Source organism: Chrysemys picta, chromosome 13, assembly GCF_011386835.1.
Source record: "Chrysemys picta bellii isolate R12L10 chromosome 13, ASM1138683v2, whole genome shotgun sequence".
NCBI lineage: Eukaryota > Metazoa > Chordata > Testudines > Emydidae > Chrysemys > Chrysemys picta.
Window position 1 is genome coordinate 43,702,775 of NC_088803.1, and position 144,179 is coordinate 43,846,953.

At 43.3% G+C, this 144,179-nt stretch overlaps 2 protein-coding genes across 12 annotated transcripts in view; both read right to left on the reverse strand.

Moving 5' to 3' along the window:
* ZBP1 (Z-DNA binding protein 1) overlaps positions 1–6,787 on the reverse strand; it is a 17,971-nt gene extending 11,184 nt beyond the window's left edge. For 2 of the 5 annotated variants that reach the window (XR_508469.4, XM_005305832.5), the window contains exons 1-2: positions 5,884–6,787; positions 5,431–5,566 (exon numbers count right to left, since the gene is read on the reverse strand). Coding sequence is in view for 3 of the 5 variants with exons in the window: in XM_005305832.5 (XP_005305889.2) it covers positions 5,431–5,455 (25 nt within the window). In the remaining 2 variants the exon portion in view is untranslated. Of the gene's footprint in view, positions 1–5,430; positions 5,597–5,883 lie in introns of those variants that run through there. The other 3 variants (XR_010592304.1, XM_065566039.1, XM_065566040.1) reach the window with 3 other exon arrangements.
* An 18,120-nt stretch (positions 6,788–24,907) lies between these two features.
* Positions 24,908–95,112, reverse strand: PMEPA1 (prostate transmembrane protein, androgen induced 1). 7 transcript variants are annotated; one of them, XM_065566057.1, is made up of 5 exons: positions 94,694–95,079; positions 88,109–88,221; positions 37,104–37,258; positions 30,566–30,619; positions 24,908–30,459 (listed from the first exon to the last, which is right to left on the reverse strand). In XM_065566057.1, the coding sequence occupies exons 3-5, from the start codon at positions 37,215–37,217 to the stop codon at positions 29,914–29,916; spliced, it is 714 nt and encodes a 237-aa protein (XP_065422129.1). In that variant the 5' UTR covers positions 37,218–37,258; positions 88,109–88,221; positions 94,694–95,079; the 3' UTR covers positions 24,908–29,913. The 7 variants fall into 7 exon arrangements, with proteins under 7 accessions (XP_065422129.1, XP_005305888.2, XP_023959075.2 ...); XM_005305831.4 differs by having other exon boundaries at positions 24,908–30,462; positions 94,694–95,077; XM_024103307.3 differs by lacking the exon at positions 88,109–88,221 and having other exon boundaries at positions 94,694–95,112.
* Between the last annotated feature and the right edge of the window lie 49,067 nt (positions 95,113–144,179).

A 144,179-nucleotide genomic window follows, 5' to 3' on the forward strand; every position in this document is an offset into this window, starting at 1 on the left:
GAGACTGATCTTGCACCACTGAAGTGAGGGGCGTTTTGTCACGGCTTTCAATGGCCTTTGGATCAGGGCCTCTCCTGGGTGCAGTGTGAGGTCCACTATAAGGATCTCAGTCCCAAGGATCCTGGTTGCACCCAAATGCTGCATGTTTTACTCATGGCCTTCTATCTCCACCTGTGCCTGTCATGAGAGATTTTTTATTTCTTTTCATGAAGACGAGGAAAGAAGGGGTGTAGAGCGGAGCACAAACCGACAAAGAGCAGAAGAAGCATCTCTGACTGGAAATACATTGGCACATCTAACTAAAAACCACTTTTATTTTCCTCAAAATGCTACAGCTGTGAAACATGGTTTACCCTTGCATACAAACTAATTTAATCAGGAAATAGGAAATCCGAGGCAAGAGGGCTTAGCTGTCATTTTACAAAAACAATTAAATGCATGAAATGTATCCTAATGATATTATTAAAGAGAAATTCCAATCATCCATTAGCAGCGGCTTTAATTATTGCAAGAACATTACAGTCAATATCATTAAAATGAGGAAATCATTTGCTATGCAGACTTTAAAAAAATAAAATAAACACAGATTATTTGCTCCTCCAGAGAAACTCCAAGAAGCTACTTTTGAATGCAACTTTGATTACATTTGTTTATTGAAGCTGATAGTAAGAGAGACTGCAGACACTGCTCAAAAGTGACAGCATCATTGTAAAAAAGTCAGAGGCTGAGTGAAGCAGTCCTGTGCCATTGTTATATATTCATGAATGTGTTTAGGAAGCTGCAGATAGTCAGCTCTGACTAATACTTTAACACTAACCTGACAATGGGCTGTTGACATTCATATATGACAGCAGAGTTCCAGCACTGAAATTAAATAGTCATGAATGAAAAAACCTGAGCTGGGTATAGTATCGATGGGCTAGCAAATGAGTAAAGGCCTTTCTGACTCTTGCTCTTTGAGGATCTGATCCAACTCCCATCAAAGTCTATGGAAGTACTTGTATGGACTTCAGTAGAGGACAATTCAAGACCTGAAGTTATGGCCTGGAAAGGCCCTCATCTCCCATTGATTTCAGCACCACTCAACTGGACCCTAGAGAATGGGCTTTCAACCACAGAGAAACTATCCCAAACAAATTGTCCCAAACTGTCTTCCTAATGCAGGCCAAATCCTATGCTCTAATATTCATGCATGAAACTCACATGGATATCTGAAGAGAAAATTTGACCCTCTAGTGAAGGATGTGACACAGCAAAATGTCTAAAGTGAGGAATTATACCCTTTCCACTGGATTTCACATCTCCAGCTGCTTTTATTTTTTGAATTTCAGTGCCATTCACAGCACATTTTTTACTTTTCCCAGCCATAGTGTAAAGTTTTCACTGTATGTATAGTTAAATTCAGCTAACGTTGGTGAGAGTTGCCTCCTTAGATATGAGACGCACTGCTTCCTAAGTTGCATTGCCAAGTGCCATTTGGTTTGGACTTCTCCCAAATCCTTTGAAGAGCCAGACCTTTCAGGAAAGATGTTCTGTACCTGGGCCTGATCTGAAACCCATTGAAATCAATAGATGTCAGCCCTGTATGAGCCAGTGCTGTATGCATGTTTAGGCACATTTATGCATTTATTGTATAATGCAAAATTTGTACTAATAAAGATGAAGAATAGATAACAGTGACTACAGCCAGGAGATATGCCCCACACAGTCCTGCCCATGTATGTTGAGTGTGAGTTTCAGCAGCACTGCTGTTCCAGTCCTGGCTTCTGTTACCCAAGGTGGACCAGTTGTAGGGTTGGGTTTTTTTTGGTCAATAAACCACAATTAGGTATGTTGAACTCCTGGGCTTTTGCACACCTCAACAACTAAGGTAATTTACCTTCAGACATCTGAAAAAATGCACCAGTGGCCCAAGACTACTTTGTACTTGCAATAAATAAAACCACATAAATGTGCTTAAAAATGACAAAAGATGGTTAGGAAAGTTTACAATAGGCATTGAAATCTGAATAATCGAGACTTAAGGTACTTACAGGGCTTTCTTTTACCCTATCAAGGCAATTGAGATCAGCTGAACATCCTGAGATCTGCTCTGAATCAGGGCAAGGCCTCATTTGTAGAGCACCCTTCACGAGTGGGTAACCAGTTTATGTTTTTCAAATTCTGACTCTTATTTTTATGTGCTGCCACCTCTCAGATTGCTTTGCAGTGATGGCGCTTTATGAATTAAATAACTCAAAAAAGCTCCAGAAAAAATAGTTCAGAAAGAAAGAGCAAGAACTTTGTTGGAGTTTTTTTTTCAAGTTGTGTTTTGTTTAGCTTTTGCAGAAGGAAGAACCATCAATGAGCTGTTAAAAGGGTCCTTGGATGTTGCTCAAAACATCTTTACAAATTGGGATTGTCACTGGAATTACTGACTGATCTCAAGGATCTGAGGACATCATAAATACCTACTCTGTGAGAAAGTCATCAATAAAGATCTCAGTCAGGGGACATCTATTCAGAGCCCTGAGCAAACTGTTATTATACACCATAGGCTGCTTGTAGTGGCGTTTTAAATCCAAATTCAGCTCCACAGCACATTTAAAAAATACATCCCAGCTAAAAATTTAGCTCCTGCAAATGCCCATGCAGCTACTCAATGACAACTGTGTGAGAACAAGCAAATGCATCGGTTGAGTGATTGGGTGGATACCTGCTGAAAGAAGGGGATTTGCAATTATCCATGGGTGATTTTCTACATGTACATGTCCCTTTATATCATAAAATCAATTAGAGACAGTCATTTGTTTCTGAACACACTGGTTGGAGAGAACTATTAGTTCAGAGACATTAATTTCTGGACAAATGTTTACAATTAAAATGTAATTTTGATTCCATTCAGTTCCTGTATCACCACATTGTATCTCAGCCAATTCTGGAGAATAAATGAACGACTTTAGAAGATACAGTTCAGGCTGAAGCATGATGGGAAAGGACTCCCAGATGGTTTGCTTTTATGAGGTTTCGCCATGACCAATAGGGACGACTTGGGGACATGGATCAGATTAGTCCTGCCAACCCGAACCTTTGTTCCTCTTGAGAGCCAAGCTCTAATAGAATCTTTTCCAGAGATTCAGAAACGTTTGGACTTGGGAAAAGGACCAGGGAAAACGTCACAGGGAAGGTATTTCTCAGGTCATTCCCAACTCTGCAAGCAATAAAGGTTCAGAGAACTCAAATAAACTTTTCAGGATGTGAACTACTGGGAGCTTATACAGATGGCAGGCAAATGCTAACCCTTCTCCACTCCAAGGTTTTAGACGAAAAGTGAAAATGAAAGCATGTACATTTCCTCTTTTATCTCCCCACCTCATGGCCACTTTCTCCAAAAAACTATACAAAGTCAAAGAAGTTTCTCAGTTTACGCTGTAACCAAGATCAGAACGTGATCCAGTCACTGGCTTGTTTGATAAGCATTACCATGGGAAATTCTAGTCTAATGGACCAGGGCTGGCTCCAGGCACCAGCGTAGCAAGCAGGTGCCTGGGGCGGCCAATGAAGAGGGGGGCGGCACGTCCGGCCGTTCGGTGGCAATTCGGCGGTGAGGCTGTCTCGGAGGGAAGGACCTGCCGCCAAATTGCCACCGTAGAATGAAGCGGCGGTAGAGCTGCCACCGATCACGGCTTTTTTTTTTTTTGGTGCTTGGGGCGGCAAAAATGCTAGCCCTGTAATGGACAATCCAAAGGGGGGTGAGGAAAGCCACAAAAAGGTTTTGCCGCAAACAGGAGGCTGTAATAAAGGGGCCAATCCTGCAAAGGCTCATATGGTGAGCAGTCCTTGGGAAGTCAATGGGGTTTCCCACACAAGCAAAGGGTTTTACAGGATTCAGCCTGAATCTAGAGAGAAGAGAAGAGGGTAAACACACATTCTGTGCTTGGAAAGATGGTCAACCTTTCCAGCCAAGATGAAAAGAAAGGGGAAAAGAGGACTGAATTTCCTTACCTCGCTGCAAATAAGACCCCATCTACATTGGTCTTATAACCACGTAATGTGGTTCAAGTCCAGTTTGGAAGTGGACAAAGCTGGCGTCCAATCCTGAAAGGTGCTGAGCCCTAGAGAGCACCTCTACTCCCATTCTGCTAAGTGGGAGCTCAGTGTACCCAGGATTGGGCCCCAGAGTGGAACAGTGCCGCATGTTTAGAAGGTTCACTATTGCTATGTTGACAAAGCATTAATAATTAGAGGCAAGCTCCCTCTCTCACCTCGTATCTAGTCAGGACAAGTCCAGCCTGGCACTACAAGTTGATCTCTTCCATATATGAATGCAGAGCCGTGAAACAGCCTGGGAAAGCTGGTGCTCTCGCTGTTGCCAGGTGCCAGCTGTGGGGGCTCTCATCCAACCAATTCTTTTTTGTGGCCATTTAATTGTTTTCTTTAATTATTATTTTGTCCATAAAGATTTAGTAGCTCAGCCACCAAAGCTAGGTGTAAACTTGTTCACCGAGCTAATTAGAACCTAACAGCACAGCCACCCAAAGCCTCAGGCAGTGCACAGCTGGTGGCTCTTGGACCGGGAGATCTTCTGGCTAAGGCTATGCTGCAGTTCCATGGGCCACAGGCGTGGATTACACACAACTAACCGTGTGGGAGTGATTCTCATGGGCACACCGTCTTCCAGCTTGGGGGGGCTGAACCTGAAAACAGCTAATGGACCCAGATGAAGGAATTGTCAAATCTGACTCCCTTTTTTAATCCTTCAGTCCCTTCCGGTCAGATGTCTTCATGATAACTGCTTGATAGCTTGCTCCTCCCACCTGCCAGCTTTGGGGTGGTGGGGGGGTCAGTAGGGAAACCCATTTCTCCCCAAATTCTCATGGCTAGGGTAGTCAAAAATGTCCCATCAAAGCTTGTTTTCCTATGGAAAACTGGGGGTTTGGCTGAAAGTCTCTGCTATCATTAGTAATATTAATTTTTCCAAAAACTTTAGCCCGTAAAACAGGAAATTTTCTGCTTTCATTTTTTGGGGGGGGGGGGATTGGACAGTTTGGGGCTGAAAATATACGGTTTTTAGTTACTGAAAACCAAAAAGGTTTTGGCTTTCAAAATCTTCTGCTGAAAATCTTGTTTTTGTTGAAAATTTTCCACAGAAAGACATTCCATTTTCTGGCCAGCTCTATTCATGGCATTTGCAAGTAAACGGTGATGTTTCCCATCACTCTTCCAAGGCATATGAATGATGGCAAAGACACAACCCATAATTTAGATTTTGAAGCACCCTTCCACTACCTTCCTGTTGCTGGGACACATAATGCCACTCGTATCACGCCGGTCACACCTATGTACTAAACATCAGCAGTAATAGAAAAAGCAAGAAGTATAAATGGGCAGCTAGAAAAGTCAGGCAATTGTTCACTAAAAACTCAGAATGTCTTTAAAAGCAAATCTTACCTGCACTAGACGGTGCTTTTGCCATTTATCCGAGTCCCAAAGCAGATTGAGAGTCAATTACAGAACTTGCCGGAAAACGACTGACTCCAATGTATGAGCATGTATCAATCAGCAAGCACCAAATATCCAGTCAGAACTAAAAGAAAAGAGTAACTTGGGGTTGGGTTTCTGACAAAGGACACATAACTACGTGGTGAAGCTGGAAGTGGAAAGTGAAACTTACATATCTCATAAACTGAAACCGAGCAGGCTGACAAGACAAAGTCCACTGTACAAATGTTTGTTTGGGGAATAAAGCGTTACACATGACTCAGACAGTTCTTGGCAATTTTAGTTTGCAGCAGATTTAATATACATCAGTAAGCAAGAGTAGGGAACTTCCTGATAGAAGCAGTGAGGATATTAATAGAAAAACAGGAGGGATGAATAGGCATTCCACTCCCCACAGCTTACCTTTATATGTTCCCTTCTCTTACATAAGTGTCCTTTGCTCAGTGTCATCCATTTAGGCACATCTCAGACTTGCTGGTCTGGAAGATCCTTCTTTGAAATCTCTCTGAGCTTCCGGGAGCAGAGTCACATGGATCTACATCCTCAGACTTTCATAAAGGACAACATGCTGTGTACTCTGTTGCATTAGGAGCCATTGTGTATGGACCATTCTTTGTGTTTCTTTTTGCAGAGATCGTTCTTTTTTAAATAAAAGTTTCTCCTCCACTTCCAAAGTTCTTGGTCATGTCAAAATTCTGAACAACAAGGCCCAGCTATTTATACAGTGTATGCATGCCATTGTGTGCATTCAGGAACAACAATTGTGTGCACAGTTTCACTAGTTATTTATGCAAATAGTTGATACAGGGTTTTCGCATGCACAGTTACTGCAGCTGTGGTAACTACAATTGCAAATAATGCATGCAAAACTCTGGGCCTGGGAGAGTTACAAATAAGGAATAAGCTCTGCCAAACCCAGTGTTACCAACTTTCAATTTGCAATGGGAAATCTTGCAATATTTAATATTTCGTGTTTTTTTCTTAAAGTGCCAGATTACAAAGTCAAGTGATTACAGGGGGGGAAAAAATAAGATGCAAGTTTCTAACTCTCATGGTTACAGAAGAAAAACTTGAAAAGGCTCTAAGACAGGAAGGCAAATAAAAATAATTCCACATTTAGTATTTTTAAAGAGTCCAGATATTTTTTAAGCTAATCTCATGATTTTGAGGGGCCTGACTCGTTTTGAACGTTTGGGTTTGGTTATGCTGTGAATCCTACAGCTACGTCCTCCTGTCACACACTGCAAGATGATCAGTTGTGGGTGGAGCAAAGAGTGAGTAACACAGTTCAAACCATGTTGCAAATCTGTAAATGGAAAACGAAACTTACATTTTTCTCTGAAAACAAAACCAATGAAAATCACCAGCTGCCATGGAGACGGCAGCTCTCAAATAAGAAAAATCAGACAAGGGAAACAAGGAGCTGCATGTCCTTATTATTAAATATTTTTGTGTATTTAAACATTTTCTTTGCTCCATGTTTATCATGGCTTCATGTTAACATGTAATCTTTGGGTGGGCTAGTGTTTACTTCATTGCCTTTCTCCAGTGCCTAAAAAAATCCCATAGAAAAGCACCTGGAGACCCAGAGTTAGATCACAGGATTTTCAGCAAGAATTACAGAGTCAACCTGCCCATAATCAAGATCAAAAGAATAAAAGGAATGAACTTAATTCTTAAATGCCAACTTGATAAAATCTTATGATAAAAGAAATGAAATAATAACTTAATTTTTATAACATAACAGGACTATTGTTATGCCACATACACGATCTTTACAGGAACATAAATAAACAAACAAATTGAATCTAAACAGGTCAGTCCCCACAGAAACACAGTGAGAAGAAAATCCCAAAACGTTAGGCTGAATTCACCTGAGTCTCAGAGTCTTTGGTCACTAAATCTATACAGTCTGCTGCGTCAAAAGCAACATCTTCCCTCTATTTGCAGGTAGAAATTTTCAGTTGGATTCCATGCCAACTCTTCCTCCTCCTCTGCTAAAACTAATCAGCTAAACAATTAACCAACCACTTCGTTAAGCATATAGATTTTTTTAAAAGCCCTGTTACAAGACAAATACAAAACTGAGAATAGCAGAATAAATGACTTTTTCCCCACCACACATTTAAATAAGAGAAAAGTTGGTGACTCATACTAGCTGAGACAATTTAACTAAAACAAACAACATTCAAAGTATACAATTAAAATAAAATATTTTCCCCTCCCAATTTCCCCTTTCTATAATTAATATTGCCAGAGCTTCCCAGTTGGAGGGTTAACAATATCAGGAACCTGCTACAAAATATTTCAGAGTTAGGGACCGCAGTCTGCTTCGTGCTCCTGCTTCTCCCAACCCACACAGGGCACATGGTCTTTTGTAAAGCAGCTGCCCTGACTACTTGCCCTCATGGAGTCTGAGTCCAGCAACAGGGAGCCTACTGAGCATGCCCCAAACTACCACACCCAATTCCAGAAACTTCTGTATGTGGCAAGGTAATTGTGCATCTACTTAGCAACAATGACCCAGACATAATTCATTCCTACCCACCCACCCCCATTACATTTCTTAAAGAGATATCTCCCTATTAGGCACCTGGGTTACAAACGCACCCCGTGAAAATCTGTCTACGGTGATTGTAAGTGAGGAGGACTGATGGTGATTCACTGTTGCATCCATTGCTTAAATGCCATCACTTTGAAATATTACAATGGGCTTCCCAATGAAACACGACTCTGGGCCGCCTCCCACAGAGTGTAACACACAAGTGGATACAACTAAGGACACATTGGCATTGTTCTCAGTTGTCCCTCATTAGAGGGGACAAGCCCGTTTAGTGCCCAATTTACCTTTCCCCTTCTCCCCTATGCAGCTTTGAAGTTCTAGCTTTTATCATTGTAGACCATCTGCAGAGGAGATGTTGGATCGTGAAGCAGACTCTAGCTATTAGATGAGATTTTCCAAGCTGCCAGAGAGAGTTGGATGCCTAATTCCTATTTGTTTTAATGGGAAATGAGCATCAAAACCCCTTAGGTAGCTTTGAAAAATCCCACTCACTGCGCTTGATGTTAAAATAATTAGCACCATTTTCTAGATAGGTCCTTATAACGTGCTCATTGCTGAAGTATTTGATCACCTTCTGGTAGCGCAGAAGCATTGTGACGAACATCTCTCACATGTTGCGTTCTCCCATCTTCCCCCCAGGAGTGTGCAGTGAAATGTTTTGTTTTGGTAGGGTTTTGTTTATGTTACACACACAAACACACACACACACACACTTATGATACAGAAGGCCAGGTCCAAGAAATGCACCATGCACTTGACCTGGAAGTTTAGGGTTAATTCATATAATTTTAAGTGTCCTGCACCCTTTTTCCCTTGTGGCCCTAATCTGGAGCCATTGTCTCCCGGATTCTTCCCATATTTGGGCCTCAGGAATGCTAGCTGCCTGCACCACAGCTGTGGTTTCAATGGAGTTATAAGATCCCGCCTTTTCCTCTTCAAACCTCTCTTTATAGCCTTCCGACATTGACAGGTCTGTACTAGCAACGGCGTGGCAGGGGATGCTGTGGCTGAACTGACCGGCAGCAGGCGAGGTGCCAAGGAATCCAGACCAAAAAGAGAGAGAGAGAGACGCTGGGGAAAGGAGAGATGGAGAGAGAGAGAGAAGTGAACTCTTCTGAGCCACGCTTTGGTACCTCAGTTTCAGAGTAAACTAGTGAGAGGTGTTAGCTGATCAGTGGCATCAGCTCTCACGCTTTGCTTGCCATTCTCATGATATTTGGTGTTTTTCTTTGGTGACTCAGCTGCTGAAGTCAAGAGGATCCCAGCTTTCATTTAAAAAAGACAGGACATTTCCAGCCCTCGTGGTTGCAGAGAAAAGCTCGGGAACATGAAGCAGGTGCACTGTAAAGGTTCAGAAACCAAAAAGCAAATAAAAAGCAGCCCCAAATGATTAATATAAATAAAAATCATTATTTTTCTGTCAATCTCATGATTTTTGTGGGGCTTAACTCATGGTGTTTGACCTCTTGGGACTGGAAATACTGGTCAGCTGACGCGTTTCTTTACTCCGGCCACCATGTAAAGCAGGAAGGGACTCCTCAGTCAGTCAGTCTTTCCTGCCGAACTCCCGGCTGACCTCGCTTTCCCTTCACCAGAGAGGTCTGATACTCTTGGTTACATAGAACCCAAACCAGCACCTGGCCAGGAGCTCTGGACCATATCGCACCCTCCACCCAGAGGACAGGAAACGTGGAATGGGAAACTATGTCAGAATCCTTCCACGGAGACTCATTTTGCCACATCCCTCAGATTAAGTGGCAGGGCTCAGCCTCAGACATTACAAATACCATCATGGAGGGGGAAGCACAGCTCCAGGTAGGAGGGACTTAAGGGAGAGTAGCGCAAAAGATGATTTACGTTTGCCATCGATACCCTAACCCTGGTGAGCCTGCACTGGTAAAAAGGAAGAGGGATAAGAGCGGTGCAAAGCCAGTTCTACCTGCACATTTGATTTCTTTGGAGCGGTTTGTTTTGGTACCTTGAGGTAGTTCTCCTCCTGCTTATTAGCAATTCACACCGCCACTAACGCTGCCCACCCCTGCCCTTCAGCACTACACTCTTAATCAAATCCCATTCAATAGAGCCAAGCTGATCTAATTGTTCAACATCCAAGTTCTCTGTATTTGCAAGGGACAAATACTCCAAGGAGGCACTTTTTGACTGGCCTCCACAATCTACCGTTAGATGCTGCGATTGTGATTTATGGCTTCTGCTAGCAATCAATCTCAAGCCAACGTGTGTATTCGAATGAGGAGTTTGAACTACAGAGGAAAAAAAAATATGAATAGCCATGAGAGCTGACAAATAATTAATCCTGACTGATAGTCAACAATCTCCCAAATTTCTGCTTTTCAGAATCCACTCTGACCACTGCAGGTTGAATGTTTAAAGCTACTTCGCCTTCCCACAGTCTGGTGCCATTGGTTTATTTAATTAGGGCTGTAAATTTCATTAGTGTCTTTTAATCTTCTCTTACAATATACCTTCAACAGGCTGAGATGTGGAAAAACCCAAACAACTTGTGAGTCCATTTTCCCTGTTGTTCATCGTGACTGGGCCAGATGAAGCCCTGAGGCAGGCACTGTGCGGTCTCTTCCTGCAGTGATCCGAGCCCGTGCAGTGACCCAAACAGGTCTCACCCCTAATTAGGATGGGAGAGAGCATCTCACTGCCAGGACGTGGTGCTGGTTATTCAGTGGGGTGCACCCTTCTTTCTGAGCCAATTCTGAACTACAGCATCAGCTTGATGCTACAGGGCACTGACTGAGTTCGACCATGTGGGGTCATTAAAGAGCTTGAAGCACGTTATGGGGCTTTGTTCTTGTGCACCCTATAAGAACACTCAGACTGACCCTGACAAACCCCTCAAATAAGACAGGGATAGCAGGCTGCCATTCCACAACTTCTACCTTGTTCTTCCAGAGCCCACAGCATCCCCGGATAAGCGAGAGGCACATTTGGTCTGTTCTTGAGACATTGGCGGATCAGCTGAAATAAAAGTTACTACGTATCTGTGAAACTTCCTGGAGCCCCAGGACTATGAGGCACCTCACTACCACCTGCCCTTAGCATCAGGAAGCCTTGGCTGTGCCTGCCAAGGGTCAAATCCCCACCTCCACCTGCCATGGGCATCACAAGTGCACGTTATCTAGGCCTTGCAGGCCCCACAGTCATTCTGTAGGCTAGCAATCAGCACACTCCAACCTTCAAGCCCTCAAACCCATTGTAAGTTTATTGAACAAAGAACAGAGATTCAAGTAGTAGAAGTAGTAGTACTGGAAATAAATGGTTACCTATAAAATACTATCATAACACACATTGTAGAGCCGAGACTTAATTAACAAGAGACTCATGTCTGGTAGAATATTGCTCACCCAAAACCCTTACAGCCAGGCTGGCCATGACCCTCCTGTCATGAGACAAGCACATTGTCAGTTTGCTTCCTAGGTGAAGGATTCAGTGTGTTGCTTTGCACTGTAAGACCTACCTGAACAATTCTTTGTCTTTATTCATAAATGGGACACACACACACCCCACTGCATTTCTTCCTGTAGATTTACTCTTGTAGATTTTGCAATCTCTATGTCCACACCTGGCTCAGTATGCAAACAAGCACACATTGTGAGGCATATAATACACAGATGGCAGGACAGAGAGATTGATGTCTATCTGCTGCCTGAAAGGAAGATTTACGAGGTACCTTACCTCCTGGTGACCTGCCTTACCTCCAAGATCTTAAGAATATAATTTTCACTGTAGATACATAGCTCTTTAAATAGCATCCACACATACTGTTCGCAATGATTATGACCACCAGTGGGCAACTGGCTCTTGGTAGAGACCTCACATGCCACCCTTCAGTGAACTATTACACAGATATCCAACCCAAGGGATCCCTATAAAACCCCATACAACTCTTGTATCTTCTGCCAGTGGCATCAAGAAGTCCATGGATCACAACATCTCATTCAACTTCAGGGGCACCAGGAGGGAAAGGGGCGGCACTGCATTTGTCCTGCTTCTGTGTTACTATTTTTTGCCTACAGGGCTATGCACTTGGACCTCACATTGCTTGGTTTGTATGGGTTGGGTGGCACAGAAGAAATGGAAATGAAAGGGAATTCTTTGGTAAATTGTTACCTATTCACTTTCAAAAGAATCACATCAATGTTTTTTCCATCTCTATAAAAACAATCCCAGCATTTCACTGGGACCAAGCTCAAGGGGAAGCCACCAAAGGCATCGTGACCCTCTAAGAATTTTTGCCAGTTTTTTCCCCACCCCTAACCATGGGGACACAATGCAATGCACAATGGCAGTGCTCCCTGAAACCTACACAAAGCATTTCCTTCATAAGGCACCGAACCTCCCAGTTCTTAAAAAGAAATGACTGATGTCATAGTTTAGGGCAACTGCACCTGTATTCACACTTGGTGGTCCAGCAAGGGTGCCCACTCTAGGATCCAGGCTCTGCAGCTATCACCACTCTTGGGAAGAGACCAGCGTGTCTCTCCTCCTGACTGGGGTATTTCCAGGCTACATAGTTTCCAGACTATACTGTGAAATCCCCAGCAAAAAACAGTCTGCCTAAGGAGGCCTGCTTTGCTTCTTTCCTCAGAGACGGTATACAGTGTAATTGCCACAGTTAGGTTTCCACACAGTTTTGTCTCAGCAAGAAAGGTAAAAGCATTACAGAGAAAACATAGTAGCAACAATAAAAGAACCTACATGCGTGCTAATAAGCTTACCAGAGATCACCCCTCACTCTACAAGGGCTCTGGCTGTTGAACAGTACTTCAAACCCCAAGCATGGGTTTTCTGTGGCTACCTGTCGATCATCTTTTTGCTGAGAGCAAGAGCACACTTTGAGTGGTTATGTTTCTAGTGGGGGTCTTGCAGGGATCGGTTCTTTGCCCTACGCTATTGAACATTTTTATCAATGACCTGGAAGAAACCATAAAATCATCAATGATAAAGTTTGCAGGTGATACAAAAATTGGGGAAGAGGACAAGTCACGGATGGAGAGTGATCTGGATCACTTGGTAAACTGTGCGCAAGCATACAATATGCATGTAAATGTACACATCTAAGAACAAAGGATGTAGGCCATACTTACAGGATGTGGGACGCTAGCCTGAGAAGTGGTGAGTCTGAAAGAGATTTGGGGGTTGTGATAGATAATTAGCTGAACATCAGCTCCCAGTGTGACACTGTGGCCAAAAGAACTAAGGCAATGCTTGGATGCATAAACAGGAATCTCGAGTCGGAGCAGAAAGGGTATTTTACCCCCGGATTTGGCACTGGTGCAACAGCTGCTGGACTACTGAGTCCAGTTCTGGTGCTCACAATACAAGAAGGATATTGTTACATTGGAGAGGGTTCCGGAAAGAGCCACAAGAATGATTAAAGGATTAGAAAACATGCCTTATAGTGATAAACTCAAATAGCTCTATCTGTTTAGCTTAACAAAGAGAAGGTTAAGGGGTGACTTGATTACAGTCTATAAGTATCTACATAGTGAACAAATATTTACTAACGGGCTTTTCAGTCTAGCAGACAAAGGTATAACATGATCCAATGGCTGGAAGTTGAAGCTAGGCAAATTTCAGACTGGAAATAAGGCTTAAAATTTTGACAACAAGGGTAATTAACTATTGGAACAATTGGATTCTCCATCTCTGACCACTTTTAAATCAAGGGATGTTTTTCTAAAAGATCTTCTCTAGGAATAATTTTGGGGAAGTTCTATGGCCTGTGTTTTACGGAGGTCAGATTAGATCACCATGTTCCCTTCTGGCTTTAGAATCTATGAATCTTATAAGGCCTCTGTGGGTCAAAGTCCTGCCAACCCTTTCCGACTTATTGGGGCCCCTCTTGAACCAGAGGCCCTATCCATTTGATGGATCCAAGAGAAAGCCCTGAGTCAGTTTTGACTCAGGCTGTTTATCCAAAAGTCCTTTCTGCATCTGCTGGTCCCTGGCAAATCCATTTTGAACCAGTAGATGTGGTGGTAGCTCTCTGGAGATGGTACAACCTGAGTCAATTTGTCTAACTATCCCCCTAATGTTCTAGTTCCTGGGGGTCTGTGGCCCCACTCCCCCATGGAAATATATATAATCCCTCAAAAGTTCCTAAACATTTTCATTTTTAATACAATGGCCTCCTAAAATACTTAAACTCAATCCAATAAAGTTTGCCCAGGATATGGTCATATCGGTCACAGCTGAATTCTAGGCCATCAGGCTGGAAAAAAGAAAGCTTCAAAAGCCGGGCCAACTCTGCCTGGAACAAGGTTCTCTCCTCCCCTCCCAGTTTGGTTTTCATCCATCTATTCATTTTGTCATATCCCTAGACTATCAGATCTCTGGACAGGGCCAGTTTTGAATCTCAACTAGCTTGGGGGAGCTCTGCTTCTTGATTGGAGCCTGTACGCATCACTGTGATGCAAATAATAATGACCTTCGCTTAGGCTTGATGGCAGTCACTGTGCTGCAGCACATAGCCAGTCAGACCTTCACAGTGATGTTTGAAATGGGGCCCATCCACTGCCAAAGCACAGGCTGTGGTGCGTGGGATGAAGATGGATCTCCATACCCATGGAGAAGTAGAATTTAGCATTAGGGATGGTTGATATTTTTCAGTTGAAAACATTTTTTCTGGATGGAAAATGCCCCACCCCCCACCCCCAGTCTCTGCCTAAGATCACTATTTTTCAGTGAAAAATGAGAATTTTTTTCCAGTGGTTTTCAGTTTATGAAAATGAAATATTTTTTACTTTTTATTATTAAAAAAAGCTTTCTGAGGAAAAACCTGAAAATATGCCCCAATCCTTTTTTAATTTATTTTCCATAAAAAGTTTTGGGGGAAAATACATTTTTTTAGAAATGTTGAAAATACCATTTTTCAGCCAGCTCTAGTAGATACATCTGAGTATTTCCAATTCTATCCAGTAGAGGGCAGATGAGCCAGTGTGTGACATACCCTTATCCACAGCCCACCACAGTAACTCTGTGACCTTCACAGTTGCACTATTCTATTGCCTAATTACTGAGCTGCTTAGGAAACATTTCCTATCTAACCTGCAGCTTTTTCTTTTCTGAGTTCGAACCCTTTGTTGCTCTCCAAACACTCCTCCAGGTAGCCAGCCCTGGAAGCAGACATTATTGTAAGCATACATTTGCCAGCCATCTTGCGCTAAGAGTCTCCAAGAGACCACTAGTATCCCATATAGGAGGAAAAAATTAGTGGCAAGTGTATTAATTGAATCCCTATCACATTCGCCAGAAAGGGTGTCTACCTGAGAGTATGTTATTCATAGAACCATAGGATCATCAAGTCTAACTCCCTGCCAAGATGCAGGATTTGTTGTGTCTAAACCAGTGGTTCCCAAACTTGTTCTGCTGCTTGTGCAAGGAAAGCCCCTGGCGGGCTGGGCCGGTTTGTTTACCTGCTGCGTCCGCAGGTTCGGCCAATCATGGCTCCCACTGGCTGCGGTTCTCTGCTCTGGGAGCTGCTGGAAGCGGTGTGGGCCAAGGGACGTACTAGCTGCCACTTCCAGCAGCAAACCGCAGCCACTGGGAGCTGCGACTGGCTGAACCTGCAGACACGGCAGGTAAAGAAACTGGCCTGGCCCGCCAGGGGCTTTCCCTGAACAAGCTGCGGAACAAGTTTGGGAACCACTCGTCTAAACCATCTACCCAGCCTCTTTTTGAAACCTTCAGTGAAGGAGCTTCCACAACTTCCCTAGGCAGTCTGTTCCATTGTCCTACTTGTCTTACGGTTAGGAAGCTTTTCCTGAGATTTAAACTAAATCTACTTTGCTATAGTTTGAACCCATTGCCTCTTGTCCTGCCCTCTGTGGCAACGGAGAACATTTTTTCTTCCTCTTTTTTTATGGCAGCCTTTCAAGTTTTTACAGAGCATTATAATGCCCTCCCCCCTTAATCTGCTCTTTTCCAAATTAAACGTACCCAGTTCCTTCAGCCTTTGTTCGTATGGCTTGCATTCCATCCCTTTGATCATCTTTGTTGCTCGCCTCTGGAGCCTTTCCAGTTTCTCTACATCCTTTCTATACTGCGGTGACCAAAACTGGACACAGTACTTCAGCTGAGGCCTAACCAGTGCCAAGTAGAGAGGTACTATCACCTCACGTGACTTACATGCTCTACTTCTGTTAATTCAAGCCAAAATTGCGTTAGCTTTTTTTGCAACAGCATCGCATTGTTGACTCATGTTGATGTTGGGATCCACCACAGTTCCTAGATCCTTCTCAGCAGGGCTGCTGCCAAGCCAGTTATCCCCCACTCTGTATTTGTGCATTTGGTTTTTCTTCCCTAAGTATAGCACCTTACATTTGTATTTGTTGAATTTAATTTTGTTGTTTATAGCTGAGTTCTCCAGTTTATCAAGATCCCTTTGAATGTTAGTTCTATCTTCCAAAGTGTTTGCAACCCCTCCTAACTTTGTGTCATTTGCAAATTTGATCAGTATACTCTATTCCAACATCCAGGTCATTAACAAAGATGTTAAATAACACCTGACCCAGAACAGATTCCTGTGGAATTCCACTTGAGACCTCTGAAAACTATTGCATCTATCCACCAAAACTAGACAGGAAATCATATGCTATGCATTTTCACATCCTAAATAGAACAGATATTCTACTTCCTAATAGGAAGAGGCACTGCATGGAACCAACAGCTACCATTTATTCTAAACTGCTCTACAGTAATCAATTTGATTGGAGTCAGTTTTTGTTTAGGATTAGACGGAGTAATTTCTTAGGGGATGACAAATTGGGTGATCTGGCCCAACCAAAAGTACACTAAAGAGCTGCAAGTCTGGGATTACTTTTTTGTCCTGTACTCCAAAATCTCGCTACCATATGGCTTCTGAATCTAAGCACAGAAACTACAGACCTGTATCTGTGCTAAATTGGCAAACAAAAATAAAAACATACCTTTTTTCAATCAATACTTATCGCTTGCAATGTGCTCTTCAGCTGCAAGGCAATTTTAGATGAACTAGATTAACAAGATAGGACATCCATGGGAGACAAGAACAAACAGGATTATTTCAATTTTACAGATGGGAAAACTGAGGCAGAGAGGTGAAATGGCTCACTCAAAGGGAGAGAAGTTAAGGGCTGAGAGTAGAATTCAGTCAAGCGATCTAAATGGGGAAATGAGAGCCAGAAACTCGTAAGAGCCAGATCCTCAACTGGAATAAATGGGAACAGCTCCACTGATTTCAATCAGAGCTGCAGTCAGCCGGGGAATCTGGTTGGGTGTCGTTTTTTCCAGTTAAACACCATTGCTTTAAGAAAAGTTCGTTTCCGAGTATAAATTTGCATGTCACATGCAATTACGCCCCCTCCCTTCCCCAGGACTGTATCATCCTTTCACTTGCAAATCAGGAGCGACTGCACTGCAATCCATGTAGTTGCACTGGTGTAAGCAAGAGGAGAATCAGGCCCTCTTTCATGATGGTTTTACTGCTCTTGGGCAGTGTACACGTACCCATTTCAAAAACAGACTTATATTATTGGCCCAGGCTGGGTTTTCAAAAGCAGCTCAAGCTCCCACTGAATTTGGGCACCTAACTCCCTTAGTTTCCTTTGGAAAAATCTCAGCCGAAGGCCTCTGGGTGATAATTCCAGGTGGCACTCGTGTTTTGGGTTTCTGGCCCAGCCCCCATATCAAATGTCCTAGCTACTGTTCATGGCATCTGAGAATATAACAAACAGCAGATAAAATCAAGGCCAAGCGAATGCTATCATCCAAGTGTCTAGGAGTCTTATCTTTGGACCTTTTCATCCCCTGCCAGGGTTTTGTTAGTTTGGCCATGATTAAAAAGAACTTTCCTTTGGATCCAAAACACTCCCCCGACTCTCTGTGCCACACACACTGAGAAAAAGAAAAGTAAAGAAACTTTGGATAAAACGGGCACTCTTTCCCACTGCTCTCAGCAAAGAGTCCCTATGGATTCTCTTCAAAGAAACAATCCTCTAATGCATGTTATGTTGTTAGCTGAGATCCCATTTCAGGAGAACCCTGCAGGTGACAAAACACATTTATACTATTGGAAGAAGGATGATGCTCAGTGTTTTGAGTGACGACCCTGATCTGTATCTGCAGCAGCCGGCAGGCAGTGTAAATTCTCAGTCAGATACAGGGAGAGGAAGGCAACTGCGACAGTCTGCAGAATGCCAGACAAGCAAGCAGCACAGCTGCCGTGATTTTAAAAAAGCAAAACCAAAACAAAACCAAAAAAACCCACACACAATTGAGAGCTGTGGCCAGATATGCTGACTGAAATCCAGGGAGGGATCAACTCTAGGTTTCTCCCCTTCTTTCCCTTCTAGTCTTAAGGCTCTATTATCCTATCCCCAGGCTCTTTTGCTCAGAGGAATGTATAATAACTTCCATCAATGATCATCAATATGGACAGAACCCATGATCTTCCACACACACAAAGTCATCTGGGCTGCACAAATACCTCTAATTAGCTGGTAGCAACAGTAGGCTATTATCCTCTGTAGACCAGCTGCTGGGGGGTGACATTTAATCTACAGGTTATACAGGCATGTGAAGTGTGTGGGTACATGGGACACCTAAGCAATGTCAATCTGACTTTTCTCCAGATCTATAGAAGCCCCCACCCTTTAACTGCATGGTGTTGAGCGATGGAGGGTGAAGCAGGGCTGTGGGCGTGTGAGGAGAGCAGAGTTGCTCTAACTCTCTGACTTTGCAGAAGTTAAGCCTTAGTGTGTATGAGACCTCTTCAAACATACATCAGGTGTTCTCCCCTCCCCCCCAAAAATAATAATAAAAACCACAACCTCTTTTCATGTTGGTAGCCATGAACCTATAACATAGGCTATACTACTAAAGGACTCAGAATAGCTCCTAAAGCTAGGTATGAAAACTTCCTCTTTGCATGAAATTGAGCTGCCTCCAGGAACACCAAATTATTAAATGCAGCAACATGGCTAGAACTGCCGACGCTATGTGAGAAGTGAATCATCTGTCAAGCAGCAATGGGAACAAGGATTAACTCAATGCCTGAGGAAGAAGATCTCAGCTTGGAAGCTCTAACAAACAACAGTGGAGAAAAGTCTAGGTTATGATGGAAAAGATAAAATGTTGAGGATAAAAAAAGAAATTAAAAGAGAGAGAGAGAGAGAGATGCTGTGAAGTTTTGATGCTTTCAAGTTGGTACAGACACCTTCCAACAAGCAAAGCCGGGGGAGACACAGAAATTTAACAAAAATAGCCTCAGTGTTGGAAGTGCTGGGCAAGGCTGAATCGGGTTTTTTTTAAAAGTCTTTTTAAGTTTAAAACCAAGGTCCTTGCCACTTGTGGTTTCTAAGAGTCACAATTAAAAATTGTTTCTGCCACTGAGAAAACAAGTTAAAAATAATCTCTCCCCCCTCAAATATGCTGTAGCCTCCCTTGTTGTTTGAGAAGAGAAGTAGTTTAGTTACAATAATTCTCTCCCCCACACACTAGGGTTGCTAATTTTGGTGGACATATTCCTGGAGGTTTCATTACATGCCGTAATCTTTAATTAAAGATTAATCTTTAATTCCTGGAGGTTCCAGGACAATCCTGGAGGACTGGCAACCTTTCCCCACCCCCAGTAGAACAGCTGGTTGGATTTTTATTTTGTATTTTGCTGGAAATTTTCAATCTTTGCCTGGAAGAACTGAAATGAAAAAGGTCATTGGGAGATGTTGATTCAAAACAAAACAAAACAAAAACAATGTTATTTAGTTTCCATTGAAAATGTAGACTTTTCTCATTTTGCCATTTCTGATTTGAAACGTTTCAGAATATTCAATTTTGCACAAATTTGTTATTCTAATTTTTCATTCTCATTGGGAACGGAAAGCAATTTTGAAATGTCAGTTTCCCACATATGGAAAATTCCTCTCTCAAACAGCTCTACCCAGTAGCTGTATCAGCCTTGTTCCTGGACCATTTTGTATATTAAAAAATTACATATAGCCTCACGTCAAGGGGTGAGTGAGTAACAAACTTTGATACTGTGGTGAATAGAGCATTACAAATGCATCAGACAAAGATGTACCAGATCTGCACTATCTACTCAAGAAACCATCTCCATGCACCATCATTAATAAGCAGCTGGTTGCTCCTCTTTACATGCTAAGATTTGGACCTTTAAATACTTTAGGACAATGACTTGAGCTGCAGCACTTGCTTCCCTCTGTTAAAATATCAGTTTGCTCCCATACTCCAGTGTATTTTAATGCCCTTTTACATTAAAGGAGGAGGAGTACGTAGCGGATAGGAATTGGGCAATATCCTGAAAATACATCTCAGTACAGCACAAAGACCCTAAAACAAACAAGCCATTCCATTACAAAACTGCATATAAAACATGCCATAAATCAGCCATTCAAAATAAAATGCAGGTAACAGTATAGGAAAGCTAGGCACCGCACTGGAGAAATGCATATGAAATTAGAACCTGGGAAACCATAAAAGGTTCAGGCAAACATCCAGAGTTTTAAATGCTGATTCCATCCTAAAGAAGTCCCCGTAAGGCCCACAGTCCTCCATTCCTTATAACCCCCTTCATCCTCTTCCCAACAGACCTCTCCTCCAACAAAATGAACCAAGAGTAAACTGATGATGAGATGTCTACTTTAGTTTGAAGCCAAACCAAATATCCCCCAACACATAGCTACTTGGTGGTTCATTCTTGGTTAAGGAAGATCGATCTCCTGTAAGCCCTGTCCAGTTTCTTTTGTGGGGGCAGGTCCACTCTTCTCTGGCAAAATTAAGTGGCCAATCCCTTCCCACACAGATCTAAAAACACAAGTCAAATTAGCATCAGCTGACCCCCTTGAGCATGTTAATTATGCTCAGCCAATCAAAATAAATAAATATATATATATATATATATATGTAGATATACCTATCTCATAGAACTGGAAGGGACCCTGAAAGGTCATCAAGTCCAGCCCCCTGCCTTCACTAGCAGGACCAAGTACTGATTTTGCCCTAGATCCTTAAGTGGCCCCCTCAAGGATTGAACTCACAAGTCTGGGTTTAGCAGGCCAATGCTCAAACCACTGAGCTATTCCTCCAGGAAATAACATGGGGCTTCAGCCATCTGACTAAACCCAAGCAACCAACTTAACACTCAAAAAGGCAACCCCAGAAAAGCTGCTCTGAGATCTTTTTGGTGGTGGTGGGATAGCAGAGAAAAATGTGACCCAACTTGGTGGGGGTGAGGGGTAGGGGAAGCTCTCAGGATGAACATATCTCCCCCACCCTTTGTTTTCATTGTAGTGCTAGTGATTTGAAAAGGGCTACATTTCAGGTGTTTTCACATTTCGCTACAGCTATTTTGCATAGACTGATTGGCAGTGCTGGGTGGGTTTAGACTCTTTGAAGGGTATCGCAGTCCGACAGAGTTCTCAGACGTAACTGGGCAGGTTAATTGTTTGTAGGAGCCGAGAGGTTCGTCATTTCTCTGACAGGGGTGTGTGTTTTTTTTAACTTGCAAGTTAGGTGGCTCTTCTAAAAGGAGGTCAATATCTGAGGAGCAGGAATCCATGGTCTTGAAGTAACACACCAAAGGGAAATAAAGCACTGCAGTCATGTAAACGTGGGAGGGGGAGATGCTGCCTGGCAATGGAGCACATGTCAGAGTAAGGAAGCAGATAATAGCACCAACTCCTAGCACATGTTCTACCCTGTCATGCCCAATGGGCATTTTGTTGGGAGAGAACTCTTGTTATCCTTGCTTGGGCCCCATAACACTGGGGCTTTGGAGCTGGTCTTACATCCCACCTCATTTCGGATGCCCAGGCATCAGGCAATTGCATTTTAGTTGTGGAGCTCATTCACTCCTGAAACCTCTATTTTATTCCCTCACCCTTTTAAAATAATATTTATGTTAAAGGTGATCCTAGATGCTAAATTAAACCTCCTCCTCAAAGGTGCCTAGTACCTGACTATTACCAGGTTGCTAACACTTTCCTTTCCAGTCGCTTATATTAAAATTGTCCTCGCCCATTTCTTATCTGCCTGTACTCTAGGCAGGCAGTACTTTACCATGTCGCTCCAGACTCCATTTTTTTTACCTGGACTCCTTGGCACTGGATGCTGTATAAATAAATTACTGCTTTTGATCTGAGAAATAATTTGTAAACAATTCTTGGACAAGCATACGCAACGCCACAGTTGTGACTAAGAAGAAACATTGCAAAGGGGATGTGCAGCATGAGACATACGCCGCAGTAAGTGCACAGTTGATATCCGTATATTTCTATTATCGTAGGGCGTGGACCAGGACCCCATTATGCTAGGTACTGTACGAACACACAAACAAGAAATTCCTCTGCACAACACTGTAAACATTAACAGAGTTCAGGAATAGTGACCCCCATTTGTAGCCCTGGTTAGGTATGTTATTGGATTCTGGCTTTTGCTGAAGCTTCTGATAGCCTTATTTCAGCACTGCCTAGTACCTGAGTGAATGGTTAGTACTTGGGCGTTGTGTGAAAGCTGCCATATTCCATTATTGCACCATTAGAGTTGAGCACCTAATTCATTCAGTGCTTTTTCAGCCTTGTTGGTTTTTTTTTTTTTTTTAAACTAGGGCCCTGATCCCGCAGAGACTTACTCACAGGCTTAACTTTACACACTGTGTTTAATCCATCTGACATTAACTGTCTGGGAGTGCACAATAGTGAGCTATGAAACGGGGTTGGTGAATTTTCATTCAGAAGGTGATGTTTTCATTTCCTGTTTGCAGATGTGTAACTCTCAGACTCACTTTTCTGCTGCACATACTCGCACTGGAGTTTTAGTTTTGCTTCCTAAGATTATCCCCTAATATACACTTAAAATTTCTTGTTTCATCAATTTGCCTGCTAGTAAAATGTGTTAGCCAGACTACTTGGCATAAGCAAAGAGGGGAAAAAACCCAAGACCGCCCAGTTTCTGAAGGTAATTACTTTGTTCCAGTAACAAGCCACCAATCTGATTTCAAAAAAAGTGTTAGATTGTGCTAAATCAAGTTCTGCAAGGAGTGCCTGACCAACAGATGCTCTAAATATGGGATAGACACGAAAGACTTTGTGCCTGTTTGATGTTTGAGTAAGATATTGGGCACATTGGTGTATCAATGTTCCATGATCCTCAGGAGGTTAGTATTGTTTGAATAAAGAAAGGATTTCACATTCTTGAGGACTACGCTTTCACAACTGGGCCATTTGCACATACACACCCAGCTCTGAGCTCACACTCCCCAGGGTAGTGTTTTGTACATCCAAAAACTGAAAGGACAATTTAATACAGAGACAGTACTTACAAGTGCTGCCTACGCAACAGCTCTGCCTCTCACAGGTATTTAACTCTTCTAAAGCATCAATCCTTTACCTGATCTGTCTTTGATAACTTAATAAGAATGCATCAGGTGGAAATGACTAGTCAGGTCTCAACTTTCAAACACACATTTTCAGACACTTTGAGATGAGGTGGATGCACTTTCTGAAATATAGTTTTATTCTAGAATTAGGCCAATTTATGGCATCTGGAATTCGGGTATTTTGAGTGGAGGTCTATATGAGATTCAAATAGCTCAGAAGGATAGCAGTGTAACACCTCAATCCATCAGACCCTACTATTAGATACTTGGGAGGGGTGGAGTGGTAGGAGGTTTACTAGCATAATAGCTTCCCTCCATGTTTGTATTCCCCGGCAGGAAAGACTACTGAACGCTAAAAACACTTTAAGCAGATGATAAACAATGTAGTCTAGGGGGTTGGACTTGGGAATCTTGGATTCTCTTCCCAGTCCTGCCATTACTCTGTTTCAAGCCATCCAGGCTGATGTCTTCAAAAGCAGTCAGTGATTTTGCGTGCCCACCTTCGACAGTTTGATCTGAAGTGTGGAACAACCAGAACTCCAGTTGAAGTCAATGGGAGCTGTAGGTTCTCAGCACCTCCGAAGAGTAGAGTCATGTTGTCCCAAGTTGGGCACCCAAAAACCTGAGGTGCCTGTGACCAGTGGCCACTTTTGAAATGCTGCGCTTACCTTCTGTGGTGCAGCGTAGCCATCTAGAACATGTTGATACCACCACCAACAGAGCAGGGCTGGTGGGAGGGTTAATTAATATTTGTAAAGTACTTGAGGCACTCAGATGAGTGGTGCTAGAGGCTTCACGCTTTTAAGAGGAAAAATAGATTCTATGGCACATCCTGCAAAGCTGAACCCAGCTATTAGAACACCCTTAAGAAAGTGAAAGAGAAAACCCTGCAAACTGTTAGGTTTTTAATCTGTGATCTCTGAAGATGATCACAGCCTCCAAGGAAATGAGTCACGCCAGTTATCTGTGCTTAAGACTTAAGTCAACCTAGACAGTTCCTCCCTTGATTGATGGTTACTCAAGTTAAGAACTTCTCACCATCAACCATACTCTTGTTGCAAAGGCAGGATCACAAGGGTGGTATATATTGGTGTCATGATGCAAAACTGGAATGCTTCTTCTGCAATTAAAGCTGCACATTCCAAAGAGAACAGTACCTAGCTGTGCACACAGACACACACATGCACACACAAACACACAAAACAAAAACATTTAGCATGCAAATACACCAAGAGCAGTCTACAGCTTCATTTGAAAACCACAGTGTCTACACATATACTGGCTTGGCACTTTAGCCAGTTAAGAATGTTCATTAGTGATTAACTCCCCTACACACAAACACAGAGCTGAGGATATATTTTTTCCAATGTTTTCAAAAATTGGGAAAGTGCATTTAAAAATATATTGTGTTGACAAACTCTGAATTTGGCTAAGAAAGCAAAAGGAGAAAACAAACATTCCAAAGTATTGTAAAATTTATTGTATAAGTATTGCAGCTTTTAGAATGACATATAATTGCCACTATTGGTTACTGTTACACAATAAGCGTTTACAACAGATTCTTGTAAATTGGCATCAGAGTACATATTCATACTAAAACAGCAAAATATAGATAAGTACTGCATTGCATGTGCTGTCAATAGTTTACATAAGTTTAAACTTGAACAGAATTCAGGATACAGGACTGCCTATAACAAACTTCAAAGCCAAAGCAATGCAACTGGAAGTTTAAGAAAATATCAATACAATGAAATGTGACTATAAGGCAGGCAAATTAGGACTTTAATGTCGTCCTTCATGAGCTTCTATAGTACAGCAAAAATTTGAAGCACAGTTTCTGGAAAACTTTTTTTTTTTTGTAGCTTTGTGTTGTACATAGAAAATCTGAGCTGACAGAAGAGAATAAAAATTCATTCTGTTCTTGACTAACATTGTTTATGCCACACATCTGGATTCAGTCATTTTTCAACCCTTAATAAAAACGTTGGGCTTTTATTTTTTTCAGTATAGCAGTTAGTGCAATTTCATAGATTCATATGCATACAAAAGGGGTCATTTCCCAAGAAAGCAATCAGTTCTCCTTACTCCCCCACTTAAGATAGAATGAATTTTAAAATACTTAAGGAAACAATGCACTAGATCAGTAAAGCTGATATTCCAACTGTTGAAATCAAGGGTTGTGAAGGGAACTTGGTTTTACCAGTGTTAGAACCAAATAAAACCCATTCTTCTTTGCCATCCGTATTTAAAAATCCTTGTTCACATTGCAGTTCACTAAGTTTTCGTGGCACTTTATTGAAGAATGTTGTTTGCCCTACTAGAAGATACAAATTAAAAAAGGTAACATGACTTTAAAGCTAACGTGTCAAACTTCTAGCAAACAGGCAGATTGGGACAAGAGGTTGCTAAGCATAAGCAATGTCTTGTTTCTTCTGCTTTTGTTAAATTAAAAAACAATGGAAAGGGTGCTCCTTCTTAAAGGGCTTCAAACTCTTCTCCTCCCACCCCCAGTAACATCAACAGCAAATTTCCCATTATGGTCCTACACTACAGAAGTCAATCAAGTTCAAGTACAATCCTCTCATCTGCAGAAAGGCAGGGAGAAACCAAGGGCAAAGATACATCAGCTGTTGTGCGGCACAGCTGTTTTTCAGTAACTTGGTGGTAATATGGGATATCAGTATTCAGTAGAAATGGACCCTGAGCCAAAAAAAAAATTAGACCATGATTCCTAAAACCCTGTTAGGATCTTGGGGTTGGTTTGGGCCCCATCTTGAGTATTTGGGTAACAAATACATAGATTACGCAAAGCAGAAAGAGGACTTGGGGGGGGGGGAAGGGAGGAAATGAGCGGGGATAAATCCTGGCTCCAGTGAAGTCAACCGAAGTTTTGTCATTGACTTCAGAAGAGCTCAGATTTCACCTCAAAGGGTTAAGTGCTGTTGGAAATCTAGATTGGTTGGGATCTATGGTTTCCCTTTCCATATATGCCCATATCTAAATCCCTGTTACTGGACGTTAAAGACACCTTGTTGGAAGAAAAGATAGATCCTTTTTGTCTTTGTGCAATAGATGGGTTGAAAGAGGAATTCCTTTTCAATGAAAAGTCCATGTTTTGAGCCTTCCTGCTTATACAGACATATCTTCTGCATACAAGAAAAACAAATGAAAATACTCTTCCTGGGAACTGGTTGGGGAGGGAAAGGTGTCCCAAAAAAAAAAAAAAAGTGAAAATTAGACTCTGTATGTTGACAAGCTCTATTTTCACGATTCTTTTTAGAATCCTCTCCTGCCAACCCCCATTAGACAGTGCCGTCAGGAGAGCCAGATATCTTTCTGATTGATTTTACAGGTTTTTTGGGCATGTTAATCCCCCCTTTCCCCTCCCCCCCAATGACAAGACAGTTCAGTTACTTAACAACCTCCAGTCCAGATAACGCTTCCATATTTACTATACAGTTTTAGATGTGATGCACACTCCACCCAAAACCTGCTGAGGTAACCATTTTTGTAGCAAACAAACTAGTTAGACTACGGAACAAACAAACAAACAAACAAACAAAAAAGAAAACCCAACAATACTATTCACGCATTTTGGCTCAAGAGGGCAGTAGATATTATATTTCAGTTTGTCTTTTGGTTGGTATCTCATTTACAATATCCACCACAGTTTCCTACCCACTGAGTAGGATATGTGCATAAATGTATTCAAGTTACCTTACAAACAGTCCATGAAAACAAATGGCAGAAAGGGAGCACCTTACATGGCTAGACGCATCAAACTGGGTCTAGTGGGTGAAAGGGAACATTTAAAGAAGCAGTACCCCTTTTAAATACATATTGGGAAAATTTAATGCAAGGATCTAAAGGTCAGGAGACCAGACCCTGATAACTCACAACACTAGCAAAGATTTGTTTCTCCCTCTTTAAGGGGAGGGTTACTGTTTCTTTAATAAGGCACTAAATAGACATGTTACATAAAGGAAAGATAAATTTTAAAAACTTGTATAAATTCATCAGTTTTGTACCTTTCGTGACAAACTAGATTTATTCCTTTGCATGACTTTTTTTTTTGTTTTGTTTTTTGTTTTCTTGTTTTGAAAGTCAACAGAATTTAGGTGACATGACTTGTAAAGTTATGAAGATTTCAAGAAGCTGTGGAAAAGCAGGCAGTGATACTGCGAAGGTACAGGACAACTACCGGCAAAAACAAACAAAAAACAAACAAACAAAAAAAACCCCAAACAAAACAAAACAAAAAACCTACAAGCAAAAACAAAGTAATGATCAAACTTCAAGTTCATCTATTCATTATCTCCTTTAAAATATATATAAATATTGTTCAAATGGTCAAAACTTCAAAACTGTTCTCATGGTTTGTTTGTTTTCAAGTAATAGGAAAAGTTGCTTAACAACAATAGTTTATAGTTATTGCCTTTATATCTTTCATTTATGTTACTCTACTAGTTAGCATCTTGCAGAAAAAGAAGTTACACCTCCTTGTAAAATCTTCACTCTTTGTGGTTCCCCCTTCTGACCCTTCCTCACATTTGTAGATATCCTCTCCCAGCAAATGGGGAGGTGTAGCTCTGCTAATAATATCTGCACACAAGGTAGCAAGAACAATTATTCCCTTATGTGTTTGTCTCTCTCTCTCTCTCTCTCTCTCTCTCTCTCTCTAATATTTCACTCTGTCACATACAAATTCACCACAAGGGTAAAACGTCTATCAGATATCCACACAATAGAAAAAATGTAAACAATAGCATAGTAAGACAAAATGCTTATGAAACAAAGATAAATTAAAAACACATCCAATGATTTTGATGAGGTGCTTGGATGGGGGAGGAGGTGGAACCTTGACATTGGGGGACAAGGGATGGTGATTGTTTTGAATGAAGAAATATTCAGAAGAGGTAAAGGGTTTTGCTTCTAAAGCATTAAGCATGGTTTCGTTAGCCTTTATTTAATACATCACAGGAGCAGATTCATTTTCATCTATTGTTTCTTATGCCTCTTTCTCTAGAGTAATAAAAGAAAAACAATTAACAACCAGAGGCAGTGTACAAGGATTGCAGATATTTATGCAAGACAACTGCACTCTGTTTATTCCAAATAAAAGTTTTGCAGTTGAACATCTATGAAAATGACGTGAACAAACTACAGACTGTAAAGCCTGTTTCAGTGTCCCGTTTAAAAACCTATCCAAAAAGCCAGACTTCAGTTATGTTACCGTTTACTCACATTAACCTCAATAACCACCGCTTTCTCTCAAAACAGGGCCCTTCAGTTTAATATTTAAAGAAAATCAAAACAAAAAACAAAACAAAAAACCCATTGTTTTCCTTCAGACTGAAGCTTATCCCCCACCCCTGCCCCACCCCTCAAAAAAACTAGAGGTTGTGTCCCTCCCCCCCCCCCCCCCCCCAATGGTAATTTTTGTTTGCTTCTGTTGTTTTTAATTCACAGAAGTGTTGAGAGCTTTTTTCATTTAACTCCAAAAATCCTAACTGGCAACATACATGCAAACACACAAACTCCTCTTGTTCTATAGGGAATGTATAAAGCAGTGACTATCATTAAACTACCCAGTAGCAGAGCGTATTGTATGGGTAACACTCAGGTGACCATGGAAATTAAAGATTTGCATAAGATGCAGTCTCTCTTGCAATGTTCCTTCCAGGGCTGTCACTTTAACTTTAGGATTTTTCCACCCCCTTCCAGCTAGTTTGTTCTTCACTTTGAAATGTATCCCTTAACAGTTTTGTGGTAGACATGATAGAGGCTTTGACCAACACAAGCACTGACATATTTATATTAAAAAATAGTGCAAAATTTCAACATTTATATAAATAACTCTAAACCCCTGCTTTTGATTTTTTCTGTTTTTTTTCTGTTTTGTTTTTTTGTTTTTTTTTTTACAATGTAATACATACTTTTTGAGTTGGCACTCAAAAAATTGCCATTTTTTTCTCCTAGTTCAGAAAACAACAAAACCTTTTTTTTTTTAACTAGGCCTCTTCTAATACAAAAATACTCCTGCTCCTCACACATACAGTTTCTCTTATTTTTAATATATATTTATATATATATTGCAGATCTTTAAACAAAACGTTTTTGTGCAAATATTTTTTTTAAAGTTAAGTGAAATAAAAAAAAAGCATCCACACACACAGCTCAACTAGAAACAACGACGACAACAACAACAAAAAATGAAGGACTACGGTTGATTCTTTTTTTTTTTTTCCTTTTTAAACTTCTAATGCAGCTCAATAAAGAAATGTTTTTGCAAGCTTTCTTGGCTTGTGCATTCAGACCAGACATAACAAGTAAATATTATACACAGAGTGGTGGGAAAGGGCTTCTTATTTTTTGCTCGTCTTCCCCAACTCTTTCTTTTTTTTCTTTTAATGAGAAGTGCAGAGTGTTCTTACTTTCGTGTTTGATTTTTTTTGTTTTTTTTTTAAAAGGGGTGCCCTTTTTGTTTCTCTTTATCTTTGTTCCATGCGGTTGTGCTCTCAAGGCCATTGATTTGCGAATGGTGGAGTCTACTGCCCTCCAGTATCGAGGGCATGCCATTGTTGTTCTGCTGGTGCTGGAAAAACGTAGATCCTGGATAGTGACCTATCACCTCACTGTAGGTCGGCGGCGGTCCTTCCATTCTACCATTGCTTCCATAGCAGGTCGCGCTGATGCCAGAGTTACTGCTGGGGGGGCAAGGCCCTCCGAATACTGAGTTATCTATCAAGTCACTATCGAAGATGGTTCTATTGGGAGGGGCCCGGACCGATTCTCTGTTTAGTTCCATTTGCTGCTCTGGATCTCGGAGTTGTAGTGTGCAGGGTCCCTGATAAGGGGGTGGCTCCTCTCCATCTGATAGGGAGATTGTGGGTGGGAGGTCAATCTCGTGTTGCATGTAGGGGTATGTTGGCTGGAATCTATTAAAACGGTCCCTCTGCAAAAAGGATGGAACTGATAGTCTGTCTGTGGGTCTTGGAGTGTAGATTTGCTGCTGAAGATAAGGGAGAGAGAGTGAGTTTTGGAACATTTCAGCCTGTATCATAGTCCGCATGTAAACAGATGAGGTTATTATGCAATACCAGCCTTGTCCTCACCTCTGTTACTCCATTTCCTGACACTGTGCTTTCTGAAGGCCACAGACTTCCTTCCTACATTGGAAAGAATAAGAGGAGAATTGAGAATCATTCCTGTCCAGCCAGAGTCCAAACTGCCAAATATTTTCAAAGGAATTCTATCAAGTTACATTCTGGGCCAGAACATCAGCTGGAGTAAATCGATGTAGCTCCAGTCAGTGGAGCCACATAATTTACAAGAGCGAAGTATATAGTCATAGGTCTTAAAACAGTCAATATTCTTACCTGCATTATTAAGAGCATTAGATTATTAACACTGAAAGAATTCTCAGAATCTAATTTTCATCATTTATGCTGTCTATTTTTTTTCCCATCTCACTTAGAGCTTGAATTGGACGGTGAAAACAACACCAGTATTACTCTCGCTTTCGTTTGAGTTGTTTTTTAATTTTGCTTTTTTGGTCAGTTTCACTTTTTGGTGCTCAGGCATGAGTAGCCTTATCTGTGATCAAGCATTGGCCCCAGTCCTGCAATTAGATCCCAGTGTCACCAACCTCAGGCATTCAAAAATCAGGAGCCAAGCCCCAAAAACACCGAGATTCACTTAAAATTATTTTTTTTTTAAAGTTTCCTTATTTGCTTCTGCAATTAGAGCCTTTATCGTTCGCATTTTCAAACTTTTCTCTGAAACTATAAGGGCTAGAAATGTACCTTTTATTTTAATAGGAGATGTGTCTATAGTAACAACTATACTCCAGCGTCTAGGGGCTTAAGAAAAAAAACACCAAATATAGTAAGACTCATGATAAAATGGCAGTAGTGGCAACACTGAGATCCACGTGGGTGAACTCTCGTGCCAAAGTGGCTCTAATTTTGTGGGTTTTTAAATAATGAAAACATCTCTGTTAATATTAGGTAGGAGGAAAATTAACTTATCCAACAGGGCATTCTGAATTACAGGACTCCCATCCACTTGCACAACCTTTGTCTCTCTCTCTCTCTCTCTATTTCCCCCAATTTTAGAAAAATATATTTTGTGGCATTGCATGTGATGCCGGATACTTCGAGAATCCAATCAAGTACTTGCTTTTGAAGCTCAAATTCTGCACACAAACCTCAAGGCAGTTCTGTTATCAGTGGAAGAAAAACAGGGATTTATATTCTTTTCACTTCTCTGTGGTTTTTAGGGAGTCTCTCCTTGAAATGCAAGAGGTTAAGTATTATGACAACCACATACTTTGGAGTTAAAGATAATGGATCTATACTTTTAGTTTCATACCACATATCTATGCAGCTGAAATGTCTGATAGTTGTGAACAATGCAATATTTTATAGGGAGTTTTGAGACTTTAATATGTAACTGTCTACACAGGCACTGACTGTTTAGTCTATTTAATTGCATATGGCTTCCTTTGCCTACATGAAGTGATGTTCTGTAAGGATATTCTATGGTAAAATTCCCTCAATATCCAAAGCCACAAAGAGCACTTGCACCCATCACAGACCGAAATCCTGTCTGGAAACAAAACAAAAACACAAACCCCCTATACCTCCGCAAAAGGGACTCAAAATAATTAATACCAAAGAACTTTTGAATCACTGGAAACATCTAGCGTTAATCAATGGAACCACTGAAATCGAGGGAGCTATGCCAATCTACATCAGGTAAGTATCTGGCTCTTTGTACCAAATGCATACCTCTCTAAAGGAGGCATGGGATTATGTTGTATGGCTAGGCAAAGAATGCAACAGAAGAGAAACTAGGATATGAGGATACTACTCAGAAGTGAATACAGAGCCAACATATGGCTTTGAGACATTCACTGTGGCAGTACGCACGGATTAAAACTTTGCTGGCTTGGAGGTATGTTTGATGACTGTTTGTTACCTCGATTAAAAGGAATCGGAACCAAAGGGCAGCAGAGGGAATCACTTTGAAACATTTAAGTGTTTACTTTGCAATGTCCTCACGGCAAACTTCCTGAGCAGCTAGTGCCTCACTGCCTTCTGCTCGATGTTTTATATTTAACTTAGCAGTGGGCAGTGCCATTGCAATATCCCATCTGCTTTTCCATTTCCCCTGCAGTGATGTCAACCTGTTTCCACACGGGCCGCTGCTCTGCAGCAGGAAGGATAGTGCTTTCCCCAAGGCAGAGGGAAGAACGCCATGCCACTAGATAGGATTCTGGGTTTTGCACTGTATCAGGCAGCTCTCAAAAGGGGAGGTGAAATATTGTTAAGTGAATTAAGTTACTTTCAAAGCTTCCCTCCCCGTGGAATCCTCACCTCCCAACCCCCCTGCCGTATCCAGGCATTAAGCTCTTTGTAGTAGTCACTGTACAATGGGGGTCCACGACCAGGGCTCCCAGGTGCTACCAAGATACAAAAAATAATAATCACAAGCGGATGGTGCCCAAGAGGAACTAGAACAGCATTAAAATGGAACGACCAGAAATCTAAGCAGTGAAGGAGCGGGAGGCTGCGAAGTTCAGATCTAGATCCAAAGTCTGAAGTGGTTTGATTTGGGATTTTGGTTCTAATTCATTCTATTTAAGCTTTTTTAGGGCCTGATCCTGCAAACAACTGACTTACCCCAATGAAATTAAGGATGTGCTAAAATGTCGCAGGACTGGGGCCTTGTACAGTACCCGTCATTATGGTGCCGGAGCAGCAGCTTACGTTTCATCTCTAAATATAGAGAGGAAGATAAAAAGCAGCCCAGGAAAGCAGCAACCAGAGGTGTGCAAAGTTTGTAGGCTGAAAGATTAATCATGATTTTATTTTCTTTTTTTTTTTTAAAGACATCAGTCTCCTGGCCATGGGAGAGTTAGAATGCCAATCTTAAGCATTCCAAAATCACGAGGAAGGCCACCCCTCCACCCTCCCACCAAAATCAAAACCAAAACCACACCAACCAGGAGATTGGCTTAAGATTTTCAAAATATTACATTGGGAGTTGTTATTATTTGGCTTTCTAACTTTTGAGCACTTAGGGATCATGGTTTCAAGCTTCCCTCTGCATGCATGATGGCTAGAAACCTAGTTTTTATTTCTTAAAAAGCTGCAATTGTGGTGTTTATACATGACTCCACGATCTAGGGCTTAAAGAAAAAAGCTGCAAGACTCTCCATACAATTGTGTGAGACTATAACAATCTGAAAGTTATTTATTTAAGAATTCTATCCACCTGTTTACATGGTAGTATATGAGTACCTTCCATGTAAAATCAAATGGTAATAGCAATAGTGACGCATTTTGGGAGCTAACACTATGCTTGGAGAAGGGTTTCTGATTTTGATTTCCTTTTCCGGAGAGTCAGAAGTGCTTTAGTAGTAGAAGAGCGTGTCAGTATTTTGAGTATCATTCTTATGGTGGAAAAGGCTGTTTCGAAAGGAAGGTTTTGCAGTGTTTCCTAGAGACAGTCAGACTCTGGAGAAATGAAGGTATCTGTGACAGGCAGAGAAGGCAACAGAGAAATATGGTGCCAGCAGTAGTCATATTAAAAACATTTGGGGGGCAATTGCAAGGCTTTCTTCTTTTAATTGCAAATGTTAAGAAGCAAAACAGTGTGGGCTCTAATGCAGATCTTAAATAAAAGAAAAAATGTAACCCAAGCAATAGGCCACTTGAGTACTTCAGTAGATGGAAAGTGCATGTCTCCAGTGGGCTTCTCTGGGCATGAAAAAGTTTGCCTTTAAAAAAAGAACTCAGTGTGCTCTGTGGATTGGCAAACCCACTATCTAGTTCAATACAGTGAATGTGCAGGGATGACAGGCAGCAACTGATGTTGGAACATTGTTTTCTGCAGGAAAAAAAAATCATACTGTGCTGAATCTTAAATAGGCCACTTTTAAAATCTTTATTATGATTGATCCTTGTGTAATGAGCTTCCTGTTTAGCACACTAGGGGGCTTTTCTGTCCTTACAGGAGTGCTCACAGCATGCCAGTAACTAAAGTAGTGTGTGGCTGTGAGTTAATTACACTGTATGGGGTGGGGGTGAAGCTTTCCTCTGGGGGGATGGGGAGGAAGGAAACCAAGACATGATTCATAATTAAAAATAAAAGATAATGTAGCTTTTGATCTATGGAGCTAATTTGTGTTACAAAGTACAAAAGTATTCCTTCAGTGCTAAATTCAAACAGGCTCTGAAAGTATTGTACACAATGCAAGCAGCATTGAACTGGCATAGTGTAGACCTGCCAGGAGATTACCTTGGTTTTGCACTGCTTCCCTCCTTCCCCAAGCCCATGAGGTTCCACTTCCAAAGAGCCCTCAAAGACCATAGAGAACCTTGCACACCTCGGCACGTAAGCCCCTAAATGCAGGCTGGTTCATCAACAGCCGGTGCCTTAGATCAGAGACAGAATCTGAGGGCTCACCACACCTCACTCCAGTTCACTTCTCTTGCCTGGTTTAAATAACTTGTTCATTCCCTCACTCCTTGGAGACACATTCCATCCACATCAGACTAAATGAAGGGTCCTTTAACTGAACTGCATGATTTCACAGTTGAGGGTGTCTCTCACTTTGGCAAGAAGCCCTTGTCAAGGGGCCTTAACTATCTCTGAGTATTTCATGCGAAAGTGAGAGGGCATCTGTGGGATGAGGATGGTTTGCGAACTTCAGGACATTAAACGAATACTGGACAGTGTCGCCAGATGCCATGTTACTACATGCTTTGGGTACTTCAATAGGTGCCATAGGGAGGACTTACTAGAACTCACTCTTTTGAATGTCAAGTTTCCTGTTTTCAAAGGGATAGCTCTATTTGATTCTATATTGTAGGAAACACTGGATACATGGGAATGGTGCATCATACATGACAAACTAAACACCTGTCGGTGCTTTTGATTTATAGTGGAAACCTGTGAATTGGGAAAAAGTGACTTGTATTTTGGGACATTCATTTTTATTTTCTGCCTATGGAAACTCCTGAACAGTTTCAAATGGCTGAAGTATTCTTCCTTACTTCCTGTCCCAAACCGTTGAGCAGGGCTGTTACGTACTGACTTCTACACCAGAGGTAGTTTGAAAGGTTCTTCTTATTAAAGAGCTTTGGGATCCTTCAGGATACAATGAAATATATGAATGCAAGTTATTGCTGCACTAAATGGTACACCTCTACCCTGATATAACGTGGTCCTCGGGAGCCAAAAATCCCTACCACGTTATAGGTGAAACCCCGTTATATCGGGGTAGTGGCGGCAGGGCTCCAGCAGTGATTTAAAGAGCCTGGGGCTCTGGCCGCAGGGAACCCCGGACCCTTTAAATCGCCACCTGAGCCCCGCTGCCGGAGCCCCGGGTAGTGGCGGCAGGGCTCCGACGGTGATTTAAAGGGCCTGGGGCTCCCCACACCAGCCAGAGCTCCGAGCCCTTTAAATTGCCAGCCGAGCCCCACTGCCGCTGCTCCGGGGTAACGGTGGCAGGGCTCCAGTGGTGATTTAAAGGGCCTGGGGCTCCCCGCAGCAGCCGGAGCCCCGGGCCCTTTAAAGCACTGCCCGAGCCCCGGGGTTACCGCGCTATATGCGAACCCGTGTTATATCGGGTCACGTTATATCGGGATAGAGGTGTAGATCAAACAAAGTAGTGGAAAATCACACGCTCAGCCGCCAAGAAAAATAAAGATTCTATTTCTTTTCTATGTAGGTTTTTATAATGTGCTCATCACCATAGTGTTTGAACATCTTCCAGTTGTGCATTAAGCAACGTGACTAATATCTGTCATGATATTGGAATGGATTTTGATTGAATTCGTGTCAACACTACAATTAAAAGAATTTTATTTCCTCTTCGTTTGAAAGAAGCAGGAAGCTTAAATTGCACCATGAACTTTTCAGGCATTATTTCAGAGAGAATTCACTTTGTTAGACTGTTTTCTACACTACAATAATGGGACAACAAAAACCCAACAACATTGCACTTCTTGTGGTAATAATGCAGCTTTTGGACCACTACTACAGAACACCCTAGTAAATTCTGTATGATATATGCACCCTCATCTCTAAACAGTGGGTTTAGGACTCTATAGTCCTAGTATAGTTTAGGACTCTCTGGCCAATGCAACACCCAAAGGACTGCTGTATTTTGGGGTTATGAGAGTTAATAACTGTGAATCCCAACCAGGTGTTTATAACTGGTGTTTTCAGATTCAGGGGGATACAAGAATACCCCCCTCATGCCATGCTGTGGTTCCCCCTTTGAATAACATCAGGCCAGTTAGTTGGCATTGGCATACATATTAACAGCTGCATGTCTGGAGGTAACAGAGCATAAAAAGGCTGCTGTGTTTGCTCTCATGAAAGTGCCCAACTTCCGACATGTTGTGGTTTTGTTCTCAAGACACAGGATGCTAACCTGAAGTTTCTACACAAAATCCTGCAAGACCACCTGAAAGATTCAGCTGTTTGGAAGGTGCCTGTTTGTAGGGTTCTAAATGGCACATGCACTTTACTAAATGGGCAAATGCAATCAAACTGGACTCCTTCTACCTTTAACATTTCACAAGCTTCTGACCATCTGGCCAGCAATGCGCACACAGAGATGGTGGAATTACTTACTGAAGATAGATTCTCATCTCTCCTTCTCCCTTGACTGTGCCGGTTGATGAAGGATCGTGCAGAGAGTTTGTAGTGGTTCAGCAGACATGTGATAACGACCACCATCACCATCATCACCACCACGATTATGATTATCTGTACAAACTCCAACTCCGCTGCAAGAGACACAGACATGCATTTTGAGCCACCTTAGAAAGCAGCATGAAATACAGCACAAGAAATCCTAGGCTGAGTTCAGCCATACGGCTAGTGGAGTTTCACAGCTGAATTGTTTCCATGGATGTTTCAAGCTCTCAGACACAAAAGTTCTCTGCAAGTTTCCAGTCAAGCAACATAGAAAAGGGAAATGACCGGCACCAAGGAATAACAGCCCTCATCCATAACAGACAAGGGACTGTCTTTAAACATGATCTGCAAAGAGAAAATTATTCTAAATCATACCTAGATGTTGGCTTTATCGGCTTGAGTTGTGAGGCTAGAGTCCAGAGACCAAGTTTCTCAAAATCTCCCAGGGAGCTGGGTTCAGGCCTATCTCTACCAGAAACATTTGCTAGATGCCTCCACTAATCAGGCTGTCAATGTTTTATTTTTGTGCTGAATGCCCCGTCACCCCATTTAATGAAAGGACGCCTCAAATACTTCTGGTCTTAATTAAACAATTTTAAAAACTGAGTTCAGTTTTGCAGTACACTTAACATTTACATAGCCTTATTCAGCTGAGGATCTTGTATTAAATTAGGCCTTAACTGCCTTGTGAGCTGGGTGAGTATTATCCCCAGTTTGTAAATGGAGACCTGCTCAAGGGGTCACAGCAAGCCTGCAACACTTAGGAATTGATTCCCACTCCCAGCCACACTACAAGTCTCCCCCTCTAGGTCCAGTTAGTCTGCCAAAAACAACACAGAATGGATCAGAATTTGTGCTTTTCATGAGACGACAAACATTGAATCTACACTGACTGCACCCCTCCCCACTACATCTATATACCAGATCTCCAGATATCATTCAGTTCTGTGCCCAGCACAGCCAGCTGACAGTGGGGGGCTTGAATGGTGTGAACTGGCATCAAGACCCTCAATGGGTTACCAGTTAACTTCAGTGTGTCTCCAAGAGACACTAGACAGCAACTGGTGTGGAATGGCTCCTAAAGTCAAAGGAAATCGTTTGGACTTGGACTGTAGCATGCATTGGCTGGAACTAGATATCGGAACTATCTGTCAGACTGTTCTGTGCTATTTCCATGCAATCCTAGTTCTGAGAAGATGTATTCAGCATCCAGGGAGAGCCTGGAAGCCACCCTGAGCAATTCAGCTCCCTGACAGCTGGCCAAGAAGTTACTTTAACCGTCTGCCGAACACAGATGCTCACCTGTTCTCTGGCCTGAAGCGAGGGCACGGTGCTTTTCTATCTGTGCTATCCTGGCAGAGGGAATCTCAGGAAAGTTCCCCCCCTCTCCTCCCAGCGATATTTGTAAAGACTGGGGCCATTTCAAGGGAAAGAAGGGAGGAAAAGCAAAGCCAACAGTGCTGACGACTTAGATATAACCTGTTCCTCCACGAGAAAAGCCATAGAAACCACTTTTTCAAAAGCGGTGCCCTCCACTATCACAGATACTGTAATTTGCATTAAAATGTAAGAGCGCCTAAACAGGACAGCATCACAGTAACATCTGTATCTGATGGGATGGGTTCTGCTGACTCAGGCAGATATTTTTTAATGGAGCATTTTCCTTCTGGCAGCAGTGAAGTAAAAGCAAATAAAATGTCAAGCAAAACAGTCCAGGTGCCAATTCTGGCCAGTTACCTTGGAATTAACTTTGCTCAGCAGCAGCGACCGTATCTGCCACCAGACCAGTCTTCATATTACATTTCCCATAGCATCTTTCATCCCAAAGGACCCCAAAACACTACTGACTGTGCCCACAACCTTCAAAGACTTGGGCATGTCTTCAAGTCAGTGGAAATACTTGGGTGCTTAAAATTAAGCCTGAGAGCATGACTTTTCAGGATTGGAGCCCACCTATCTACAGCACCACTGAAAGTGCAGCTACCTCTGGGGTGAAAGGAAGCAACTGAGTGGAACAATCAGTCCACAGTACCCTGCACAAACAGTGATGGAAGGGAATTTTAGCTAAGGTCCCAGGGACAAACCCTACTCTCTTAAAAGGGAGCTATGGGATCTTCACCAGTAAAGCAGACCAGGTGCCCATATGTCATGGTGATGGGTGCAGCATGCATAGAACCTCTCTCTTTTAAGGTTTAATCTGACACCCCCATAGGCAGCATGCTTTGTGGGAGAATGAAGGGCTGTTTGACCCTGCTAGGATTGAGATGTGTGATTCTAGAGAGAGAAGGATGCTTAAAGCGAGTTAATCATAGGGTGACCAGATAACAAGTGTGAAAAATCAGGACGGGGATGAGGAGTAATAGGAGCCCATATTAAAAGAAAGCCCCAAATGTCAGGACTGTCCCTATAAAATCAGGACATCTGGTCATCCTAGTTAATCATCTCTTCCAGACACAACCCCATGATTAATCCCAATAGTTTTGGGGGGAGGGAGGGAATCTATTAAGAACTCTTATAAATTTCCTTACTTTTTGTAATGCAACTGCATAGGGAAAACTTCAGGTAAGGCTTCCCTGGAGAAAAATGTGTGTATTATATTGGCAGATTCCCCCCACCCCCAACACTTCCTTCTCAAACTTTTACAAAGCTACAACTTCCAAGCATGAGCCTCTTGGATACCATTTTTTAATGGGAGGAAAAGGGCTGGAAAGGAGATGGGGAGAGAAATTTACCCAGTGACAGCAAAGAGTTCCCTCTCCCCTCCAGAGCCTTTCAAAGTCTCAAGAATCTACATGTAATGCTCTCCACCAAATGGGTAACATACAGTACGCATATTGTCCCCCGACACCCACATTCACAGCTGCAGCCTGTCGCTGGGGCTTGTTTTGGGGCCCATAATAAACAGAGGTCTTTAAATCCACTCCAGAGAAAAGGCAGCTCTGCACTTTCTACCTCAATGAGATACATGTCAAAAAGCCACACAATGCCATGAAGGGAAACAGTCACACAGGCCCTCCGCCTCATTTAAATATCTGCCATTAAAATTCAAGGGCCCTTTGTAGAAAGTCTCCCTGCATGACCAAAAGGATGAGAGGCTTTAAACCATTACCCGGAGCCCCTTTGTTTCCTTCCAACCATGAGAGGTTAAAGGTAACAGGAACCCTGACAGGGAGACAATCCCCTTGTCCTTGTGTTAACTGCTATCGCCCTGGGCATGCTTGGTTGCTTCCTAGACAGCTCTAAGCGCTTGGCAGACAGGCAGGCTGCCTTGAGGGTGGAGTTAGGGCAGACTGCATTTGGCAGTCCTATCACGCACTGCACAGGCCTCAGCCTCGCCTGACAAGGAGGAGGTTCAAATAGGAGCAAGGGATTTTTTTGTTTTGTTTTACTAACCAGATTTATGGCTGCCTGTCTGCAGGATGGAAGGGGTTCCCATAGCTGCCATCTACGTCTTCCAGGCAGCAGGAGACCTGCATTTTCGGGCTAGTCTGCGTTTCTTTAGAGAGACGAGAGTACCAGAATTGCAGAACGCCAGACTTAACTGGGAGGAGCGATTCTGTTTCCTACTGGGGTTATTGTGGTCCTCTGCCCACTGGGAAACACCAAACCCCCTTTAAAAAAAGAAGGTTCCCTTGAGATGTTTATTCAGACCCAAAGGCCTGTTGTAAATGGCTGCTGTTCTTTGGGGGTGGCGGGGTGGGGGCGCGGAGTGTCGTCCCAGTTCACTTTCCTTTGGGTGGCCAGACTACAAGAGTTGGCAGCATATTGCAACAACCCCTTTCAAACTCAGGTGACTTTCTAAACTCCCATATTCCATCAGTTCTAATTAGAAACTCTCCACATCCAGCTACTGTACAATATACTTTCCAGCAAATATCCTCATCACTCCCCACTACTTTTCCTATAAGGTGACCCCAATCATGTGAAATCTGGAGAGGAACCCCTATTAATTATTCAGGAAGAAAAATGGAAGTCACATAAGATGACTGGGTACTGTAGTGATATGGTATTCAGAATGCAGCTGTACAATGTTAGGGATTATACATGCACTTGGATTCACAAGAGGTTGCCAGACACTCATTTCAAAGTACAGATAGCCACTAAAACTGCAGCAAATACAAAGGCTGCCTGCTACTCAGGCTGCAGTTCTGGTCTGCCACTCCGATCTGACCTCTTTACGCTCTCGCTCAGCTGTCCCAGTAAAGGGCCTGTGCGTTTTCTGGCACAAAGTCTAGACAGTGCGCTGCTGAAGAACATTCCACTTCTAATGACCCTGCCCTTGTCAAAATGCCCAAGTTACTCAGTGACTCCATTTCAGCAGATGTACGACCGCTCTTTAAAACAGAAGGGCACAGACAACGTCACACCTTTATAACGATGAGCCCTCTTTTCTCTCCTACATATTTGTGACAGAGATCATCAGCTGGATAAACAACCATCCCACATTATGCGATGTGTTGCTTACTGCATTATTTACACAAAGCTGGATTTTAAGGCGCCAAGTCAACTTTGCCGGTGATAAAGTGTGACACCTGTTTTGGTCACTTTAAATAAATAAATACATAAATAAATAAATAAAGAGTGATATTGGTGACCAAATGGCTCATAAAACCTAAAAAAGGGACATGGTTCTATTCCAAAAGATTCTGGAGACTTTCTTTAAAAAAAAAACAAGACTAGCTGGTTCTAAAGAAAAAGTTCTCACATGATGGGTGTGAGACACATCAATTAGCCAAGTCATGCTAAACTGCTTAAGGAATTTTGTTGGTATAAGTAAAGCTAAAGCCATCTGGGAGTGTTTTTCATATCCCTCCCACCTGCAAAACCCTTAGTTACCATGAGTCCAACCTCAAATTTTATGGTCCTCTAAAAGTCACATAAAATAGCTTTTCCATACACAAAAGTATCATGACTGGAGAGTCTGCAATTGAACAAAGGATGTTTTCCCCATGGGGAAGGTAGGGGATGGTGTAAAGGTCAGGGACACAGGTTAAATTCTGATACTCTATCCCTGGTCCAGTACCAAACATTGCCTAGTTTGCCACTAATTTAATTGGCTGATTACAACATAGGTGCCAAAAGCTATTATTTTAACATGATATGATTATTAGAGAAGAGGAAATATTTCTTTCTGGCAAGGTTTTTTCCTTTTCTTTTAAAGGCAGCTGTTTGGAATATTAGAAGTGAACACTCAGATGAGGTAGATTAGTGGGCAGAGTGCAGGTGAGATGATGAAATTTATGGTCCTGCAATGTATCGCATAGCACTCACTACTTTTGATGATGAGTTAGACTGTTTAAATTTATACTTTAGTTTAGCAATATGTGCTGTGTGGGAAAATTAACTATTATAAACTGAATCAGAACTTTACATTTCTTAACTGGAGGGGAAATTACTTTTGTAATCTCAACATCCTACACACAGATTTTTTGTAATATCATAGGCCCATGCCTTTCATTTCAGCTATTCTTTCTTCATAGGTCCCGACTCCGTGATTGCCCCGGGGGCTGGAGCACCCACGGGGAAAAACAAACAAACAAACAGTGCATGCTCAGCCTCCCCCTCCTCCCAAGCACCTCCCGCCTGGTGTGGATCAGCTGTTCTGAAGCATGCAGGAGGCACTGGGGGGGGGGGGGGGAGGAGGAGGAGCGGGGGGAAGGAAGAGGTGGGAGGAGGAAGCGAGGTGAGGGTGGGAAGAAGCAGGGTGGGGGCTTGGAGGAAGGGGTGAGTGGGGGCAGGGTCTGGGGTGAAGCGGGAGGTCGAGCACCCCCTAGCAACTCGGTAAGTCAGCGCCTATGTCGATGCCCATGTCCTCGATCATTTATCTTCGTCTGCATGGGGAAGCAAATGACTCCGAAGCACCTAACGAACACTAACAGAGTGACTCTAGATTTTTACTGGACTAGAGATCAGGATCTGAACTTAGCACCTGGCTGAGATGCACAAAGGGATGAGGGATACGCTAGATGCGGGATACGCTAAGTTTTATGAATAAAGATTTTTCACCATTGTATTGCCATCAATGTGCCTCTCGTGCGGACAATGCATCAGCACCTTCCAGAGCAGGTCTAGATGACAGGGTGATAGAGACAGCAGCAGCCCCAAGTATCTGGACATTATTGCTCCCACCACAGCTGCTACCTATTGGGATTGCATCAGTGAGATGCCTGTATGTCTCATTCGGCCCCCAAACTCTAGCCTGCAGTGAGCAGCACAGCGTGTGAGCCCGTGGCTAAGTCAGATATTTTGAGATGTGCTGTATCACTATAGGAAGAACATTCATGCCCCCCAATCTGGCCTTTTGAAAAAGAAATACAAAAAATATATAGATATATATCCCCCACAATTTGCTCATTTCAAGCTTCAAAAGGGCCAGATCTACTTGAAGCATCAAAGTTTATGCCAACTCCTCCTTCTGTTTTAACTTGTATTGATGTGCTTCATTTTCAAAACCAGTGTAAACTCCCTGGAAAGCTGGATCTACATAGTAAAATTTCATCCAAATGGCTAGAGTCAAACTAATGAATAAACCCTAAAGTATATTATAACCATGCAGTTCAGCCACTGTGCAAATAAAAAGGTGTGTGGGGGGGGAGAGAGAGGTGACTGCAAAGAATATAATTTATAATTCTGCTGGTGTCTTAAAAAGAAAAAGAAAAAAAAAACCCCACTCCTTTTGTATTTGGCTTCCTAATCATTGTCATTTTTCAATTAGAAGAGACCTCATTCCATTTCTGTCTGTAATTTTCCCCCAGGGAAGTGTTATGAATGCACCAGGCTTTATGAGATGGACAAATTTGGCTTCCAAATACAAAGTCAGGTCACTCTAATTTAATTTAGCATAATTTTCACTCCTGAATAAATTTCAAACTAACAGGTTCAGACACCACATTTAAGTGACAACCTGCTTCTCTATATTTTCTGTCTAGACAGACATTGCCGGTTTTGAGATCAGTGCGTGATCACTCTGCAACTATATATATCAGGGGTCGGCAATGTTCGGCACGTGGCTCGCCAGGGTAAGCACCCTGGCGGGCCGGGCCAGTTTTATTTACCTGCTGACACGGCAGGTTCGGCCGATCGCGGCCCCCACTGGCCGCGGTTCGCCGTCCCGGGCCAATGGGGGTGGTGGGAAGCCGCGGCCAGCACATCGCTCGCCCGCGCTGCTTCTCGCCGCCCCCATTGGCCCAGGACGGCTAACCGCGGCGGCCAGTGGGGGCCGCGATCGGCCGAACCTGCCGTGTCAGCAGGTAAATAAAACTGGCCCAGCCCGCCAGGGTGCTTACCCTGGCGAGCCGCGTGCCGAATGTTGCCAACCCCTGATATATATATATTTTTAGAGATTAGCAAATTTCTGGAAATTGATATTTAGGGTCAAGTGAAATCACTTATCAAGTGCTGCATTCAAGTTTCTATCACTAGTCTGTCCTTGAATAACAGTTTCATAATGGAGTATAGTGTTACATTAAATCAAACATAGAAGCCCAATGTGCTTCCCAAAGCTTGTGGACTACAAAAAACACAGCCTATACAGTTTCTTCACACACAGCTATTTTGACTTTTTGTCTAAATTTGTGAACAAATTCGGTGTAATACCTTGACAGTGTGCCAAGAGCAAATGGCACCCTTAGCCTTGCCAAGTATGGGTGCCACTGTTGTAAAAAAATTGCCTACAAGCTAAGAGGAACAACTACTCCTTTACTGGTTAAAAACAACCATGTGCAAATTTGGTCATGTCTGCAATTCTGTCTGCCCACGAAGGTATTAGGAACTGAAAATGTCTGAAAATCTAATCTGGTTAGTAACTGTTGCGTATGTGACAAGGCAGAGGACAACTCATTGTCATTCTCACCAGCCCCATGTGAGTGACTTTCAACTGGCAAACCGTTTCATTTATCTAGGCTCCAGGAACACCAGAGCCAAGATTTCCTCCTCATTTGAATGAGGACCTGGTTCTTTAGAATTTAAAATCAAATTGAACCAGACATTGAAAGGAATAAACTTTCTGATAGCTACTAGGAGCATTTCAAATACTATGTCCATTGAGCATTTCATCCACAAAAGGTTTACATTTTGTTTAAAAAGAAGACCGTGATTTGGGTTAATATTCATACTGTTACCAATGATCATTACTCTTTCCAAATATATCAGGTGGTGCAAGTATTCAGCTTTTAAGCAGAACCAGCTTTGCCACATGATATTTGTGATGCATTTGAAATGTGACGATTTAAAATGCATTTCCTTATTTTACAATTATTGTTCCCATATACAGAATACATAACAATAACTGTTCTTTTCTGCTATACCATTTATTTATGAACGCCAATACTCCACCGCTGTAGGGGAACCAGGTATGTATGGAAAATATTTTGCTGAACTAATTTAAAAAAAAACAAACCCCTAAATCTGTAAGGTACAAAGGTACAGGATGGTTTTCAGAAGAGTATTTTCCAGTAAGACCTTTGCTTTCAGTTGGATACAATCTGCAAGTCAGAACAGTTCTATTACTATCCGTAGGCTTCAGTCATTACGTGTATTACATACCAGGCAAGAGAAGGGGTGGGGGTGGGAAAGGCCAAATTATTTTGAAGATGGTAATGCAACTACATTTTCTTGTTTTATCAATTCGTAAAGAATACACAGATCATACATGCTATGGTAAACTGGGCTGAAACTAAAGAACATTTTTAGCGAGACTTAAAGTTAAGCATATTAATTCAGAGTCAAAGAAAGTCTTGGTGAAATGGATTCCTCTAATGCTTTGTTTCTTTTACTTTGGACCACCATTTCATCCAAATTTTCTTGATACTGTAATTTGAATTCCTTGTTTAAATCAGTTTCTGGGGCAGTTCAGATAATACAAAGAACTGATCTAGACCACAATCTAGATCAGGGGTCGGCAACGTTTGGCACGCGGCTCGCCAGGGTAAGCACCCTGGTGGGCCAGGCCAGTTTATTTACCTGCTGACGCGGCAGGTTCGGCTGATCGCGGCCCCAACTCGCTGCGGTTCGCTGTCCCGGGCCAATGGGGGCGGCGAGAAGCGGCGCGGGCGAGGGATGTGCTGGCCGCGGCTTCCCGCCACCCCCATTGGCCCGGGACGGTGAACCGCGGCTACTGGGGGCCGAACCTGCCACGTCAGCAGGTAAATAAACTGGCCCGGCCCGCCAGGGTAAGCCGCATGCCAAACGTTGCTGACCCCTGATCTAGATCCTGAACCACATCCCAAATGTGTCTTCTTGCTGAGTTTTGTAAACTTTTCTTCATAAATTTCATGCACTCTTAGGTATTTGCCAGGATTGGAGGTGGCTCAATCACAGTATCAGAAGAAAGGCGGTCTACACACCACATCCAGTCCAGAAATTGTAAGAAAACCTCACTTTTTAAAGGTTCACAGCTCACTTTCCAACCCAGAAGGTTTGGGATGTGCACCTGAACTTTTGGATGCTACCTACCTAGACTGGCATCAAAACCAGTGGCAGATCACTCATCACCACTGGTTTTAATGAAGCACGCTTTGAAGAGACCATCTGAAACTATATTTTATGATTGCTCCAGGAGCAGTGAGGTAACGAGGCAGCCGGCATCAGAGGCAGGCAAGCCCTTATGAGCATGGTACATTGTCTTAGGACCAAGTTTTCAACCAGGCTCAGGTCAGCCTCCAGTTTTGCAAGACCACTTTTATGTAAACAACTATGGGTGTCATTTTGTACATACAAAAAGCTCACATGTGCAAAAGCTCTTGGTGAAATCCTGACCTCACTGAAGTCAATGAGAGTTTTGCTATTGACTTAAATAAGGCAATACTTTCACCCTCATAAACATTTAAAATAGCTCCTTCCAAGGACAGCAGAGAGCTTTAAAACTTTAATACATAGGCCTGATTTTCCTTCTGAGGCAGATTAGTATTATTTATCCCCATTTTACAGACAGGGAAAGCGGAGGTGCAGAGAGGTTCAAGGGCTTGGGCAAGACCATGCAGTGAGTCAGAACAAAGATTCTTCTGTCCGTTGCTCTGACTTATCACTGTCATTTTCAAGACAAACTTTACACATTGGAGCAGCAGTAAAGATTATATACAGATGTTACTCTTTTGAGAAGTTAATTCATTGTGTTAACAAATTCTATTTTCCCCAGGTAAGGTCTGTCAGGCTAGGATAGTATGAATCCCTCCCCACATTCTCCACAGGCTCTCCACTCCTTACTTTCCTCTAGCATAGAACTCAGGAAAGGGAAGAGCACTGCTGACTCCATGGGAGGGGGCAGGGGACAGCCCTAGAGGCAACTGAGCTCCTTGTCCAGGTGGAAATGGGGTGATCCACATACAGTGAGTCCCTCTAGGCACAGAGAGAGGGGGCATAACCTGGACCAGTAAAAAGTCTTGATTGTTTCTATACAAAATCAATTCTTTTCAACGCCTTTCTTCCACTGCACCCTCAGCCAAGTTCCTGCCCCTCTCTGACCCCCAGACAGTTCCAGGGGACCAACATAAAAAGTGGCTGTTGAGTAATATGCAAAGGGGGTCGAAAGTCCTGGACGAGGAGGCGAATACAGGAATAAAGTATAACAAGAAAAGCCCTGTCTATACCAGGGAAAGTTCTGAAAATTCCCCAGTGTTATTAACACCAGGTTATAGAGAGGGGGCCAAAAATGGGTTTATAATGGAAACTCAGTTGCAGCTTTCATTCAGTAGCATCTACTGCTAATCTATATATCAAGGCAAATTAAATTAGTAGAAAAAAAAGAAACAGGAAGTGAGTAAGAATTCCTGAGACTGTAAAGAAGAAAACAGACTGAAAGGAACACATATTTTATTATATTACAAGTTTTAGAGTCCAGTGGAAACACTGTTTCTCTCTGAATCACATCCACCCTCTTGCACTGCCAATGTCATTATCAGCACTGCTCACGAGAAGTATTGAGTGGGTTTTCTTTCACCTAGCCTGGTTCTGCTTAAGGGGGAATTTGGTTTTATCTTGACTTTGGTCATGTTCTGCATAAGTGATAAGGGACTGTCCTGTTGAGTACCAAGAGGAAAGAAAGAGAGTACAGAGATGGAACTTGACTCAGAGTTACAGGAGGGATAAATTGGTAGGTGTTCCTGGACCTGGGCTGTTTGCAAATCAACACATGAAAGCCTCTCAAACAGGCCAGTTTCCTCTCTAAATAGGGTATCATTTTTTAATTAAGAAGCTCAAGAAACGTGACAAAATGTTCAAAGAAATGGGCCCCAAGAAGTTAACAAAGAACTATTTCCGGCACTGTACATTTATTTGCCTTTGATTCTGAATTTGTCTAAGATATTTCAAATAATTTGTGTAGCTAGCTACACCGGGATATTTAACATGATATCTTTTGTGCAAAAAGATTCCTGTTGCCTGACTACCAGTGCTCAGTAAATGCTATAGGAAGATTAACAGATTTAAAATTTGCCTCTTGAAAATGAACTCAGGTGCAACTTGAATAATATCCTCCTGAGTATCAGAATAGTTTTCAGAAGACAGGGGACTGAGGACTTCTTTTAACAGTGGGTAGTTGGAGGATGTTCATCTTTAAAGGTGTTGATCGAATTTAATTCTAGTCAGTTTCAACATCCTTTTCCCTTAGCCACAGCACTGCTGGAGATAATGCAGGCAGGCGGCCGTGCCTGTGGACGGTCAATGTAAACAAACTGTCTCGTGGCCCGGCCCGCCAGCGGATTACCCTGATGGGCCTCGTACGGTCCGCAGGTTGCCCACCACTGGTCTAAGAGGTATAAAGAGGGTTATGTAAATTCATGGTTGATAGTGGTAGGGGAGAGAGGAGTTAACAATCTTTTAGGGACTTAACTGACTCTAAGCTAGGTTAGCAGCTAGCGTGTAACCTGTCATGGGAGACACCGCTGTCAGCCACACTGGGATAACTCCCTGTGACTGAGGTGAGCAGCCTTTGGAGCCCTCTTAAAAGCTCACCCCGTGGCTCAAGAAAATGGAATCCTACTCAAAGATGCAAGCATAACGCAGAAATGCTGAATGGAGAAGTCTTAATTCTGTGCACTGAATGTTTTGCCCTTGCATAGTGCATTGCATATGAGGGTCTTGTTACACTTTAAACACCGATCCAACTTTGTAGACCTTTTTTTGCAGAACTGGGAAAATGAGGCACAGAGAGGTTAAGGGACTTGCCCAAGGCCACATAAGGAGACAGTAGCAGAGTTGGGAACAGACTCTAGGTGTCCTTTGTTACTCCTCCATAAAGCATTTGCAGCTATTTGTGAAGTCTAACTTTATGAATGTGACTCAGCCCAGTGAAGTAACAGGATAGGGAAGGACTTCTAGCAGAGTTTAGGCAAGTTGGTGTGAAATGCCATCTCACATCAGGAGGAGAATTCACTTAAAACAATAACATTCTGATTGGGTAATATCTTTTCAATTCAACCAAAATACACTGTCCTCTCCTACAGTTAAAATAGCTTTGAGTGAAACACAATGAGTTTGAGGAGTGTGTTCTGAAGCTTATACAATCTGAAGTGAATTGCTGACTACAATAAAGCTGCAGTCTACCATTATTTTCTAAAAACGGCGGCATTGTGATACATTTGGCCACTTCAACTTCACTTCAACTTCCTCTACAATCTCTGGCAACTAAACATCAACTTATATAGGTTTAAAGGTCCCATTCTCCCAAATGGTCTTTTAAAAATATTCTCTTGGTCTTGGAGCAGGGGGCACACACACACACACACACACACACACACACACACACACACACACACACTTTCCAAGCAAGACAGAAGTATCTGGAGGAATTAATAAAAAGAGGTTCAGAAATCCATGATGAGTACTTTTGATCATGTGCTGTTTTCTGATTTTCCATTAACACCTCCAACAGTCAAACGGCTGCCCTAACAATGTGACTCACAAAGCAAAATGTAACGGTTATGTGCACAACCCTAATTTCTATTTTCATCCTGATTTTCTAACCCTTTCATGCTTCCCCCCCCACCCTGGGCATCTTTTGCTTGAACAGATTCCTTGTAGTCCCTAATGGCAGGGCCAGTTGGTAGAACCAGCTGTAATGGAAATACAGAGACAGTGCAAGATTTTGACTTTAAGACAGGTTCAGGTGTTAACCATATAAGACACGTAGCGGGAAGGAGCGAGAGAAGATGCCTAAATCAGATGGTGTTCACTATAGTGTTCTGCAACCCCATTTGGGATTTTGGGCCAATAGGTCTCCAGGCACCCCTCCCCCATTTCTAGCTTCCATAATTCTGTACCTGATAGGCTTGATGGGGGAAGGGAGGGAGACACAGTAGGATGCTGGCCATACAGAACACTGGGCTGCCATCAATAACAGGAGAGTCAACTCAACCCTATGTGGTGACTTGCAGGACTTTAGAACAAGATGCCCCACAGGAGAAAATGAAAAGCAGCTCTTGGAAAAGAGGGAAGAGCAGGAGCCCTGTGTATCCCAGTGTCGGTAGGAAATTCTTTTCACTATTCAAGACTTTGGATTGCTAATATTGTAACTTTCTGTAATGCAGCCTCCCTTTGGGCCAGCTGCCCGGAGGACCCCACCCATCGCCTGCACTTGAAGGGAGACACTGCTGCGTGTGCCGCGTCCCAAAGAACAAGCCAATTAAGGTTCAGCATTGCAGCCTCAGGCCCCCAATCTATCGCTGCCAGGCAGGCAGAGATGCTGCCTTTCACCAGACCTTCTGGACCAGATCTTCAGCAGGGCTCAGCACCTAAACCTCCAGTGGGAGTCAGCAGGAGACATGGGTGCTCAGAAGCCATGAAAATCAAGTGCCGGTTCTTGAAAAGGAGAATGGGAGGGGGAGAAGAAGATAGACAGACATGACGGGGTGTCAGCTGTTGACAGGCATGGCCAGATACAGTCAGACAACTTCCTTCCTCCATCATTAAGTTCCAAAGCATGCCTATTATTTGTACTGCAGTAATGCCCAGAGGCCCCGGTCTGGACCAGAGCCCTGTTTTGCTAGGCGTTGTACAAAGATCAACAGTTCTTGCCATGAAGAGCTTACAGCCTCCCAGTACTTGGCATGCCCCGAAAATCAGGATCTACCCAAATAGAGACTTAATCACTTCAGTAAAAAACAAAGCGTTCCCTCCCTGTACCTCATGCTCTAAAGCCAGACACACGCTGTGAGTGAACAGTAAGGTCTACATTGGCCAAAGCCTTGTTGGTAATATTAGACAATGCCCTATTGGCGTTTGAGGCAGCCGTGCCTAAATCATGGAAAGGCTCCTGGGAGATTTCGGAACAAGCAGCACCTCTTTGAAGGCAAGATTCAAACAGGCAATCTGCTTGAGTGAGAAGAGCGGAGACAAGCTGCAGGCTCACAGATACATGAGTATCTGGTGTAATGTTGTAGTGTTACATGGGTCAAGCAACGTGGCCAGACCTTGGACCCTAGTTTTTCCAGACAGAGCAGAGAGTTTGAATACGCCTCCCTAGGAGTTTTGTTGGTGATTTAAAAAAAGATTTACAAAAGTCTAATACACCTCTACCCCAATATAACGCGACCCGATATAACACGAATTCGGATATAACGCGGTAAAGCAGTGCTCCGGAGGGGCGGGGGGGGGGGGAGCAGGGCTGCGCACTCCGGCGGATCAAAGCAAGTTCGATATAACGCGGTTTCACCTATAACGCAGTAGGATTTTTTGGCTCCCGAGGACAGCGTTATATCAGGGTAGAGGTGTATTAATAGTTAGGAATACAGCTTTTAACTGGTGTGTAACAACTGCCTTTTGGGCTACCTGCGATGCCTTGATTATCCAAAGGAGAACGTAGGGGCCAATTCCCACTCCTCCACCCACATAGGACACAAGGAGAGGGGAGAATTCCCCTGGCAGAGGGGCAGCATCGGGCTGACATGAACAGCCCTGCGCTCTCCCCAGTGTAAGAGACCTGCTGTCCTTGGAGCTGCTCTAACTTCTGCTGGGAGCTGTTTCAGCCCTTACAAGAGCCAGAACTCTGCGGCTGCCCAAAGGTGGCACAGCACAGAATTCAGCTCCTGGTTTAGAGCTACTGACCCCACCAGATCCCAAATAACACATATTAGGGAGACTGTAATGTTCTTGCCACCAAAGCTGGAGAAGATGGGAGGAAAGGGCAAACACTAAGAGGGTAGATTTCTCTAGTTTATCACTTGCACATCAGGAGGATGGTCATTGTGAGAAAATATGGACCGTCAAACATGGCATCTGGTTGTTACTGCACATATTTGTCTGTTTACTTTCCAAATAACATCAGCTCAGTTTAAACCAGAAATGAAAAGACCCATCAGATCAACAAGTACATCTGTCAACAATGCATGATAGAAAATACTGAAGAAAAAGAATATAGGACCCCATCCTGATCTCACATACATTGCAGGAGTTACTATCTCAAAGTCAATGGAGTTATACTGGCAAAAAATATGGACATAAATGAGCCTGAAATCAGGCCCATAATAGCCAGCACTTTAGAACTAGGTACATAACTATGGAAGAGTGAGCTTGATTCAGTTCTGCTTCATGCATCCTCAGCACATTTAGTAGCTAAATTATATTTCCTGAGTCAACATGGTCAACTGTGTTGCACAAAACAGAAATAACGCCGCACGACATACTGATCCCAGCTTGAGAACTGTAGCACTGGGGGTAAGGAGTAACAAATCACACCGTGACTCAGAAAGGGAGCTAGCTTGCAACAGAAATTGGTGCTCGAGAAAGATGAAACACCAAGATGTCACACTCCATGTCAATTCTCAGACCATAACTGCACTTTAATACAGCTCAGTTTTTCATTCATCAGACTGGATAAGCAAGTGTCATTGGTTATCTGAGTCACAGACAAACTATGGCCGTGAGTTCTTAGGACCTAGCCTTTTTGGACAAAATCACGCTCATTTCATGAGTGACCGTGACAGCAACAGTGGCAACATCAGCATAGATGGGGCTTGGACATTTTTGCCACAGCATCATCTAGACCTGTTCTGACGATTGCCCTAAAACACAACTGTGTCGCACTTCCGCTAGTTATAGTGCTAGGATGGGAGTTTACCCAAGCTAGCACAGACACAGCCTTAAGGAATAAGAGTCCGTCAAGTTCAAAGCCAAAGCTCCCAGGAACGGAGGAGAAGGATCTATCTGACCATCCTTAGCACTTACTTGAAGCTTTACAATCATTAATGTTAAAAATCAGCAAATTTTTCAGTTGGGTCACCTTTTTGTTTTAAAGTAATTGTAAAAAAGAACTGAAAGTTGGCAATAAGTGAGTCCAGCACCGTGTTGGAAGAGGTTCATTACATTTGGGGGTGGGGGGAAGGAATGGGGGACAGGGAAGGGACTAACCAGTGTTATAGGAGTTGTGGAGAGAGTTTATGAACTAAATGGTGATCCCTTAGGACAGTGAGACACTTTTAAAGATTAACTCCCTTTTTTGCCTAGTTTCTTCCACAAAGTCTTTTGAACCAACATATGTTATGCATAGAGAGACTGCTCCAAAGCCCATTGGAGTTTATGGAAGGTCCACAGTTTGTGTACCACACTTTGGAAACTATTTCCAAGAGCAGGGATGGTCATTTTACTTTTTAAATTCAGAATCTGATTTTATACTTACAGACCGACTACACTTTATAAAAACTTTCAACCCCCTCCTCTAGCCATCGCCGACCAAAGAGTAAGCAAAACCAGCTACTTCACCATCCCTTGTCAACTCTACAAAGCTACCACAGCTAGATGGCTGCTCAAGTATCAGAAACAAAGCCCCCCGAGTCACTCTCTGAATTCCCCTTTCATTCTCCTTAGCAACAGCAATAATTAACAGCTGAAACTTTATAGCATGATCTCTCAGCACCCACCCACTTCTCCTGCCCAAAGAGAGAAAAGTCAGACCCCATCTCCACCCTTGACCAAAACACAACAATAACCCCCAGGCTTCCAGTTTTGCATGAGGCCTTGTACAGAGGGTCAAGAAAGTAAGAGAGACTGTGGACCTCAATTTCCAATCACACCGGCATCAATCAGGAGCAACTCCACAGAAATCAATGGCTTTACAGTGGTGTAAATATCAGAATCAAGCCCTGTATATATACTCTGAAAAACAAAAGATGCTTTGGTTAGCCAGGAGTGCTTTAAACGTCTATTAAAACAAGACCGAACAGCCCCATGTACACTGGAAACACTCTAGATCAATATGTGGTTTGCTGCTGGATAGGTTTTTTCCCCCAGCCATCAGAAACTCATGACAAAAGAGCACGTCTCATTTACGAACTTAGCTATAAATACTTTTGCTAACTGCCATTTAGGAATTTCATTTCCTGCTTGAGCAAGTCCTGTTGAAAGAGGCAATTACCAAATTTGTTTCTAGTTATAGAAATAGATGTTTGTTGCTGCCCACATCTGTTTCACCAAATTGTCAGCTCGGGACTCTCTAAGGAGAGTGAACCTCTTCCAGGGACAGCTTTGCCACCTCCCCAGAAAACTAACAGCAATTAGATGGAGTGGGTTGCCACGCCCATCGTCTTTTAAGCTCTGTCTGTCACGGTATTGGAGAGCTGGCTGGTGTTCGGAGGACTTTTCGCATGCAGCTCCACACTTAGTTGTGAAAGTCTAGATCCCCTCTGGTAGAGGCACAATAGATTGTTTTCTGTCGGATAGTAACTGGCTCGGCTTCCTGCTGCTATTGAAAAGCTACTGCAGAATATACATTTGAGCCATTGTCAGAAATATCACACCAAAGCAGGTTAAGTTATGTAAATTCTGCAGTTTTGAATCTGGAGAAGGAATAATGAAACAAAGGGAAAATTACATGTGTGTTCTATATACCTACATACACCCCCACCCCCAAGGAATGAATGTTTTGTGGGTCAGGCTGTGGCCTGGGCATCCGAAGGACTGGGTTCAGTTCCTGGCATCCTGTGTGACCTCTGACAAATCAATTAATCTCGTTTTGCCTCAGCTTCTCCATAATATTGCCTCTTTCCCCCTCCCCCTAGCCAGCCCTTTGTTTGACTTGTCTACTTAGGATTCGTGGACTATTCAGGACCTTACCTGCACTAGTCAGTAGTTACTGTACATGGGGCACCAGTGAGACTACGTGTGTGAGTAACTTCACCAATATGCATAGGAAAATTACAACCTGTCTAAGGCCTTGTCTACACTACATAATTTTGTCGACAAAAGTCAGCTTTTGTCAACAAAACAGTGGAGGTGTATACACTGAAATGCTCCTTCACCAATGTAACTCCCCTGCTATGCCAACATAATAAAGCCACCTCAACGAGAGGCGTAGGGCTTATGTCAGTGCAGTTAGGGCAAGGCAGTGTCTGCGTAGACATTGCATTCCTTACATCAATTGTTGGCTGTCATTCTTGTCAATTTCACAGCTTGGCTGGAGCCGTGAAATTGACAAGAAAGCCGGCTCCCGAGCCAGGCAATGCTGCCCGTTCTGCTCCAAGCCGGGCTGCAACCCAGGCTCCCAGCTTGGGCTCCCGGCTCCCTGCTTCCCGCTGGGAGCCCGGCTGCCCCCCGGGGACGCCACTGGGAGCATGGCAGCCAACCACACTCTGGATGCGGCTCTCCCCATTGGAGGCGAGAAGCCCTGGGCGACTGCCCCCTGCTCCCAGCTGAGTGCAGCTGTGAGCCCTGGCTCTTAGTCCCCCGCACTGCCCCTCCTCAGTCAGTGGAAGCACCCCTCGTGAGGACATGTACCATTGACAGAAAGAGGGTAATGTGGACATCAGCCACCGCAGTACTTAATGCAGCGGCTGTAAGTTGACCTAACATAGGTCGATTTATCTTTATAGTGTAGACATAGCCTTAGATTACAAACTCTTTGGGGCAGGGATGATCTCCCACTATGTGCAGGTACAGCACCAAGCACAATGGGACCCTAGTCTCAGCTGGGCTCTGTAATACAAATAAATAACGATCCCTGCACATATACACAGTTACACTGCTAGTCTAAGAAAGTAATATTTGATAACATCTCACTCTCACTGGTGCTTTGCTTCATCACCTGACAGCTCAGAACTTGGGACCAGATGCACTACAAAGCCAGTTTTGCAACATTTTGTCTGCTGTGACCAAGGAAGAGGCTTTTCATGTGACAGTCTGCTGATCATGCCTTTCCCTATATGAATCATCAGCCCCTTCCCACTTTCATTATTTAGACAACAGTTCCATTACAGCCCAGGTTATATTAATATTTGTATTACAGAAGCACCAAGAAGCGCTGACTGAAATCAGGGTCCTAATTGTGCTAGGTACTGCAAACACACAAAAATACAGTCCCTGCCTTGAAGATATTAGAGGTGAACGTCCCAGTCCTGCAAATACTTAGGCACATGTGTAACCTTACTCAGGTGGGTCATCTTACTGACTCTAATAGTTCATTAGGTTCTATGGACTCTAATGGGACTCCTTGGGAAGCTAAGTGTTTGCAGGTCAGAAGACTATGTAGGCAAATCAAAGGGTGGGAGAGAGGAAATGCTATTACTCCATTTTACACATAGGGAAGCGAGGCACAGAGAGACAAAGTGACTTGCCCAAAGTCACGCATAAGGATATGGTTGGATTTGAAGCCAGATCTCCTCCTAGTCCAATGCAGTAACCAAAAGAACATCTTTACATTTTCATATTTTCTCTACTTTTGTGTCCCCTGCCTGGTTTGGTCACTTTTGTTTATAAGGCAGAGACACATCACAAGGCAGTTGCTTCTGTGAAGTAAGGAAAATGTCAATTGTAGCCATAAAATTTACCAGAAGAAAAAAAAATCCAAAACACACACAAAAATCTCAAATTGATCTGCATTTCACCATTTCAGTATTATAGTTCTAGCCTCAAATTGGCTTGAGTGCCTGAGGCGGGGGAGTAGACGAGGAGGAATATCATGGGCCTGGTAAAATTACAGAGGGGAGGGTAATAAACATATTTCCATTACAATTGTGGCTACTGCCTGGGGGCTAACTAACTGCTGGAGCAAGCACTGGTGTTTATATATTTTTTTAAAAAAGAAGAAATCTGTTTTTCACTCATCCAAAGACCATTCCCCTATTCCTTTTCCAGCCACAAGGATTATTTTATGAAATCAGAAATCTCTCTCTATTTAGTATATGCGTTGGTCACTACGGCAGAAGCGGGACTAGTTTGGAATCCCCATGAGACATCTGCTCCCCGCCCCCTTCCAGCGGAGACCTCTCCCACCCTGCACGTAGGAACCAGAAGGTAGATGGATGACTAGGGGTTGCGGTGGAAAATTTACAGCTATTCAGTAAGGTCAACACCAACAATAGGTTTTCACAAGGGCAAGGGGATGGGGAAGAGACCCTCTTTCATTCTCTGCTCTTGCCTATCCCCTCCTCACCCCTCCCCTCCCCACTTTTCCCAGATGTGATTTTAGCTTGGCTTCTAACCAGCTTTGTAGGGACCTAAATATCCTGATGTGCTTTTGGCTCTCGTGGTTTTTAAGTCTGGTTGCAGCAGTGGATGGCTAGCTCTGCTCCCTCGCCTTCCACCTTGGGCAAGCCTGTGGTGTAGGTAAATACAGGGACCCTGAGAATTTCCGGGGAGTGCAGGAAATAGCAGTTTACATTGTAGTTTGGCTCTGGTGGGGGTGAAGAGTTTGATGGGGGTGGGCAGAGGGGAGGATTATCCATGGACACAGCTTGTCCCTTTTCCACTGTTTAACAATAAAGTAGTAGCTATAGCAACTGGTTAATTAATGCACCTAATTTGCATAACTAAAACCACAAACCCATTCAAACCGTGCTGATATTTTCATTCTTAAACCTGGCCTACCGAGCTGTATTCTTCTTACCGCAATGTGAATGCACACAAATAATATATATCAAATATAATCATGGCTTTTGTAATGGGATCTGCCTATGCAACTCCAAGAGATACTCGTCCTACCTACCTGTATTTTCCCAGAAAAATGTTAGCACTTGCAAGATAACATATTATATCAAGGCAGAAAACAAAAAGGAGACTGAAGTGCCCCTTAAAAAAGAAAAAAAAGAAAGTAAAATGATTTGGGGAGTGGATGGGGGGGAACGGTACATTCCAGGATTGGGGAGTAAAAAGATAGTGAATGTAAAGGTTTCAGACTATCATATAACCAGAGGGGGAAATGTCTTCTCACCACAAACATGCATCTGCATGATGTCTAGACAGTCATAAAAAGGGCAATTAAAGTACTGCATGCTGCAGTAAGCTAATGTCTCCTCTCTGAGTCTAAGCAGTTTAACGTACTGTACTAACTTCTCAAAAAAATAAAAATAAAAGGAAAAAAAAAAGACGACTGTTTGCAGGGGAAAATATTTTGAAATTCAGTTTTAAATAAGTGGTAAATTAATTCAACCTTGTCAAATCTTTGCCTTATAAGTTATAACATATCAAATATTCTGCCTGCATCCTGTCTAGACTGTGATAACAAAGGGCATTTAAAGTCCTGTGAGATGCGCAGACAGAGTAGCCATTTAAAGATGCAGTATTGCTTTCTGCATCTGAAACCATTTATCAGATGGAATTAAAATGAAAATGGTTAGTAATCACTTGAGTTCATAACCAACATTTAAAAAGCAAAAAAAACCAAAGCAAAACCCCATACAAACAAAACAAAAAAAACCCACCCACAGCTCTTTGATCTATATTCTATATCTAAACCATTCCAATAGATTTTTCAAATTGAATTTGGCTGGCATTTGTTTTTAGTAAGTAGAGATGTACGTATCTTTGTCTGGCAAAAGAATATGGATGTTTAGGTACTTAAAGCCCAGCTCCAAGAGTGTTAGATGATACATAAGAACATAAAAGAGTGATTTAGAATGGGAAACCATTCTATATAAAGGGTTAACTACGAAATGCATCAACATAAATAAAAAAGAAAATCTGAATGTTGCCTGCAAAGCTGCAGGCTTAAAAATACATAAATTACACCTCATGTAATAGCAACTGGTCTACCTTCACCGAGATGCAACCCGAATGGACATCATCCTCCCCCCTTAGGGGCATAAGGCAACTTAATGCAAATCGAATGGGTGTCTAAATCATTTTTACTGACAAAAGGACAATTTTCTAGGAGAAGCACAGAAAGTTAAAAGCTTAGCCAATACAAGAACCATCTCCCCCCTCATCCCAGTTTTATCAGCTGTTTGAGAGCCGAAATATTTATAAAGAATATGCAAAATATCTGACCTGGCTTAACTGAATTAGATTTACAACGCCTGTGATGCAGTAGAGATTAGTGAATGTTCTTGACAGATAATGCTACAGGGCAACAATTTCAGCACAACTCAAGTGTTAGGCTATGACTTTTAAAGATTTTATTTTATTGTAAGATAGTGTAAAACTGGCCAGCCATTACAAAGGGCATCAAAAGCATGTTCTGAAGAGGAGGCAGTTATGCATACACAGTTTCTTTTCTAGCTGCATCATGTGGCAGTTATGAGTGGAGCGTGGGATTGGGGTGGGTTGTCTTTTAAGTTCAAAATCGGATTATCTGTTTATTGCACCATAACATTCCCTCTACCCCATTTGTGTCCGTCCCCTGTCCCCTCCCCCACACACTCATTGCTTAATTATTATTTTAATAAGGCTGTTCCCAACTTCACAGCTTATTCTGCAATAGCCCAAGGGCTACAACTGTTCATTAGACAGAATTTCTGTTTTAATTGCACTGACACAGATGTGTTGGTTATCTGGAAGAAATTACTAAACTGAGCAGTAATGCTTTTCTTCCCTTATGAAAAGTTTAATATTTTCCCCTATACGAATAGCAGTGTTAAATGCATTGCAGGTTTTGCAGGCCAAAGATGCAATTAGCCCTTAATTGCTTCCTGTGCCATATTCTGTCAGGTGCTACAGAATCCTGACCAGACAAAAGTATTGCATTTATTGTAGCGTATGCACCTTAGAAGCCATTTATAAGGATGTTTTAGCTCTGGTCAACATGCATCTCAACAATTATCCAGCTATATCTGTGCTAAGCATTCGCTGGTTGGAATTGAACCCAGGGCCAAAAGGGTGTTTTATTTTACTCAATGTGAAATGATTTCTTCAAGGGTTAAAGTGCTGTTTTTAACTGAAGCACTCTTAAATATGGTGGCTTGTGTATGCTTAAAGATCACCTCTCTATCTTCAGTGGAGCTACTCTTTTAAAGTGAGAAGTCACAAAGATTTTTGGTGCCGCTCTGATGATGAGCCAATATGTATTCACAGGGGGCCCAATCAGACTCACATTACTCTCAGTTACCTCTTTCCATTGATGTTAGTGGGACTAGGCCCAGAGTATGTATGCACAACATGTGTGCTTGCCAGCAGGAACTGTAGAGAGTATCAAGATGCCAAATCCTGCTTTCATTCTGAAGTCAATTGGTTAATTTTTAGTGCAAGGTGAGCCAGACTGGGGGCATGGGCTACAGCGTTTGGGAAGGAATGCAAGTCGCTTCATTAAGCTAGGGTTACCATATTTCAGCGAGCAAAAAAGAGGACGGGAGGAGCCCCGCCCTAGCCCCGCCCCTGCCCCTCCCACTTCCCGCCCCCCCCTGACCTCCCAACCCTCCCCCCGTTCCTTGTCCCCTGACTACCCCCTCCTGGGACCCCTGCCCCTAACTGCCCCCCAGGACTATCTAAGCCTCCCTGCCTCTTGTCCCCTGACTGCCCCAACCTTTATCCACACCCCCACCCCCAGACAGACCCCTGGGACTCCCACGCCCCATCCAACCACTCCCCACCCACTGACAGCCCCCCCCCAGAACTCCCAACCCATCTAAACCCCTCTGCTCCCTGTCCCCTGACTGCTCCGATCCCTCTCCGCACTCCTGCCCCCTGACAGCCCCCCCCAGAACTCCCAACCCATCTAAACCCCTCTGCTCCCTGTCCCCTGACTGCTCCGATCCCTCTCCCCACTCCTGCCCCCTGACAGCTCCCCCCCAGAACTCCCAGCCCCCTACCCCCCCCGCTCCTTGTCCCCTGACTGCTCCGATCCCTCTCCCCACTCCTGCCCCCTGCAGCTCCCCCCAGAACTCCCAACCCATCTAAACCCCTCTGCTCCCTGTCCCCTGACTGCTCCGATCCCTCTCTCCACTCCTGCCCCCTGACAGCTCCCCCCCAGAACTCCCAGCCCCCTACCCCCCCCCCCCGCTCCTTGTCCCCTAACTGCCCCCTCCTAAGACCCCCCCCAACTGCCCCCCAGGACCCTACCCCCTACCTGTACCCTGACTGCCCAAAACTTTCTCCACTGCCCCCAAAAAGCCCCCCCCTGTTTCTTGACCTCCACCTCCAGAACCTTCCTGCCCCCTGACCTCCTTACCCTGCTGCTCAGAACAGAGTTGGGCTCTGTGCAGCCGAGCCGGACACGTGGCTGAGCTCCCGAGCACAACAAAACCCGGTCTGGCCCTGCACAACAAAACCCGGTCTGGCCCTGCACAGTGTTGCCGGACTGGGCTGCAAGGCAGCTGCTGGCTCAGAATGCAGGGCGGATCCGGCTCCTCTACAGCTGCTCCCGAGTCCAGCCCGGGACTTCCCTGCAGCCCTCCCAGCCACTCTCTGCTAATCCCGGACATTGTGAGAGCTTTGCAAATTCCCCCCGGACGCTATTTTTAGCACACAAAAGGAGGACATGTCCGGGGAAATCCGGACGTATGGTAACCCTAATTAAGCTAATGCAATCACTGGCTAGGGTTGCCAACTTTCTAATGGCACAAAACCGAACACCCTTGCCCGGCTCTGCCTCTTCCTCGAGGCCCTGCCCCCTGTCTGAGGCCCGGTCCCTCACTCACTCCATCTCGCCTTCCTCTCCCCCACCCTCACTCACTTTCACTGGGCTGGGGCAGGGAGTTCAGGTGGGGGAGGGGGAGAGGGCTCCGGCTGGGGGTGTGGGCTCTGGGATGGGGCCAGAAATGAGGGGTTCAGGATGCGTGAGGGGGCTCTGGGCTGAAGATGAGGGGTTTGGAGTGCGGGAGTGGGCGCAGGGCTCCCAGAAGCGGCTGGCATGTCCAGCTCCTAGGTGCAGGGGCAGCCAGGTGGCACCATCCCCGCAGGTGCTAGCTTTGCAGCTCCCATTGGCCACAGTTCCTGGCCAATAGGAGCTGCAGAGCCGGTGTTCAGGGCAGGAGCAGTGCGCGGAGCTTCCCTGATTGCCCCTGTACCTAAGAGCTACAGGGACACGTCAGCCACTTCTGGGAGCCACGAGGAGCCAGGGCAGGCAGGGAGCCTGCCTTAGCCCCGCTGCACCACCGACCGGACTTTTAATGCCACGGTCAGCGGTGCTGACCAGAGCTGCCAGGGTCCCTTTTCGACTGAGTGTTCCAGTCGAAAACCGGACACCTGGCAACCCTACCACTGGCTCAAGATATTTGGCCTAATCAGAAAAGTGTTCCTCTGGCAAAAGCTCCATTTTGAACGACCATGTGTGTTTGTGTCTTCGTGGGTAATTGGTGGCACATGGGCTCAAACAGTTGCCAAACACTGGAATGGAGACATTCAGAGAGTCACTCTTGGGCAAGACACTGAAAAACCAAATGTTTGAGGGGGACCCTCTGTTTTTTTTAAAATGGCTGTTCCCAATTCCAAAGCCAGCTTTGCAGAACTGAGGCTTCTACTTCCAGCCTAGATAAAGTACCTGGGTTTTAGGGCTGGGGGTGGGGGGGAAATAGTTTTATTGGATTTTGTTCCCACTCCAACCTCTCCCAAGATGTAAATTACCAGACAGATTTGCTCTGTAAAAATTACATCACTTCTGCTTAACAATCAGGCTTCAAACCTGCCACAATTCTGCAGCTGTCAAATCAGCGATGGAGTTTATATAGAATTCTTCCTTGACTCATTTTGGCAAAAGCCAGAGATAATAGCCTTAGATATCTGGAGAAATAGCGATTGGTTGTATTCTTTTTAAAACCTCTCTTGGAGTGTGTCATGTCAAATACAGTGAAAAACCCCAACCCTCCCCCACAAAACGCTCATAATTTCATTGTCCCCAGAATCCTGATGAAGTATTCTTGTATATACTATCATACATATGCTCATTCTACACATCTGATATGCACACACACATATAAATACAAAAGTGGGGCATATCTTGAATCATTTTACTTCACGGAGAGTTTTGCCTAAATAGGCACTTCAGGATTTGAAAGCCCACTGTTACTATTAAATGGTTTTTAATTAAATGAAAAGAAGTACTAGCCTGCCAAATGTTTTGTCCTCTTTCCATGGGACTGTGATAAACGTGCTTCCAACTTATTTATCTAACAATTCCAGGTATCAGGCAAATGGGCCAAACACTGACTTTAGTAGCAGGGGCACAACTGGACCCAAACTGTCCAATGAAAGGTAAAGCTAGATATGATCTAAGTTTAGGGGAGGCTGGGTGGTAGGGGGCAGAGGAGGAGAGAGGTAGGACGTGCACTGAATAAAGCTAAAATTGCAGATTAACAATTCTCCTTCAACAAAAACCATCTGTGATTTAAAGAAATAAAAGTTAACAAATCTTTCATCACAAATCTGCATAAAAGAATCAACTGCTTTGTTGCTGGGAGTTTATTTTCTTTGTATCTGCTGAAAACCTTTGCAATTCCACTATTACATTCAATAAAGCCCTAAAGACTGAACCATCTTGTATGCGGTCTTCAAGAGACAGAGGCAGGTCAACTGCATCCTTTATATATAAAGTCCTCTGCTGAGACCTGACTTCGTTTTGTATCTTGGTCCTAGATGCCTTTTGGCAGTTTGCTCTAGACTTATTGGCATAGGCTAAAAGGTTTTTATTTAGACGGTGTCAGCTGAGCATCTGTGCATGTAAGAACTGGAGTGGGAGTAATCTTGACTGTATTTCAAAAGCACATTTCTCTTTGGGAGCTGCCTTGATAATTATAAATCTGAGCATGTTTAAATAGCGGGGTTACTCCCACTAGCGGAGTCCCCGTTTCCTTTCCCAAGCATAGCTCCGTATTCTGGGATGCATTCCCTGATCAGTTGAGAGAAGACTGGCTGGGAACACTCCCTAACCTCTGACCTCCACTAACAAAAGGTAGAGAAAGCGTCTAGACCTTCAGTCTGAATGTGAGAGAAGGCAAGTATTGTATTGCGGAGATACAGGCTTTGCCTTAGAGAACAGAGAGGCTGGTATAGACATTGAAGGAGCCGCATATAGGACTAGACAGGAAGGGAAGGGGAAAGCCAAAAGTAATGCAAGCTCCAGCCCTAATATTTGGTCAATAAAACCCAGAACTACATCCCATCACAGTGAAAGAGCCAAACTACATTTGTCCCTTCTTAGCCAATCGATGCTTTGGGATAGGCTTCCACAACACAGGGTCCCTCTGGTCAGTGTTGCTACTCTCTAGGGAGTCTAGGCAAACAGCATCGCATCATGGCATCAAGTCTGCCAAACCCCGAGGAGCTGGAATTTGCTTGTCTGACTTAATATGTTCAGTTTAAATGGGCTTGGATTCCCCGTAGCCTCTTTGTATTCTGCAGATCTCTGACACCTCCACTAATACAACCAATTCATGTTCAATTCAGTGCAGACTGTTACCGGAGACAGAGCATACACCATGCTCTCTTTCACGGAGTCTCTACTTTTGTCTCGCTGTTAGTCTAAAATAAAACATTTTGGGGGAGTCCCTTCTGATCCTCTGGTTAGGATGCTGGCTTAGGAGTAAGGACACCTGTGTTCAAGTCCAAGCTAACCCTGCATATAAGTCACTAAGTCTGTGCCTCTGTTCCCCATCTGTAAACAAAGATAATGGTACTTTTCTTCCTCACAGAGGTGTTGTGAAACACTCAGATACTACAATAATGGGAAATGTACAAGTACTGTACAAGTAGAAACAGAAAGTCACCGAACACCCCCAAAAGTTCTTCCCCCAGTCTTAAGGAAATTGGGTTGTTACCAAATACCTGGAGTGTATTTTAGTATACTTTTTTAAAGTATTTGAAAACATTACAGATGAGCAAAATTTGGAATTTCCATCTTGTGGGAAATTCTGACATTTCAACAGTTTTTTTTTTTTACCTGAATAGGGACAAAAAGTTGAAATTTTAGAATTTTTCATGGAATGGAGATTCCTAAACATTTTGATTCAGATATGTCACAACATTTCATTTCACTATTTTTTATCAATACAAAATGTTTTGATAAGTTTATGGAGGGGATGGTGTGATGGGATAGCCTAATTTTGGCAATTAATTGATCTTTGATCATTAGCAGGTAAATATGCCCAATGGTCTGTGATGGGATGTTAGATGGGGTGGGATCTGAGTTACTACAGAGAATTCTTTCCTGGGTGCTGGCTGGTGAGTCTTGCCCACATGTTCAGGGTTTAACTGATCGCCATATTTGGGGTCGGGAAGGAATTTTCCTCCAGGGCAGATTGGCAGAGGCCCTGGAGGTTTTTTGCCTTCCTCTGCAGCGTGAGGCACAGGTCACTTGCTGGAGGAGTCTCTGCACCTTGAGGTCTTTAAACCAGGATTTGAGGACTTCAATAACTCAGGCATAGGTTAGGGGTTTGTTACAGGAGTGGGTGGGTGAGATTCTGTGGCCTGCATTGTGCAGGAGGTCAGACTAGATGATCATAATGGTCCCTTCTGACCTTAAAGTGTATGAGTCTGAGTCTATGAGACATTCCCAAAACTGAAATGTTTTATTTTGGTTTCTTGAAAGAACCTGAAATGCTTTGTTTCAAAACAGTTTAACATTAAAATTGTATTTTCCACCTGGGATGCGTTGCCTCATGGGAATTGTAGTATGGAAGCCTGATGCTCCTATTCTCCCCTATGGGCCAGGCTCCCTGGTCAGACTACATTCCCCATGACATACTTTGGGTCACGTGCTTCCCATGATGCACCAGAAAGAGCTTTTTCAGAAGGAAATCTGCATTGCATTATAGAAGTTTGTCCCATAGGAGAAAATGGAGGCCATAACGTCAACTCCTCTAAGGCAATGTACCATAGGGAAATGCAGATTAATGTTTCATTTCCAATCAATCCAATAAAACTTTTTGGGTCAGTGCAACAAAATTAAATAGTCTGATTCAGCCCAAACCAGCATGAAACAAAAATATTTAATTTAGATTTTCCTGATGAAAAATTGCAACTTCATGAAAACTGCATTTTCCATCTGAAAATCATTCTGATGGAAGATTCCCAATCACCCCAAATAAATAAAAAGCAATTTATGCATGGGGAGCCAGTGCTGTTTTCTGTGATATCACCTGGGTAATTACTGCTGTATCCAAACATAAGTGGTATTTTCTGGATCATGAAAGCCAGTCAGCATGGCACTTACAGAGCAACGGCAGTGAAAGAAGAGGATTTACACCGACTTATCCAAAAGTTTCCTTTCTTTCAGCACAGTGAAATCCACAGATCTTACAACGGGTCTTCGGAGCCCACTTGCAGCCCAGTCACTAAACGCAGAGATAGGGCTAACAAAGAACCAGACAAATAAGCCAGCTTCCACAGCTGCAACAGAAATTGTGTCCTTGTAACCAAATATATTCTGATAAGTAAAACATTAACTACTGACTAGGCATATGCTTACTGCAGAGCATAAGAGCTTTGTTATTCACTTAGCTATGAAATGGTCAATCTTTATCTACAGGCCCTACTATCTGAAGAAAAGAAATTTTGGGGTAATTGCATGTACATTTTTCTGTACTTCAACACAGAAAAATCCATAAATCCTACAAAAAGGTTTTATCAATAGGTTTTATCAATAGTGTTTAGCTATGGAGAGGAATGAGTGTAGTCTAATATAACCAAATATTGAAAGAACAGAGTGAAATAAAGAAATAAGGACATAGGCCATTTACCAATTGACTGAGGCATTACAGGATTCAATTCCAGTCTTCTGAGAATAGTGACAGATGAGGCTTGGATTTCAAGCCTTTTGATCCAAAGCCCAAAGAAGTCAATGGAAAGTGCATTTTTGCCTAGATATATATTTAGAACTGTGCAAACACCAATGTGGTTTCTAGCTTTTATGAGGGACGGTAGAGGCTAGGAGGAGGAAGATGTAATTCGGTCTCCTGTGATGCATGGAATACGGACTTGACTGTGGAGCAGAATGAACCACTTCATCAGAACGAGCAATGCAGTTCCAGTGTCCACTTGGACAAAGCTTCCAATTAAGATACTCGTCTGGTGGGTAGTTTTGTTGTAATGTTACTAGGTCCAGTAATCACCAACTCTATAGACCATATGGAGCCACCAGAATCATAACTCACGGCTGACACATCCATTAATGCCAGCCAGATCACTCTTGAAATATTACCAGGAAATTGCAGGTGAAATACGCAAATGCCTAAACTGAGTAACCAAGCAACCTTACGACTGTAAGGTTTGTCCCCTCACCCCACTCCTTTCCCTTCCATTTTATTGTGCATACTGACTGTACCTCATCCAAAATAGGACTACAAGCTCTTCGGGAAAGGAATCATCTCAAGTTCTCATGTTATAAAATAAACATTTTTTGAGAGGCCACTATGAAGACAATAAGAGCTGCTTAGTTTTTCGTTGCCATATATTTTGATGGAAGGAATTCCCAAGTGCCTCAGTTTAGCATTCAGCTTCCTGGTTCTCTTGGAAGCGGAAGTTCTTTAGCGCTATACCCATTGTCCCTCATCCTTTAAAAGGTTAAAGTCGGAGATTCAAATATCAACTGAATTTTTGAGAAAAAGCCCTGCAACCAAACTAGAAGATTGCACTAGGTATTCAGGAGTCAGCAGGCAAAAGTGGGAAGGGGAAAAAAAAGCAGTTAACTATAAAACTCTCTCAGATCAGTCTTATTTGAAATCGTATTCCCTGCCTGGTGCTTGTGTTTTGACCCCTTGCATGAAGAGTTTTAAGAGATTTATCTCAACATCCAAAGAGAGATGTAGTTAGGGATTATCCAGCGAAGCCAGCACAGATCTTGGCTAATGCTGCCACTGGCGCTATTGTGGTTGTGCAAACTAACAAGTGTTTTAATGCCAGGTTGTCACAGCTAAAGGGCAAGTCATTAAATGCAAAGAAGGTTCCATTAAAAAAATTCCCCTTTATTTGAGTGCAACATGGGGCTTGCATAGAAGAGAGAGATGCTTCTCTCTCTTACCCCTGCTCAGTCAATTGTAGTTTTTAGTGCATCCTCTTTTAGAAGAAGGGAAGGCTTGTCATCCCCTAAAAATGCAGCTCCAGATGCCCAAGAATGCCAAAAGAGGCTTGCAGGCATCTCCGTGTGGATTCTCAGGGGAGATTTTTCTGTGCAAGCTACAGAATAAATCATTTTTTGGATTTGGAGGTTTTTGCAATATAGGCAAAATCTGTAGCTGCAGTCAGGGTCCCAGACAAAGCCTCTGAGAATAACCATCTGACAGAGGGAGTTTTGTGTTGCACACTGCAGCTTTTAAGTGCCTTACAAGTCTTCTCTTGTTTTTTTTTCTGTGTTCTGCAGTCTCCCCTTTTTGTGTAACATTTAAGTAAAAGGTTCTTGGATGGGGTTTAAAAAACACATACAAAACCCCAGGTCAGCCATTGGTTTGAATTTGAGTGACATTAGGTTCATGGTAAGATTATTAAAATGCCTTATGTTGTATTCCAAACAACCCTTTTTAGGATAAATCAAGGGAATGTTAGGCAAAGGAGCCAAGACGTAGTGAATCCAGAGAATAATTGTCATTAGAACGAGTCACATTTAATCCTCTTCTACCCCTACTATAGAAAGACAAATTCTCAGCAGAATCTTTTTTCAAACAAAAAAAGAAAAAAAAGGGGAGGGGCGGGGCTGATGCCAATAATAAAAATTAAAAACACAAAAACAACAACCCAAACTAGAACAAGGCTTTGCTCACATGCTACAGGAGCAAGATAATTGGTGCAAGTTTGACAAAATTAAAACCGCGGGTGCTTCGTACCAGTGTAATCACACTGATCAGAGCAGCCAGTTGAACACTTGGGCTTTCTGGGCTGGTCCAACATATTTACAGAAAGCTTCTAAACAGCAGAAAATTTGGAAGTATTTGGTGCTGAAGCATTAAAAAAAAAAATCATCCCCTCTTCCCCCCCCCCCAAAAAAAAACAAACAAACAAATCCCTATCAGATTTTACTAAATCTTTTCCTCACCAGACACATTGGCTACATCTGTTCTTGACACTCCTCCACACACCACCTATTCCGATCCTTGGGCTCCATTCTCTGAAGCCCTGCTCCTTGAGTCATTATTTCCACCAATGCAAAGTGAGTGCAAAGCCTTATTAAGAATGGTGGCATTTCACAGCCACTTGGCACTGGTGAAAGTGATTACTTTGCCCTGCACCTTGTAGAATCTGGACTTTTTTTAACAGAATCATGCATAAAGCTTTTTGGTCACAGCTTTTGATTGAGGATCTATTTATAAACGGTTTATAAAGGACTAACAAGTGATTTATAGGGTTTAAAAGCATGTTACAAACATGAGTACAGTGTGTTATAGAAGATTGATTATGAGCCAAGGTTATAAACAACCTACTGACTTGTCAGGCTCTACACCAATTGATTAATAGATGTTTTAATAAATAAATTTCCTAACACTCTGTAAACTCTTTATAAATGGAACCTCAATATAAAGGATTAACTTTTCAATATACTGATTTCTGCAAGTTATGTTTTAATCAAAGAAGAAAAGATGTTTTATATTTAGGGTGAATTAATGTAAAATCAATGCCCAAATTTAAGTCTGTGAACCCCATAAATGTAATTATAACATATTCTTAAGAAAGCAAAGAGCATTTTGCAAGCGGCTACAGATTGAATCAGAGAGTCTGGTCTACTAGGCACTTAGGAACACATTTTCCTGGGTGCTAAATAAGTATAGCTCCTACCAACTTCAACTGGAGTTGTGGCTTCCCAGCACTTATGAAAAATCAGGTCACTGAAGTGCACACACGTCTGCCTTCACAGAATGCACAGAAGTGTTTCCTCATTAACCAAAGTCTAAGTTTAGAACAGGAGCAACAAACAGAAGAGTGATCAAGACTTTAAGGAGAACAGGAAAATTAGCACTTTAACAGCTGTTTCCATACTAGAGAACAGTGGAAGTTGCAGGCTACACATGACAGCTCCTAGGTCTGTCAAACAATGGGAGGGAAACAAGAACAAACTATGCAGGTTTGCAGAATTAAATAGATCAGCTGGTACAGATGGTTCCTCATGATATTGCAGCCCTCTTGCCACACCCAATATGTCAAATATCTACTGTCATACACATACTATTTTATTAATAGCATGACAATGGGATTTACAACCCATTTCCATTGAGTGAACTATGAAAGCTGTTTGTAGTCCAGCAACATATAGATAAGCTTCATAATTAGATCTCGTCGCTCTTGAAATACTTAACTTGCTCAGTTTCCCTGGAAAGGTGCGAGACCAGGATTTGGGGCCTGGATATATTTGAAAGAAAAACAAAAAACCACAAAGAACCATAGAAATGTATGGCTGGAATGGACCTTGAGAAGTCATTGGGTCCATCCCCCTCCACTGAGGCAGGACCAAATAAACCTAGACCATCCCTGACAAGTGTTTGTCTAACCTGTTCTTAAACATCTCCAATGATAGAGATTCCACAACCTCACTTTGGAGCCTAGTTCAGAGCTTAACAACCCTTATAGCTAGAGGGCTCTTCCTAACATCTAACCCAAATCTCCCTTGCTGCAGATCAAGCCCATTTCTTCTTATCCCACTTTCAGTGGACTCTGCATACAAGGGGTCAACATATTTAAAGACTGTCATCAGGGCACACCTCAGTCATCTTCTCGCAAGATTAAACATGCCAAGCTTTTTTTAACATTTCCTCAAAGGTCAGGTTTTCTAAACCTTATATCATTTTTGTTGCTCTCCTGTGGACTCACATCCCTCCTAAAGTGTCACACCCAGAACTGGACACAATACTCCAATTGAGGCCACACCAGTGCTGAGTAGAGCAGAACAATTACTTCCCATGTCTTATATATTATACTCCTGTATATACATCCCAGAATATTAGCCTTTTTTGCAACTGCATCATACTGTTGATTCATTCAATTTGTGATCCACTATAATGCCCAGATCCTTTTCAGCAGTTCTACCACCTAGCCCATTTATTCCCCATTTTGTAGTTGTGCTTTTGCACTTTAATCTTGCCAATTTCAGACCAATTCTCCAATTTGTCAAGGTTGTTTTGAATTCTAATCCTGTCCTCCAAAGCTCTTGCAAAAATACTGGTGCCATCTGCAAATTTTACAAGCATACTCACCACTCCATTATCCAGGTCATTAATGAAATATTGATTAGTACCAGACTCAGGACTGACCCCTGTGGGACCCCACTAGATATGCCCTCCCAGTTAGACAGTGAACCACTGATAACTACTCTAGAAGTACGGTCTTTCAACCAGTACGGTCTTTCAACGGTCTTGTGCACCCACCTTATAGTAATGTATCTGTACTCCTACCACCTTAGCAGCCTCATCAGTATTCATTGTAACTCCCATACAAGTAGCTATTTGCTACAACATTTTGGAGCCTGAGTTTCAAAAGACCTCACGACATTTGAGAACTTGAAATATCTCTGACTCTTAATGCCATTACCCCTGCAATCCTCAGTGATACTAATTTTTTTTTACAAGTTAGTTTGGACCATTCCTGTTAAAAAAAAAGTACTGAAAAAAACTCTTTTCAAATGAGCTGAAGTTATAGTGAATTAAAAGGGGAAGTAATTAACTGTTATACCAGTACAGCTGCTTACCCAGTAGCACTGACGTCCAACACTAACAGTCATGACTCATGGCTTAACCTTGGAAGGCTTAGATAAAATATACAAACTTTTCAGGCCTTATCTAACACCTTGGAGGTCACAGTCACCCTTCTCCTTCTCTCCCAACCTATCAAGGCTTCCCTATCATCTCCAGTAACAGCAACCCTCTTTTACCTTTTACATTTTGTCATATAACATTGGTGGCCTCAGATGGGAGACTCTCATGGGCTGTCTGTCTATCTTGGAGTATCATGTCTTCTGTACAACGGCCTACACTGCACCTGTTCTAACCCTGGGAAAAACCTAGGGTTACCATACGTCCTCTTTTTCCCGGACATGTCCGGCTTTTCGGCAGTCAAACCCCCGTCCGGGGGGAATTGCCAAAAAGCCGAACATGTCCGGGAAAATGGCGGCTCTGCTCCTCCCCGACTCTTCGGCTCTGTTTAAGAGCCGGGCTGCCCGAGCGCTACCGGCTTCGGGCAGCCCCGCGCCTCCAGACCCTGCGCCGCCGGAGCCCGGGCAGGGAAGTGCCCGGCTATTTATGAGATATGGTAACCCTAGAAAAACCCCAGGAATCTTCACATACAAGACTTTGAGACAGCTAGCATTTCAGAAAGGGCAGAGGCCTCCTAAGACTCTCAAGTAGTGGTGCATACTTACAACGATCTGAAGAAGACTTTAGCTTTGGGCGGAACATAAAAATGTACACTAATGATTTGTAATAACAATAACTGATTGTTGTAACTGAAAACATGTGACCTTCAGCTGGGCCAAGAATAATCTAGGCACTAGATCAAAGACCAAAACTTCAGCAGGTCACCCAATCCTGTCATGAATTCAACTGAAGGTAATGCTACAAATATCCATTTCTAGGCTGACCAATTGATTAAACAGCTAAATGATCTAAGATACCTGATCTAGAGCTCAGGTAAGGTACATTATTTAGGTGATCATCCTTGGATGCAAGCTTGCTTTGATCATGGCCATGATGCAGCACTTGGATATAATGGGTAGGGAGCTACTATGTCTTGCCAATTTAATTCTAATCCTGTCCTCCAAAGCACTTGCAAAAATACTGGTGCCATCTGCAAATTTTACAAGCATAAATATAATGTAGCATATTACGTGAGACAGAGTTGTGGGGTTCTCCTATATAGAATGCTGCAGATTCGTATATTTGTGTTTGACACACCCTGGGAATACTACTTGGGCTTCCATTAGAAATTAGCACTTTGTTAAACCCTACCTCACACCAAGCAGGAAGAAATCTTAGAAAACCAATAAATACAAAAATACAAGCAAAAGTTTTGTATAGAACTTGCCAATGACTCAAACGGAGGTTTCCCTAGAAAGGCGTTTATTAGTGATCAATACAAACCTGCTAGATGATAGATAAAAGGCACTGAATTGCTTATTTTCTTTATGTATTTTAATGCAGTATTATTTAGTCTCAACTCCTAGTTAACGTTACCATAACCAGTTTGAGCATCTGCTTCCAATTATTAACACAGGTAAACAATTTGGGCACCACTGTGATATACATTGAGCTCTTTCGCTCATGTAGCCACAATTCACAGAGAGGGGAAAGAAAAGAGGAGTAATGTCCTGCCAGTGAGTGTTATTTGGCATATACAGCTAAAGACTACCAGCCGAGCATAGTAGGAGATTTTCTGTATTAGTCTAAATTTGATGCATAAACAAGAGGGCAACATGTGCCAGAGACCTCAAACACCAAAACTAGCAAGTCAAAGGCTGCATTGCACCTTTCTCTCCTCCCAGCCTTTCCATTGCAAGATGGCAAGTGACAAGCGCAGGAAACCAGTCTAGAAAGCAATTTAAAAGGTTATGTTAACACAGCCTTTCTCCTGAAAGACTTTTACAATTACTTTCAGTGCTCCTGAGAGGACAGAGATAGGCAACTTTTTCACCCTAGAAAGAGATTAAGGGTCAGAGTGTCAGTGTAAATTACCGCAGTAGCTAAACAATTTGGGATTTCTAGGCTCAGAGTCTACCACTCACTGCTTTTAAGTCACTCTGTTTTAAAGGAACAAGTTCAGATACACTGCAAATCAATTCCTTGTTCACAGAAGGAATTAGGAAGTTATCTTGTAAAATGTAAACTGTACCCTCCATTTCCTTTGGGCATATGGGATTCACTGGGCAGTGTGCAATAGCACATGTGCATGCAATAAAGTTTTGATTGGAAGCAGCATCTCATACATTTATCATGAATGGAGAGGAAAAGAAATCTACCAAGCTCAACACCCACTTGTGGTGACAAGTTCTATCCGCCTCCTTGATCTTTCACAGCCTGTTAGGTGAAGTGAAGATACCCAACTGCTTTCAATTTCTAAAACCTACAAAAATAGCTAGATATAGGATCAGTCACACTTGGGATAGGTTATATGGGGTAAGAAAGCAGCTATTGGTTACTTCCCTCCCACACCACTTCAAATTCAGCTACGGGTGCATATGTAGCCCACTTCTGAGTGTGTTACCAGTCCCCTAACCCCTCCTCACCCCCATGCCAATCCACAGAGGATGAGTTGTTACAGCCGGTAGCTACAGAGGCTGGTTCTTTAGCTCAAGCTGTAGCAGCTCATGCTTTTAGCTCTAGAGGTCTCTGGTTCAATCACTGATGTGTCAGCCAAGAGGGTGGCCATCGCTTATATGCCACACTGTGTACACACACGTTATCTGCCCATATGACTTACCCAAGAGGTTTTGGGACTGGCCTTGGTTGTGTGGGAGATGCTAGTCTGGAGTTTGTGTCATCATGCAGGATTTTAGGAAGTTACGTCCTTCCTTTCTCCCCCGCCTCGTCTGGCTATCCTATGCTCATATTTGTCCATTAATTTGTATAACCCATTTTACATAGTGTTAAATATAAATAAGGCTATCAAGGAGCAATGTTCAAAGTGAGTTCTTGCAAAGGACTTGAGCCACCACCCCTTTCCTCTCCTTTCATCCCTTCTAGACTACTCCTCATTGTTAGAGGAAAGATCTGAGATCTGGGCATTGCAAAACAGTCAGTGAACTGTCGCCATGGATCAGTGCCCAATCACTTCTGTGGCTGCACTACTACTTAACGACCCTCTAAACCAGTGGCCCAATCAGCACCCAGCCCATGTGACATCCTCAGGGCCATACAGGTAGTATGTATATTGTATGGATGCAACCCACATAACACACAGAGAGCTGCATATACGGCCCACAATGGTAATGAGATTGAGAACCACTGTTCTAAATGGTGGCCCACAAACTCCATCTACAAGCAGGAACAAAGAACAGGTAATTATATTGGCTTGGCCAATACCTGCTGCTGCTAATGGTTTCATCTTGTACTGTTTGTACAACTGTGTGGACTGCCTACAAAACAGAGGTGTGCACAGCTTAAGTGCATTTAAAAAAAATAAGTCTATGTAGGGGGCAGCCATGTTTCAAGGTCCAAAATACATTTGGCACAAGATGCATCTGTGTAATCTCTGTCTGGATAAACTCTTTTGTTTTAGTCAATAAGGGGAGTTCAAAACAAGCAAACCCTTAATATTCAAAGGGCTATGAAGTGACAACCGCGGCAGTGAGACTGTGGTAGGGAGGGGTTTCTCCTCTTACACTGAAGCCCAGCTCCAGGAACTGGCACTGTTGAAAGCAGTTTCCCAGTAGTTTGTTATAGAGGGCAAGGAAATGCAGTGAATAAGCCTCGACTCAGATTTAGTTTGGAACAGCCCTTCCCCATTCTCCCTCCAAGGGCTGCCAGAAGGCTCTAGGCATCACAATCTCACATCCCTGTGGTTAGCGAGGAACTCCGGGTCAACCACCACCTGATTCTTACTCCCTGGAAGTAGCAGCCTCCTTTCTTCTAGAGCGCTGGCTCACTTCTTCCCTACTTTGTAAAGGCACAGTCACCTACTGATGTAGAGAAGTTCCTTACAGAGAAGCCCGTTGGTTTAACAACAATGAGTATTCTCAGATCTCAAGATTAAGAGCCTTTCAGAAATTTCTCTCTTTCTCATAAGGTAGAGTGTGCATTTACTGCAGGATAGCTATTCCAGAATAACTTCATGTGTAGATATGCCCTAAGATGGATAATGATTAGAGGGGAAAAGAACTGACAATAGTCACACAACAGGTCCGCGGCCAAGCTGGGAACCAGGGCTTCATGCTGTCTTCGAGGAGGATGGCCATCCTAAAAGGTGTATTAAGTTTCAAGAAGAGCACTTTTCAGAAATAAGCCAAAATCCAGAGATTTCAATGACAAGGTTGGGGGGAGACTATGCTCTCTAAGGACTGCTCATATGAGCATCAGTCTTCAGCTTTCATCAATGTTTGTAACCAGCATGGCCTTTGGTAAGCAAAGCCAATACACTCGGATATACTGCAATAGATTCCCTGCCTTGCCGTATCTCCCCATGATAGCCATCAGAGGCTGGGTCAGCAAATGACTTATAATATCACTGGAAATGCAAGGACAGCTTTTAAATTGCACAAACCAATACCCCAAGTGTGCTCATTCATTTGCAGCTGGAACTTTTAATTTACTTTTAAATGAATCTTCATGGACTAAAGAAACGTCAGCCATACCTTTTGCAGCATATTCCACTGAAGCAACTGAATGCTAGGTAGAGGGTTTTCTCCAGCAATATGAGGAACCCATCCTTCCTCTCCTAAATAATCATATCCTTTCTTTACCAGAAAGGAAAAGTGATTGAAAAATATATACTGTATATATATATATTCCTCTCCTGTTGGGAGTGGGAGAACACTTTGAAACCCTGTCTGAGAGATTAAATGGACAAGCGCGGAATAGTGATCAAGTCTCCCCTTAAACCTCAACTTCCTTTTTTCCCCTTCCTAGAAGTCACTATTGCTGCATTTCTTGTATTGGTTAAGATGCTGTTCAGAAAAGAAACGTGGTTTTCCCCCTTCAGAGGCCTGTACATCCTAGGAAGATGATCTGTCATAGTCCCACCCGGCTACTCATTAGTCAAAGTTGAAGACAGGCCAAACAAACTCCCAGGACAGAGAAAAACTGTTAAACAACTGGTTGAATAAAGGGAAGGAGTGCTCATCCCACTATTTAACAGCTGTATGGATGGAAGCTTTGCCGTGAATACCTAGTGCCTAGTTTCATGGGCAATACCTGATAAGCAAGCCCAATTAGAAAAAAAGATGCTTTGCATGAAGGGCGAATGTTATGCCCCTCCAGAAAGGAGAGTGAAAGGTTTTATATGGCAACAGGAAAGAGTATCTAGCTTAATGTGAGACTGCAAGGTCAAAGCATCATATCCACGGTTTCCTTTGTCCCTCAGTTCCAAAAGGGTTGGGTATCGGCCACAGAAAGTGTCAGCTGACAGTTGTTTGAGGCAGGGGAAACCTTGTATTCAAAGGGAAGTCCCCTCCTCTCCTTCCCAAGAGGGGCAAACAAAGCAATCCAGGCTCACGCTAGTCAGACAAAAGTGCCTAGAGCTACTAAATTATCCAACTACTTAAACTAACAGCATTGATCAAGCTAGAAAACTGAGCTGCAGCTCTTGGCATTGGTACAATTAGAGAATACAGCTGCAAGAGAGTTTGCATTTTTCACCTTCCAGTAGTTACAACAATTAACAAAAAAAAGTCCTTACACTCCGCCCACCACCAAATACTGAGAGAATGAACATTACAGATATAGTTTGGCTTGCAAATACAACGAAGAGGAATGTCATCTCCCAGCCTTCTTAAAAAACAAAAAGCAAAACAAAATATAACAAATGTGTTTAGTTTGGCAAACAGGAAATGTTTTTCCTATAACTTTATTCCTATTATCTTAGGGTTGTTTTTTTTCCCCCGCTTACAATGCCCCTCATATTTTCAGTTCAGAGTGATCTGGATACAGGATTTTATTATATTAACATTAGAAGCCATAAAAATCATTGTGCAACAGACCTACTGTACCTATTTTTGTAACAGCTAATTTCAAATTTTGCTTAATTTGTTGTTGGTTTTTTCGTGGTTGTTTTTTTTTTTTTCCATTTAAGTGGACTGTGCCTTGCACCTGAGATCTTTTTTTGGAAGAGACTGTGGCTTGGTTTATTGCAAAACTAATACAAGGCTGCAGTAAAAAATATTCCTAGACATGTAGTCAGGGAAGACGCGCGGGCACACACACAGAGCACAGTCTGATCCTACCTATGCCAAGTGAATAAAAAAAAGAATACTGTATAGGATGATGCAAGACTTCTTCAAAGCCATAGGCTCTTTGAGACTGAAGTGCACTTGTCATTTGGAGTGCAACAAAGCTTGATGGTCAAGTGAATAAAGAAGTTCCTTAATGTTCGGGTACAACTGCTACTCTTATTCAAGAAAGGCTGGTTCTTTACTCATTATTCCTACTTAAGGGCCCATTTCCCTCTGGCTCCATAACTGACTAACTAAATTAGACCCATTCACGCATGTTTCCTTCAAATTTGAAAAACCTTCTTTCACAACTTAAATATCAATGAATGCAGCTTCTTTAAAAAAAAACTAATAAAAGGACATAGTGAATGTATCCAATTCAGTTTGACCATTATGTTTATTTTTCCTCACAACTCAGTCCTGTGGCAATGACCGACACATGTCCGATGAGAACAGTATTTTCAGTGACACGGTCCTAGAATTCTGCATGATTAAAGTCCTCGGCAAGATATGACGGTAAAAGCTGCAGCAAGAGCAATTCATATATACTGCAAAGCATCAGTCATTCCAGGGTTGGAGAATGAGGCTTCATCACTTCATATGCAACCAGCTAAAATCATTAAAAATATTATACTAAACTTGGAGCATGAGAGGGAGACAAAACGAGAATATTTTAGTCTTTGAAGTTACTATATACCAACAAGTTATACAATACCACATAGGAAAGGAACCTTTCCTTAAAAGTCTCCACTACAGGTCTAAGACAAGTACATAGGAGATACCATATCCTAAACTGGGAACAATTAAAACCTAAGCTAATTTTCACTCTGGAATGAGTAAAACAGAACAATGTGACTTATGGTTAAGTATTATAAAGGGGGAACTTTACTGGCCAATGTTCCCTCACTGCTGAGCTCAGTTTTGAAGGGACCGATGTTGTATATGCTGGGGGTGGAGGGGGGGCTATTGGAGCCAATGGAGCACACAGGCCAATTGAGACACTGAGTAGGGGTGGAAGGGAGGCTGTTTGCTCCCTCTCAGGCATGGGAAGGAGGAGAGGGGGAACCACAGCATTTCCTACACCTGTACAAAAGGTTTAGGACTTGGTTTTCGGAGTAGCAGAGCCCCTGCAGCTCCCATTGACTTCCCTGGAGTTTGACGTTGGTACCTCTGAAAATTGGGCCTATAATGTGCATGTTTCACATCACTGCCTTCTCAAAGCACTAGCAGGTGTAAAGTGGCATCAAGCCTACCGTGCACCAACAGGCCAGAGCAAGCACAGAGACACCAGAAAACATGGCCCCACTAAAGCCAATGGCAAAACTCCCAGTTGCTTAGAAGGCCAGAATTTCACCCCAGATGCTTTACTGAGAATTAGAGAACGCTCTCCTGCTCAGAAATCCTTTCCCCCTCCCCCCAGTGTGGAAACTGGACGGCCAAGGCCTCTGTGAATTCATCTCAGCTCCACAAGGCCCTTGATCAAACCTCTTCCCACCCAGCCACCCTCTTTGTGCATGTGATTAACGGAGAGCACGGCTACTGTATTGTGGGTGCTCCTGCACACATGTGATGGCAGCAGGGGCCTTTGTATTTTAAACCACTAACTCCATCCAGGGGACCCCACCCTTGGCCACACACACCAAAGGAATGTTCAGATTAGCCAAGTCTATGTGAGTAACTCCTCTAGACATTAGTGTGTGTCTTGGATCCACAACAGCAGCATGTGGAATGCAGAACAGGTGAGGTGTGTGGAGAGCAGGAGAGGTTTGGGACATGACTTCACTATGTTTTCCATTTGAAGGTTTTTTAAAAAATTAAATTAAATTAAAAAAAGTCCAACCCAACACATTAAAGGTTGAATTTTCAAACTTTCACAACACAGAGTTAGGCCAATGCTGAGCACTTAGAAAAAAAATCTCACTTTAAGAGTGTAATCCTAGCCCTGGGACTGAGAACAGTAAAGCATTTTCAAAGGTTGCAAGAACCGCAACTCCCATTCAAGTCAGTGGAAACCACAGGTGTCCAGCACATCTGAGAATCAGGCTACGCTTACTTAGGATCCTAATTATGGATTTAGAAGCATTAATTTAGATACTCAGGTTTGAAAATTTTGGCCCCAATGTTCAATGGCTAGAAGTCTCATGGGACTTGATCCAAATGGCATGGCTCTCTTCCCACACCCTGCAGGTAAGTCTAGCACGTGACTTACCCAGTCTCTTAGTTTAAATAAAGTGAGAGTGGGAGAGGAATACAATTCAGACATCAGAAGAGATTCATCAGTGTTTGAGCAAAAGTTCACGTCAGTTCTCCTCCTGGAGTCTATTTCCTGTTTGGGCCATTTGTGGGTGCACACACAGCACGTATACAAAAGAGCCAAGATGGTCAGAGACACAACCCTATGCTCTGCGTGTCCCTAAACCTCTGACTGCCAGAAACTGGGACTGGATGAGAGGGGATGGATCACTCGATAATTACCCTGTTCTGTTCATTCCCTCTGAAGCATCTGGCACTGACCACTGCTGGAAGACAAGCTACTGGGCTAGATGACCATTGGTCTGACCCAATAAGATCGTTCTTATGTCCAGCTAGTCAAAGTGTTTAAAATTTCAATTTCAAAAATTGATGAAGTTTGTGCCAAATTATTCCCATTTCTCAGCCAGCCCTAGTGCACATGTTCAACTTACTGAGTAATCAAGCCACTGATATCTGGGCTTCAATTTACTCTTCTGTAAGCTAGGTGCACCACAGATGTGACGAAATCAACCCCTCCTGGAAAGGGGTACCCTTGAACTTGAGCATGTTGCAAATTTCATGAATTACATTTAGTGTTGCCACTCAAACCCATCTCCAGTGTAATGCTTACCCACCTCCCTGTGAGAGGTATTTATAAAGCACTTTGAGATCTGTACACTGCAAGTGTTAAGTCTTGTATAACACCACTTTTATTTCATGCGTGAAGCATTTCAGTTTAAGACAAAAACTATATACGATGCTACACCTGCAGCAGAACTCATTGGCTTCATGGCTGCATGAAGATTAAAGATGATTCTATGGCCCAAAATGTGCCTCTTAGTCCTTCCCACATTGGCAAGCTGGTCGTAGTCGACAAACAGCAAGAGGACAGATGGTCCAGTAGTTAGGGCACTAGTTTAGGATTTAGGGCTCAATTCCCTGCTCCACCCTGTGTGACCTCGGGCAAGTCACTTAGCCTCTCTGTGCCTCAGTTTCCCAATCAGTAAAAGTGGTAATGATACTAGAACCTCACAGGGCTCTTGTGAGGATAAATACATTTAAGATTGTGAAAAGCACTTTGAGATCTACAAAGGAGAAGAACTATAAGAGCTAGGTATTATTATTACTACAACAGCTGTCCCTTGATACTCTTATTAGGACTTTCCCTTCTCTCTCACCTACCGCAAACCCCCTTCTTGCTTCTGGCAGCATAGACAACAAGTGCCACGGCGGTGCCTGTGTTTGTCTTTACTACATGTCTAAGCAACGCTGAGGCAACTCTGAATCCCCCAAACAAGACAGAACGCAGGAGTTTCTATCTGAGCAGAGCACAGTTTGAATATTTGGTGCACTTAGCATTGATGCACTCGTTCACTTGAGCACAGAGTGAAATTAATTCTCACCACTAGTCAAATGCAAAGGAGAAAAAGTCACTCCAGAATAGATGTCCTGACTAGAACCAGCTCTCCACTCAGACAGGATAACACCCAGGAAGCCAATGGAGCTGCATCTGAGAGGAGAATCAACCCACTTGCTCACTGTATTTACTTTTCTAAGCTGTCCCATGGAAGTTTTGCTGGATATGTAAAAATGGAATGCTATCCCTGCTCATGAACATGCAAGTATTGGGCCAAATTCTGAGTGCAATGGAATAATGGCATATACCAGTGCAATCCTGGATAACAGAGAGCAAGGGTTAAGCCATTATCTACAAAGACAATTAATGTCAGCCTCTAGATTTTGAGGTTGGTTGAAGGGAACTATCACTGTAGTTATGTTTGTTAAAAATAAATAAATCACTATCTCAGTACACTTGGGTCAGATACACTAAGTGGAAATGATAGCATTTAAATGTAATCTATTGTAATGAGCCTTAGCAACAAGCAGAAAGTGGTTTTTAAGTAATGGTTAGTGTTGTTTAACTGGTTACATTCACCAGTGTAATTGACACCTATTCCATCATCCTTAATACACCCACTTCTTTCTCTGATACCATAAATAGATTAGAAAAGTTTCTGCAGATGGCCATGACCCCATTTGTTTGTGCACTTAGCCATGTATGAATCACTCTTGGCTTGTAGCACTACTCTGGAATTACTGAAAGATAACTAGTCGGCACAGACACCAATAAATGAATCATGCTTTCCACAAGACCAAACCTTTGGGCTTTTACAGACACCAATTACAAAGTAAAAAGAAAAGAACAAAGAAATTACTCAGTCTGTTTGCACAGTGTCATGCAAAGTTGATTAATAGTTTTACAGAATTATTTCTGACAATGTTTGCAGAAGCTTACAGTATCAAAGTGTCTACTTGACATTTTGGACAGAATGTGAAGAAGTGATACAAGACCCAAAAAAACCCAAAAAACTCCTCCATATATCCTTGCAAAATGTATATAGATTTTTGTAATTAAATATTTTCACTTTTAGTAACTTTAAAACTGTTGGTTAATCAGCAGCTTGCATGTGCGTATTTAATCATCAAGCTAAATTCTACTTGTTGGACTGCATGAGTCGAGTTTGCAAATGTGGGCAATTAAGTTGCACCTGCTGAAGGGCAATTCCATATTACATGCCCAAATTTTCAAGCTGCAGATGCAAACAAACAGTACTAATAGCCTGGCATCAGCAACCATGTTTGCACATGTAAATGCTTTTGTGCATGTATTTTAAGTGCTAAATTAACCATATATAATTGAGAATCACGGTCAACTTTGTTAGGTGATTTGTGTAGCATTGTACGTATATTGTGCATGCCTGCGCACACACACAATTTGAAGGCATTACAGAAATACACCAATACATACAGAATAACTTCAACAAGCATCTTGAGAAGTTAAAAATTATGTGCTAGATCTCAGTATGAAAAATAGATAGTCCAACTGACATTAAAATGCATCTCAAAAAAGAAAACTAACTCTTCTAAATACAGCATAAATGCACCTTATCAAATACAAATTCTAAAGTTCAAGGGTACTGTTCTACTGTATAAATTATACATGACTCTCAAAATTTTTACTACACACACTGCAAAATTACTATTAGGTCATAAAACAGAAATAAGGTTTAGGTGGACTCAGTGCCAATATCAGGCATGTGTGCACGCATCACTTGTAAATTCAGCTACCATGCTTGCAGGTTTTACAAGATACATGGCCATGAGCACCCATAAGCCCAATATCAGCATCCAATCTCAAGTACGTGCACAGCATAATACAGTCAAATTGAAGGAAGACATTTATTTCTAGAGAAGGATGCAGAAAAATACAAGTTAAATATACACAAGGCATTGTTTGTCCTAAGGCATTCATATGAGACTAAGTATTACATGGATCTGGAGACCTGGGTTCACGTGCTAGTTTAGATTACAAATGGAATGGAGCTGGTCTCTTCCAAACACCAGTTGACCAGTGCCCACAAGCAGAAAGCTACCAGTCTGGGGCAGTTGGACATCTCTGCCCTAGAAAGTCCTGTGACTGGAGCAGTAGAAAAGCAACAAGTCAGTACTAGAATAGGGTTACCATATTTCAACACTGAAAAAAGAGGACACTCCACGGGGGCCTGGCCCTGCCCCAACTCCGCCCCTTCCCCACCCCCGGCCCCACCTCAACTCTGCCCCAGCCCCGCCCCAACCCTGCCCCTTCCCCAAAGCCCCTGCTCCAACTCTGCCCCCTCCTCTGAGCACCCTGCATTCCCCCTCCTCCTTCCCGCTCTGATCTTGGTTGGGGGTTGCTAAGTGCTTCCCTGCTCCCCACTCACCCTGCAGCCTCTGTGACCCCTGCTCCCCACTCGCCCTGCAGCCTCTGTGACCCCTGCTCCCCACTCACCCTGCAGCTCCTGCCCCTGCAGCCTCTGCGCCCCCCGCCTGCCCTGCCCCTGCACCCCCCCGCCCCTGCAGCCTCTGTGACCCCTGCTCCTCACTCGCCCTGCACCCCCCACCCCTGCAGCCTCTGAGACCCCTGCTCCCCACTCACCCTGCAGCCCCTGTACCCCTCGCCCCAGCAGCATCTGCGCCCCCTGCCTGCCGTGCCCCTGCACTCCCCCGCCCCTGCAGCCTCTGAGACCCCTGCTCCTCACTCGCCCTGCAGCCCCTGCACCTCTCCGCCTGCCCTGCCCCTGCAGCCCCTATGCCACTGCCTGCACTGCTCCTCCTCGCCCTGCAGCCCCTGCACCCCCCACCCCTGCAGCCTCTGTGCCTCCTGCTCCCCACTCGCCCTGCAGCCCCTGCACCCCCCGCACCTGCAGCCTCTGCGCCCCCCGCCTGCCCTGCTCCCCCGCTCCCCCGGCAGCCTCTGCCTGCTGGGGGCTTCAGACGCTCGGCAGCGCGGGTCCCTGCAGCCCCGGCTGCAGCTTCCTTCCTGCCGCCGAGCACATTCCCCAGCCTGTCCCCGTGGGAAACAGCTCCCGAGGCACCGGGTTCCAAGCTGCGCGGGGCAATGGGGCCACAGGAAAGGTCCCCAGTGGCCGGGGGGGGTCCCCGCCCGCGAGGGAAGCCAGAGCCCCCCCTGTTCCCCACCTGAGCATTGTAGCTGGGGCAGCTGGGCTGCGCTGCGGACCCGGCGGATCGTGCTGGGCGGACCCTGGCTTATGCCTCCCTATTTCCCGGACATGTCCGGCTCTTTGAAAATTCCCCCCGGATGGGGATTTGAGCACCAAAAAGCCAGACATGTCCGGGGAAATCCGGACGTATGGTAACCCTATACTAGAAGGCACTGGTGAAGCTATTTGTGAAAGCCTGCCTTCTAGGCCCTCATCCTTAAGGATATCAGCTTCCCAACCAAAAAATAAATCTTGCACAGATCAGCTTCAAGAAAGAAGGATTATGTTCAAGAAGTAAATTAAATCAAACCTTTTTAAAATGTCTTCTGTCTTCTTCTAGATCAGGGATCGGCAACCTTTGGCCCGCAGCCCGCCAGGGTAAGCACCCTGGCGAGCCGGACTGGTTTGTTTACCTGCCGCATCTGCAGATTCAGCTGATCACAGCTCCCACTGGCCGCGGTTTGCCACTCCAGGACAATGGGGGCTGCGGGAAGCGGCATTGGCCGAGGGATGTGCTGGCCACCGCTTCCCGCCACCCCCATTGGCCTGGAATGGCGAACCGCAGCAAGTGGGAGCCGTAATCGGCCAAACCTGCGGACTCAGCAAGTAAACCTGGCCATGTGCCAAAGGTTGCCGATCCCTGTTCTAGATAAACCTGGATCCACGTTACATCCATCAAACACAACAGCCATCATTTCGCATATGTGAGAGATTATGTGGGTAACAAGCACCCTAGACTTTTTCTGGGGACCAATTGTTAATTTGGTCAGGAAGGTGAGGTGGAGGTTGTAGAAAAGATTCTGAAACAACTAGAGAAAACCAAGCAAATTATTTGTACAAGATGTCTGAAATGTTCATTTAAGTCACTATCTTCGAATATGTGAGATACAAGACTAAGCAGATTTATCTGCTACATAACAAAAAAAGTGTCTTATTTAGGGAGAAAAATCTAAATCAGAGACCCTCAGCATTAGGTAGAAGGGAGACAGTCAAGATAAGTCCTGTATAATATACAGTGTTCAAAATGCTAGTGCCAGTTTAGGTTTCTCACTGGAGAAAGTTAGTGTATTCAAAAGAAACTCAAAGCTTTGATAATAAATTAACATCTCTACTAATTTCCTGTTTGGCGTAATCATGCCGTTAGCAGGTATACCACTACATGTGATGAGCTAGAATTTTTAGCTGGCTCCAAGGCAGACAATAAATAATAATTCCTAGCACTTATATGGCGCTTTTCATCAGGAGATCTCGAAATCCTGTATTTTACAGATGAGGAACTAATAATAAATGTCTGGTAATATGTTTTTGCTATTCTTTTTAATAAAAAACAAACCTCTGCATCACAGACTTAGAAAGAAAATTATGAAAAAATTTCATTACAAAGAAACATTTAAAATGCAGATCAAAGTGCTGCCTTCTAAGCTATATTCCTTGGCAAACCATCAAAGCCCCTTTTACCTGAAATAGTTTGTCATCCTTATTCAGAGGATTTGGGTAACTGATACAGCTGAAATTTATCTGAAAAGAGATACTGCCTCCTCAAATTATCCAATAGCCTTCAGAAAGTCCATTGAGTTTATATTAAGTCATTTTTGGCAGTGTTAAGCAAATTACCTTTTACCAAAAAAGTAAAAATAAAATCAATCTGTAGTCCTTTGGAATTGTTGAAAACACTTAGGAATCAACAAATTATATCTATCCCACCCTGTACATGACTATGCTAGCCTTTCAAATACTAACAATATTTGTACAGTATGTGTGTTTGGACAATGTAATATTCAGCACTTGTACCTTGACCACTCTTCAAGGAATTCAATCAAAGACCACGAACTGTTGCAACAGTGAAGTAGGGAAGAAGCTACAGATGGAAACATAGGCACAGTGAGACGAAGGGTAAAATCCTGGACTCACTGAAGTTCAATGGAGTTTTGGGATGAAATCCCGGCTCCACTCAAATCAGTGAAAAAACTCCCATTGACTTCAGTTGGGCCAGGATTTCACTTTTCATTGACATCAATGCGACAGGGATTTGATTCCAAGGAACAGATCTCTGGCTGGTGTCAATGATTATAGCTTCATTCATCTCAGTGGAGTTATCACCATTTACACCAGATGAGGATCTGCCCCAAATGACCTGACCAAGATCACCCAGCAATTTAGTCAAAGCCATCCCCCCAACCCCTGACTCTAATGAACGAACTGAACTGGCACATTCTCTCTCTGGATCTTGGTCTTAGTGCTTGCATACAACTCCCATTAATATTAATGGCCCCTTTGCTGCATGTTTGTTTAGGCGTATAGCCGTGTGAACAAAGAATATACATAATGCAGCAGAGGGCCCCTTGTACATCTCTACTTGTATGCCTTCCATGCCAGGAGTTGCCAGTAACAAGGCAAAATAAATACTGCTGATAACAGACATATTGTAACCATCTGAACCAAAGAACTTAAAGTACTGGATTCGAAAGCGAGCCACACATGCCATTTCTTTATACAAAGCTAATGTTCTTCATTGAAAGATGTTTTTTATTTGAAGACCATTACAAGTAAATAGCCCTTTAGCTGATCAGAATTACTAAATTCTAACTGGTAATATTAAACTGATACAAGACCAACACCTGTGACTGTACAACTATTTACCACCAGGGCAAAAACTAGATCACCGCAGTTACTGTCCGTGAGAGTTACTATCTATTTATGTGGTTCCCTTGGAAAGGCCTTCTCATTTCTATCCATTAATAATTTAGGTTTTCAAATTCATTCGGGGATTCCATTGAGCCTGCCAGCTCTCTGACCAAGAGATTTTAGCATGTTCGGAGAGCAACAGCTAAAGAAAAACAATAATAATTTAAAAGGAGAACTTACTTCTTTTAGGCACCTACTCCTTACATTTTCAAAGAAATCAGGAAAGTCAAGCTAAATTATTTTTTTAAATATTGAAAAATGCGGAGAAAACCTCAGTCCCTACTTAATGTAGCTATTTATCAAATGCATTTCTACAACATCCATCAGGCACCCCAATCATTAGTATTCAAGAACCTGATATAATTTCAGTACACCTAAAAACAATAAAAAAGGACTTATTCAGTGGGTGACACACACTTCCATGACACAGAGTAACAAAATTTATCGTATCAAATATTCTCCTAAGTCTACCACGATACTGACCGAAAAGAAGAGTTAGTTGTATCACGTCAGTGCTTTGCATCATACATGATTTCAGGTGCCCCCCTTCCAATGCATGCCACCTGACTTTGACCCACCTTGTGGTATCAGGACATGGAGTACAGCACAGAAGAAGAAGAAAAAAGTCTGACTCTCTTTCTTTTAAATGTACTTGATACTGGTTCTTCCTCCATCTCTTTTATAATCAACACTGAATGAAGGGAATAAAGCACAAAGATTGAAGTCATTGTCCTGGGGCACATAATAAATCATCACTTTAAGACCCCTGTGATATCTAGGCACAGTAGGGAGAGAAGGTAAGTTATATCTATGTCTTCTCTGAAAAAAAAAGTATGTTTTTAACAGAGATAGAGATAGCTAGCTCGAGATACCTATGTAAAACTCAGTGGAGACAAAGCATTGGTAGTGCTTCCCTTAAAGTAGCTACAACCTGTTCCCTGTCTGCTCTTGGATTTTACAGGAGATGACTATCTTTGTAAAAACACACTTCCCCTCCCCCTCACCCCCCATAAAGACACAACCAAAGAGAGGCAGAACTCTCCTGACTTTGGTTTGTATATATCAAATTGAGATTTCAGCAACAAAGTAGGCTTTGCGTAAAGAGACAGCAGCTTTTTTAAAAGCTGGTAGCAGACCTGTGCTGTTTATGGGCTGTTCTCTGACATGTACGGGTCTTGTTTATGAAAACTTTAGTCAAAAACTATATTGTGTGACAGAAAAGTCAATATTTTAGTAACTCAGATTCTTTCAGTCAACAGAGGGCAAGAGGTCAAGTGCTGCCACTGACACAGGATGTCAATGATGACACACATTTGAAAAGAAATAGTTTGGGGGCGGAAAGGAGACGTGATACTAGGGTGAGCCATCTGTATTTGGTTATTAAACTCAAGAATGCAAAGATTTAAAAGTTCTACCTTCAGAAAGAAATCCACTCAGATGGTCAACTCAGAATGGTTTCAAACCAGCAATCTAAGCCACTTTTAAATTTGTGTATAGCGTCTGCTTTCCAGCTGTAAGGAGAATGTTCTCATTTCCTTAGTTAAAGAATATTTTAACTACTTTAATAATAATAATAATAATAAATCTGCAGAATATTTTGGTTAACATCAGTAAAAGATAACTGACCGGCCCCTTACTCACTGTGAATAATAGCACCTTACCCCTTAAGCATTCCCACTGAAGTCATTAGTGTTTTGCACCTGCATCACGCTAGCATGTTGAAGTTCTAGGAAAGCGCAGAAGCATTCTCTGGTCCTGGGTGTCCAGCCCTACCTATGGCAGCCTGACTTCCTCAGAAAAGTCCTTTGTGGTCTAAAATAACCCTGCAGAGTTCAGAGCTTGGCATTCACAAGGAACCCATTACCAGTGCTAATGACTCTAGTGCTGGACAAACTGGGCAGTCACAAGTCTCGTCCATGGAGAACATGGAACTGAATAAAAACAGCTTTGCTGTTTTTAGCAAGCAGGAAAGCGAGCTATTGAATGAAGGGTGCAGCACTGATTTGTTTATTCAGCTGAATAATTAGTTATTTACAGACTCAGCCAACACTAAAATCACCCCTGACCTCCTTCACCCAGCCAGATGATTAGGGCCATAGAGAAGACGTCTGTCTGGTTTAACGTGGCGCAGAATACTGGCACTACGGCAAGTCAGGCTGTCTACACTGCCACTTTCAGCGCTAAAACTTTTGTCGTTCAGGGGTGTGAAAAAACACCACCCTGAGCAACAAAAGTTTTAGTGCTGAAAAGCGCCAGTATAGACAGCGCCTTATGGCCGATAAAGCTACCACTGCTCATTCGGGATGGGTTTTTGTTTTTTTTCCCCGATTGGCCGGGAGAGCTCTCCCCTGGCGATAAAGCGTGTCTACACTGCCCACGTCACAGTGCTGCCAGTGCTGGAGTTTAAAAAAAAAAAAAAAAAAAGGGCAAAAGAAAACCAAAAAACCCCTTTACAATCCTAATCCCAGAGTGCCACCAACAGATGCCACCTGCTTTAATCTGTCTAAATACTCATGCTTGTCATATGGACTAAAGACTGCACCAAAATATTGTTGAGTCAATTTCACAGTTTACCTACTTATAGAGAGAGGGTTAAATTAAAAAGAGTTTGCAGTTATGCTACTTTCCTGCCGCATTCCTACACTATATTTGCAGCTACAAAATGGACTGCTTTTAGGGCCAGTTAAAATAGTTATTTTAAAAAGATAAGTCAAATAGCCAGTGAAAAACTCTGCTAATAATCAGTCCTGTGGAGGCACAACTCTGTCTTTTCTATTAAATCCAGACGAAGAGCAGCGTTCGTGTAGCTAGTCCTGTTTTACACGGAAAGGTAACAACTCTGGCCTCACAGAAATTAGCTAATTGCCAGCAATTTAAAGTAACCTACTTCAAAATAAACTGAAGTTAGAAGAACTAATGTTATGGGCCTGATTCAAAGCCCAATGAAGTCATTGAAAAGGCTTCCCATCCACTTCAGTGGGTTTTGGGTCAGGATCACGGTGCTGATTGACTGAAAACATAGGAAAAAGGCGCAGTATTAGAAAGACACTGTTTGTAGAGCAGCTAAGCGGTATAACAGTCTGACATACAAGCTTCTAGCAAAACTGGTTCCATCTTAATGAAAGAGATTGTGCAAAAAACAGTTACGTTTTCTTAATTCTTCCTGGGGTTGCACACAGGCAGTAGCAACATCAGTGATTGGCATCTGTCTGCTGCGGAGTCTTTCAGAAACTGGAGAAAAATCTGAAAATGGACAGTACCTCTAAAAATATATATATATATCAAGGAATAAGATTCAAAAACAGCCCAAATGGTTCCAAAAAGAAACTCCTGCCATGAGTCAAACTGTAAGAGAGACTTTTTCTTCAAAAGACAGACCGTGCAGATGCCATTTCTTTTAATAATGCTACTTTTGACATCATCACTGCCTTGATCTGACCTAGTTTTAAAAAAAATAAAAAGTTCCTTAGATTCATTATGCTGTGGGACAGAGAAATAATTTACATTCATTCGCTGGTTGGCATAAAAGAGAGCCATATCTTTATTACGTATTTATATAGTACCATTGGTATGCATACCTAACATGATCTGTTATAGTCAAAAAAGAATAATGGTCTATTCAGTACTGGTAGTGTTAATAAAATCAGGCAAATCCAGCTTAGTTTTGTCTGAACATGAATGAGATTAAATCAAGATTAAAGGTGCATACCGTACAAAGGGCATAGTTTATTTTAAAATTCAAGATGAACACGTTTTCGTGCCCAGCGTGTGAATGCCAATAGATTTTTCAAAATTCTAACAACCTGAGTCAGCCCAAGATGTGCAGGGAAATGCAGGAATCTGACCATCCAAAATCCTAAGGGCCCAATGCTGTCCTGAACCCTCTCTGTACAATGGGCAAAATTCCCTGCTGGCATCAATGGGCACAGCTCAATTTACTTTCACCTACTTACACCAGGAACTAATTTGGCCCAATAGGGTTGCCTGAGCGTAAGTGAGGGCAGGTCTGTGCCCCAAATTTCCATTTTTCATTCAATGCACCAACACACCCAGGTTCAGATTCTGCCCTGACTCCAGTAGCGTTGCACGGGGTGTAAATCAGATCAGAATCTGGCCTTCTAGATGTAGAAAAACCACACAGGCTGAAACACTTTGACAAAATTGAGTTTCCAGACAATACATTTAAAAATAATAACTAGAAAAGCCAATCAACTTCTCAAACAACAATAACAAAAAACTACAAAAACACCCCTACCCCTGAAACTAAAAGCCCTCACACCAAACCATAGCTCACTTTCTATCTCAGCTCCATACGGTCCATTTTCAAAAGGCAGAATGGCAAACACAAAACTGGAGATATTTGGTCTGACAATGTACTCACTGCTACTCCATTTTTATGGATTTATTTTGCTTCATTTCTGTCTGTAGCCCTCTGAGCCCCAAATAACTACACGCATACATACAATTTAAATGTAATGGCTAATTAAGATACCTAAAAACAAGATTTATCTGTTAAAGTGTTGACAACACTAACCTTATGGGTCAAAATCTCCTGAGCATCACTTAATCAGAAGGGAGAAAAATGTTGTCTATCTGGAAGAGCAGACAACTAAATTAACCAAACTGCCTCAGAGTCAGCCCAAATATCATTATGTTTATGTTTATATTATTAGCTGAGGGGAAGGACCTAAATAAAAAAAAATGATGAATTTGAAAAGGATTTATTTCATATATATATATATGCTGAGTGGGGGAAGATGGATGATGATAATTGTCCATTGTATAAACTACTCAAAATTATATATGGAGGTAGCATTAAATGCAGTTTTGTCCTCCTAATCGAGCAAATTCCTTGCAAAGCTTTATAACAAAACCACATTAATATGGCTAGGTTTTATTAACGTGAGGATTCTGTGTCTCATAAATATTCTAAATCCTAAACAGCAACAGATGAAAGATCAGGGCTAGAATGGAAAAGCCATTAAAAATAGCAACAATTCTTTTGAAATGAAGGAACTATTCTATCATTTCAATGGACTTACTTATCTTTAATTAGGAGAGGTTTTTGACAGGCAGAACGTGACACTGCTCTCCCAGCAAAAACTTTACATCATTTGGGAGGAAGTCTAGGAGGTTTGTATTCTGCTCACCAAAGCCAAGACACCAAGACTGCTTGACAGCGCCCAGAATGGAGAACGACATGGTCTTTTGTTATTTTTACCTTTTGTATAGTTCTTGTGATGTTTAAATACCAGGCAGAGTCTTCCTGGAGAAAACACTCAGCCCAATGTGTGGCAACAGCATATGTTAAACTGGCTAATGAGTCAAGTGTGATCATGATCATACATGGGTGTCTACACATCAACGCATTCATGTTAAATAGTTTAGGATGTGACACATATTTAGAAATGTCTGCAGACCAAAAGAAACTGGAGCAGAAAGACTAAGAAAAGGGCTGTATTCTATTGCCTGATGGTTTTTTACTTCACTCTAACCCTTCAGCAATATCTCTACAAGTTGTTTAGCCCCTGCAGTTATCCCTTAGGTATTCACGGACCTTTGTGAACGGACCCAAGCTTTTTTGTATTTGGTTTCAGTCTGTCTAACAATATAGCTTATTAGCCAGGCCCGCTTCCCCTTCAGACAGGCAGGAAAACTTTGACTTATTTAACCACCCTGCAGGCTAGACACAGTCTTAATCTACTTCTCAGACCTTGCGATTACTATTTATAGTCACAAATTCTAGATCGCTGGATGTACATGTGTATCTCCCCCACCCCCTCCAAGCACACACACACACAGAGACTACAGACAAGTTGATGAGATCTCTTAATGCTACTACTACACCATTGTTATCGTCTTGGGTAGGGGGAGAGAAAAGAAAGGGGAAAAATACAGACGTCTTTCTGCAATTTAACTGATTCATCATCCTAAAATCAAGATATAAAATAACAGCTGACTGTACACTTCAAAGCTGGAATTAGTACAGAAGGTTAGTGGGACCTGCATAATCTCCCTATCACAGCCACATCATCTGAACTGCACCCTTTAGGAACAGGCAACGGAATAACCAAGAACGGAGCTAATGCACTCCCCCAAATCCTACTCTTTGCAAAATCTAAATGGGGAGTGGGAGAGGGGAGAATATAACAGCTCAATAGATGGGGGAAAGCAGAGGAAAAGAGGGAATCACAGTGAGGGATACTTGGAATGTCAGGTTCAGGGGAATTAGAGGGGAGAAGCGTTGCAATAAAACAAGAGGAATGATGTGTGTCTGGGGGAGGAAAGGACGCCTGGAGCTGCTGGATCCGCCAGCCTAACGCTGGGATTCTGCATGTGCTTTAAATAGCCCTCGCAGTCTGTTTCCCCGTCTGCCTTGGGGGCGCAGGCAGAGACAAAGCTAAGAGAAGCAGCCAGCTGAAACTGACTAGAACTCACCCTTCCCCAGACACAGACCTCCCTCTCCCCCTGCCATCCCAGGAACACTAACCTGGCAGCAAACCCTCCCTGCAACGCAACCTTATCACTACACAGCAGAATGCACAGAAGTCTGTCCGATCTCCCGTCCGCACTTAATACAGCGACTCTGCGTACAACGGAAAGTCCCCCCCCCCCCCCCATGAAGTGCCCTGGGGAGAGGGGAGAGTTCGTTCCTTACATACATTGAGAGATTTCAAACATTTAACCACATACATTGATTCCCACCTATACAGCAGCAACTTTTGAGGGTGGAGGAGAAGGAAGTAAGAGAATTGGGGGGAGGGAGGCAGGAGAGGACTGAAATCGGATTAAAACACACACAAGTGACACATACACACAGACAAGAGGTCATCACCGCGACTCGCTCCTTTGCGGCGCGTTACGAGAAAAGGTGTCCCGGGGGGCGGGGGGGATTAAACAATATTTGTTTTTAACAACAAAATTAAAAACCAACTTTCCCTTCTCCGGGAGGCAGCGGGGGAAAGACAGCCTGACTCCGGAGTTCAGAGCCTGCCAGCCAGGACCGGGGAGCAGCAAAGACTCTGAACATTTTGGATTTCTAACCCTAAACAGCGATCCAGCCGGGGGGGGGGGACGGACGGACCCCAAACCCTCTACACAGCTCTGAACCCTGAGCGGGCGGGTCCGCGCGGGGAGCGGCGAGAGAAGGAGCAAGTACTTACTGATCTCCATAGTCTGGAACAAAGACCTTTTGCAGTTGCATGTGCAGGAGACATTGGGCTGTGTGGCTGCGGCTGTGCTGTTCACACCCATCAAGTGATACATTTAAAAAAAGGGGAGAGCGAAGAACGGAAAGTCAGCCGAGCTCTCCGGGCAGCACCACATAAAGCCGGGCTCCTCCTGGGGCGGGGGGGAGAGGGAACGGCGAACCACTCCTAAGGCAGCCCCCCGACGGAAAGAGAAGGAGACCCGAGCCGGGCGCTGCTGGCTTCCCTCCCCTCCCCCCGCCAGCCCGGGAAGTTTGCTCAGGGCTGGGTGAAACAGACTTGCTACTTTGTTTCTCTCTCGCTCCTGCCCAGGCAGGCTCCTAGCGGCTCCCCCCTCCCCGCCCCCTTCGCTCCTCCTCATTCAAGTCCAAGGAGATTCAGTTTCCTATGGAAAGGGGCGTCTGAGGCAGACAGACAGGGTGACGTCAGCGCTAGACTGGGACTGCCCTTTCCAGCGCCCCGCCAGGCGGGGAGGGGGGGGGAGGGAAGAGAGAGAAGGGGGCGGGTGAGTGACGGCGCTCCTAGCCAATCCCAGCTCCGCCGCCCCGCGGGAGGCGGGGCGCCCGAGCCCCTGCAGGCGCAGCTGCGGTGACCCGCACCCGCAGTGTGGGGTGAGCGCGCGGCGAGCTCGGTCGGGCCGCGCGTGCGGCTCGCAGCTCGCCGGGGAGTCGCGTTGTTCTTTGGTGGGACGCTGCAGTGCCCGGCCGGAGCCGCTGACCGGGCCCGATCCAAAGCCCCAAGGCTCCCGCTGGCCCCGGCGGGCTTAGGATCGGGCCCCTGGCGAGCCCCGGCCGGGCAGCGGGCTCGGCTCTCCGGTGGCTGGCCGCGGCAGCCCCGAGCGGTGGCGGTGCAGGTGCAGGTGGTTCCCGGCGAAGTGGGTAATAATGAACCGTCCCTGCGGAGCGGCGGTGAGCACCTTGCCCTCCCATGCACCCGAATTGAAGGGGGGAGCTAGCCACCTGCACACGGGGACACCCCCAGCAGGCCCCCTGAGGAGGCAACTCCTGCCAGGCCTGGGGCTGCAGGCTAGCGAGGGGTGGTGACACATCGCCCCCCTTCCCCTGGGGTCTAGCGCAGATTCTCCCCCCCCCCCCCCCCAAAAAAAGCGAGACTGCAGCCCCAAACTCACGCAGCACGTCGGTGACAGTCAGGAATCGAACCCTGGGGCCAAATTCTGATCTAAACGCTGCCAGTGTAAATCCAGAGTAACTCCACAGTGGCTACTCCAGCTCCACAGTGGTGTAATGGAAATTAGGTGTGCTGGCTCCCAGCACCAGGTCAGTTTCCTAGAAGATCATCCTTACCCTCCTTATACTAGGGTAGAGGGCAGCCCAATTTATAATGAAAGGGATTATTAGAAGAATCAGGCTGTTGCGAAGCACTGCAGTGTGCAGAATGTACTTCCCAATTATTGTACATCTCCTTTGATTACTGTGAAACTATTCTGAGAGAAAAAAAAATCACTAAAACAGTTCCCACTGCATATGTTTTAACAATAAAAATAATACATTAATTACATTTTTATTAATTTTTTTGAATCATTTACATAAATTTCATGAGCAAATGCAGGAACGTTGCACTTCAAGCTGTTACTAGAAGGTTTTCCTTCCTTTGTAAGGAAGTCCGCATGGTGCAGGTTTGCAGTGCAAGTCAGTGGCCTGCTTTGCCAAGCCCCACAGGTCCCCTTGACTTCAGCAGAAGTTACACTTCTCAGCACTTCTGCAAATGAGGCCCCAGAAATATTATATTCTTGGTTAATGCTGTTGTGACCCACTGTTATGTACAGATGTGGTTAGGAAATCTGCAATGTACATTAAAATGCAAATTCCAGAGAACACCCTTAAGGTAATTCTGATTTTTAACTTTCCCTGAATCAGGGGTTCAGAACCTTTTTCTTTCTGAGCTCCCCCCACCCCCCACATGCTATAAAAACTCCATGGCCCACCTGTGCCACAACAACTACTTTTCTGCATATAAAAACCAGGGCTGGCATTAGGGGGTAACAAGCAGGGCAACTGTGGGGGGAACAGGGGAACCCGCGACACTAAATTGCTCAGGCTTCTCCTTCAGCCCCAGGGGGCAGGGCTCAGGGCCCTGGGCTTCAGCCCCATGCAGCAGGACTTTGGCTTTCTACCTTGGGCTCCAGCAAGTCTAACACTGGCCCTGCTTGGCGGCCCACCTGAAACCTGCTTGTGTCCCCCCAGCGGGCCCCAGACCCCTGGTTGAGAACCACTGCCCTGAATAATTTCTAACCACTTGAAGCATGTGAAATCAGTGCCCTCTTGTGAAAATTTTGGCCTTGGACTATACAGGATATACAGGGCTTTATCTTGGTTCTGTAATATGGCTAGGCCCCTTCAGCAGAGAGAGAAACAAAATAGGGCATTATAGTATAGCAACGTCCCTGGGGCTTTTCAGATTTGGTTGTATAGACAGCTCCTAAGTGAAAAGTTGGGGGAGCTTTCCAGGGAAGGGAATGTGGAGGTGTGGAAAATAAAAGCATTGAGGAAAACACAGCATACCTGATTCTGCTGTCATTGAAGTCAGTGGGAGTTTTGCCATTGATTCAGGCTCTGAAGTTATAAATCTTGAACCTGTGGTCTTTCTGCAGGAAAATTTCAGTGCAAACTTCGTGTGTATGTGCAGTAGTTACAAGATTGGGCTTAATGTAAGGTGACTTTGAGACTTGCCAAAGCATGATGGTGCCACTGGTAATCCTTAAGAACAGGAGTTTCAATGACTTCAAAATTCCATGTCACTTTTTTTTTATTTTTATTTTTTTGTAAAGACACCAAAAGCAATTAGACATTGTATGGCTTGATTACTTGGATCACTTGTCAGCTGAACCAGGATTTGCCTTATAGGCGCAAACCTCAACAAATAGTCCAAAGAGATACAGTTCTATTGTCATTTAATTTAAAAATGTCCAGCCCAGTTTAATTTTTAGACAGATATAAGGGGTGGGTGGAAGGAATCATCCCCACAATGAGTGTTTGTGTGCCAAGTTTTAATCAGGAGTGATTTTTTTCAGTTGAGAAATAGACCTGTGAAAATTGGGGTTTATAATGAAAATGCTGATACACACTTTACTATAGTGGTGCGAACAAGGTCCCATAATACTTGGTAAATCCTGTTACTGAGAGATAAAGTCAGCTTCAATTATCTTCCAAGAAGGCATATTTTCCCATAATTCTTGATAGCTATGATTTAGTACTTGGAAGTAGTTAAAGAGTCTTCACTTGGGCCTGTGGTCCCTAAAGCTGCTATTACGAATATTGTGCGAAATAAAAAGCATACAAACCATGAATACTAAATTAAAAACCAAAATATCTTGCAAAGCCGTAGAAATCATAGAGGATGAAGGGAGATTGTCTTGGAGTCAGGCATGATTTACCTATTGGCAAGTTTGAACTTTTATTTTCACCCACAGAAAATGGGATTTTTTTTCACGTGATTATTTACAATGTGATTTCAAATAATCCTTTATACTCAGAGATGGCTATAGTTTCACCTGCCCCTCAGGAAAATGCCTGATGGAAAGGGACATGTTATTGAAAGATTGATTAGGCTTAACACTATGCCATCTGACAGTAGGTATCTCCAACAATAACTAGTCCAATATGAACAGGGGGAAGAAGTCTTGCATCACAGATAGCAAAGGAGCCTTAAGAAGCTAGATTGTGGTTCCTAACAGTGTAGTGCTAAAAGGATATGAATTTTTGTAGAACTACAGATGGCAAAGAAAACCTATTAGGTCACTCTGCCAATTCAACGGACTTTTCTTTCCATAGTAAAAGGCATATTTGAGTGCATGGAATACAACTTTGAGTTAAGGAACTAGAAGGAGGAGGTAGTGTCTGTGGTTAAGGCACAGAACTGGGAGTCAGTAGGGCAGAGTTATTTTTTTGGCTGTGGTGCAGATTTCCTGTAGTCAGGTTATGCTTTTCAAACCTGGGTGGCTCCCTAAATTAGGGATGTTTGTAGGTACCTAAAATTATGGTCTGCGTTTTCAGAGGTATTGAGCACCCTGACGTCAATGGGAGCTGGGAGAGTTCAGCAACTCTGAAAATCACAACAGTTTTTAGGTGTCTAAATATGGATTGAAATGTTTAAATGTGAGTACCCCAATTCGAAAGTTTTAGCCTAAATCACTTGCTCAGGGTTACATGAGAAGCACTGGGAAAAAAACCAGTAATCCTCTGGTTCCCAACTCTGTGCTTTAGCCAAACCACCACCATTGAGGTATGCCTCAGTTTCCCTGTCTGTAATCCTTATCTCCCTTATGGGCTCAATTCATTAATGGCTGCAAAGCGTGCCAAGATCCCTTTTGTTAAGTGCTATGAAAACACAAAAAATTGGTTGTGTTACTGACATGGAAATGCAAATAGAGAATTTAAATGTTGGTTTTCATATAACCTGAAGCTCAACTAAACTAACTTGGGCCTCGATTCAGCAGTCCAAGCCTATTCAGCAAAGTAATAAGCATGTGCTTAAAGTTAAGCACATGCTTAAATGCTTTGCTGAATTGAAACCTTAAAGAGGAATGCTCTATTTTGCCTCTGCAGCCTTAAATGACTTGACATATTTCATTGGGGCTTGGAGAACTGGGTCTTTTCTTCCAAAAAAGCTTTTGATGCAAACTGAATAGCAAAGACCCTATTTCAATGGCCCCTGCTTGCTTGCCCAAAAAGCTCTGTAAGCATGTGAGCTAAGCCTAGGTCATACTACTGTACTTGCAACTAACATATGCCTTCACACTTACAGTATGTAGCATAGTCATAAATAAGTCAATGTTAACAATACAACCTTACTCACATTTCATGGGAAACCATTGATGTACTTGGACTAATCTTGCAATTAACCATGCAACCCTCTGTGTTCTGTCTTCTAATATGCGTCCATGTTCCTGAACAAGAATAAGTGACATTCTGCATCATGTTTGATAAATAATTACTGCATTTCAGGATATAGACTTTCTCATTTAGACCTCTGCACAGCCAAAATTCCTCTTGAGGCTAGGATCAATTAGTTATCAAGTGAAGTCAATGGAGTCTGGGCCGGATCCTGCTCCCCCCAGACTTCGCTAAATGGGAGTTTTGCAATTGACTTAATTGAAAGCAGGAGCAGGCTGTAGGTGAGTAAGAAAGAGCAAGCACAGGAGATGAAAGGACATCTTTCTCTGTGGCTGGGAAAAGGTGGGGGCAAGAGTTTATACTGTTCCTGTGAATCATCTTTCTTGTTTTAAGGGGAGATTTTACAAGTTTTGTACAGCTTTGGCAGATATGAGCTCCAGTTTCAGATGCAGGCTTCTGCAAGTTCACACATTTTCTTAATCTTTCATCCAAGATAAATAATTAAATAAATAGATAGATCACTATTTGCAAGTTGACGCTGGTTTAAAAATGCAACATTTACTACCGAATTTAATTGTAAGAGCTACGTGTGGCCTTAAGAACAACCAACATTTTTCCGACGTGATGTAAGAATGAATAATTAAAGTAATTCTAGATTGGGGCTTGTAAAAATTAAAGGACATCAGATGAACTTTACTGATTTATTCTGAACTTTGTATTAATTTTACTAATCCTCCAGTAATGTGGTGGTTAGAGCATAGGTATTGCAGTCAGGAACTCTAGCTTCTCCTGGTTCTACCACAAACCTAGTGTGAACTTAGGCATGTCACTTAACCTCTCTGTGCCTCGGTTTTCCCATCTATGAAATGGGGTTGATTTTACCTCCCAGGGTTTTGTGAAGTTTCATGAGTGTTCGCAGTGTTTTGAGACCCTTGGATGAACTGAGCTGCATAAATTCATCTTCTGTTCTGGCTATGTTTTGATTATAAGATAATTTTACTCCATTTAAAGAACAGAAGTTCAGTATCTGCCTTCAGCACGTATACAGTTACATGTTTAAATCTTTGCTTTTAGGCCTTACTACAAACACTTCAGATTTCGTTAAGCATTTGAGCTACCCCATGCAATTATTATACTGAGTATAAGTTCATATAAAGTACCATGAAAAAACGACCCATAACAGAAATAATTAAACCTAGGAGTCAATTTATTTTCTTCAGAAAATAGGTCAAGGCAGTTTGGAAAAAAGAAAAAAACACAAAAACCCAACTGCTCCCTAAAGATTTGTTAACTAAATAGGGTGTCCATTAAAGAGACCAAATATTTCACAGCATTAGTCCCAGGATAAATGTTAAATCGATATTCACTAACGCAATAGGGTAATAGTTACCATGGTGAATAATTCTATATTTATTTTCAAGCAAGGCTTATTTCTAACAATTCCTGACTTTCTGGTGACTAACCTCTTAATCCACATTTCTTTTCTTTCCTTTTTGTTTTTAAACTGTTTGGTTCTAGGGATTCCAATCTGCTCCATGCCAGTTATAGCAAGTTCCATGGCATGGTAAAGCAGAACAGTGCTGTGCAGAGACACAGGTGCATGTCAGTTTCAACTGAGTTTTGCACTTGTAAAGCACCTTTCTTCTGAGAATCTCAGAATAGTTGACAAGATTTATTCACCCTACACCACATTCCCATGAGCAGAGTGGGGAAACAATCTTCATGTCCCACTCAACTCTTCCAGTGGTTCTCTACCTAATCTACATGTCCACCCACCTCAGCATTTATACTGTACTCATCAGCATAACTCATCCCTGGTGGCTGTTGAATCGTCCTCCTTTCCGCTCCTTTGGGTGGATGCACCTCTATTTCTTTCCCTTTATCGGGTGACTCCCCCTCAGCCATGTTCCTCCTTCCCTCCTGCCCCTGGTGGCTACTGCTCCATCTCTCACCTGGTTGTTCATGTTCCATCATTCCTGGTGACTTAATTCCAACTCTGTGTATGGTGGGATTAAAAGAAAAATCATTTGGAAAATAGTCATCATTAGGGTTCAGTGTAAACCCTCAATTTAGATGAAAGACACTTCACAGCTGCCTTGTAGCTCATGCTTTATTCTGTCTCTGCAAACTTACAGTATTTGCCTGGGTCACATATGGAAAGTTTTCTTCACAAACAGGAGGACTAGAAAGTCCACTTGTTTTTGTTTGTAAAGACTAATTGTACTGAAACCCCCTTAGAATGTTACTTCAGTCTGTTCCATCTGATTTTGGTCCCAGTACAACTCCCACTGAAATCAATGGAAAGACTCCAACGTAACTTATATTTCGCTGGAAGCATCGGTAAGAAATATGACATACCACTAGCAAAAAATAAACATCCTCAGAATTCATGATTTCCAAGTTGAAAACATTTTACTGCCTTGCTCTGAAAAGCAAGAATAGCAATGACAGTATGTAAAATAAAACAGCACTAGAGAAAGCGCTTTAAAATACAGAAGCATAAACTCCGGCTGATTTTTCTGGGTGGAAAGACAGTCTCTTTGGGCAGAGAAATGGTACTTTGGAAGGCAAACAAAGGTGACCCTTTGAAATTCTGAAATTGCAGCCAGCATATCAAAGTTAAGTCTTCTAGCTCTTCTGGTGAAGCAGTTCAGACATTCTGAAAGCAGAACTTTGTGTACAGCTTTCAGACCAGGTTTGCTTTGAGGGTGCTTTTTTGTGGCGCAGTCTTGATGCCCAATGTCTGTGCACATTTCATATGTTAAGCTGTCCAAATTTATATATATATATATATATTATATATAAATTATATGATTTATATATAAATCATATATATATATATGATATGATCTTATATTATTTGTATAAAAATCTTATAGTCAAAACCTAGCCAGAACAGAATGATGCATTTATATATCTATATCTACATGGACCACAATGGATATCTCTCCATGTCACATGACCCCTTGATGCTTGTAGAAAAGCAAGCTCAGAAATCCAGATTGTGCTGTTCTTGCTGACTAGACACGTTCACAAGTATATTTTTGTGTTTTTAAAGGAGTAGCAGAACTACCTTATTGGGGTGCAGGTAAATCTCCTTCTGTTGCCTCTGTTCTGCACTTTAGATGTAAAGGGGCAGATTCTCCACTGGGGTAAGTTATCAGTGCTCTGTGGAACTCCATTTTGGAGCTCTGACAATTTTCACCAGCTGAGGATCTGCCTCAAGAAGTCTATAGCTGTCTGCCTGGTGAGGGACAAAGCTACGAGTGGATTTTAGATGGAGGCGCTTACAAATGAAAGGCACACTCTCGTCTCTCTCAAGGAGACCCCAATACAAACTTTAAGAAAGGGCTTCTATATTAGGCTAAGTTGCATGGGGTCAGTCGAAATCTCCACTGCTGCAGCACCTCTACCCTGGGGGCAGATCTTCACTGCAGAGTTAGCCAGGCTCTTAGCCAGCTGTTGCCCTGAACCGCCGTCCTGTCCATACAAAAAACCCTCTGACCTAAATTCAGTTGTGGTTTCAACCTGAGGTAGCTGGGGTATGGGTTAGAGCAGGGGTGGACAAACCACATCCGTCCCGTGGGACTCTCCTGCCAGGCTCCTGGGTTGGATGGGGCAGGAGTCTCAAGGGGGCGAGAAGCAGGAGGGGTTGGATAGGGGCCAAGGCCGGGCCACGCCTGGCTGTTTGGGGAGGCACAGCCTCCGCTAACCAGCCCTCCATACAATTTTGGAAACCCGATGTGGCCCTCAGGCCAAAAAGTTTGCCCACCCCTGGGTTAGAACCCAGGTGCCTTTTTCACTGGGCTGATAAGCCACAGATTTTGCAGTGAGGATGAAAACTAAATCATCCAGTGCTGACAGTTCTGCAGTGCCTTCCCACAATTCCCCCCGGGTGCCCAGGAGGACAGACGGCTTCTCCTACAATTCACTCATAGAGCTTACTACAGCACAAAGAACCATGGGATATGTCCCCAGAAGTCCTAGCGACACACACAAGGGAGCCACACCACTGAGGACACAGTAATTGAGGCAGGGCTTTGCAATGGGGTGGCTGCTCACACCTGTGGACAAGCTAAATGGTATGCTCAGACCTGGTTGCCAATCACATGAGTTAACTCTGCAATGAAGACATATCCTAGGGGGGCGAATACTGTTTTAGCTACCTCAGTTACTGCCACCCACAAATGCTCTGTAGTTTTCTGGGAGACAGATGTGTATGTGCGTTCATCCCTTCTCTCAAATAAGGAGAATTACAGGGTACAAGTTTTGTGTAGAGCCCAGACCCAAGTTTGATGCTTGCCCTCTCTTTTAAATGACAAGTCCTTGCTTTGCACCCACAGGCAAAAAATAAACAAATTAGAGCAAATGCAGTTTATTTGTATTTCAGTTGCTAGAGGATGATCAAATATTTCAAGACTCTCCAAGAATGTCCCTCCAAAGGGAGTTAATGCTACCACTGAAAAGAACAGTGAGATTTGATGATTTGAATATGTATTGTGTGTTCTCCATCTATTTCAATATACATAATATTTTCACTCTATTCTTGAAAAAACAGCTTGATTTTGTGGCTGGGAATATTCAGTTTTTCTCTATCTATCTATATACCCGAGGAAATATACAAAATATTTAAAAATATAACCGTGTACTGTCATAACTATCTACTGCAGCTTAGAGAAGCTCTGATCAAAGCGCTCTGCCGCTTTAAATCTCTCCAGACCCCCAAGAGGTGGGTTTCAGACATGGTTTGATGTCACTCACAGACAGGAGTTTCTCTGTCTCCACATGTAAATGACACCACCACTCAGCCAATCAAAAGTTGAGTTCCTTCAAGTGGAAGTTTCCACTGGTTGCAAGGGAGCTAATCAGCAAAGAGAAGGAAGGACCCAGCTGTCCATGTGGGGTTTTAAATCCACGTGTTGGAAGGAGGGGGGAGGAGGTGTCTGCGCACACAGACACAATTCATTACCCTTGCAATCAGAGGCTGTTGTAAAAAGGGGCTGCTAACCTCAGTTTGACCCACTGCTATCACAAAGGAATAAACAGCTTCTTCTCCCTGAACTAGACGCATTAAAGAGACAGGCCCCCCACTTGTTCTGCCTCCTTGCAAAGGCTGCACCAATGTCTCTGTCTACAAAGCAATGGAAACACGTTCCTAGAAGCCATCATTGCTTCTTGCCACGGATGAAGTTTAATTTAGACAGATCCGTCGTCTTGTTTTTTTTTAAAAAGAAATTAATTCTTCCTGTTATTTGGTAGCTTCAGTATATTTAAAATATACATATCCATGTTCCAAGAGGGAAGGGAGAAGTAAACATGCTGTACTCACAAAGAAAGGAAAAATGCTATTTTCCAGATAAATTCATCACAACTAAAGCCTAGACAAAGGGTTTGTAATATGTCGGATTTCTGTGTGTGATTCTAATAGGGTCTGATCCTGAGTCATGAGTGATCAGAACCTGCTAGAACAAAGCCCATAATGTTTAATTATATGGTGTTGTTTTAATATTATCAATAAATAATAATAGGGTATAATACCAGAAGTAAGGAGCTTTTTGTCACCATATAGGCCGTGATCCTGCAAGACTTATGCCAGGGAGTAACTTTACAGATGTGAATAGAGCTGGTTTAATAGCACTATTCACCTGTTCAAGTTACTCACACATCTGTGTGCACACATCAGCTTCCCCAAGAAATCTACACACAAGCAAACAGCCTGATACAGAAGCACATCCAGGCTTATATTTTGCTATGCCACAAGGGACCCAATCTCGCAAGTGCTTCCCGTCAAGGGCAGTGCTTGTTCCTAGTTGTAACTACGCTCATTTTGAAGGATAAGGGCCCTTGTGGGTCATCAAACGCGAAATCTTAAATCAAATACAGCACTGTGTATATGTGACGTCTCAGCACCAGGTCCTGACATGGGCAAATTGGCAAATCTGTTGTCTTCAATGGTGTTGAGCTGATTTATACCTGCTGAGGATATGGCCCTTATTTTTGAAAAAAACAAAAGTTTCAGACATTCTCGGCACTGATTATTGACACTTCACACATACACAGCACTTCACAGAGATGACCAAAGAACAGCAGCTCTTAGTGACTACTGAATTGTTATTTACCATGTTATTAAACCGGAAATGCTTTTGGTAACACATCCTTGTGTATGCCACTAGTTTAAACACAGCTCACTCTTGGCACCTCTGTGTAACTGGGTGCAGAAGGTGTGTACTAACCCCTCCAATAAATTCAAAAGATCCCTTTTCACATTTGTCACGTGGGGCCTGATTCTGCTCCCAAAAAGTCAATGGCAAGGCTCCTTAGAGCAGGGGTTCTCAAACTGGGAGTCGGGACCTCTCAGGGGGGTCGCAAGCTGTCAGCCTCCACCTCAACCCCTGCTTTGCATCCAGCATTTATAATGGTATTAAATATATTTTAAAAGTGTTTTTAATTTATAAGGGGGGTTGCACTCAGAGGCTAGCTATGTGAAAGGGGTCACCAGTACAAAAGTTTGAGAACCACTGCTTTAGAGACTTCAATTGGCACAAGATTATACCCTGAACTCTGTTTTTCTTTAGTCTCCTATTATTTCATACCCTCCTCAATTCCACCTTCCTGATGCTTTTAACTGCAAGCATTAGGAATCTCATTCTATAAAAGATCTGATCTGGTTACTGCTCACTAGGGAAAAGTGCAGTGGAAGTGATCTGGTTGCAGCAGATAGAAATTACTAAAGAGCACAAGGAAAAGTCTTCTTGGGGATTGTGTGTGTGTGTCTCTGTGGGTGTTGCAGACTCCTGGACTGTGCTTGACTGGTCACAGCTTTTGGTGGCAATCAGCCAAGCACGTAGTTGAATAGACCTATTGCTTTAGAAAGGCCTATTGTTTGTGGATGAGCTGCTGAACTTGCACTCAATTTGCTCAACTTATATGTATATGTTACAGTCTAGAGGCTTTGTTGATTGCATAGCTGCACATTTGACATCGTCATCATTACCTAATAAACCTGTTAACTTGGAAGCTTCAACACAAAAGGGAGGGGGGAATTGGGAGTGGGAATCCCAAAATACAAACTCATCCATATAGATGTTCTCTGTAAATGTATTTACTCAGCAGCTGCTAAAATGATTTTAACTGAGTTATTAGTCTTACATGTTAAAACCCATCCATCTACTCTGTGCTCTGATATTTAAAATCATACATTTGGTAATTTATCTACAGTGTTTTTTGCTTAATTTAAAAGCATGATTCTGCAGTATTTAGTTACTATATAGCCCCACATTTTCTGCTCAGAGTGAATCACACATATTAAAATATTGTAGATTGTTTCAGCATAAGTGGTGTTGTGCTGTGCTGATCAGGAATTCTGTCAAAATGTTTTTTCGATAGAAAAGGCTGTTTCCATAAAATAGAACTTTTCCCACAGAAAATTTTGATTTTCCGGAAATGTTCTGATTTTCCATCAGGAGAATTGAAACAAAATATTGCATTTTGGTTCACGTTGACACTGATGTGTGTCCATTTGACCTGCCACATTGCCTCATGGGAGTTGTAGTTCAGGCACCTCATGCCACCATTCTCCTCATTGTGCCACGCTCCGTGGCTGGACTACATCTCCCAAAACTTATGTCATGAAAACATATGGTGTTATATGCCTATGACTAATTTATGGAGCCATGTCATCAGTTGGTGTAAATGAAGCGACACCAAGTTACACCAGCTGAGGTTCTGGCGTATAGTACCATGTGTGGTACATAATAAATAATAGTAATAAAATATATGTTAAAACACAAAAAGCCAGATTTCTATAGCTCTTTCTGAAGTCATTGGGAGTTTTGCTTGAGCTCTGCAGTGCTTGCACCAGTGGTATTTGCAGTCACATTTAAATAAACCATATGAATCAGGAATAACGGGTTGATAGAGGGTTTTTGTTTTCCATTTTAGATTCTTTTCTTAATGATTTTGGTCATTTGTCAACTGATTAATTTTAAGGCTTAACAGAACACACCAAAACGACTACTTCCCAGGGGCCACACATCAATCTGGTTTTTAAAATGAAAAGAGTTATAATATCAGTTAAGACCTAGAGGCTTTACTTTTGCAAATCTTTTATTGTAGATTTTATACAGCTAATACATTGCTAGTGTTTCCAAGGAAACTAATATGCCCTGTGTTCACTGAACTGAATCTCACTGTTAAAACAATTAGAAACTTAATCTTGGTTCAGGTTTTGGGGGGGGGTATCATCTTAACAGATTTTAATTAAAAATATGACTGTGATAATATTTTATACATATGTAGGCTGTGCTGTAAATTACCCAGGGTAAACTTCATTCCAACACATTATAATTGTGAATAAAATACATTTTCAACATTTCAGTAAAAACAAATTAAAAAGAAATCTTGATAATGGAATTATCCCCACTGTTTATCTCTGAAGACTCTTGGCCAGCTGATGGTAAGTAGTTTAAAACTCGGCACTGAAAAATATACGTCTGTGTATGGCTTAGACAGGGTTCTAAACCTCAGCTGAAACACTGTTTGCTAGACAGTTCTAGGGGGTATTAACAAGGATTAGTGTTAGCTATTCTCAGCCATAGAACAACGAAAGTCAGCTCTCCAATGAGGAACATGATGGTCCCACATAAGTACTAATCTATTACAAGGGTGATCTCATGCTTTGGTCCATTAAGTAGCCTAACAGTAGATAGTAAGGGTCAAATTTTCAAAGGATTGCGTCCTTTTTGGGGCCCCCAATTCATCAAAGGATTTTAGCATGTACTTAAGTCCTACTGAAGGCAACATACATGTTACTGCACAAAAATTGAAGACAATATAAAGAAAGATCAGGCCCCATGAAATTAAGTCAATGAGACTTAAGCAGGGACTTAAAGCTGAGTACATGCTTAAATGTTTTTCTGAATTGAGGAGCAATTTGTGCCTACAAAATTTGAGCCCACCATTGAATTGCTGGATCAAAGTTGGGTTCTAACACTTGATTATGTATAGTTAGAGGCACAAGTTCCACAGTTTGCACCCACACATTTTAACACTGCAAACTCTGTCTGCAGAAAGAAAAGCTGGGCTTCATCCCTTTTGAAACTTAAGCCCCAAGGGGGTGTCTGCACTAGAAATCCTGCTGGGTTTTGCAACAGGTGTTGAAAACAGGTTTTTCCAAGCCCTTCCCTGTGTGCTGGAACTGGGTGACTCACTGGTGTAGACGGGGTCAAACACATTTCTTTCTTCTGTCAGGTTTCTAGCATGTTGCGCTGCAGTACTTGTTGATCTTGACCGACTCTGTCCACATCCATGAGAGAATTGTTTTCAACAGTGGCTAAGAGATGCCAAGGAGGAACTTTCCTCAGTTCAGATCTAGGGTTCTATCTGAGCCCCTCTCTCTTTTAGTTTTGCCAGTTGTGGTTGGATGTATTCCTGGAGGCTTCATCACATGACATAATCTGTAATTAAAGATTGATCTCTAATTCCAGGAGACTCCAGGACAATCGGGAGGGTTGGCAACCCTACTCTCTTCATTTGTTTATGACTCATTGAGTGCCACCACTGTGCTTAAGCACTTTGAAAACAAATATGAAGGCACAGTGGCTGTGAAGGAGCTTAGAGTACAGATGCAGACACTCAGTTCAGACTCTTTGTGTCTGACATGTGCTAGTGTGAGCAGAAGAGATATAAGAATCCAGCAGTGGGTCCTTTTTACAAGGCTTCATTGCAAGAGTGTTGGTTTGAGGAAGGACCTGAAGGTCAAGGGGCTCATGGGCCATTCCTAGCTTGAGCAGTGGATGCCTTTGGCAAGACAACAAATAAAATCCAGTTGTTTTGTTTTAACAACAAGGAGTCCTTGTGGCACCTTAGAGACTAACAGATTTATTTGGACTTAAGCTTTCGTGTGCTATAACCCACTTCATCAGATGCATCGAGTGGAAAATACAGTAGGCAGGTATAAATACACAGCACATGAAAAGATGGGAGTTGCCTTACCCAAGTGGGGAGTCAGTGCTAACGGGGCTAATTAGGGTAGATGTGGCCCATTTCCAACAGTTGACAAGAAGGGGTGAATATCAACAGAGGGAAAATGATTGTTTTGTAGTGACTTTTCAGAGGGGTAGCCGTGTTAGCCTGTATCAGCAAAAACAATGAGGAGTCCCCCTCTGAAACTTGTTTTGTTTTATTACCCACATTTAGGGCTTGCAGATCTGCCTGATAGATCTTGACTCTGGTATTCTGCTCTCCCGTCTGTGTGACAACAGGAGAAGTGAGCATGAAGTGAGAGCAGAGAGTCAATGTTGAAATCTTTCAAGTGGATCTAAGAGCTGAATTTTCCATTCCGTTTCACTTTCTTGATTCTACAGAGGAGTCAAGAGGGAAGCACACTTGTGGCTACTTACTCTGTCATTATCTGAACATTTAGACCTGTGCAGGGTATCTCTTCTTCCATGGCGCCCGTACCTATGCGGGGGGGGAAGAGGACATAAGGAATTTGTACTCCCCCTCTTGCTCTGTGTAAAGCTGGCTAGAACACCAATGGGAAGCACAGTCTCTTCTACCACCCAGGACCCTGGGGGGCATTTGGTGCCTGAAACGATTTGGGGCCATGGCTCCTACATTCCCCACCACCTAATGTCTCTTTTACGGTTGTGCAGCAGGCAGGCTGGTTGCTCCCAGGAGAATTTCCAACTGGGATAGATTGAATTCAGCCTGGGGATGACTCTGGCTGGTGCATAACTTCACCTGACTCTACCCCAGTGTTTGCAAAAAAAAAAAAAAAAAAAAAAAGTGGCCACACAAACATCATATTTGTAATGTGATTAGGGTGACCAGATGTCCCGATTTTATAGCCCGATATTTGGGGCTTAGTCTTATATGGTCACCCTAAATGTGATATACACCCATCAATATACAGCCCTTCACATAACCCTGACATAAAATGTCTTATATCCAGAGGGACATAAAAATGTGAAACACATCAGCATTAGGAGAACTGATGCCTCTGGTTTTGGTGTTTTGTTTTCTTTTCTTTTCCAAAGGAATTTGCGACATTACTTTTAGCCATCTGCCCTGCCCGTGCTAGGAAATATTTGGAATACATTCCATTCCCCTAATGAACGTGCAGCAGCAGGGGTGCGGCAAATAAGAAAGAGAAAATCTTTCTAATGAACAACAAATTAATGTGGAAATCAGATCTACATAGTGTCAGCTTGTGTTTCCTATAGCTTTAGGGTGATTAATGTAGACAAAATCAATGATGTGCACTAGTCACAGGTCTAGCATGGCGCACATAAGCTTTACCATTACCCGAGCCATATTTGTTTAGAATACAATTCTAGATTCCTTTTCTCTGTAACTGAAAAAAAAATTCTTAAGTACGGTAGCTACAACTCTTGCTAATGTTCCTCAAAATGTGTTGAATTTATGTGATGCTGTCAAATGCATATTAGTATTCATGACACAAATCACTTTGCTTCAGACTGATATATTGGGCTGTATCGTGCTCTTTTGTTAAAAAAATAATGTGCTCAGACTGAAAATTTTAGTGGATCTTTATACAATAAAAAAGGGCTTAAGAACTTCCATTGAATCCTACCCTTCAAAAATTGTGGATTTGCATTTGCAGGTCTGGCTCTGAGTGAATTTTCATATCCAGTCCAGTCCAGTGTCAGGCAATGTACACACCATTATGAAGATGCCATTATCTGTTCTTGTTTTAAAAGCTCTGGCTACTGCAAGCCATTCACGTATAAGTGACTTTCCACTCAGGGAATTTTTTGTCAGAAGCTTGGCCTTATCAACTGGGAACTGCAGTCTCAGCCTCAGAAGAACAAGTTTTACAAAACACTATGCAGTTCCAGCAATGAGTGGGGAAAATGTGAGAAATGTAGCATACATGTGGATACACAACTCACCTTTATTAGCAAAATCTGTTCAGACGGTGTGATATTCCATCATGGAGCAATCTGCATGGAACTTGTTGGGAGAAGCACAGGTTGCAGGAGGGAAGAGTTTGGAGGAGGCACCAGGAAGTCAGTTGGTTTGCACATGGCTGAAATGCTAGCTGCAATTGCAACATCTCTGTAAACAGTTCTATTAATAGCCAGTTTCGTTTTAGAAACAGGTTGTCCTCTCATGTTATTATCCAGCACTTCGTTCATGGAACACTTCCCACTGCCATTTTTTATGCATTTATGCATTTCAACAATCTCTAACGAAATATATTACAAAACATCATCTCCAATCTCCATGACCCAGTGCAACTCACAGTCCTTCCTCTGAAAACAATTGGTAGCAGAGATGAGCTTTGCAGCATGCGTTGAAAAATTCAGAAACCTGGGCTCTGGTGGGCCAAAGAAGGAATTCAGTTCCTGAGCCAAGTGGAGAGGTGGTCACTGAAACAGGCAGGGCCTTAATCATATAATGCTTTATGAGATAAAGATAACAGTTTAAATTTCATTCAGATATCATCGGGTTGACAGTGCAGATCATAGAGCTCCAGTGTAATTTGCTCCCTGCAGGAAACGCTGCTAGTAGGGAGACTGGGCAACACATTGCTTCGCAAGACAGCCACCTCATTCTGCACTAACTGATGGTTCCAAATGGTCTTGAGTTATGGCAGCCGTGTAGCAACACACTATAATAATCCAATCTGGAGGTGACAAAAGCATGGATGACCCTCTAGGGATCTCTAGGATACAGGGATGCCTGGCCGTACCCACTTTTTTCCAGGCCAAGCTCACTGTACCACTAGCTGGAAGGGAACTGGTGTAGGAGCTATTCTGTTGGCTCTATGCCATTGAAGGATTCCTCTTCACAAAAGGAATCTTCGTGTGGTTTGGTAGCACTGGAGGATCTGGTTCAATGGGTGTGTGCTGCTCTTTTGTCATAAATACATCATTTTTTTTGAGCCTGGTATTGTAATTCTTACATGCACAGAACTCGCACTGAAATCCGTAGGAGTTCCCTTTGTGCAGATCGTGCATGATTGGGCCCCTGTATTTCATAAAACTTTCTGAATGCAGACTGAATTTCTTCCTCCTCTATTCATTGTGGTATTGCCTCACTGGAACAGGAGCGACAATCAGCTTGATAAATGGATTAAAAGGTCACTGGTTTCCCTGTTGCTCCTGGACGTTCACACTGGAGCACACTTGTAAAAAGATAACATTTATACAAAAAGCAATTTCTTGGCTGGTTGTTTTCTGTATTCCCCTCAGTATCACTGAAGATATTTATGCTTCCAAATCAATCCAGTTTCTCTTGCTTGATTCTGCACTGCAGTCACAGTGTTTATATCAGTCTGTTGCTGTGAAAATTAATGTGACAACACAAAATGCAGCATTGTGACTAAAGGTGTGTGACATACTCCTAGAGAAATGAAAAACGAATTGAAATTCATGGCACTATTCCCCCCCACCCACACACACACACACATACACACACCTCCATCCTATTCCAAATCTGATGGGACAATTTTCAAAAGGGTCTATATTTTCGAGGCAAAAAATGGGCACTATTTTTATTGGAAATTGCCAATTTTTTGAGTAGATATAGTCTCATTTGCAAATTAAAGTAACTCTAATTTCCACATTGGAAACACATGGAAATTCATGTTTTGAGAACTCTTGGAGAACAAAAATAGACTCTGTCTCTGTTTTTGCACTAGTGTGGATGTGATGCACTGGTGCATGATGGGGACTCAATTAGTGTGATTTATCCTAGTGATTACTGGGGTAAATTAGAGATTTGCCATAGTGTAACAGTTTTGATGTTGATACATTACAAGTTGCCCTCGTCTCAGCAAGTCCAAAGCCATGTTGTCAAAACTGCAAATAAAGGTCAAATTTAAAGGGTGGGGACAAAATGGTGCAAACATTACAAAATTTCACACAAAGTCCCATGAAATTGGTCATAACACACAGCACTAACTCTGGCTCCAGTGAAGGTTTCACCAGGAAACAATGGATTGAGAGGCTAAACATTCTTTATTTAAATATAGATGTTGCAAGAAAAACAGGAAAAAATTATAGCCAGAGTGAAAGCTAAGTGATGTGGGGCCAGATTTCCAAAGAGGTGGCTTGTCTTTTAGGGATGCCATTGGCCCTTGCCAGACATCCCTGCATTCTTGGACCTGCCATTGAATTGCGGATGCAAATCTAGTTGCATTTCTGCTGGCAGAAATCTGATTGAAGGTGCAAGTCAGTGGTGTTTAAGTACTCAGACTTGCTCCCAGAATTCCATTTGCAGATGACAGTTTTGCAGGTGCATTTTCCATCTGCAAAGGGAGAGCAGGCCTCAGCCCTTTTGGAAATTTACCCCCTTTCAGCATATGCCTGACAGGTTTCACATTTCCCCCGCAGTTGGATGGGGCAGATTCTTCAGCCTTTTACTGCCTTGAGTAATCCCATTGACTCCAACGGGGCTATTTGCAAAAGGAATGGTTGCAAGACCAAAGGTAAAAATTTCAAATTGGTATAAGGGATTGAGGCACTTAGGAGCCTTAGTCTCAGGCCAGGTCTACTCCAGGTCTACTTTGCCGGTATAGCCATACTGGTATACTAGCACTCCTAGTGTGGACAAAGCTTAGACCAGCAAAACTGCATGTTTGCCAGTACAGCTTATTTCATTCCCCCTGAGCTAAATGAGTTATGCACAAAAAGTGCGGTTTTGCTGGTATAGCTACACCTACCCCAGAAGCTTTTGCCAGCACAGCTGTGTCCATCAGGGATCTCACCTCTTCACACCCTGGACCAACATGGCTATAGACAGCAGAAGTCTGTAGTGTGGCCCCACTGACACTTCAGATTGCTTTTTCATGGCCAATTCTCTCACAGTCCTTCTGTAGGTTTGTGCCATGACATATCTTTTTACTCATACATTTTAACATGATTTACACCTATCCCTGCCACTAATTGACTTGCTTTTCTGAGTGATGGCTTTAACACACCATTTGTTTTGTACCGTGGTACTAGTACTTTTAGAAGTCAGTGCTTTCTACAGCAGAGGTAGCAGTATGGAAAAGAAAGAACCAACTTTCCAGATTCCAAATCCTCACAGGCATTGTATTCCTTAAGATAGGCAGCTAGAATATATTTTCTCATTACTGACAAAAAGATAGAGGTGTTCTTTTGTGAGCACGAGGCATCATATAATTTGTAGCAGGCATGAATTATTGCAGTGTCTCCATCCAAACAAGTGAACATCTGTATCCCATTTTCACTGGCACCACAAGATATCTGGCGTAGCCCCAAAACTGTATGTTTAGCTACAAGGGTTTAAAATATGCAGTAATTTGCTGTTGTGTTATCTTCTGGTATTCTCTGCTTTGGAAAAAATACTTTATTAGTGGAGTCCTCCCACTGTCTATTGGCTTTGCTCTAGCCCAGAATAAAATGAATCAAGATAGATGATTTCCAGACCATCATTTAGTTTCCCTCGGAGGAGATGTAGTTATGGGAGTCAGTTGGTGCAGGATTCCATGGAAGGTGGGGCATGTCATGCATCCCTTTCTCAAGAGGCTATGTTATGCACACAGACGGAAATGCAAATTCATTTGTGTGACAGGTTCCCCCCCAGGGGTGCCACCTGGAACTGGGGTACCACTGAGCTCCCCTGACCCACCAGCCTGGGCTCCCTTTTACACTGTACTGCTGGGACAAGCTGCCACGCCCTCTCCAAGCCTTCCCTTTGACCATCATATGTACAGGTAGGGACACACCCAGGTGCAGTTACATGCAGACGTTCTGACCAGCCCCTGCATGGGAAGAATACAGCTAGGGTACTTCCCAGCTACTCAGGCACATACCCCGTCTGGAGTGTATACCCAAATTATACCATCTTGCACTGAACAGGGATCTGTACAGCATAAGCTCATGAAATTTGCCCCCTCCCTCAATGTGGAGACAAATATGCAACAGCTTTCTGCCCTGAGTTATGACTCCCACACACTGGTTTTAGATAAAGCAAAAACAAGTTTATTAACTACAAAAGATAGATTTTAAGTGATTATAAGAGATAGCAAACAGATCAAAGCAGATTACCTAGCAAATAAACAAAAAGCGCAAACTAAGCTTAATATACTACATAGATTGGATATGAATAGCAAACTCTCACCCCAAGTGATGATACAAGCAGGCTTCAGATTCTTAAGGGGCAAGCTTCACTTGCTTACAGCTTGGAATCCCCAGGTGTTCCATTCACAGGCTAAAAATCCCTTTCGCCTGTGTCCAGCACTTCCCCCAGTTCAGTCTTTGTTTCTCAGCTGTTTCCACAAGTCATCTTGGACGGGGGAGTCAGTGAAGAATCACAATGATGTAACTCCCCTGCCTTATATAGCTTTTGCATATGGCGGGAACTCTTTGTTTCAAAACTTGGTTCCCACACCAGTCAGTGGAAAAATACTGACATCCCAAGATGGAGTCCAGCACCAGGTGACCTTGTCACATGTCCCTGTAGTGTCACAGCAGCCATTGCTCGGAGGCTGTCTGTAGGGTCCTCAGGAAGGCTCCCCAGGTGAGACATAAGCTTCTCATAAGGCCCATTGTTCTCTCTAATGGCTCATTATCTTGAATGGGCCCTTCCCAGCCAGCCATCTAGACTGAGAGCCTTTTGCCTAGTGGACATTGCTCAGGAATAGCTACATGTGAAATAGATACATAGTCAATATTCATAACTTCAGATACAAGAATGATACATGCATACCAATAGGATAAAAATATTCAGCAAATCATATCCTTTCTAATGACATCTCACATGACTTACCTTGCATAAAATACATCATAACTATGTCATAATCATATTATAATAATATCAGTGTGAAGAATATGGGGTGCAGTGTCACAATTTTAACCTACTTAAGGTGGTGACACTTGGAAAGTAGCATTCAGTGGTAGCAACAGTGGGAAATTTATGGAGGAGAAGGCTAGTGTAGGTGATCTATTTATTTGGGGTTCTTGTATTGGCACCCATCACCATAGTATCTGACACCCCTTTAGATCGGGTCTTCAGATTAGGCCATGTTAAAATAAGACCTTGAGTTGAGGAGTCATGTGAACTAATAGGATGTTAAACATGACTTTGTAGGAAGTGTAGACTGAGATATGCTGTATTTAACATCACGTCAACTGGTTGTAGTTAGCCCTATAATGTAAACCTCAGGGTTCACCCATGATTAACTGATCTGATGTTTAAGGCTTTATTATCACTGCAAAAAAAGTGTGTTTTTACAGCAAGATAGCCAACTTGAGTTAGTGTTCTCGATGCAAAATCCTAGTGGAGACAAAGCATAAGAACATAAGAACGGCCATATTGGGTCAGACCAAAGGTCCATTTAGCCCAGTATCCTGTCTTCTGACAGTGGCCAATGCCAGGTGCCCTGGAGGGAATGAACAGAACAGGTAATCATCAAGTGATTCTTTCTCTGTCACTCATTCTCAGCTTCTGGCAAACAGAGTCTAGGGACACCATCCCTGCCCATCCTAGCTAACAGCCACTGATGGACCTATCCTCCATGAATTTATCTGGCTCTTTTTTGAACCCTGTTATAGTCTTGGCCTTCACAAGATCCTCTGGCAAAGAGTTCCACAGGTTGACTGTGTGAATAAATACTTCCTTTTGTTTGTTTTAAACCTGCTGCCTATTAATTTAATTTGGTGATCCCTAGTTCTTGTGTTATGAGAAGCCTTAAATAACACTTCCTTATTTACTTTCTCCACACCAGTCATGATTTTATAGACCTCTATCATATATATCCCCCTTTAGTCGTCTCTTTTCCAAGATGAATAGTCCCAGTCTTTTTAATCTCTGCTCATACGGAAGCCTTTCCATACCCCTCGTCATTTTTGTTGCTCTTTACTGAATCTTTTCTAATTTCAATATATCTTTTTTGAGATGGAGTGACCACATCTGCACGCAGTATTCAAGATGTGGACATACCATGGATTTATATAGAGGCAATATGATATTTTCTGTCTTATTATCTATCCCTTTCTTAATTATGCCCAACATTCTGTTAGCTTTTTTGACTGCCGCTGCACATTGAGTGGATATTTTCAGAGAACTATCCACAATGCCTCCAAGATCTCTTTCTTGAGTGGTAACAGGTAATTCAGACCCCATCATTTTATATGTGTAGTTGGGATTATGTTTTCCAATGTGCATAACTTTGCATTTATCAACATTGAATTTCATCTGCCATTTTGTTGCCCAGTCACCTAGTTTTGAGAGATCCTTTTGTAGTTCTTCGCAGTTTGCCTGGGACTTAACTATCTTGCATAGTTTTGTATCATCTGCAAATTTTGCCACCTCACTGTTTGCCCCTTTTTCTAGATCATTTATGAATATGTTGAATAGGACTGGTCCCAGTACAGACCCTGGGGGACACCACTATTTACCACTCTCCATTCTGAAAACTGACCATTTATTCCTACCCTTTGTTTCCTATCTTTTAACCAGTTACCAATTCATGAGAGGACCTCCCCTCTTATCCCATGACAGCTTACTTTGCTTAAGAGCCTTTGGTGAGGGACCTTGTCAAAGGCTTTCTGAAAATCCAAGTACACTGTATCCACTGGATCCCCCTTGTCCACATGCTTGTTGACCCCTCAAAGAATTCTAGTAGATTGGTGAGGCGTGAGTTCCCTTTACAAAAACCATGTTGACTCTTCCCCAACAAATTATGTTCATCTATGTGTCTGACAATTTTGTTGTTTACTATAGTTTCAACCAGTTTGCCCGGTACTGAAGTCAGGCTATCCTCCAGTAATTTGGCACAGGTAGTTCTTACCTTGATGCAGTCAGTCAAGGTCAATTCTACAACCCTCAACTGGAGCTGATTTCAATGAATTACACTGAAGTAAAAACGACAGTGCCTTGTCTATGCCAGGGTTGCACATCAAGTAATCTCTCTTGATGTAAAAATGCCCCTTTCTTTGCAATGAAGACGTAGCCAGACATGATGGTCCCTGCCTACACGGACCACACAGTGATAATTAACGTGGTGTGAGTGAGGTAAAGTGCTAAAATGCCAGTGTTTTCTAGTGAAGGCCAGCCCTTAAGGACCAGGGCGTGACTTCGCCTCTCTAGAATTTCCAGTGGTGTTAGGACTATATACATTTTTATAGCCAGCTGGCACTCAAGTCAGAACTCGTAGTCAGCTGGCCATTTATTCAATGAACTAATGCGCTTAAATCACTGTCAGCTTAATTAATTAACACCTTCCTGTGTTGTGAGCCAGTCTCCTTTAATTCCCTTCTTTACCAAGGATAGGTGAGGAGAGCTTGCTCTCCAGATTAAAAATGTCCTGGGTCACTTTTGTAACACACAGGTCTCCATTTCATGGGGCGAAATCCACACCTGTACAGAGGGTCCCACAGAAGCTCTCTGCACCACATTTGCCTTCCACAGGAGGGACAGGGCGGAGCAGCGGTGTAGCAGGATCTCAATAGCCCTGTGCATAAGAAGTGAGCTCTTCTGTTTGCTTAAACTGGCTGGTGTGGAAGGCAGTGCTGGGGGTAGTGGAAGGGACTCCAATGGCCCTAACTTCACACAAGTGCTCTGCAGTATCCTGAGCCCAGGTTAAGGGCTGGGTTTTCCCCACTGTACTTTTGTTCTGGCTCTACGCAGGTGCTGTGAATTTCCCACTGGATGCATTAGGAAATGGAAAACATTGAAGTGATGCTTCAAATAATTATACAAAGTGGTGTGTCCGTTTGTTGGCCTACTTCTCGGTATCCATGCCATCACTGTGTGCACACCAGTAATAGCATTTAGCATTCACATAGCACTTTACTTCTTCACGGCACTTCTCAAATGGTAACATGTAGCTATTCCTTATCACCCCTCTGTGCGCTATGCATGCATTATTATTTTGCAGCTGGGAAACCAAGGCGGAGGAGTCAAGCTTCTCATCCAAAACCACAGCTGGGCCATGGCAGAGCCAAGATTAGCATTCAAGAGTTGTTGGCTCCAAGGCCTGGGCCCAAGCTCGTTAGACCACATGTCCCCTCTGAAGAATCCAGACATCATGCTTCTAAAGTAATGTTTCAAACTTGGTTCTGAAATAAGTAAAACCAGAGACAATTAAGACAGTAATAAAGTTCCTGATGGGATGTTTAATGCCCCTGGGGAAAACTGAGCATACAAAACAATAAACAAATTTAGAACTGTCACTAAACATTATGTTCATTTGTTTAGAAAAGAATCAGATGGAGAAGCGAATAAGACCTTGTCTACATGGGAAAGTTTTGCCAGTGGTATCAATATTGTTACACAGACAGAACCCCCTCTAGATACTCTTACTGCAGTATGAGTGGCTTCTTCCCAAGTAATAGAAACTAAACTGGAAAAGGGCATTCTTATGCCAGTGTGCACATGGGGTGGGAGGTTAAATCATGAGAGCTAGACTGGTATAAACTTACACCTTAGTTATATCGAAAAACTTACCCATGTAGACTCCAACCTTGCAATCCCTATTTATCTGGCACCCATCCCCTTAGTGTCTGAGCACCTTTTGATCTTTAATGTGTTAATCCTCACAACACCCTCATTGTATTATCCCCCTTGTACAGCTGGGAACTGAGGCACAGGGAGGCTAAGTGACTTGCCCCAGGTCACTCAGGAAGTCTGTGGGGAGTAGGGAATTGAACCTACATCTCTCAACTCCTAAGCTACTCCCCTAACAGTGGACTAACCTGCTTCACTCTGTGAAGCTGTACTCCCATTGGCTTCAGAAAGTTCTTCCTGCATGCGGCCAGCAGGATTGGACCCTGAGATATTGTATACCCTAATATGTGCAGGGTACTTTCTGTGATAGCATCAAAGGGGGAGAATGTCGCTTGCCCAAATGTGATGAACTATTGCTGCAAGCAAGAGTAACTTATGCTGTCAGGATTCAATTAGCACCACATTAAATTAAATGTCTTGTGAATATTTCATAATGATCTGGCAGCATCATATCTGAACTCCCTGGCTTTTACTAGGCCATTTCCATTCCAGTGTGACACAATGTGGAGTTAAAGTGGGACGGTGAGCCAATCTCACTTGTATGATTGCCTGTTCTAGAATCAAGTCTTATAATTAGAAACAGAACAACAACCTCAACTCACTTTTTGATTACAATAACCCATCTTTGAGTAAGAATTGACCAAAGTGGGACTTACTATATGTCACCTCTTCTTTCTCCTACAGTGTACGTATAATTGGACATTGGTAAAACCCTTTGTCAGATGCAGGAGCTGAGATCCTGAAGGCCTTTACATTTTTGTTTTTGTTTTTTGCAAGGATCTCTTGAATCAAGTGAAATTAGGCAAGTCCTCAATCTGCTATTCAGTACTAGATGAATAGCAGTGTGACTGTCCCACTGAACTCTGTGCATGGAGGGTGAAATGCATTTCTCCCTGCTCAAAGCTAGAATCAATGGGCCTCGGGTGGGAGGACAACTGAGCAGCAATTCACACACATACACACCTTGATTCTGCAGATTACGTGCAAGACTGCAGCCATCCATCAGCCCAGACTGGTAGTCACAATAATCATTTATCATCTGGGTGTATGATTGATTGGGTGATAGGAATTGGTTACTTTGGTCCATTACAAATGGTACCCGCTGATCGTCTTATTGGTAGCCTCAGAGAAAGGTGGAGAAAGGAATGGGCATGCACTCTGAGATACCCTCTCACACATTGCAGTTTAGGGGTGAACTCTAAAAAATCAGAATAGGGATGCTTGAGCTGCTGTTGGTTTTGCTGCACAGTACCCATTCCATACTGCAGAAGTAGGGCTCTGCACTGGCTCCAAATAGTCTCACATGGCGGGCCATTGCAGGAGGGAGCTCTGGATCCAAGATTGCTCATTACCTGGGATTCCCACACAGAGAGTGCAGAGGCAGTAGCTACTAGTCTAGCCAGTAGGCTGGAATTTCCACCGTGGATGGGCTGCACCACATACAGGGACTCCGTCGTGCACAGCTTCCCCTCATCAAAAGGAGAGATCGTGATGTCTTATGGGAGATGTAGTCTAGCTGGAGATCCCAGCCCCTGAAGGAGAATGGGGACGCAAGGAGCAAACTACAACTCCCATGGGGTACTAAGACTCCCATTTTCAGCACACATCCTTTGGTTTTGAGATTAACAAAAATTCAAAATTTTACCTGGAAAATTAAAGATTTTTTTTTTCATTTTTGTCACAAAGTTCTGCCGCAGAAAAAAATTGCAGAGCAGCTCTACTGGTGACTGTTCGTCCCCAATGGGGTTTGCTGGGCTGAGGGCTATGTTAGAACTGCCTCCTATAGCAGAGCTGTGTCTTCCATGGGCAAGAAATGCCCTTTTGGTTTTTTTACTAGTTTTTATGAAAAATGGCATAAAAATTGCCCTTTGCATCTGAAACTGGGATGGGGTGGAATGAAATTTCACACTTGGAGCAAATCCAGGAGACTTGTCCAGGCTGTGAACTGTCACTGGGTTTTAAGTGAAAAGCTACATTCCCTAGCAGAAAAGCAAAACTCTGCTCTGGCTCAAATGAATGAACCCTGTCACAACTACTCTGAGCATGTCGACATGACAAAGTTCTACTGGTATAAGCTAAGGTGTGAATTTTAATTGTTAGAGTTATACCACCATTATCACCTCTCTCCCTGCTGTGTGGACACTCTTATTCTGGTATAAGAGAGCTTTTTTTAGTTTAGTTATGTTGCCTGGGAAGAGGTTTAAGCTAAACCAAAAAAAGCCATTTATACTGGAATAAGAGTGTCCACAAGGAGGTTATATGGGTATAACTATACAGCTATAACTGGTATAAAACTTTCCTGTGTAGACAAAGCCTAAGACCCTCACAGCTCTGCTCCCCATATGGCCTGATCCCTATGCTTTTCTCTTTCTTTGGGTCCAGTCCTGCAACACATCTGATACAAAACTCCCACTGACTTCAGTGACACTTCTGTGTACAGAGAGGCTGCCCATAATGCAGTAGGTTGTGGGCAGCTTCTGGATCCAGGCCCAAAGATTCAGGCAGTAACCCACTTGCTTAGCTTTTGCCCCCTCTTCTCTGCTCCTGGAGTAGTCAGCTAGACCACGAGAACACATTCAGGCCGGTACGATGGAGCCACCCAGGGCCATCCCCTTCACCCTCCAAACAACACTGAGGGCAAAGTTTTCAAAAGTGCCTCGGTGACTTAGAAACCTGCGTCCCATTTTCAAAAGTGACGTAGGCATTTAGCAGCCTGAGTCTGAATAAGATTTAAATGCCTCTGTCACTTTTGAAAATGGGACTCAGGTGTCTAAGTCACTCAGACACGTTTGAAAAATGTGCTCCGTCTTCTAGAGAGCAGGGAAATGAGAACAGGAGAGGGACCATAAAGGGTTTTAAAATAGGAAGCAAAAGGCATGGTTTAGGGCAGAAGAGACTAAAGGGATAGCTCAGTGGTTTAAGCATTAGGCTACTAAACCCAGGATTGTGAGTTCAATCCTTGAGGGGGCCATTTAGGGATCGGGGCAAAAATCTGTCAGGGGGGTTGGACTAGATGATCTCCTGAGGTCCCTTCCAACTGTGATATTCTAGGAGGGAAACAGAGGAAGATTGAAGGTAGGGATTAGGAGAGACCTAGGTAGGTCCCCAAAGCATTGCTATTAATCTCTCACTTTAATGAGTGGTAATTCCCTCCCCCCCTTTAAAATAATTACTCAATCCTGCTTCTGTTCCAATGGTGGATTCACTAGTCAGACCCTTCTCATTCTGCTGACAGTAGACAGCTGAGTAATTCGGGATGCAGCGCTCTAGCCTGCCATGTGAGGTGTAGGCTTCTCTGTCGAGGGGCTCCTGTCATACATATCAGAGACACGGTGGTCTGTCAACATTAAACTGCTGCAGATATGGATGCGGCACAAACAGCAAAACAAATCCAAGCCTTAATATATTCCATCGGGGGCCTTGCAAATAGGCAAGAGCCAGTGATTAACATTAAACACTGGGAGTTTTGTTGTGGACAGACAGCATAATTAACAGCAGAATGTCTTGACCTCTTTGCATTGGAATTGCTGACATTTACCCCAAATGGTTGAACTAATATCCTTGATAGCCGTGATGGCATCTTTCCAGCCGATGGTATCAGTATGTTTTGTGCACAGATCTGATTGATTTTAGATGCAGTCACTTGTATGTGAGGGATAGTGTCTGAAAGACAAGCCAATGGGCTCCCTTTCATGGTTCAAACCTAAAGCATTCTGGACTCTTCCTATTTCTCTGCTGGTGCTGGATAACCCTGTTGAAGAAAGGGAACCCTGTCGGAGTCAGGGCAGGTGAGCGATGGACTATATTTTCCTGATTCTGTCTTCATATTTATAGCAGGCATTTTAAGAGCAGATACAAGAATGTGTTTTTAAAATGCCTAAGTCCATAGTACATTAGTAGCATTCATCTTGGGACTGTGGGGGTTTTGTTTGCAAGCCTTAAAAGAAAAGGCTGAATTCAACATGTATTTTGCTACAAAAAATCCCCCCACAAATGGATTCTTTTTCCTGTGGCACCAAACTGTGAGTCAAATGGAATAGGAACATTCCTAATTTGATCAGACCTTCTCTGAGGCACCCAGGTCACGTTGGCTTTTACTGGGTTGTAAGAAATAATCAGGACATTTAAAAAAATATTTCTGCCTTGATCAACATGACGCTCCACTTAGCCACTCTGCTGTTGTTGTCTGTGTCTGTGTGTTCTATTCTCCCCCCCCCCGCCCCCCCTGGATCTAGCTCACAATGAATTGGTAGAGTCGAATATTAAGAGCATAATTCCCAACCAACATATCGTACTTCAGCCTCAACCTTCCAGGGCAAAAAGAGGGACAGAGACCCAAAAATGAGGAACATGGGAAAAACAACAGCATTGAAACCCTTCAGGGATGTGTGAGGATGTTATTGCATTATTCTACAAGCCCCAGGGAAGATTGTTACAGCTGCAGGTCTGACTTGGCTGCACAGGGGAAGAAGGTGCTTTCTACTTCCTCCCCTGTGGGAGATAATCACCCAAGATTCCCTACTGCAAGGGTGATGGCTACTATTTTGGTTTGCACTGAGGAGTGAACTAGCTAATCTCCAGAACAAGACGGTCAAGAAGAGCTGCTACACCTTGAGCTAAAGAACTAGCCTTTTAAACTAGTAGCTGTAATAGGCTCACTTCCTCTGTGGATTGAGCACGGAGGGGGACACATAACACAGTGAGCAGGGTGTTATATAAGCAAGTAGATGGGGCCTGAGAGGAGCCCTGACTCGGCCCCCACAGCTGAGTGCACAGACAGATGTAAGAAAAGGGCACAGGAACTTACTCCTTATCCTGAGCAAGGAGTAGTTGAGCAGGAAGTGGGACTCTGTGGGTCACAACCCTTTCTCTAGTCTGCTCCTGGGGCAGGGCAGCTCCGTATGGCCCCTTACTCAAGCCAGATTGTAAAGTTACCATCTAGCCCTTAGAGTCAGATTCTGCCACCTTGAGTCATGCTGAGCAGCATGCCACAAATATTGCTACCCAAACGGATGGGGATATCCTCTCACAGAGCGAGGAGAGGTTTGCGCAATGGTGGCAAAGTCTGTCTGTCCCCTAGTGATTCAGCATTCTGGATACCAAGACAAGGTGAGCTGCTGCTCCTGAAGTCCCTTTCCGCCCACCTTCTGGTACATGGCTATCCTGGGGTCATGCTCAGGGATGTGCAGTGTAATCGCAATGGAAGGGAAAGGGGGTCAGACTTTGAGGATCTTTTCAAGTTTCCGTCTGAAGTTGAAAATGGGCGCCCATTTCTCTGAAAGATTTGCCCTATTTCACTCTCCATTTGTTCTAAAACATACTCCATTTCAGCCAAGAATGTGCCCATTCCTCAGCAAGCCAAAGGGCCAGTGTAAAAGGTGCTGTAGAAATATGAAATAGGAATTCCCAGCTATGTTTGCCCTGAACATGGACATCTGGAAGGACAGCTTTGTGGTTATTAGGCAGGATTCAGAGCAGCTGCGATCGCACCATGGCCTTGCTCCAACTTCCTGTGTCACTCTGGAAAAGTCACCTAACAACTGCTCTGTGACTCACCTTCTTCAGCTGTAAAATGGGGCTAACGCTGCTTCCTTACCTCAGTGGGGAGTGAAGACTAAACAGTTTGGACTAGATTCTTGGCCCCACTCTACTCTTTTTATTCCACTCAGGCGCCACCAACCCCCCAAATCCCCTACTGTGGACACTCCCTGGCATGGAATAGTCACTAGTGGGCATAGAGCTGGCAGGGCTAGCTCTTACTCCCCCCGCCACAGTCCCTAGAGCAAGGAGCATATCAGGAGCAGAGAAAGACAGGAGGGATGTGGAGCGAGAGAGTGGCTGGAGAGTGATGAGCGTTCACTATCTCTGGTCGCCTAGGGGCCAGCTATCTCCAGCTGGTGCAGTTTAGAGTAGCCCCCAGGCTGCTCTTACCTGTGTCTGGAGCAGGCAGAGAATGAAGGACCTGTAAATGGCTCTCGGACACAGGGCCGCCCAGAGGATTCAGGGGGCTTGGGGTCTTCGGCGGCGGGGGTCCACCCCCGCCGACGTGCCGCCAAAGACCCGGCATTTCAGCGTCGGGTCCCGGGGCGGAAGGGCCCCCCCCCCGCCGCGGGTCTTCAGGGCACTTCGGCGGCAGGCCCTGGAGTGGAAGGACCCCCCACCGCCGAATTGCAGCCGAAGACCCAGAGCAGAAGAAGCTCCGGGGGCCCAGGCCCCGCCAGAGTTTTCCGGGGCCCCCGGAGTGAGTGAAGGACCCCGCTCCAGGGGCCCCGAAAAACTCTCGTGGGGGCCCTGCGGGGCCCGGGGCCTGGAGCAAATTGCCCCACTTCACCCCCCCCTCCCCCTCCCGGCGGGCGGCACTGCTCGGACAGCCCGTCTTTGGCACCCAGCAAAAGCTGAGTTCAGCAGAGAATCTGTTCCTTCATGTTTGCAAAACGTGTTGAGGTCTCCAATGGGAGGCACTGTAGGAGCCAAAAGTAGTGTAATTATTGCATCACTTTCCAAAAGCACAATGTTTAAGGGTTGCAAAAAGCAACTCTAATGGAGGACAGTGTTGCAGTGAATTGTCAACAGGCTCGCCTGTTCATGGAGAGAGCCGCGTATGGAACAAGTGTTGCCCTTCGCTTGTCTCACTGCATCCAGCTATGACCAGTCATCTCAAACCTTGGTGGGCATTAAACGCAATCACACAATTCTTTTTTTCTATGCCTGTATAGTCAGGTGCTATTCTCAATATTGTCCACTGGCGGGTAACAGGTCCTAAATGGAGAGCGAGGGCATCCAATTGCATTTGGACATAGACTCATAGACTCTAAGGTCAGAAGGGACCATTATGATCATCTAGTCTGACCTCCCGAAAAGAAAATGCTTCAATGGGGGAAAGGCCTAAGAAAGCCACAGTGCCTGTGGGTCCCCTTTTGCCTCTCTGTAGCTATAAAGCTACTAAAAACTCCTGTTTTCAAGAAGCATTAGTCCTCACCTGGAGCGTGCAGGTTTCTCCAAGATGTTTTATTACATGAGTGTTGTCAAATTGTGACATTTTGTGAGTGTAAGTCACAGGGTTGTTGTTAATGCCAATTTAATGGTGCTAAAATGATTAAATATGGCAGTCTTTTAAATAATGAGGTACATAAAAGGTGTTAATAACCTCTTAAGTGGTTTAATAATATTCTGCGCCATCATAAAATGTTCATAATTGGGCCTCTTAACTTTCATCTGCCATAAAGTAATGAAAGAAAAATCTCAGCAGAGCAGCTGAAGGGCTTAAAATTTTGCTTAAATAAGAGAAACACTGAACAATGGTGAAACTGAGCCCTGTTTGTTAAGAACAAATTTAAATGGAAAGCCCAATGGAATATGCATTTTAATAGCATGCAAATTTTTAGCATTTCTGAAAATAAAAGGCTCATGCACAGCAAGAACAAAAGATACAGCTTCATGTCATGAGGGCTCATTGACATAGTGCTAAACCCTGTGTCAGACTGAATATTTAGGTCTTATCGCATACCAGTTAGAGAAGGTTTTCATTCCAGTCAGTAACATATGGGTTGTCGCGTCTATCTGGTTTGTCCTTTACTTTATTCTAAGCTGAACCTGGGTCACTCCTAGAGACTACACAGATGAGCAAAGCTTCTTATACAGGTTTAATTACAATGGGGCCGATCCTGCAATGGGAATATGCTCTGAGAAAGGAGGGCAGAGTTAGGCAATAATAATAACTACATGTTCCATGTTGATAGCGCTGTTTGTTACAAACTGAGAAAGGGATCATTTAAATACATCAATAAAATGCAGCCACCTCTGGGGCAAAACACTCTGGTTGTTTAACAGCACACAGCTACAATACTTGTCAGTGTAGGACAGGAATGAAAAATTCTGTGTACAACAAAAACTGCAAACAGGGAATGTAGGGAGGCAGACTATAAATGCCTGCTTTGAAATTTGCCCAGGACACTGGTGTTAACGTCCAAATGTTAGTGAGAAGGCCAGGTGTCATTTAATACAATTGATGACAGTGGGAACATTGGTTTTAAATCTCATCTAAAAAAATAACAGCACCAGCAGCCGAGTGCCCCTGCAAACATGCTGACCCATTGACTGAGTACTGACTCCGAGAAAAGAGGGTCACTACTGAATTTCCGGCAGCAACAGGGGTGTTGTTTAGAAGCCTCCCATCCACATACTGAGCATGGCCACCCACAGCCAGTTTGTAGGAGGTGTCAGAATCACCAGCACTAAGTGGCAGGTTTCTGGTGCAGTGGGTCTCTAGGGGAAATACTTAAAGCTATTACTTGCTGGCTGCCTTATGTGCTTCACTTTTATTGATCTCCGACTTTCTTCTCCCAGCTTATTTAAAATAGAGATGGGTTGAAATAACTCAGACAAGCAGATCTCTGAGTATGGGGCATAACCACACTGTGGGTGGTGAAACAAAGCTATTTGTACCTCCGGAGTGAGTTAGGTAGCTTGGGCCCAACTCACTCTGGAGGTACAACCAACCTTAATGAAACCTAACACAGGAAGGAGTCTGTAAAGGCCCTTTATTGGTTGAGAAGCTGCATCAGGTGATCTCTTTATAACTTGTTTCCAGGCATTTCAGTTTGCCTCGGATAGAGACAATGGACTAAATTCAGAGGTACTGAGCAAAGAGGTGTAAATTACACATCCATGAGTGTGAGTAAGTCTGTGTAATTTACAAGCCGAGGAAATGGAAGAAGAGGTAAATTAAAACAACTTAGAATCCCACGTATCTTACCTGTAAATTAAACCTTATAATAATAATACATAGATCTTTTGTAGTGCTTTTCATCCATAGATCTCAAAGCACTGTAACCACCTCATACGCTGCTGACTTTGGCCCAAAAACTAAGCTAAAACTATAGTGTCCAAAACTTAAGAATTTTAAAACAAACTATTTTAAAATGTTTTGGTGCAACTCAGTAACACTTTGCACCCCCTTTTTGTTCACCTGTCTGCACAAATGTTTGGGGAATGACTGACTTTTATGTAAAAACCTATATTTGCACCCAAACGACATACAGTTTTCCTACATCTCTTTAGAAGGTGCTTGGCTACTCTGAATGGTGGCTCTTTACCATTATTATTTTCTCATTATGGATCAAATGCTGTTCCTATTGACATTAGTGGCAAAACTCCCATTAACTGCAATGGGAGAAGGATTTGACCCCATAAAATAATTCTTCATCCATAAATATAATGCTCCCTAGACCCTTGTATTTAACACAGTGGCTGCTACTCACTCACTGGCATAGCTCTCCAGAATTGTTACAGCTTGTAAGGCTCTCCCATTCCCAACTCCAAGGCCCCTGAACCAGATCATATATCCTCCTACTTAGCGGCTCTTTGGTTCATTTGACTCACCCATTATTTTGAGAAACATCTTTACTATTGTCCATTAGGGAAATCCTGGATGAGATTATTATGCAGGCTTGGGCTAACGATCCCTCTGGATCTGTCATTATGCTTTCTAGGACTTCGGAAACCCAGTCTGAGTTGAGTTAAAGCACACAGCTCATATCTCATATGATCTATGGTGCTCATCATGTCATCCTCCAGTTCTGCAACACAGCTGCAGCCTATATGCTGGGAGCAGCTGCATAGCCCATACAGAACACTCTACTGAGACATGTGCATGAGATTTGGGGGCTCTTTGGCTACATTCCTAAAGCTCCTTGGCCTGCAGACTGGTTAATTTATAGCTGGTTGATTTTTCTTCTTCAAGTCCCCACTAAAACCACACTTCTTTCAGCTTGCCTGATAGTAATCCTTTCCTGCCAGTGCCATAAACGCAATATATATTTTAAATCAAGTCCAAGTTGGCAAGAGATGTGCCAAGCCAAATATGACCTTCTCCTTTTGTTACTCCTTCTCCAGTTCATTTGCCTGTCCATTAGTTCAGACTGTAAACTCTTTGGGGGCAGAGCATGCTGGTGCTTATCTGCAAAGCTCCATGCTCATCTATAGAAAAAACACAACAAATAATAATAATAATTTGATATTGTTGACCAGGAAAAAGCATATGGGTTAGCACTAGTCTCACACTGGAGAAATGTCCCTTGTTTTTCTAGTGCTTCAGTATGGGCTCAGTTTTGGCTTTGCCACAAGCTCTGTGTAAGCCTCACCTTGTTGTTGCACTGCCCAAGGAGCAGACTTGGGACCTGATTGTGACACAGAGCCCTTTACCAGGCATCGATTACCTGCCCTGGTGCCCCAGCTGAGTTCTGCTGGCCAAGCCCCCACCCTCACCCAAATACGTGGGACAGAGTGTAGCATCTCCATAGAGACTGCTCCCCCTGCTCGCCTTCCCATGTGAGCAGCATGCAGTGCCTTACCCACTGTTACTTTTTTGCATGGGTACCTGAGGTGGCTCAGAACTGAGCCATATACAGCAATTATTTGAAATCTGTTTGTTCCAAGGGCTATGTCTACATTCTCTGTGCTATCCTATGGATAGATTCCGGCTTAAGGCCACACTGATGATGTGCAGAGGGGTTGTACTGCACTGGGAGCCTCCTGAAAGAATTCCTTATAAAGACTTCCAACATGCACATGGTGGCAGCTCCACCACCCTGGGAGAACTGGCAATGTGCATTCCCCTCTGCAATGGACCACCCTGCCAACCAGTCCCCTCCTTTCCCACCTTCCCAACACTTCTAGCCAAGTCAGGAGACTTTCCTATCACAAAGTGCTGGAGTGTTAATGTAACACCAACAGATGCCGATTGTCGGCAGGCGGGATCGAACCAGGAACCTCTGGAGCTTAGTGCATGAGCCTCTTCCTCATGAGCTAAAAGCCAACTGGCTGTTAGCTAAGGCTGTAGAGCAGACTCATTAATTGTTCTCTGTCTCTCTCTCTCAGTGGTCTTGGTGCCACTAGATGGGACAGAGCACCACACCCAGGAGGTGTGTGGGTTACATTAAGTTTAAGGGTCTGATCTTCTAGGCCCTCTTCATGTAGAGCAACCATTTGCTTCAATGGGAGTTCCATGCATGGAGCTCACGCCCTAAAGAATCACAGAATCACACCCTAAAGCCAGTTCCACGGGATCCAAGCTTTGCCATTGAAACAGAGAGCAGCAGATGTCACAGGAAGGAGAGGTGCATTCTGGACCATTGGCAGCTCCTCCCAAACCATCTCATGGCAGGAGAGAAGTTGTGGGCAGGTGATAGTTGGGGATCGAATGACTGATTTGGCCAGTGTGTATGGCACATACTGCTTGCTGTCTTGGGTGGGGCCACCCTTTTTGGACGGGAAGTCAAATATTTGGTGGCTCCAATCTCAATACATACTTCAACCACCTCTGGCAGCACATGAATTTTTTCAGGACCATGTAATGGTTAATGCACTATGCTTTGCATTATGGAAAAGAGGCAGATAAAAAAATCAGTAGCATACTTGCAAAGTTGTTTTGCACTTAATTTCACATGCATTTTTAGAAACCCACCCTTCCCTGCCATTCACCCCCCCGGTTCTATTCTTGGAGAGTAAAAATTGGGATGTACTTTGGAGCTGAAAGTAAAGTCATAAAGAAGTTTGCTCACGTTCCTCGACACATGAGATATAGAGTTAATTAAAAATTGTTCTCTGTACGACAGGTTTGTTTCACTGGAAAATGTCACTGATGTAAGGCTGTTCTATTCCTGTTGCCAACTACATTGAATTGACTCCATTATAAGCTCCCTCCACCACCCCCCGCCACACACACGCACACACACACACACACACACTTTGTTACTTTTCTTTCTATAATAAACGAGACAGATCGTGGGTCCCAATGCTTTTTAGGAGATAGTGCATTAGGATTAGCTGAATTGTGGCAGCCATTTTTTTATCCCCATATTCCCCGTTTGTCTGTGGTTCTACAGAAGAAGTTAACACGTAGCCCATTATATGCACTGTATAGAGGAGATATTGGATCCTACGGACACAGTGCTATTACAATATTTTTAATTAGCTAAATAAATTTTAAATAAACAGTTTTTGCAGAATAGTTGCCTCTAGCAACCATAACAATCGAGACTAAGCTTCATCTTCTAAAGGAAAGAAAACTCTTACACAGGGCTAATGTATTATATGACACCAAAAGATGCTATTGTAGAATTAATAGAGAGTGGCCTGTGCGCCAATGGAAATGGGCATTCATTTCATTATTGCCTTTAAGCAGTGTGCAGATCTGTGCTTTATTTTTTCCAGCCAGGTTACCAAGTTTCAGTCGCAGGGTAGAGGGAGACCTGGACCAGGCTGGAGGTAGGTTCTGTGAGTTGCTTTCTTCCATCGGAGATGTGCTTCAGATGGTATCATGCAAACTTCAGCCTCAAGGAAAGTACTTGGGCTCCATCTACACCATAAGGACTCTTGTGCTTTTTAACCAGACCTTGACACCTTCATCCAACCCCGTTGCAACAAACATGGCTGAATTGTATCCACACAATACCTTTCTTCACAACACAACCACTGGTTGACTGAGCTTGTGCATCCACTCCTACCACCTGTCTAAGTGTGAATGTATCGATGCATTCTGGAAACATCTGAGCAGCTACCCCATGCTGCTTAAGCAGAGAATCGTGCCCAAAGAACATGCACAAAGGGTTTCACCAGCATCATGTGGAGCATGCATTCTGGGATGCCCTGCTGCACTAGGAGCTGGAAGGAGGGCCATTCCAGTTACACAGTCACAGTTCGGCATCCGATATACTAACCATGTTATGTGTAGACACAAGCCAGGTTCACTGACATTGACAATGATGGGAGAGCTAGGTCTTGAGCTGCACTCAGTACAGATGAAGGGAGGCAGCAAAGGTGGCTTCACACCACTTTTACATATCCTGCCCCCACAGTCCTGGAGCTGGCCATAGGCTAGTTTGACTCTCTCCCCCACCCCTCCCCGCAGACCTTCAGGGCTGCCAGGGCTAGGGCAATCGTGAATATAATAATACCTTTCATCTTCCTTTGGAGGATCTCAAAGCACTTTACAAATGTTAGTGACTTAATCCTCCCAGCGTTCCTGTGAGATAGGGAATCATTATCCCTGGAGACTCAGCACAGGCTAGGCACAATGTAGGCAGCTTTAACGGGAACTTTTCCATCCTCACCCCCATACTCGGTATATTTAGCCCTGACCTAGAAAGACCATCCTTTCTAGGGCTGAGTTGTGATTCAGACAGTCTGCTTACTAGCTTAGATGTGAGCCACAGCTGAGTAGTGACTGCCAACTGTGCCGAATCAGATCTGATTAGAGGTGGGAGAAAGCTTGAAAAACAACATACCCAAGCAAATGTGGTGTGCTTGGAGCATTTCACGAAAATTATATTTAACTTCATTGTGATGACTTAAAAAAATTCAAACAATCAGCCCTCCCCCCTCCACCCAAATAACCCCTCCCTGTCTTTGGTGGGAAAGAACAGATAGCCAGAGTATTGCTATTTTGAATTGCAATAAAGTAGAATAAGAGAGAGCATATATATATGCATCCTGCTACTACTGGAGACATATATATATATACATATATATATATATATATATATATATATATATATATGTGTGTGTGTGTGTGTTTTGTATATGTATATGGGGGAATGTCCCTTCTGCCCCATTTAAAGAAAGAAAGAAAGAGAAGGACTTTCCTTGAAGTTCTTTGAGATTTAAGGCAGACTTTAGCTTTCTATCATGGGAAAAAATCCAGTTTTACACCCAAAAAATGGCAGCCCAAAACATGTTCAAGAAATTGTCCTAAGACATCTAAAAAATTGATCAAAATATAACTGAGTTCAAGTTGGATTTCAGCATGCACGCTTCCATTACTTCTGTGTGAAAATCATAGAATCCTAGAACTGGAAGGGACCTCAAGAGGTCATCTAGTCCAGTCCCCTGCACTCAAGGCAGGACTAGTATTTTCTAGACCAGTTTTTCCCAAACTTGGGACGCCGCTTGTGCAGGGAAAGCCCCTGGTGGGCCGGGCCAGTTTGTTTACCTGCCGTGTCCGCAGGTTCGGCTGATCGTGGCTCCCACTGGCCGCGGTTCGCTGTTCCAGGCCAATCGGAGCTGCTGGAAGCAGCACGGGCTGAGGGACTTACTGGCCGCTGCTTTGAGCCGCTCCCATCGGCCTGGAGCAGCGAACCGCGGCCAGTGGGAGCCGCGATCGGCCAAACCTGCGGACGCGGTTGGTAAACAAACCGGCCCGGCTCGCCAGGGGCTTTCCCTGCACAAGCGGCGTCCCAAGTTTGGGAAACATTGATCTAGACCATCCCTGACAGGTGTTTGTTTAACCTGCTCTTAAAAACCTCCAATGATGTAGATTCCACAACATGACAGTTAGGACGTTTTTCCAAATATCCAACCTAAATCGCCCTTGCTGCAATTTAAGCCCATTGCTTCTTGTCCTATCCTCGCAAGTTAAGGAGAACAATTTTTCTCTCTCCTCCTTGTAACAACCTTTTATGTACTTGAAAACTGTTATCATGTCCCCTCTCAATCTTTTCTTCTTCAGACTAAACAAACCCAATTTTTTCAATCTTCCCTTATAGGTCCTAGACTTTTAGTCATTTTTGTTGCTCTTCTCTGGACATTCTCCAATTTGTCCACATCTTTCCTGAAATGTGGCGCCCAGAACTGGACACAATACTCCAGTTGAGGCCTAATCAGCGTGGAGTAGAATGGAAGAATTACTTCTCGTGTCTTGCTTACAACACTCCTGCTAATACATCCCAGAATGATGTTTGCTTTTTTTGCAAGAGTGTTACACCGTTGACTCATATTTAGCTTGTGATCCACTATGACCCCAGATCCCTTTCTGTGGTACTTTTTCCTAGGCAGTCATTTTCCTAAGTGGAGTACTTTGCATTTGTCCTTATTGAATTTCATCCTGTTTCCTTCAGACCATTTTTCCACTTTGTCCAGAACATTTTGAATTTTAATCCTATCCTCCAAAGCACTTGCACCCCCTCCCAGCTTGGTATCATCCACAAACTTTATAAGTGTACTCTCTATCCCATTAGCTAAATCATTGGTGAAGATATTGAACAGAACCGGACACAGAACTGATCCCTGAGGGACCCCACTTGATATGCCCTTTCAGCTTGACTGTGAACCACTGATAACTGCTCTCTGGGAATGGTTTTCCAGCCAGCTATGCACCCACCTTCTGGTAGCTCCATCTAAGTTGTATTTTCCTAGTTTGTTTATGATAAGGTCATGCGAGACAGTATCAAAAACCATTAAGGTCAAGATATACTACTTGTACTGCTTCTCCCCATCCACAAGGCTTGTTACCCTGTCAAAGAAAGCTATCAGGTTGGTTTGACATGGTTTTTTCTTGACAAATCCATGCTGACTGTTACTTATCACCTTATTATCATCTTCTAGGTGTTTGCAAATTGATTGCTTAATTATTTGCTCCATTATCTTTCCAGGTACTGAAGTTAAACTTACAGTTCCAAAATTCCCTATGTTGTCCTTATTTCCCTTTTTATAGATTAGTCCTATATTTGCCCTTTTCCAGTCCTCTGGAATCTCTCCCATCTTCCATGACTTCTCAAAGATCATTGCTAATGGCTTGATATCTCCTCAGTCAACTTCTTGTGTATTCTAGGATCTATTTCATCAGGCCCTAGTGTCTTGAAGACATCTAACTTCTCTAAGTAATTTTTAACTTGTTCTTTCCCTATTTTAGCCACCCTCCGATCCTACCTCATTTTCACTGGCATTCTTTTTGTTAGATGTCCAATTGCTATTAACCTTTTTTGGTGCAAACAGAAACAAAAAGGTCATTTAGCACTTCTGTCATTTCCACATTTTCCGATATTGTTTGAATAATGGGCCTACTTTGTCCTTAGTCTTCCTCTTGCTTCTAATGTATCTTTAGAATGTTCACTTGTTACCCTTTATGTCTCTAGCTAATTTAATCTCATTTTGTGCCTTGGCCTTTCTAATTTTGTCCCTACATGCTAGTGTTATTTGTTTATATTCATCCTTTGTCATTTGACCTAGTTTCCACTTTTTTAGGACTCTTTTTTGAGTTTCAGATCATTGAAGATCTCCTGGTTAAGCCAGGGTGGTCTTTTGCCATAAATCCTATCTTTCCCATGCAGTGGGATCGTTTGCTCTTGAGCCCTTAATAATGTCTCTTTGAAAAACGGCCAACTCTCTTGAACTGTTTTTCCCCTTTAGACTTGCTTCTTACCTTCCAACTCCCTGAGTTTGCTAAAGTCTGCCTTCCCGAAATCCATTATCTTTATTGTGTTGTTTCCCCTCCTACCATTCCTTAAAATCATGAACTCTACTTTCAGAATGACGCTTGTATGCAACAGGCACTGAGCCACAACTACCAACCACATCCAGACTGCGAGTTGGACTCCAACCAGACATCCAAAGGTGAAATCTTATCTCCATGCATGTGAGAAAGCAGGAGGAGATGCAGATGGTTCCTCTGAACTGTTCTGGTAATACAGTCAAGAGAGTGAAGCAGGCAAATATAGCATAGCCCAGACTGGAGAGAAAAGAGCATGAGAGACTAAATGCAATGGTTTAGCAAATAATTACAGGTTCTTTATATGGACTAGGATTTGTAATCTACCTTCATCCACTTTTCTTTTCACAGTTTAGAATTACAATGCAAAAGGGATCACAGGGAATCATAAAATAATGTCCTGCATTTGACTGCAGTGCAGACAGTCTCTGAGGGTTTTTAGACAGTCCATTTGATACTCTTTTCATGAAACATTTACCATGTTGTACCAAAGTGTTCACCCCATTGTACGTTGGCAAACATAGCACACAGGCTGTTACAGTCACTCACACAGGCAGAATTCTTGCAGCCATTAAAAGCTATAAGTGAAACTGACCAGAATAGTTTCTCCTTTTTTAAAATTCAGTAAAGTGCGTTGCTAGAAAATTACCTCCCTAATAGATTCGCCACACAATAAAACATCAGAGGGAGTCGTGAAGTAATATCCTGCTGCGTTTCAGTGAACTGCACAGGGTCTCTGCGGGGATGTCTACACTTCAGTGAAAGACCTGTGGCTGGCCCGGGTCAGCTGCCCTGACTTGCAGGGTTCAGGCTGCAGGGTTGTAAAATTGTAGTGTAGACATGCGGGCTCAGGCTAAAGCCTGGGCGCTGACACTCTGCAGGGGTGAAGGGTCTCAGAGCCCGGGCAAGCCCGAAGGTCTATGCTGCTCTTTTTAGCTCTGCACCTTGAGCTGCACCAGCCTGAATCAGCTGACCTGGGCTCTGAGACTCAGTGCCGGGGGAGGGGTTATCGCAGTGCAGACATATCTTCACTTTGGGTGGATACCTGGGTTTTTGTTTTCTAGGTTCTATACATTTTACCTTAACTGGATGGAGGAGGATAGTGCTGTGATGAAGGCCTGGAACTGAAGTTTGAGGAACTGTGCTTCACTTCTCAGCTCTGCTCCAGGCTCTCTGTGTGACCCTGGACAAGTCACTTAATTTCTCTGTGTTTCAGGTTCCCATCTGGGAGGATAATACTTCCATTCTCCTACCCTTTGTCTGGCTCATCCATTTGCTTTCTAAGCACTTCAGCGCAGGCACCATGTCTTATTTATTTGCCCAGTGCTTGTCACAGTAGGGTCCTGATCTCTGTTGGAGCCCCTAGATGTTACTGTAATATACATAATTAATAATACCAATATGGAGCTTGTGCTTAGTTGAATTACAAAACAAAAACATATTTTTGAACTTTGCCCCTTATTACGCCTTTCAAAGGTATAACGCCAACCTCAGCCACTTCTATTGCCTTCAGATATCAGATCCTAACTTCCTTCATTTCCTTGGAGAGCAAGGTTGGGAGAGTTTTGGAGAACGTTACTGAGGGGGGCTGAGAACCTTAGCTGCGCATGTCCCTGCCTGAGACTCAAGACTAAACATCTCCTCTCTTCTTTGAGGAGAGCCACAGCTCATGTTGCAGCTTCCAGATGTGATGTCATATTCCAGGTCCTCCAAAGTTTGCCGAAGTCCTCCATAAGGAAGAGGTAAGTTACAACCCAATAATGCAAACACAATAAGTACATATTTTATCCTGTGTTTTTGACAGGAATAGAACCTCTATGTAGCTGTCTTTGTCCACTATAAAGAAGCAGGAAAGTGCCCAAACACCATTTGTTGCCCCCATTTATTCAGCTTCCTCATTTCTTTGCTGGGGAGCAGCATGGTTTAGTGCAATGAGCATAGGGCTTGGCATCAGGAAATCTTGGCTCTGATCTCCTACATCCCCGAGCAAGTCATTTCACACCTCCATGTTTCAGATTTCCTTGCAGGTAAAACAGAGATAATAATATGCATTTTCCTCTTTGCAAGGGGCTGTGTGGGTTAACTGATTAGCTAATATTTGTGCAGCATATAGAGCCCGATTCTTTGACTATGTAGGGCCCACTTCTCCTCTTTCATGCCTGTAATTCCATTGGAAACAGGGCCGGCTCCAGGCACCAGCATAGCAAGCAGGTGCCTGAGGCGGCCAATGAAGAGGGGGGGCGGCAAGTCCGGCAGTTCGGCGACAATTCAGCGGAGGGGCCGTCAGTCCCTCTCTGAGCGAAGGACCTGCCGCCAAATTGCTGCCGATCGTGATCACAGCTTTTTTTTTTTTTTTTTTTTGGCTGCTTGGGGCAGCAAAAATGCTAGAGCCGGCCCTGATTGGAGATACTCCTGATTTACACAGGTGTAAGTGAGAAGAGATGCTAGATAAAATGCTAGATAAAAGCAACGTTCACTTTTAAATGCACATGATATCCCAGGTCCTACCTAGGCCTTTAATACAGCTATTAATTGTACCGATAAGGCAGGTCTTTAATATGATCATTCAGATACTCACACTCCAAGCTTCCCTTTCTAATGAACTGCCCAGGATCTCCCTGTCCTGTTGACTCCCTTATTCACTAACCCTTATCCCAAGTCCTGATAGTATGAACAGCCTTGATGTCACTGAAGCAGGATTCTACTGTGAGTGATTTGCACATTCTCTCCACCCAAACTGGGTCTCAATGTTTGTTTGTTCTGATCATATAACTTTCAATGAAAAACAAGTTCTGGAGAGTCAGAGACTGACCCAAAGCCCACTGAAGTCAATGGGAATCTTCACAGAGTCCATCTCCACTCAGCAAAGCACTTAAGAACATGGTTAACCATGTGCTTAAGTCCCTTTGATTTCAGTGGAACTTAAGCATGTGCTTATGCGATTTGTTGAACAGGGATGGAGTGCAGAATAAGTGCTTAAGATTAAAGCATGTGCTTAATGGAGCTACCGTTAAGCATTTGCTCAAAGGCTTTGCTGAATCAGGGCCCAGGAGCACGTGGTGAAAAGAAAAAATAAAGCATGTTCTTGCAGAAATAATCAGAAAAAAGGCACAGGCACTTGGAAGCTTTTGAGCTTCATTGAGTACAGTATTTCCGAGATATATTTTGTATGTCTGAGAAACCATGCTATTCAGTAGCACAGAATCACTCTTCCATCTTCAGCGCTGACGAATAGAAAAAACACAGCATGCAGTCCATTATTCTGAAGGTGCCTTAATCATTCCTCCTCATGAAACTGCTGCTCCATTTGACTGACAGACTTAGAAGCAATCCAGATAGTGAAAGAAGAAGAAGGAAAAAAGCAGCCCCATTTGGTTGTCAGGCTGTGGGTACATACACAAAGCTTTTATCAAAAAAGAAAAAAGTTGTTGCCTTCCTAAATCACATCTATATTAGTGAGGTGAGCGACAAGCTTAAGGGGAAAATTATCAATCTTTCTTTCCAGCTTTTGTGTTATTGCCCAGCCATATATTTCATCTTTCCATGGAGCGGTGCCACTAAACACGCAGCAGACAGACGCAAGCCCTGTAGTTAAGCTGTGTTTGTTGCCAGACTAGTCTGAGGTAACAATAAGCAAATTATTAGTAGTTGCCTAATGGGTTCTTTTGTTGTCCCTTCTGCATCTGACAATATCACCGAAAGCTGTAAGTAACTTAGGCTTGGTCTACACTACCCCCCTAATTTGAACTAAGGTACGCAACTTCAGCTACGTGAATAACGTAGCTGAAGTCGAAGTACCTTAGTTCGAACTTACCTTGGTCCACACGCGGCAGGCAGGCTCCCCCGTCGACTCCGCGGTACTCCTCTCGCCGAGCTGGAGTACCGCAGTCGACGGCGAGCACTTCCGGGTTCGACTTATCGCGTCCAGACTAGACGCGATAAGTCGAACCCAGAAGTTCGATTTCCAGCCGTCGAACTAGCGGGTAAGTGTAGCCAAGGCCTTACATGGTGCTTTGCCTCACACATTCACAGATTCCAACGCCAGAAGGGATAGTTGTGATGACCTAGTCTGATCTCCTATATAACACAGGCCAGAGAACTCCCCCAAAATAATTTTCAGAGCAGATCTTTAAGAAAAACATCCCATCTTGATTTAAAAGGCGTCAGTGATAGAGAAGCCAGCATGACCCTTGGTAAATTGCCTAGTAGTTAATTACCCTCACTATGAAAAATGTCTGCCTTACATCTCCAAAGGGGGAGTAAGTGTCATTCTCCCTATTGGTCAGCTGAGAAGGCTGCAGAGCAGGTTGGTGAAGCGACTTATCCAACGTTACACAGTGAATCAGGAATATAACACAGGCATGCGGACTGCCTTCAGACGGGAGCATGCTGCCTCCCTTGAATCAGGTGTTCGGCACTAAGAAAATCGGACCCAGTTAGGTAGTTGTACGTACGAACTTTCATTTTACTTTGTTTTCTTTGCTGCCCATCCACCTGCACAGGACACAAGAGCTGTGGGAGCTGTGAATCCAGAGCCCCAGCTTCAGAAGACTGCCCACCTGCCCAGGCAGAACACGAGAAGACCTGTCTTCAAGGCTTTAAGAGAGCACGACTAGCCACATGAAACAGGTGTTCTGGGGCCTCCGAGTGCAGAGCTCTGCTTCAGGAGACCACCTGAGAGCACAGACTCGCTGGAGCTCTTGACCTGTGGCTGGACAGCACCAACAACAGAAGAAATCCAGCTTCCCATCCCTTAAAGGGACCCATCTCTGCCTTCAGTGAAGTCAGCACATCTCCCCAGCAGAGCTGCTCCCTGCACATCTTTCCAGCTGGCTCCAAGGGAAAAAAAAGAAAGAAAGATAGTGAAACCGTGCATCTCTTGGGACCATGGAAGTAAAACGATTGCGGTCAATTAAAAATGATTCCTTTAGTTGTCCCAATCCCAAGCTCTCCTGCCCCCCGAGGCAATATGTTACTGATATTGCCCTTGGAGCCAATCTATATTTGTAATGTATATATTTATATCTTACTCATTTTTACTGTGCATCTTCTGCATGAGACTGAATGTAGGCTATTGAATACCAAAGTCAAACAGACACTGCAGGAAGAGATCCCTGCTCAGGTTTTACTATCGGTGACCACTGTACTTCTGTTTGATAGTAGCCTAATTACAGACAATCCTCTTTACATGCTGACACGCAATGTTAAGTTGTTCTGCAGGTAAATGAGTGGGTATAAAATTTCTCTGAGTTCTCTACAGTCATGAAGTCTCTCTAACTGGATTTATGAATGACATGACACAGTCTAGAGAAATAAATCTATTTAAAATCTGTCCCTGATTTCCCATCATCAGAAGCACTAAGTACACAGTGTTAAGGGGTTCTTGGGAAGAGGACCCGGGGTATGTTAAAAAATTAAAGAAATATATTTTAAGGATCCTCCCTGGGTTTTGAAAATTCACCTTCCAATGGCTTATCATGAATCAAAGGCAATGATGCATCATTAAAATTCAAAAAGGGAATGGGGAATAAGAACATAAGAACGGCCATACGGGGTCAGACCAAAGGTCCATCTAGCCCAGTATCCTGTCTTTCAACAGTGGTGAATGCCAGGTGCCCCAAAGGGAGTAAACAGAACAGGTAATCATCAAGTGATCCATCCCTTGTCACTCATTCCAAACTTCTGGCAAACAGAGGCTAGGGACACCATCCCTGCCCATCCTGGCTAATAGCAGGGCCAGCTCTGGCTTTTTGGCCGCCCCAAGCAAAAAAAAACCCCAAAAAACAAAAAAACAAAACCAATAAAGAAAACAACAACAACGGGGCAGCCAGAACGGCAAAGCAAAAAAAAATCTGCGGCGCGGCCGGAGCGCGGGTGCAGGGGGACTAGCTGGGGGAGGGGGAAGGAGCGGGCGGGAGAGAGAAAGAAGGGGGCGGCCAGGGCTACAGCAGGGACGCTGCTATGCGGCCCCTCCCGCTGCGCCGCCTCCTGCCGCCTGCCGCGAGGGCTCCGCTCCAGTCGGCGGGGAGGGAAGGAAAAGGACTGCCCTGCAGGGCGCTCTGTTTCTCTGCACCGCCGCCCCCTACAGGGCGGCCGGAGCGGAACAAGAACAAGAACAACAAAAAAAAGCGGCCGTGCCACCCTAGGATTGGGCAGAATGCTGCCTCGAACAATCTGCCACCCCAAGCACCAGTTTGCTCAGCTGGTGCCTGGAGCCGGCCCTGCTAATAGCCATTGATGGACCTATCCTCCATGAATTTATCTAGTTCTTTTATGAACCCTGTTATAGTCTTGGCCTTCACAACATCCTCTGGCAAGGAGTTCCACAGGTTGACTCGATGTTGTGTGAAAAAATACTTATTTTTGTTTGTTTAAAACCTGCTAACTATTAATTTCATTTGATGGCTCCTAGTTCTTGTGTTATGAGAAGGAGTAAATAACACTTCTTTATTTACTTTTTCAACACCAGTCATGATTTTATAGACCTCTATCATATCCCCCCTTAGTCATCTCTTTGCCAAGCTGAAAACTCCCAGTTTTATTAATCTCTCCTCATATGGCAGCCATTCCATACCCCTAATAATTTTTGCTGCCCTTTTCTGAACCTTTTCCAAGTCTAATATATCTTTTTGAGATGGGGCAACCACAGAATTCAAGATGTGGGCGTACCATGGATTTATACAGAGGCAATATGATATTTTCTGTCTTATTATCTATCCCTTTCTTAATGATTCTCAATAAGTTTAATATCAAGATTAAAAATCCAGGTGTTGCTGTGCTATTTTGCAAGCATGGTATATACAAGTAACATAGCCCCAAAAGGGGAAGCCCTTAGATCTTTTATACCATACGTGCATTAAGTAATAGCAATGCTAATTTAGGGTTTTGTAGCTCCCTTCATCTTGAAAGTTCCCAAAGTGCTACAAGTTGCTGGCCAACAGCAGCACTGAAATGCACCTTCCCTGGAGTGGAGGAAGAGAAATTTTTGAACAAAGATTCAGGAGAAGGAGGAAAACATCCTCTCAGTTATGCGGGATCTTTAGGCCTGGTCCCCACTAAGCCTCCACTTCGGACTAAGGTACGCAAATTCAGCTACGTTAATAACGTAGCTGAATTCGAAGTACCTTAGTCCGAACTTACCGCGGTCCAGACGCGGCAGGAAGGCTCCCCCGTCGATGCCGCGTACTCCTCTCGGCGAGCTGGAGTACCAGCGTCGACGGCGAGCACTTCCGGGATCGATCCGGGATCGATTTATCGCGTCTTAACCAGACGCGATAAATCGATCCCAGAACATCGATTGCCTTCCGCCAGACCCTCCGGTAAGTGAAGACGTACCCTTAGTGTAGAAAACAGATAAAAGACACATAGACACAGTACCCTGCACCCAGTTCATTTACCTCAAGATGATGAGGGGCTGAACTGGTTGAGATTTGAACCTGACAGTTCAATCCAGGATTTGACTTTTCAGATTTGGGTCTATATTTTGTAAGAGGTTTTGAGCAAGTAGAACTCCAGTGAAAGTCAGGGGGATCTGTGGATGCTCAAGATCTCTGAAAATCAGGCCCCTGTTGTCTAGGCATCCCTTTCAATCTCAGTTTGGTCTGTATTATAGAAACATCTGCAAGTATTTGCCTTTTCAGATCTCTCCTTGAAATGGAGCAGGATCTAAAATGTGCCACCATTACCTGGAGCTTTGATATACCCCAGTGATAAGCACAGTGTAACTTCTGGGAGATGACTAATTGGGCATGAATGTGACAACGGTGTATTCTCCCCATTTCCATGATAGGCAGAGCAATATCTGTTGTGAACCACCGAG

Bases quoted from the DNA above. Each gene is read 5' to 3' on its own strand.
- PMEPA1 (XM_005305829.5), bottom strand. From the start codon at position 94,796: ATGTATCACTTGATGGGTGTGAACAGCACAGCCGCAGCCACACAGCCC. The intron at 37,259-94,693 runs GTAAGTACTTGC...TGTCTCTTGCAG, and splicing joins GTTCCAGACTATGGAGATCA to CGGAGTTGGAGTTTGTACAG. The intron at 30,463-30,565 runs GTGAGGACAAGG...CCTTATCTTCAG, and splicing joins CAGGAAATGGAGTAACAGAG to CAGCAAATCTACACTCCAAG.